Here is a 144,179-nt window from a genome sequence, read left to right on the forward strand (position 1 = left end):
TAATGTGTTTGCAAAGTGCCTTTGCTAATAAGTTTGGAACTTGGAACAAATTCTCTAGCAAAAGAAGGCTCTAACTGGTGTTTACGGTTCCCAAGCCAGCCTACAACAACTTGCTCACTGCACATACTATACATTTGTTGAGTTAAGCATTTGCTAAGTGCTGGTGGCTGAGAATTCTTGTGTTCACCAGTTTGCCCTCCTGCACTGTGCCGTTTGAGTTGAGCTGCTCACTCCGCTGACCCCTTCTCATATATCACATGCAAAGTTTTTGGTTGTTCTGGTAAACACGATCTTTCTTTAGCACTAGCTTTACAAGTTGTAGCCCTCTCTACACAGTTCACCTATAAGACACTGCAGTCATTTTCTGAACACCCAGGCGAAGCGACAATAATTTTCACACATTGATCAAAATTTAGCCATATCTCTGTGAAGGTTTTGAGGCACACCAGGCTCTCATGGCTGATGGGATGAGGTCCATTGCATAAGGAATAAAACATTATCTTCAGAGAGAGCAGAATTTCTTTGATGGTAGGGGACAGGTTACCCTAGAGGTCGTTTCTTGGGATATGGTTCCTAGCTGGCATCCAGAAAGGCCCGATATCAGTCAAGGTGAATGAACAATGAATGAATGAATGAAGGGCAAAGGGCTACAGGAAGACCTCTGGGCGCATGCTCTCTGTTTCCCAAGGTTTTGAAGCGTGGCTAGGAAGGACTTCACCTCACAGTATTTCCCTCCTGTGGTCACCAGGAAGGCCCAGCTTTTAGCATGTCTGTGACCTCGTTTTGCTTTGCATAGTTCAGAGAGAACATGCTGGTGAGCTGTTTTACTTTGCATCTTTCTTCTTTACCAAAGGTGGGTCAGAGTAGGCTTTATATTTCAGCTTTGAAAAATAACGTATCCGGGAGTATTCACCCCAGGAAGCCAAGGAGCCTCTTAGAAGAACTTTAAATATTTTTTTGTTTCCTGTTTCAATGACAAGGTGCCTAGGGAAGGCCCCAGGCCGGACGTATGTGCACATCCTTGGCCTCTGGGGGCTGCCTGCACCCCCGGGCAGCTTTGGGGTTGAGTTTTAGAGCGAGCGTTGGTCTGGCAGTGAGCCTGCTTCCCACGGGACGGCGCGGGTGGCTGTGGGCTGGTGCTTCCCCGCAGCCGCTTCAAACGAATCTCTCCCGCAGAGTGAGGAGAGAAAGACAGAGGGACAGCGCTTTAATACGGGGCCCCGAGGGACGGCTCTGTAAAGCCTGTGGGGGCCAGCGGTCCTTCAGTTGGGGGCCCTCTCCTCTTCCAGGCCGGCCACGCTCCTGGGGACCACTCCGGACAGGAGAGCATCTACAGAAGAGCCCTGCGCACTGATCGTGCCTCGCCGGTGGGGGGCGCTCTCCGTGGGACCGGTCCGACGCCCGGGGGAGGGGAGGGCAGGGCAGGGCGGGGCAGAGCGGGGACGCGGCCCCTCCGCCCCTCAGCGCCCGCCCTCGCGCCTCCGAACTTTCCTCGGCTCCGGGCGCGTCGCAGCGGTCGCTGGAGGGGAGGCGCGCCGCCGCCTGCCTGTCCGCCCGCCCGCCGCGTCCTGCGCTGCTCCGCGCCCGGCAGGAGCCCGGCCCCCGGCCGCCCCGTCGCGCTCGGCCCCGAGGGCATGCGGCAGCCGCCGGGGCCCCCGCTTCTGGGCTCGGCGGCGCGGGCGAGCGTGAGCGGTGAGTGGGGCGCCGGGCGCGGGGAGGGTTCCGGGGCCGCGGCCGGCCGGGGCGCACCTCCGCGGGCCCAGCCTTTCGGGGTTGCCCGGCTTCCAGCCCGGGCCCCAAACCCACTCCAAACACCTGGGACAGGACTCTCCAGGCGGGTGTGTGGCGCATCTTGCCCTTTCCCACTTTTTTCTAGCGTAAAGAGCAATCGAGCTGCAAAACCCGTGTTGCGTCCGCCGCTGCTGTGGGCAGGTGGGCTGCGCGCGGAGGCAAGGAGAGCACGGGGCGGACTCGGCTCCGCTTTTGCACAGGTGCTTTTTTGCCAAACTCGATCTTACAGCCATCGATGGTGAGCTGACGTTCTCCATGGAGCCTAGGGATAGAACATTTTTCAGCCTTCAGTTACGCCCGGTACGATGGTGTGTCAGTGAGAGAACAGCTCGAAATATGCAAGGCATCTAAAGATTCGGAAAATGCTTATTAACTAACTAGTAACGCGGTTGGGGGTTGTGCCTTGTAAGTGAAGGTCCGTGGTCCCCTCGCCACAGGCAGACAGAAGTGCTTTGTTCTATAGCACTGTTACTTTATTGCTTTCCCTCAGCAAGTTGCAACTACTCAGAATTGCTTAGAAGTTTCTCAAGCATGTAATTTGAGGAGTAACTGTGAATATTGGAAACAATTTAGTCTTATTAAGGTAATCATTAAAACGGCCCTCAAAAGCATTTGTAGGTCAGTTTTTAACTGAATAATTTCCACGAAATGTTTCCTCCTTAATTCGTTATTGTCTATTGCAACACATTTCTGCCTTCTCACTACTTTGCCGCCTAGAGTGTTACCTGGTCTTGGAATGTTACTTTAGAATTTAGGGCAGCTTAGCTCTTCACGGTTCCTACTTGTTTTTTATAAGTCCGAGAATGAAGTAGATGTCAGGCACACACAGAGGGTCCCTTCTTTATAAGTGGGTTATTCCGTGCACTGCACAGTGTCCGGCTAACGCACGAACTGTGGTATTACTCAGGAGACGTGTTGGGTTTTCCAGTGAACTATCCATCAATAGTTGCTAACTCTGCTTCTCAGGAGATATTGGATCCAGTTTTGTGTGGTCGAGTCCAGTGAGTAGAATTTTCCTCTTTTTTGCCCAGAAGTGATACAGTTAGAAACACCCAACCTTGGCCCTGTTAACACCATGTTTGTCTAAACAAACTGGGCCGTTCTAAAAAGACTAGCAAGCAAACCCTGCCATGGGGCTTATGTACTTGAGATAAGCTTCCGGAGTTGTGCTTGTGTCAGGTAGGGATGGACCTAGTATCGTGTAGGGATCTGGATGGCTAACCATTGGGACATAGATTGATTGTCACTACCATATAACTAGAAAAATAGATCATTTTGGCACATTTTTCTTTTCTTCTTTAGCATTCAAAACTTTGTAGCTTTAACTACAAATGACACATCCTCTTTTATGAATCTGGCAAGTGCATAAGTCGACTACTAGCCTCTTTATATTAGGTCTGTTTTAGGTACCTGGCTGTTTAACAAGAGGTTTGATAGGGCAGATCTGCATGTTTCTGTGAATGAGGACTGAAAGGAAAATGTTAAAATATGTGATCATTTCTCATGGATGTTCATCAGAACCTATTTGAGAGTCTGCAACATGTTAATTCTCTCATTGTTCCAAAACACACGCATGCAGAGGAACAAATGCACACACAAGATTGGAGCTAGGCAGCAACCAAGGCCCACACTCTCGAAGTCCTGCACACGTGCCTCGGGCTGGCTGCTTCTCCCGCAAGTTTTCCAGCTTCCTCCTGAGGAGCAGAAAGCCACCATAACTTCAGCCCAACCTCTTATTTCTGTGGGCTGGGGCAAGGAGAATCACTGTAACTCGGATGGGAATTGCTATAACTCAGATTACCCATTAGCCATTCTCCTTGGAGTATACATTAGTTCAGAATGCTTTATGGTCTGTGATTATACCTAACAGAGTGGTTAAGTCTGATTGCAAGCTTCTCAATGGCAAAGCCCAGGCTCAAGGCATTACTAATGTGGCATAAGGAGAAGAGCAGAGCTTTGCAATCAGACCAGCCTTTGTTCCAGGCCAGGCTTTGTGACCTCGGGTACTTGCTCCACCTCTCTAACCCTTTATTTCCTCATCTGTAAAAATGAAGATTATATCCACCTCCCAAGATTAAAAGAGAAAAGCACTTAGCAGGGTCTCTGATATACAGGAAGTACTCCTTAAATGCTGGTTGCCCTCTTTCCTCCTAGATAAACATTAAACTATTGACATTTCTGTAAACATGGGTGCAAGTGTACAGACATACCACAGAGACAGTGTGGGTTCCATTCCAGACCACTGCAATAAAGCAAATATTGAAGTCAAGCAAGTCACAAGAATTTCTTGGTTTCCCAGTACATATAAAAGTTGTGTTTACACTACAGTCTAAGTTCACAATAGCGTTATGTCTTTAAAAATGTACATACCTTAATTTAAAAAATACTTTATTACTAAAAAATGCTAATCATCATCTGAGCCCTCAGCAAGTTGTATTCTTTTTTGCTGGGGGAGGGACTTGTAAAAATACAATATCTGTGAAGCGCAATCAAACAAAGTGCAATCAAACGAGGTATACCTGTACACTGTTCCAGCAAGAGTGCAAAGATGGCTTCCCAAGCCGTAGGTGACTTAGCGACGTCCCACATGCTTTCCTTACTTACTTTCCTCTTCCCTCACCGTGGTCCTTTTGATCTTCCCTCCATCATCCTCCTGCAGGTCCTGAACTACCTCCTCTCCAGCCTTGCCGATCCTTTGTCCCTTGTCCTGGGTTCTGTATGTATGTGGAGGAGTCCCCGAGAACTTAGTCCAGCCATGGATGGGGGAGGTGGAGGTGAGGGGTGGGGAGCTGTCTGCAAAGTTAGTCGGAGAGTTTGTGTTTTTACAGTCCTGGGTAGGAGACAGTGGGGTCTGGGTTCTAATTCCAGCCCTACTTTCATGAGCTCTTGTGACTTTGAATAAGTCACTTAGCATCCTTGAATCAGTTTTCTCATTTATGCAATGGGGATAATAATTCCTTTATTACCTACCTGCATGCACTGTTGTTGGGGCCCTTTAAGTCATGATGTGAAAGAGCTCTGCACTCCATGAGGGCCACGTAAACTTTGGAATTCAAGAGGCAGGGCCTCCAGATGTGGGCCACCCCAGGCAGGCTGTATGGAGGTGGGAGAATCTCTCTATGGGTGTTGGATATTCTAAGTGGACGTTGCTGCAGTCCCTCCATGCCCCTCTCTCCTGCCCTCTGATGTCGAAGGAGACTTCGAGGAGGAAATCCTGCCAAAGGTTGAGAAACTGCTCCATGTGTTTATGAGAGGAAGATAAATTTCAGGACTGAGATAACCTAACACTGCATGATCGAAGGCACAGGGCAAAGTTCCGAAGAAGCTTCACTTCCCTCTTAGAATTACCTGTACTGTCTGCTCATCTCAGTTAGTGGACAAGAACAAAGAGCTGGCTAACCAGCCAATGAGTCAGAGAGGAGTGGTCATGGCCTTCATCAGACATTGAATTGGGGTGCCCTGGGCCATCCTCACTGCCCTGTGCCTTCTTGCTGACTTGAGTCTCTGAGGTTCACTCTGCATAGCACTAAACTGATTCAAGGAATGAACCTAATTATTTAATTCCATCTGAAAGATGTGTGTTGCTCTCTGCTTGACCTACCTGCTGAGCCAGGAGGGTAGTACCCAGTGAGAGGAAGGTTCTGACTTCCTAGGTTGTACTCACCCCCTCTTCACTCGCTGGGCTGATGTCCTCCTCCTTATTCGTCTTCCTTCTTCCTCTCCTGGCCTGGCCAGGCCTGGTCAGGCAGCACCTGACCCCTAGCCTCCTGTCCTGTCTGCTTACTGCTTTGAACTCCTCCTTTGTCTGTGACCCCTGCCACCTCCCTGCTCCCAGGGACCTTGCCTCCCTTCCTCAGATGTGAATCACTCGTACACCTTAGGCTAAGCCGGACTGGGTGTCATGCTGGAAAACAACCTGCCCAGGCCAGTACAGCCTGCCTCACCCCTTCCTAAGTATAGCAGTCCGCCCCGCTAATTACTCTTCAGCTAGTCCTAGGTCCTGGGACATTGGGCTGGAGGTTCTACTAGCCCTGGCCTTGACTCAGCCATGTGCAGATTCAGCGGTGTCATCAAGGGATGGTTGGCAGGTGGCAGGGATGGGTTGGAGGGGACTTTAGCTCCTCCGTAAGCTCCACCAGTTTTCCCAGAGGCCCTCCAAGCAAACAAGCACTCCAAATAAAAGCAGTGTGCTTGCTTTGTAAATGCAGCCTTAAGGCAAGCCCCCTGATCTCCCCTTTCAGCCAGGCTGCCCCAAAGCTCCTCCTCTATAGAAATTCTAGAGCTGCCCCCAGATGGACTCAGACCATGTAAGGTAAAGGTGGGCAGTGGAGTCAGAGGCATTCGCTCCCCAAGGAGAGCTAGAAATCCAAAGTTGAGGCTCAGAGCCCTTGAGAGTAACTAGTTACTGAAGACCAAAGCAGGGGATCAGGTATAGAACATCACTGAATCATTTGCCTCCTGCCCTGCTTGATTTTAATAGGTTAGTCCTTTGAAAGGGCCCTTTTCCTGGACTAAACTGTCACTTGGGACTGGCAGAGAGAAAATAAGTATAATCGTTTTTTATGTCCCACAGCATTTGGGTTAGTCAGGGTTCTCCAAAGGGATATATGTAGATATATATATAAGAGGAGATTTATTATAGAAGCTGGCTCATGGGATCATGGAGGCTGAGGAGTCCTACAATCTGCCATCCCCAAGCTGGAGAGCCAGGAAAGCCAGGGTGGTGTGATTCAGTCCGAGTCTGAAGGCATGAGAACCAGGAACACTGATGTCCGAGGGCAGGAAAAGATGGATGTTCCAGCTCAAGCAACAGGGCAGAGTTGCCCTTCCTCCACCTTTTTGTTCTATTCGGGCCCTCCACGGGTTGGATGATGCCCACCTGCCTTAGTGAGGGTGATCCTCTCTACTCAGTCTGTGATTCAAATGTGAATCTTTTCTGGAAACACCCTCATGGACATGCCCAAATAATGTTTTACCAGCTATCTGGGCATCCCTTAACCCAGTCAAATTGACACATAAAATGAATCATTACACCACCAAATCAGGAAGTTCACATTGGTACTACCCTACTATCCAATCGACAGAGCCCTTTCATATTGCATCCATTGTCTCCCATATGTCTCTTTTTCCTGTCTGATCTAGGATCCATGTTAATTTACTTGTCATGTCCCTTCTGGAATTGTTCCTCAGACTTTCCCTGTTCCTAAAGTCTTTGCAGTTGTACAGGTCTTACATTCTGTAGAATGACTCTCAACCAGAGCCTAGCAGGTATTTCTTCAGAACCAGACTCAGGTCGTGTGTTCTTGGCAGAACTTCTCATCATATCACTTAGAAAGTACACGATGTCAACCTGTCCCACCACTGGAATATCTGGAATGGTAGCCTTGATCACCTGGCTATGTTGGTGTTTGCCAGATCTCCTTACCTTAAGTTCACCAGTTGCCCCTTCGAAATTTATTGGTGTTTGTGGGAAGGTATTCTGAGGTTACACAAATAGCCTGTTCCTCATTAAACCTCACCTACAGCCTTACCACTCATTGATGACTTCTGCCTGAATCAGCCACCTCTAGGAAGATTGCCAAATGGTGATTTTTTATTTCCATCACTCTTACATTTATTCATTGTCATTCTACTATAAGGAAGAACTTTCTTTCTACCTCGTATATTTATTCATTGGTATTAGGAAGTTTTCATGGATTCCTTTTGTACTTAATACATTGAAATCTGTTACTATCATCTATTTTGATGTTAAAACTGTCCTCGGTTTGGCTAGTAGGAGTCCCTTTGAGCTGGCTCCTGTGTCCTTTTGACATCCCTGTCATTCATTGAGCATTTTAAAATTTCCTGGCACCGCGAGATATTCCAGTCTCATCCTGTACTTTCCCTGATCTAGTTAGACCTCCCTTTTGGTAGAGAATAGTACTTAGAAACTAAGATATGGAAGGTTGATGTGCCCATGTTACTGGGATGTCATTGCTTTAGATCTCTCAGAGGGCAGAGCTAGGAAATATATGTATATACACATACACATTTACAAATTTTTCTACATTAGGCTATGTATTATAAAATCATGAGTTCATACTAATACCTCCCATTCCAATCCCATACTCAGAGGTCTTTCTATTCTTCCCCCTTTGTATCTTTGTACATATCTTCTCTGGAAGTTAGAAACTTGACTCCCTTTGTCTTAGTACTTTGACTTATTTGCTCTAAGTAGCACATCTCCCAACCACAAAGGCCATCCTGCTTCCTCTGTGCCCCCCTCTCTTCCCATCACCTCTTGACTGCCAGGCCTGCTCATCTGTGTGTGTCTGCAGCTTCATTATCAGCCTCCAGTCCCTCCAGCTCACTGCTCTGTGTGGCTCCCCAACCATGGCCCATGCCTCTCTCATCATATTGCATTCTCAGCCACACACTGACCCCTCAGTTCTGGGAAGGGAAGAAGAGAGAAGGCAAAGGAAGATAGAAGAAGATGGGAATGGAAAGAAAGCAAACATAGAAATAGTATAGACATTTTTTAAGCCTTTTGAGACATATTGCCAAATTGCTCTCCCAAAAAGTTGTATTGATTTACATTCTCACCAACTTGTTATAAGGGTGCCATTTTCCTTATACCCATGCCAACACTGAGTTTTATTCATCTGTTTAAATGTCAATCTGATAGCACTTCACTTTTGTCTCTATTACAGCTCATGCTGTACTCAACCCTGCATTATACTTCTGTGTCTCATCTCACCCTTTAGATCAGAGTTTCTCATCCTTGGAACTAATGACATTTTTGGCTGGATAATTCTTTGTTGTGGAAGCTATCCTGTGCATTGTTCCATACGTAGTGGCATCCCTGGCCTCCACCCACTAGATGGCAGGAGCACCCCCCAGTCATGTCTATCACAAATGTCTCCAGATATTGCCAGATGTCCCTGGGGGGAGCGGAGGATTAGCTCTGGCTGAGCACCCACTACTATAGATTATGAGCTTCCTGAGGGCATTTTATATCTTTGTACATGTTTTTGTACATCTCTGTCTTTCTCTTGGATGTAGTGAACAGTGAGGAAATTTTATCTGTACAGGGATGAGAGGAATCAGTGGTTGGGTAGATCCACTATAACAGGACCAATGAAACTTGCCCATTACATGTATGCAAATTCCATTAACATCCAACAGAGGGGAAGGAAAAGGAATGTCAACAAGGTTAGATTTCCATGGATTGCTACTAGGTCATTACTAGTCTTTCTCAGTTAATTTCCAGTCTAATTTCTTTCTTTCTTTCTTTCTTTTTTTTTTTTTTTGAGGAAGATTAGCCCTGAGCTAACTATTGCCAATCCTCCTCTTTTTGCTGAGGAAGACTGGCCCTGAGCTAATATTCATGCCCATCTTCCTCTACTTTATATGTGGGACACCTATCACAGCATGGCTTTTGCCAGGCGGTGACATGTCCTCACCCAGGATCCGAACTGGTGAACCCCAGGCCACCAAGAAGCAGAATGTGCAAGCTAACCGCTGTGCCACTGGGCCGGCCCCCCAGTCTAATTTCTTACAGTCAGATAATTGAAGTCTGTGGCCTAGTTCAACCAGTGGACTCTATTTTGTTGGTGGGGAAAGCAAAATGCTTTAGGAGAAGGTGTTTCTTAAGTTACGTTGTTCAATATGTTAGAAGTAAACCAAGGTGCTTTCTCTTCTGAGATTTCTCTGAACAGGCAAACTGACTAATCATTGCTGTTTTATATGATGTATTTAGAGTTTAATTCTGTCATTTTCATTTGATTATATGGACTCTTCCCCGTGAACTCTTATCAAAAATTCCAAGTAGAAATTCACTTACAAATTTTTGTTGACATTTACCACAATCGTATTATATTTCTTATGGAATCAGTAAATGTTTGCAAAAGGCATTTAATGTCATTATGCAGAACAAATCTGCATATTTCATTTCTCATGGGGCGTAGAATTAACTACTGAGAAAAGGCTGTAATGGTCAGTGTGATGAGAAGAGCCCTGGGCCAGAAGGATGGAGCTGGGCAGAGTGCAGCAGCCTCTCCCAGTTTTAGTTTTCATCTCTGCAAAGTGGAGAATGCTACATTGCCCATCTCACCATGGGATCAAGTGGGAAAAGAGATGTGAACTCACTTTGAAAACTGTTCGGTGCTGTATCACTGAATGTATTTTGATGGATTGCTCTAAGATCCGGATAGAGTGGCCTAGAGGAAGCATGGTAATGTAGTTGGAAGCCTAAATGTCAGATTTTCAACCCAGCTGGCTAAATTCTTTCTATATATATTCATCTGGGACTACCTGTTCTCAGTGGTAGTAAAAAACACTAGCTAGTGACGCTGGACAGGGTGGGAGAGGAGAGAAGGACTTGGCTTTAGGTTTCTTATGCTGGTGACCCACCTGGTCTGAGGGAGGGGTTTCCCCCTTTGGTCTCCCCTGCCCAGTAATCTGTTTTGGGACCCTCCCCCCCACCTATTAGGAACAGGCTCACCCCTTGATTTCTGGTCTTGTCTGACTCCTCTGGACTTGGAAGTAGCGTTACACTGGCTACTTCATTCACTTTGTCCCAATAACCCAATGACCCAACAAGTTAGAGCTCACCTCCCTTCTACAACAGAGGAACTGGAGATTCAAAGAGGTGAAGTAACTTTCCTCAGGCTCCACTGATGATAACGGTAATGAAATGAACACGATGTCTCAGAGGCTCTTCTAAGTACTTTATTTAAATCTCCCCACAGCCTAGACAGGTGCTATTCTTATCCCCATTTTATAGATGAGGAAGTCAAGGCACAGAGACGTTATCTGCTACTATTTGAACCCAGAACCTGAAGCCTGTGTTCTTCTGCCACACCCTGTTGTCTCTCCTCTCCTCATCACCCCCTCCTCCACTCCTGCCTCCCTGCTCAGTTTCAGGCAGCAGAAGAAGGAAGTGGCAGAGGCATAAGAATAATCACTGTGGCACTGTGCCCATACTCAGGCAGGGGAAATTTTTACTATAGGTGTAGGATGACTTTGTCATTGCTCCTTGTTAAACTGAAGTGTCAGATCATGAACAGTTAAACTCCCAGAATGCCGATTGTATATTCCATTGAATTTTTTAGAAATTTTGAGTTATCTAAGTTTCTTGGGAAGTATTATCTACCATTTACTGAGTACTTCCTATATGCTAAGCATCTTGCTAAGCACTTTATAAACTTTGCTTTTATTTAATCTTTTCAACGATCCTTTATGGTTGGTGTAGTTATTATGCCATTTTTAGAGAGGAAGTAAAAGGCTGGATCAGCACTGTGCCAGGTGAGAGCCATTGCTGAAAGTGATGAGCTTACATCTGACTCAGGTCCAGCTGATGCCAAAGCTTCTGCTCCTTTCCCCTCATGACCCTGCCACTCCTACATGTCACAGCCTGCATGCTTTCCCTGAAAGGGTTTAGTTTACAAGAACTCCACAGGTCTGGCCTTCCCTTCTCTAAACTCTGTTTTAAATACCCATGCTAAAGTGTTCATTTCTTTCTTTGATCAACAAACATCCATTATACAATGGAGGAGTGGAAATGAGAAAAGTGCACACACACACACAAAACAAACAACTCCCACTCAGAAGAATGGGAGACATGTAGCTGCCACAGGTGCATAAAAATGATGCAGCCCCACTGGGCAGGAATTCTTAAGACCTCCCTGCGCTGGCAGTAGAATAAGTTCTGTGGTTGGTCCCTGCTTCTGCTCTTTGGGAGAGGCCTCCTGGGGGCCCTGACTTTGACTCTGTCCCCTGAGAAGTTCTTCCTTGTCCGTCACCCTCTGTGGCCATAACTGAATTGGGTGATGCAAAGTTTGTGCTCCTTGGCAGAGAAGGAACACTCGCCTTTCCAGGTCAAGCTGTGGCTTCCCTGGCAATATAATTCCTTAAAAATTAGTCCATATGTTTCTGGTCTCTTTTCTTCTAGTCAGTTCCACTTTCCAGTTACGACATCTAAATTCTGTCCTGGACCAAGTTCTTAAGGATGCCTTATTTCCCAACTTCTGTGCTTGGCCCACCTCTCTCTTCCTCTCTTTAGTGGTGTCTACCCAGAGCTCCTCTAAAACGTGCACTTGGGTGGGAAGATGCACCGGTGCTCTGATCTTTACTGTCAGCCTGTCTCCCTTTGTTCCACTGCAAATATCTTATTGAGAGGCATTTGGGACAGGCAGTGAGGGGTGACACTATTTTCTGCTCTTTGGGGTTACAGAAGCAGTTAATTTTTCTGATCCTCCAAGGCCCCCAGGTTCCAGATGCTGTCTGTTCTTTTCCACCTTTGCTTACAAATTTACAGTTCTTGCCTGGGCTCGTCTCTTTCTTGTGTTGCCTTGCGAAAAGCTGCAAGGAGCAGCATGCTCACGTTCTGTTCCTTTCCAGCACCTTCACCTAGGGCTACAGGCTTCTTAGGCAAAGAGGCCCCGAAATACAATGATGTGAAGAAAATGGAAGTTTCTTTTTCTCTCTTGTTAACAGTCCTGAGGTGAGTGGTTCAGCTTTGAACCATGAGAGGTTTCATCTTGTCTCTCTGCTGTCCACTGGGGCGGTGCTTCTCAAACTCTCTATGTGGAAAGACTGGTTTTCTTTATTTCCAATTTGCCAAAGACCAATACTTTTGGTTTATACTCCACTGATTATGCAGTTGTATTTCAAGCAATGTCAAATTGCTGTCAACGTTCCTAAGTGTTCATTTGCAATTTCTATACTTATCTCTTCATTGATGGAAACCGGTCCATGGACAACTTTGAGTCAAGGTTGTCTAGGGCTTTACCCTGGTCTGAATATTCAGTGCTGGATCACAGGCCTGCTTGTGTTCCAACCAGCAGGAAGCTGGAAGAGCACGGAGGAGCACACACTCAATGTTTCGGGGGCTAGCCTGGAAGTCGCACGCTTCATTTATGTTCGTGTTCCAATGGCAAGAACTTAGTCGTGTGGCTCCCCTAGCTTCAAGGAGGCTGGAAAATCGAGTTTGTTACTATGTAATAAAATGAAAACACAATTTAGCAGTCTCTGCCACAGAGTGGAAAGCTAAATAATGATACAAAAAAATAATTATGAGAGAAGTCGCAGGCCAATATACAATTACGGGCAAATGAGTTGCAAAAATGAGCTAGGAGTTCAGCGTCACACCATGCAGAACAGAAATTCTTAGAAATGGAACCTGGGGTCCTACTGGTCCTCTTATTCAACCCGAGGGGCAGAGGCCTGTTGTGTGGTGAGGCTAACAAGGGGAAGTTCACATGAGAAGAAACTGAGAACTGTTTTCTGGGAGGAAGTCTAGAAACCAAACATCCAGGTTTGAAACTGAGTTAGAATCCACAAGGCTGTGTCCAGAGTGCTGGGGCAGGAGCAGATCCAAAGGCCCCTGAACATGATGGTGGTCAGGACCCTGTGGAGCATCAGGGAAGGGGGCTCCAATAATCTATCTCAAGATCATGCAAAGTGCCAGAGATGGGGGGAGCCAGAGGTCCTGGCCAGTGTGAGTGGGGCGAAGCCTCTCCAGCTCCAAACCTCTCTGTCAGTCTGTGACTGCTATTCTATGAGCAGCTAGTGAGACCTGAGGCCACCAGCATTTTAAGCCCCTACATTAAAAACCTGGGGTTTAAACTTGAAACTTTATTCCTTATTGTGGCCTCATCATGAGAGAGAGAGAGAGCGTGAGAGGTGTCTGCATTTGAGATAGTTATTTTGGAATCATCCACATAGAGAAAATAATTTAAGCCATAGTAGCTGTGGTGGAAGAAAGGTTAAAGGGGAAGAAGAGAAGGCTGAGAACCAAGTCTAGGGTACGTACACTTCAAGGCTGATGGAAGATCAGGAGACAGAAATACCGAGGACAGTGGGCAAAGAACCGGGAAAAGTCGAGTCACAGAGGCATGGGAGGGGAGTTTCAAGAAGGGAATAACCAACGATTTGTCAAATTCCACAGTGAATCCAAAGAAAAAGAATATTGGAAACAGGATTTGGGAATTATTCAATAAAATTGAACACATTTTTATTTTGTTCTGATTACAATCAAGGTTCTGTGTTTGTGCTTCAAAGAACAGGGAGACAGAAAGATACCAGCTCTGCTCTCAACAGATTTGGAAGGGAGATTAAGACAAATAAATATTTAATAAAGTGTGCTAAATGCCACAGGAGAGGTACCAAGTATTTCTCAACCAAATTTCTTGAAAGAATAACCTATACTTTTTTTCTACTTCTGTATCCCCTAAGTATTATTCAACACAGTGTGATCAGGTTTCTATCTCCTCTCCTTCCAACCAGCTGACTGAAACTAACCAATGCATGAACCAGACATTTGTGTGCATCTACTACATGATGCTGTGTTGGGCAGCAGGTGCACGAACCTAAGTAAGAACCTGTTCTAGCCCTTATGAAGCCCACAGTCTGGTGGCAAAGGCTGACTCTGAGGCAGAGAATGCTTCTACGGTACAATATCAGGTGATTTTTCCCCCAGTGGCTAAAAGAGAGTCTGAATCTAGTAAATACAAAGTCATTTTAGGAGAATCAATGTATACATGTATGAAAGTGCCAGTTGTATGGGTTTGTATAGTTCCAGAGTCAAGGACTGCCTCTCATCACCCCCAGCCATGTTCGTATTCTCAGTGGAAGGAGTACGTGGAAGAATAGAGGTGAAGAGCGCTAGAATAAGAGGAGGCTACTGATGGAACAGGGACGAGCTTATTCCTGAGCTCCCCTCTCAGTGCCTTGAGGCCCCAGAGTTCTTCGTCTACTCATGGACTTTGTCTCTATTATGTTCCCAGGGTCCAAAGATCCTCTGTCATTATAGCATCTTCACCAAGGCTGCAGGCTACTGAACTTGTGGGAGAGCAGCACTTATCCAGCAGCCCCCATGGCTGGCCCCCGCCACTGGAAGTGTCACTGGGGAGGATGGGTCAGTGGTGCCCACCACAATGCAGCCCTTGTAGCTGTGTCTGCGTTGCCTCGCATCAGGATGAGTGCCCCCGGGCTCAGGTTGTCCCCCCCCCCCAACTTGTCTTCCTAACACGCATCATAAGGAAAAGTCTACTGCTTCATTCTCTGCAGTATCTAGTTTCAAATCTGGTTTATTTTTAGGCCAAAATTATTTTTATTCCATGTCATTTATTTCCAAGGTTTACAAGACCAGAAGCACAGATAGAATTGGAACTGATCTTGGATTACAAGAAGGACATCTATGAGGTGGACTCCAGTATGCAGGGATCTGTTGGAATACAATATAGTTGTCTTTATTTTGTGTAACCCTTATAAGCGAGGGTAAATCACTCATTTACTGAATCACTTACTATATGTAGAGAAATTTACTAAGGTTCTGGTATGCATAAGGGGACATTGAGGGCATCAGAAGAATGATGACACCGGTCCATGCCCTTTGGGATATGATTTATTCCTCTTTCCTTCTCTGAGAGTTGTTATATTTATAACTAGGAAATGTTGTATGTACTAGATCTTGCTAAAAGATTTAAGAAAAACCATAATATAGTAAAACCTTGCAAATTTTGTTTGTATTATAATATGCTTTAAATGACTTCTGTATTATTCAGAGTTTTACAGGAAACAGATGATCCAGTTAAACTGGTAACTGGGGGAGGGCAGAGTTCATGGAAACCAGCGAGAGATGGCGCAGTGCCCCAGAGTAGCAGTTAACATCCCTCAACCTGACAGCCAAGGAAAGGGAGAAGGGGAGTTTCCAGTATGGAGAGGCTGCCTGATGGGAGCTACCCCAGCCAACCCACAGCAACCTGGCAGGGAAGGAGCGGGGGAAACCAGTATCTCAGCCTCAAACTCCTTCCTCCTCCCCATCTCTTGCTGTCCCTCTCGTTGGCAGGAGCTGGAGGGCAAGGGAGCCTGTTGATGTGGTCCCTCAGGGTAAAGAGAAGGTTGGAGAGGGGAGCTGGAGGGGCCAATGGATGAGATCAGGCACAGCATTCAGATGCCTTTTCTATGCATTTCTATGGGCTAGCAGCAGATGTGCTATTTTACCACCAGATGGGCACGGGGAGGGAGAGGGAGGCAGGAGGGCGAGGCCATGAGCTTCCTGCCTCGGTGATGAATGCTACTTCCTGACTAAAGCTGGCAGTCCTGGAGGAGACTCTGGTTGGTTTAGCAGTAGCAGTTCTCTCTTTTAGAAGCTCTGAAGCCTTGATTAAGCAACTGTTTCCCACTACAGCCACATGCTTTGAAAATACGATTTTCCTTTCCCTAGAGAGTTTCAGGATGCAGTCAGGCACTAACCTGGGCTGGTGTGGTCTCCAGACGCATGGCAGGGTCACTGCCCATCACTGTTGACTTGTCACTGGTAACAGGGGGGATTATTTGGAACAAACCACATAGAGCAAGAGACTCTTGAATATCGTTCTCAGAACAGGAGGCAGGAGATGGGTCACAAATGGAGTGAGAGCAAGGGAATGCAGTACCACAGTGAGGTTAGGACCGACAGTTTGCACGAAAAGTTTTCTGTTGCGAATTTTACAACATAAATCGAATTTTCTTCTCATAGGAAGTCGTTTGCTGTAAGCAGGAACTTCAGAATTTCTCAACATGTATTTTCAGAGTGAGAAAATTCTTTGTACAAGAAGACTATCTCTTTCAGCTATGAATGCCCACACTTTAAATTTTGGCATTCTCTCCTCCTTCAAAAAGTAAAGCTACTGACATGTGACTATACAATGCTCTAAGGATTATTTGCTATGTAATAGAACATATGGAGTTATATTATGTATAAATATTATCAATTTTAAGCATTTTGATTAGTGTCTTTCCTTTTAAGAGGGTCAAAGGACAAAGTGTGTTTGTTCTCTTTCTACTCTAATGAATTAGATGAGATTAAAATTGTATAATAGATAAAACAAACACCATTAAAGATTTACATTACATTTGGATAAGCTAAGTCGGGGAATTTGCTGATCCTGTAAATTCTGTCTCACCTCTTTTATTTGGTTTAGTTCTGTATGTTTCCAAATTTGCTTTCCTGTTTAATCAAGAGGTTTAAGACAGTCTGCAGTCATTAGTGACATTTGGGGAACAATGCTTTTGATTATAGTTCTTTACTAAACAAGGCATAGAGTAGAGGCCGTGTGTATATACCATGGCATCTTGGAAGTCTACCCACTCGATGGAGAGAGAGAGAAAGCAGTAGTTGGACCAACTGACATACAACAGGCCGGTCCTCCCTACATAAACATGCACTGGCACAGTGACCTATTTGTTCTGCTCGGCTCAGGCTGCAGCTCTCCCCTGCGTGTCACTCCCTCTGAGCAGAAGATGACTTGAGGCACGGAAGTTTCTCATTTCCCAAGCGCACCCAGGGTGTGCCTGCCCCTCCTCTGTGTGGCTGTGCTCTTGGGACCTTTACTAACAGTAGAGGTGCTGAGGTGTATTGTGGTGACCTGGCTGCCATGTGGAGAACAGAGGATCTAAATCCCAACAATTTTATGTGCCTGAGTTTACCATTCATTGTTAAGCAACAGAACAATGAAACTTTAGCAAAGTTGAATTTAGCTTTCTTAGGAGAAATGATCTACTGTTTTAAGCTAGGGGAGCAGATTTGTAACAGCCCTGCAGTTAACAGGTACTCCTAAATATTAGCTTTCCCCAAGAGTATCAGGGGCCTCCAGTACTCTATTCTAGACAATGTCTGTTTAAACTGAATCTCGAACAACTTGCTACTCCTCTGTGTGTATTACCATAGCAAAGAGTAAAGTAACTGCTCATGAAGCATGTGGACTTTATTTTGAAATTATTGCATTATAGTAGAGTTGATAACACCCTCTCCCCACTCTCGTTTAAAAAATTTTTTTAAATATGTATTTATACAACAGTTTTATGTTTACAGAGAAATTGAGCAGATAGTGTAGAGTTCCCATCTTATATCCCTCTCCTGCGTGCGATTTCCCTTATTATTAACATTCACATTAATATCATACATTTGTTATAATTAATGAGCTGATGTAGATACATGATTATTAACTGAAGTCCATACTTTGTTCAGATTTCTTTAGTTTTTACCTAATGTCCTTGTTCTTTTCCAGGATCCACATTATATTTAGTTGTTACGTCTCCTTAGGTTTCTCTTAGCTGTGACAGTTTCTCAGGTTTTCCTTGTTTTTGATGACCCTGAAGGTTTTTGAGACATCCTGATCAGGAATTTTGTAGACTGTCTCCCAGTTGGGATTTGTCTGAGGTTTTTCTTGTGATCAGACTGGGGTTATGGGTTTTTGGGAGGAGCATCACAGAGTAAAGTGCCGTTCTTACCATATATCGAGATTACGGACTAGCAACATGACTTAACGCTGTTGATATTGACCTTGATCACCTGGCTGAAGTTGCATTAGTCAAGTTTCTCCACTGAAAAGTGACCCCCCCCAGGCCCCCACACTGTCCTCTTTGAGAGGAAGTCATGCACAGCCCGCAGTAAGGAGTGGGGAGTTATGTTATCCTCCTTTAGGGTGGAATATCTGCATACTTTATTTGGAATTCTTCTGCATGGCAGATTTGTCTCTTCTTTCTCATTTATTATTTTATTCCATCATTTATTTGTATCAGTATGGACTCACGGATGTTTATTTTATACTTTGAGTTATGAGCCAATACTACTTCATTTACTGTCACTCAGACTGTTCCAGCGTTGGCCTTTGGGTTGCCCTCTCTTTTGAAGTTATGTTCAAAGAGGAATCCTGGTTTCTCATGTCCATACTGATAGGGGACAGGTCCCTGTTGTGGGACTGCCCTTTAGACCACCCTGTCTTGTCTGCTGTGGTGAACCTGCTGTTCAAGGGTGGCAAACCCTACTCCTCGCACCTCTCAGCCAGCAGGGCTTGGAGCCAAGTCTATAGAGGGAAATGAAAGAGTCATGAGACCCAAATTAGAGAGTATGCAGAAGAAGAAGAAAGTAATAATGCTCAGTTTGGGTAAATGGCTAGAGTTCATGCGGGCATGTATGTGTGCACAAGGATACTTCATTTAACAAGTATTTACTGAGTTCCTACTATGTGCAGGGCATTTTTCCAGGCCCTGGGGATGTGTCATAAGAACACAAAGTCCCTGACTCCTAAGTGCATGGGGAGACAGACCATAGCCCCAAGACGTTAGAGTCAGGTAGTGAGAAACTCTGTAAAGAAAAATAGAGCAGAGTTACAGGGTGAAAGTGCAGGAGGGTAGGGTGAGGTGTTCTTTTAGAGAGTGACAGGGAAGGGATCTCTGGTGAAGTGACATTTGAGCCAGAATGAGGTGGAGAAAGGAGTCTGTGAGTATGTGGGGGAAGAGGTTCGGGGCAGAAGGAACAGCAAGTCTAGACGCCTTGAAACCAAGAGCTGAAATGAACCTCAGGGATCATATATGGATCTGAACCTCCCATGCTATCCCAGTTTTGCCATTAAAATGAATTATTAAAAAGAATTTAGTGAGCAAAGGTAATTGCTTATGCAGAAGTGGTCTCTTTTCCGGCTGTTAGCTACCTGTTAGCCTAACCTTCAAGTCCCATTTGGCTGGGGTTTCCAGACAGGAGAGGCCTCTTCTGCATTTGTGGACCAGAGGAAAGAAAATATGCCCAGCACCGAGTGACCTTGATTTTGATGCACTCTGATTCTTCCTGGGAGGAGGAGGGGAGTGCTGTTGAAAGCCAGCTGAAAGGCCAGCAGCAACTTGTCTTGTAAGATGCATCTAGAAATACAAGCTGTTTGAGTGGTTTTCAGATGTCTTAATTTTCATAATTGTTTCCACATTATGGACTGGCTGGACGTTTTTTCAGAGAATCCAGTTGGGAGAGTCTAAATGAAAGCTTTGCTCATGAAGTTTTCATTTGGATTCCACATATAGACTTTCTAAACCATCACTTTATGAAGTCTTAAATTACTGAAGTTTGAAGTTGCGGTAATAGCTCCAAAGTTTAACATCTTTTGTTTCTGGGTCAGAACTATTCAAATCCTTTAAACCTTTAGTATAAAAAAAAGAGAGAAAAGAAAAAAACAGCTTGGGATTTGGCAGAATTAAAGTTTAGCAACATTTAACTAGTCTTGAAATTGACCATATTGTGTGGCCTCACTTAGCGTAACATTTGAAAACATATTTTCAGAAAATTGTCTTTTCTACACTTTTCAGGGCTAGTAAAACAAAAAACAAAAACCCAAAGGCTATTTAGAATGCCCCATTTTTTTTATAGTGCAAAACAGTCCTTGAAGGTGATTTGATCAGACCGTTCTATTTTGGTAATTCTATATTATTGTCAGTATCACTGTAGTTCTTGGTTGTCTGGTGTTTTGGGTGGTGGGGAGAAGGTATAGTGTTGTAGATTAGCATGGGAGCACAGCTGCCAGAGTAGAATCCAGGGTCTTCCCCTTTCTAGTTGTGTGACCATCAGGAAGGGTGCTTCTGTTTCCTCATCTGCAGAATGGATGGAATAATAGTATCTATATCATTCTTGGGAGGATTACAGAAGATGACCCATATGAAATGCTTAGTCCAGCACCTGGCACCAAGTGATCACTCAAATATTAGCAATTAAAAATAGTAATAATGAAGTGGAGATATTAAGTAACTCACCCAAGAACACAGAGTTAATAAGTGAAGGAGTTCTCTAATTGTCCTAGTTAGGAGGTGATGTGTAAGTCAGCAAAGGCATTTAACTAAACCTTTTCATTTTAGTGGGGGAAGAGAGAGTGTAGGATGTAGATTCATTCATTTATTCTACCAGTGCTGATACTATAGACATGACCTCAAAAGGCAAGGTCCCTCCTCTGCTCGAACAGAACAGTGTAGTGGAGGGGGTTGGACATTAAAGGCATAAACACAAAGAGAATATGTGATGAATGACAAGTGCTCTGATGAAGATAAAACAGGGCTCTCTCATAGTGAGCGCTGTGGAGTTTCTTTGGATTGCTCAGAGAAGATTTCTCAGTGGAGGGGATGTTTAAGCCAGGATCACAGAATCATATTTGAAGGCTTGAGAGAGGTCAAGATGATAAATCCATCGTTTCTTATAAGCTGACTAAAGTTTTTGGTAATTTCTAGCTAAGGAAATATGGTGATCTGTAGTTAATATGTATTAGAGCCTGTCAACAAGCTTAGCAACATATGGCAGAGGAGGAAAAATCAAAAGTACTCATTCATAGAACATCCACTTATTCACTTTTGGAACTCTGAGGTGATTACGTTAGGAAACATCTATAGGAGAGCTGGAGAGAGTGACATCCTGATGTGCTTAGTTGTCAGCATATAGGGTTATATAGTTACATGAAGTTTTAAATAGGAAACCATTTTATTTTCATTATCACTGAAAAACTCTAAAATGTGCTGTGCTGGTAAGAGTAGTAATAATGAACATAAGCAAATCCTTGAGGCTTTTCCTTTGAACATTAATTTTGATTTTTCAGAGCTGTAGTTGTCAAAGGAAGGTAAAATACATTAAGTAGAATGTGTGCTCCTAAGAAAGAATTTGTAAAGCAATATTTAAAAGCCTATTTGTTTATTACAGAAATGTAGAACATAGGAAAAACTGGAAACAATTTTTTAAAAATTCTGCTATTCTTAATTAACTATTTACTATTTTGAGATTGTTTTCCTTATCTTTTTCTATGTCTTTTAAAAATAGCCAACACACACAAATATATACATGTGTGTATATATATATACACACAAATACATATATGTATGAATACATACGTATGTAGTTATTGGCAATGAAAATAATGGCTCGTGGTTTTTCTCATGTTAACACAGCTTCACGATAAACATGAGTTTCAGTGGTTCTATAATATTCCGTCCTGTGGGATCTTTTTCATCAATTCCCTATATGAACTTTTTTTCTCTCATTGCCTGCTTCTCCCCAAAGTAGAATTCTGGCCTGGGAGGTAAGGAGCTACTTGGTGGAAGTTCTGTTTAGTCATGGGTTTTCTGTGGTTTCTCAACTTTGTAAGACAACAGTACTTCTCAGTCTCAGGACAGTTTTTGTTAAAACATGTCTAAGAAAGTGCCATTTTGACTTTGATGGGAGAATGTTGAATTTGAAAATTTTAAAGTGAAAATCATTGAGGTTTTAGAGCATCCTGTAATTATAAACTCAACCAAATTTATGAACCAAAGTTAAAATTTTAAGACACCTTCAAAAGGATATTAGCATAATTTTAACCAGTTTTTGGTAGTATCTTAATTCCAACATCTTTCCGACATATTAATCTTGATATTACTGATGAATTAATCAAGGATAATGTAACTTTTAAATTAGAAACGTGTTTCTCTTAGCTCTCTAGGGCATGTAACAAAATAAAATACATAAATTATTTTTTATTAGTGAAAGGACACATAAAATTGCATCATTAAAATTTCTTATGTGGTTCTTAGATTGTCTTGAATTTCTGTATACTTTCAACACTGTTGAAAGCTGAATTTCCTCCTTGGATATTTAAATTGGATTTCACTAGATTAGTATCTTCTATTCAACTCTCATCTGCTACTGGTGGGATTAGAAATAGAATCTGTCTCAAGGGCAGTTTGATATATGTATCAGCAGCCTTTAAATAAATTTATATCCTTTACTTCATCAATTTGAAACCTTTGGGTTAATTCTAAGGAAATAATTGACCAAATATGTAAAGATTAATCCGCAAGAATGTAGCCTTGCTTATAAAAGTGAAATATTGGAAACAACCTAAATGTCCAACATTTAGGGATTGGTTGAGTGAAATGTGCTATATTCATATACTGGAATATTATAAAGCTGTATGTATCTGTATTTTTAATTTGGGAAAATTATGGTATAGTGTAGATATTTTGGCCTGTTTTATGGGGTTATCTGATATTGGCAGTTAAATATTGGTGAATATCTGCCAAAGGGAGCAATTTTTGTTTTGTCATTGTTAAAACTGCGTCCCCCTCCTTTGTAGTTGAAAGGCACTAGAACCATTTGTCTCTTGAGACCACTCCCAGTTTAAGCATATAAAATGACATTTTACCTTCCATTTGCCATGATAGAGAAGGAAGTATCTAATTCATTTACAAGGATCATTACCCTATTAGAATATAATTAAAAAGAAGACTGTCTGAGATACGCTTCTGTTTTGTACTGCTTCAAACTGATATCTGATCTACTTATCCTGATTCTGGATATGGTATTATATCCATATATTGCAGAATTTATATCCAAATTGCAGAATTTGTAAGAACTGTAATAGCTGGGGATTTCTATTAAGCTTTTGCTGTTAGAGCCGCTTTGTTCTCACCAGTGGACGGCTCTGTGCCTGGGCCTACTGGATCTCTGGTTCTCCAGCAAGTAAATTGCAGCCTCATTCCTTGTGAGGGAGCCCACAGTCATTCTCCCCAGAAGATAGATTTCCAGGCCTTCAATCCCAGTCTTCTTTGATTGGACCCTTCATGGCCGTGGCCAGACCACTGCAAGGCAGAACACCTGGTCTTTCCACCAAGCATAGATGGATGGGCATCCTTAGAGCTTCATCCCAGCTCCTCCTTGCCTGGAATCCCTCACTTTTGGGGTCCAAAAGATCTTGACCTGAGATTAGTACCTTCTCTGTCTGCCTGATACCCTGGTTTGGAGATTACTTTCAGACATGTGTCCTGAAGACTTGCCCTCACTTGGCAGGCATGTCCTCACATCCGCATGGGGTTGGACATCTTCCCAAATTCCACATCTCAGTTTTGCCCATGGAGGCCTGCTCTTCCACCACTTGCTGTGTTCAGGAGAGCCCAGGGAAGGAAACTGACTTGAAGTGATTGAGTTGGAAAATTCAGTAAACAAATTCACATTTGTACGGTGTGGATTAGGAGAATATGAGGAAGAAATGAACAAGAAGGTCAGGAAGGGGTATTGAGACCAAAGTCCCCAGCCCTGCACCGCAGGCTTAACAAGTGAGTGCTGTCATTGTAGCTGGAAACCAAAAGATGGCAAAAGGAGGATCAGGAGTAGAATCGGAAGTGGTGGAAAACTAATCTCTTGGGGAAGCCATTTGGTCGTGTGAAGAGTAATTCAACCCCAATTATCTTGGCAAGAAGGTGCCAGACATTACCAACCTGCCCTTGATTAATGAACTGAACCCACACATAAGAACTGAGCTGGAAATCACCAGGAGGAAGCATTAATTGTGCTGCGTTTAACCGTTACCAAGGCAGAGTGCATTTTTCAGGCCTCAGAATATTTGACCTACTGCTGCCTCAATGATCATTCATTCATTCAGCCAGCCAGTCAGCCAGCCATTCAGCAAATATCTGTCATGCGGCAGCCAGGGCAGATGGGTCCTGGGGTTATAATGGTAAACGAAACAGACAGAGACCCTCCCTCACTGAGCTTATGGCCTAGCCTGGGAAATGGACAACACTTACTGATGAGAGATGAATGCTGTGATAGGAGGTCAGGGGCTGGGGTCCTGGAGCAAGGGACATTCACACTGAGATCTGAAGGATTAACAGGAGTTGACTAGAACAAGAGGCTTAGCAGTGGCAATTGGTGGGCTAGTGATTGATTTTGCAAAGAGTGATATTTGTTTCTTCTTTAAATTTCTTTCTAGGATGTTTGGTTCTTCTCCACAATGAATGAGTGTCACTATGATAAGCAGATGGACTTTTTTTATAATAGGAGCAACAGTGACACTGTCGATGAGTGGACAGGAACGAAGCTTGTGATTGTTTTGTGTGTTGGAACGTTTTTCTGCCTGTTTATTTTTTTTTCTAATTCTCTGGTCATCGCAGCAGTGATCAAAAACAGAAAGTTTCATTTCCCCTTCTACTACCTGTTGGCTAACCTAGCTGCTGCAGATTTCTTTGCTGGAATTGCCTATGTATTCCTGATGTTTAACACTGGCCCAGTTTCGAAAACTTTGACAGTCAACCGCTGGTTTCTCCGCCAGGGACTTCTGGATACTAGCTTGACCGCCTCCCTGACCAATTTGCTGGTTATTGCTGTGGAGAGGCACATGTCAATCATGAGGATGCGGGTCCACAGCAACCTGACCAAAAAGAGGGTGACGCTGCTCATTTTGTTCGTCTGGGCCATTGCCATCTTTATGGGGGCGGTCCCCACACTGGGCTGGAATTGCCTCTGTGACGTCTCTGCCTGCTCTTCCCTGGCCCCCATTTACAGCAGGAGTTACCTCATTTTCTGGGCTGTGTCCAACCTCGTGGCCTTCTTCATCATGGTTGTGGTATATCTGCGGATCTACATGTACGTCAAGAGGAAAACCAATGTCTTATCTCCACATACAAGTGGGTCCATCAGCCGCCGGAAGACACCCATGAAGCTAATGAAGACGGTGATGACTGTCTTAGGTAAGAGGAACCAAGTGAGCCATTATTCCCATCCCTTCAGCAAATATTTATTGAGTACCTACTGGATACAAGGCACTTACTAGGTAGTAGGAATGCAGCAGTGAACAAGATCAGATGCAAAGCCCCACCTACCTGGAACTTATACTCTAATAGGGGAAGACAAGCTAAGTGTTCTCATGGGGATAAACAAAATAATTTTATAATAAATGTTATTATAAAGTTTATAAAATAAGATATTGATAAGTCCTCAGGGAAAAATGAAGCAGGGGAGCGAGATAAGGAGAGCAGGTATAGTTTGTAATTTTAAAAAGTGTTGTGAGAGACAGCTTCATCTAGAAGATGACTTTTGAGCAGAGACGTGAAGGTGGTAGGGAGTGGGCCATGTGGGTGTCTGGGGAAGGGGGTTCCAGGCAGAAGATGCAATAAGCATAGGAGCGCTGAGCAGCGAGGAGGCTGGGTGGCTGGAGTGGAGTGAGCAAGGGGAGAGGAGGAGGAGATAAGGTCAGAAGGCTGATGGCATGGGGGTGGGGCAACTCAGATTATATGGGGCTGCACAGTTATCATAAGGAATTATTTGGCTTTTCTGAGTGAGATGAGAAGCCATTGGAAGGTTTTGAACAAGGGAATGACATGATCTGACCTACATTTTAAGGGCATCTTCCTGGCTGCTGTTTTGAGAAAATACTGTGATAGGGCAAGGGCGAAGTAAAAGAATTGCCTAAGAGGGCATTTCAGTACTTGGTGGGGATGACAGTGACAGGGACCACAGGGCAGTTTGGAGGTGAGGAGGTGTGGTCAGATTCTGGAGGTTTTTTAAATGGAAGGTTGATGAGATTTGCTGACTGGTGAGATACGAAGGGAGGTGAGAGGAGGAGGGAAGATGGGGAGTCCCAATCACCGAGATGGGCAAGACTGAACCGGAGGAGGTTCGCGGTGAAGGTCGGGAGTTTGGTTTAGGACAAGCGAAGTTTAGGATCCTATGAGACATCCAAGTGAGTTATTGAATCAGGAGTTCAGGATTTAGGTCCAGGCTGGAGATCTGTATTTGAGAGTCATTAGGGGAAGAAACGGTGTTTTAAACCACAAGACTGGGTGAGCTCACCATGGAGCTGGATGTGGATGGAGGACAGAAGACCAAGGAACGAACCTCAAGGTACTCCAGTAAGGAGGGTGGGAAGGCAAGGGGCAACCAGCACAGGAGCTCCAGAAGGGGTAGCCAGAAACCCAGGAGAATATGGTGGCCTAGAAGCCACCAGAAGGAAGGAACTATCAGCAGTGTTAATACTCTTGAGAGGTGGAGTAAGACGAAGTCTTACTGGGTTTGACAAAGTGGTAGTTTTTTGGTGACCTTGAGAAGATCAGATTTGGTGTAGCCAAGAGCCTGGTCAAAATAAAATGAAGAAAGAATGGGAGAAGCTTTAGGACAGTGAGTTCGGACAGCTCTGAGGAGTTTTGCTCTGTACTATGAGCCCCATACCAAGAAGACACATTTCGTGTGAAGAATTTTCCCTTTGTTTTGTTCTCCCTATGGTAGGTGGCCTGTTCCAGTCCTGGGTTACAGGTAGAATTGGTGATGTGTGGGCAAACAAGAACTTTTTTGGTTTCACAGGCTTTGTCTTCTCTGTCAGAGAGGCCCTTTCTCACCATGTGTGGTGGCTGCAGCAATGAGGACTGTTATTGAGGGATATCCAGAAATATATTCCCATCAAGGCCCAATGCGAAGGGATTTTAAAATGAATTCTTGGGAAATAATTCCTATTAGAGGATGCAGGGTGTATGGGGTGTGGACTGGGAACCATCACAATGTCTCTAGGTGCTGAAACTGCTGGTCAGATTTGGAGGTCAGCAGAGGCATAGCATGATTGTTAAAATAATTTCAAACTGAGGATTTATTTTAGTTAACAAATAATTATGTAGTGTTTAATATGCGTCAAGCATTGTCCTCAGTGTTTTACACATATTGACTTACTTAATCCTCATGGCAACCCTGTGAGGTAGGCGCTACTATTATCTTCATTTACCGATGAAGAAACTGAGCAGAGAGTTCAAGTAGTATGCCCAAGGTCACTCAGCTGTTATTGGGGAAACCAACACTGACCAGGGGCCTTTGGAGTCCACGTGTTTCACACCACACTCTGCAGCTAGTATTGGTTTATTTGGACTTGTTGCTGGTCTCCTCTTTGTCTTTTCTGCTTTGCCACCTTGTTCTTCTTTTACTGTCTTGACAAGAACAGAGACAAGAGTAAGAAAGGGAGGAGTGACATTAATCAATTTTTCTGCCCTTGAGCTAGAAGGATATTGATGTTTTTGGTAAAGAGTAAAGTTTGGTATTTATTGGTAGTGTCAATGAACTCTGCTACTTTCCCTGGTTAACTTGCAAACATAATCGTTTGTTTGGCTATGTGTCTTGAGAAATTACCTACCTGATTAAAGGGAAAACTTTCTTTTTTTAGCATATTATACACCATACACAGCATGAGATAAAAAAAGGCTTCTGTAATCCCAGGTACAGAGAATAGAATTCTGAGAGACAGTTGTGGTCACTAGCTTCAGTTTCGTGTGTAATGTTGTCTGGAACATATGGAAGGGTTTAAAATAAAGGAGCTGTGTGGTTTTGGCAGGTGTGGTATTGGATAAGGAAAAACCAGAATAAACAGTGGAATTGCCCAGTAGGATAAGAGAAGTGGTGGCATTGAGATGGAACAACATTGGGGAATTGGTTAGTGGCAGGAAGACAGTTTGGCATCAAGCACCTGGGGAAGTTCCTAAGTGGTGAGACAGAGGGATCTGGTGGAAGACAGGAAGCTTGAGGACAGGGGAAATGAAACTGAAGAGCGAGATGGTATGAGGGTTTTTGACTTCCAGCTCCTGATTTCTTTGGATAAGAGAAGATTTGGATTTTAGCCCTAACTTTTTCATTTTCTACAAGGGTGATCTGAAGCACATTAACTCAACTTTTCTTGGTTTAATTTCCTCATCTGAGGTGGAATAGACAATCTTTAAGTTCTTTCTAAGTTATAAAATTCAGTGATCCTCTTATAACAATAAGTAACCAAAGCCACACAGAGTTCATGGATTGACTGTGTATCGAAGCACGGAGTCTCCTCCGTGAGAACGTCTGCCACAGTATCTCTAGGGAGGAAGCCCCTCAGTTGCTCTTATCTGATGCATGTGACAATTCAGTTCCCTAAAACAAGTCTCTACCATATGACACTGTATTAGAAAAATCAACAGTGCTGGCATCTACCATTATTGTAGTCACTGGTTCTGAGTATGTGTAAATTAATAGCTTAATGCTTATTTCTATAGTGATTACCTGATTTAAATATCTTCATGATAAAGTGCTAAATATTTATATTTACTCATTGATACATATGTTGTAGGAAAGGTTAACAAGATTAAGGTTTCTTATAAACATACCTTTTTTTAAATATTAGAGAGTCAATCAGTATATGTTAGCTGTTTGTTAAATAGCATCTAAGAGGCAAAGAGTTGCATGAATTCACTGAGCTTAATCTCATTTCAGAGAAGAAAGAAGGATGGACAGGAGCTGGAGAGTTTGGGGAAGGCTTCTTAGAGGGCTTGGGGTGTGATCTGGAAGGATGAGTGGCATTTGTACTGGCAGGAGGGAAAGACATTCTAAGTAGGAGAAACAGCATAGTCAAAAGTGTGACGGTAGAATATCTAAAGCTTGTGCAGTACCACAAGATAGGCCCTGGGAAGCACAGGTACATGTTGTGGTACAACGAGAAAGAGCTCAACTGTGAGCCAAAAAAGTTTAGTTGGCCATCCTCTTTGGAAGGAGTGAGGTAGACGAGATGACCTTTGGGTTTCTTTCCAGATCTGGGATTTTGGTTGAACACAAAAGCTTACAGAGCTGGATGGGGAGATTCTTTCCTTGTTGAGGGGTGCTGGTAGTGATGATGATGGTGTGAATTTTAAATCTGTGCATGATTGGAAAGGCATGTAGGCATTGTGTTCCCATTTCAGCAGCCCTGAGGCAGAATGCTTGCTCACCTCTGGGTTCTGATGTGTGATGGACCCTTTATGTGAAAGAAATTGCTTATTGAATGTTCTCATTGAAAAGACATTGGGGACATATGATCCTACTTTCCACAGGGCACCAAAGCCCTGCCTAGAGAGAGTCCTGTATTTTGAAATCCTACTTGTCAACAAGCCTTATCAGCTGCCGCAACCAAACACACAAGAAACCCACGTGGAAACTTCTCATTTATTGTCAAACAACACACAAGGTGAACTCTACATACATGGATGTTTTGTTTCCCAGGAAATGGTCTCGACTTCTTTTATTTTGCGATGTCTTGAGATGCAGAAGAAAAGAAAGGTTGAAGGGATTTGTGAACCATACTTTAGAAATCTTCCATGAACCTTCTTGTCTCTTCGGGTGGTGTTTTTCAAACTGTAGGTTGTGACCCACTAGCAAGTAGTGAAATCAATTAGGAGGTTGTAAGTGACACTTTTTAAATAGCATACAATAGATAAGAAGAGAAAGTATCGGGGGCCAGCCCGGTGGCCAAGTGGTTGGGTTCGTGGGCTCTGCTTCTGCGGCCCAGGGTTTTGCCGGTTGGAGTCCTGGGTGCGGATGTGGCGCCGCTTGTCGAGCCATGCTGAGGCGGCGTCCCTTGTGCCGCAGCTGGAGGGACCCACAGCTAAAGGTGCACAGCTATGTACGGCGGCGGGGCTGGGGGGTGCTTTGGGGAGAAAAAGGAAAAATAAAATCTTTAAAAAAAAAGAAGAGAAAGTAGAGTGCATTGCATGTAATCAGTATAAGTATTGTTTCAAAATCTGTGTGTGTGTGTGTGTGTACTGGATTGTAATATAAAATGTATTTTTAGTATGGGTTATCATCAAGAATGTTTGAAGAGCCATGGTCTTAGCATCAAGGTTTCTTGTTTGGCCGATCACATCTGAACTCTTTTAAAATAAGGGAAGTATTGTAGTTAAGGGACTTTGAAAAGGTTTGTAGTAATTGAAACAAAGAGCTAGATGTTTTCCTTCTCATTTCTCTCTCCCACCCCTCCACTTAGATCAGTGCTAAATCCTCCTTGCCTTTTCTCAGGGGAGAGAGGAAGGAGGAAAGGATGGTAAAAGAAGAAAAACAATACCCAGAGTTCTCACACTAGGAAATGGGTGAAAATTAAGTACCATAATGAGCCTTGCTAGAGTACTACTAATAATCTACGTGGCGTTTCTGCAGCCTTACCTTTTTTTTCAGTGTTTTAAGACATAGTTCTCATTTGGTCTCATGGAAGTCCTGCAAGGGAAGTGAGGAAGATATTAGTATCCTCTTTTCCTGCCACCCGCCTCGATGCACCCTGTACTCAGCTGTAATTAATTATTTAGTTCCTCCTTTTCATCGCTAAACCTTTGCACGTGTAGGAATACCTTTCCTCTTCTTCTGCCTGGAAAACTCCCATTCATTTTGTAAGACTCAAGGGCCTATCTTCTCTGAGTCTTTCCTTACCCTATCTGGGTAAATCTGATTACTAGCCCCTTTGGGCCACCTCTTTGTTTTGTCCATACATTAATCAATGCATTTAACTGTTTACATGCCTTTATTTTGAACTAGGCTGTGTAATCTTTAAAGTCAGGGACTGTACTGTATCTATCTTTGCATAGCTAATGTGTAGCATGGTGTCTGGAAGACACTTGTTGAGATTACAATAGAATGAATAAGTGAGCAAATCAAGGTTCAGGGAAGTTAAGTGGCTTTTCAAAAGCTGGAACTAAAAGTAGAACCCAGGTTTCCTCACATCCAGCCTGGCCTTTGGCAGGCTCTGGCTGACATGCCTGTGAGGGAGAAAATGGCAGAGGACTTGGTGGGTATCCCATTTTATAATATGGGAAACTGAGGTCCCAGAAGGGTAAGTGATAGTGCTGTTTTGGGAGGAGAAAAACAAGTGAGTGTTTTTCTAGTGCCTGCTATGAGGAGGTCCACGTGTTACATGCTTTTAGGATTTTATTTCACTTCACCCTCATAACAAGTCTCTGCAGGTCTGTTTTGTAGATGAGGCAGCTCCGGTGGACTTAAGCATCTTGCTCATAGATCCATATTGGCAAAAATAAGAATAGTTAATATTGTGTGCCATATGTACATGGTTCTGAGAGCTTTACATGTTTTATTTCATGTAATCATCATGAGAACCTATGAGGGAGGTTCTGTTGTTGTTACCAGATGAGTAAACTGAGGCCCAGAGAGACTCAGTTGTCTTGCCCAAGATTAGTAGCAGAGCTGAGATTAAAATCCAGGCAGATTGACTCCAGGCCCCGACTCTTCAAGGTTAGTTAGCAGCTTCTTGTAAGTGATAGAGCTGGGATGACGTTGACCCAAGTAATGAGGCTTGTATTTCCCTTGATATCTAGTTAAGATTACTTCTGTGAAGTCACTTAATCTCTCAATGTTGAGCTCGCTCTTGATTTGTTCTAAAGATTTTGCAGCGTGGTGGTGAAAGTGAAGACACAATCTCCTGGGGAATGACAGCTCTAGTCTTCAAACTTCATGCTCATTAAAGTATATGGCAAGAGTAGGGACTTTGGAATGGGGAGGGAAACAGACTTAAATCCTGGCTTTGCGGCTTCCGAGTTGTGTGACCCTGAACAATTTACCTAACCTCTCTGTGACTTAGTCTCCCCAGCTGTAAGATGGGGATAATATCAGTACCTCTGGCATGGTGAGGTTTGGAGGATACAGTGAAATAATGCCCGTAAAGCACTGAGCATAGTGCTTGGCAGATAGTAAGTACTAAGTAAATATTAACTACTCGTTTTGGGCCTTGGTTTGCGTCTGAAGAGCCTTACCCTGTATTCAAGCAGAGTGCCTTTTTGTTCCCAGTAATGTTACAGGAACTGTGGAGACGGAGACTAGAGGCCCCCTGTTGGTGCCATCATGATGGCAGGTTTTGCGATGTGGACAAGTAGTCAGGAGGAAGCTGCCTGGGTGTGCTTTGCAGAGGCTGCCTGACAGCTGGCAAATGGCACCAGCTCAGTTTCTGCAGACCCAGGCCAATCTGAACACATGATCACCAAAGAAATGAAAAGTCCTGCGCTCGCATTGCTAGTCCCTATAAACACTCCCCGCCGTGAAGTTCTGTTAATGATTTCTGTCTCTGACAGATGATCTTTGCATTAATAATTCATTTCACTTGTGCAACATTACTATAGAAAACATTATAAGTGAGACCCTGATCATCAAGTGTTAGCTTAATAAGAATCCTATAATACAGCACCAACATCTTGTGTGTGTAGATCTATTAAGACATTCCTCTTAAGAAACTGTCCCCACCTTGGTAACGCATCCTACCAGTACTTGTTAGTCGTTACTATTAGTAAGTACTGTTACCACCTTTACTAGGATTGGGAAATTTGCCCTTTGTCTGAAAAGAACTAGGACCAGAACCCAGGCCTTTTAATATTGCTTATGGGCTTCATCAGTGAAATGTCCTTGCTCCATTAAAAAAAAAAAGCATGCACACACACACACACACACACACACACACACACACACACAGGAACCAGGAGTCAAGAGAAGCTAATCAGAGTGCCCAGTAATTCTGAAACATTTGTTTTCAGCTTTTGTGGCCTTGCAGTGGCTGCTACATCACAGAAGCCTGCTTTCAATGTTTGAAAGCCTTGCATGCCTTAGTAATCAAATATCTGTCTAAAAAAAAAAGTTAAAGCTTTGCCTTTAAGAATGCTGAGTGAAATGATCAGATCGTTGGCCCTCAGGAGCTCTCTTGCTGCTGTGCACTCATATCAGACAGAGAATGACTAATTCTTTTCAGAGTCAAGACACCCAGGCACCAATCCTTAGTACACTGAGTCCAATGGCGTTTGTCCTTTTGTCTCAAAATGGCTTATCACAGGAGCACCTCTGTCGCAGATGCTTTTCCTATATGCTTCTTGACATTGCAACAGGGGCCTTCCAGGAGAGAGGCGTTTGCTTCCAGGGCGAGCTGTCACTGAGTGTGTGCAAACATGTCATTGCCTCCCAGTTGCTGCCCCCAACAGCACAGTTTGACAAACCCCTCCATTCTGAGGAGGAACGCGGAGGCTGAGAAAACCTCCGTGTCTGATGTGAGAAGGAAGACTGTTTCAAATTCAAAAAAAAAAAAAGAACCCCATCGCTGTCTGCCATTCCATCCCACATTTTCAGATGGTCTCCGCTTCTTGACACCTCCTCCACTACAACGTTTTTAGCGTCTGTGCCTCCCTTCTGCCTCTGCTCTGTGCAGCCCTTTGTTATCTCAAGTTTGGCTCTGGGTTCATTTTTTTTCCTGCTTCGTTATTTCAGATGCCTCAGTCGGTTCAAAAGTCATTTTTCCAAATCGTTGTCCTCATTTCCAGTGTCATCACTGCTCTGCTTTCTTATTTTTCCATTTCCTCCGCATACTCCTTCAGTTCTGTTAATTTAAATCCACTCAGCTTCTCTATGCCCTTATCACACTCTCTCCTTCAGAACTTTTGTTTCTGGCTTTTCTTCGTTTCAGAAATCTGAAACCGTCCTCTTAAGCCAGAACAAACAGTTATTGAATATTTCCTGAGTGCGAGGTACAGAAATACTTCTCAAATTCTACCTCTTTGTTTTTCCCCCCAACTTTATTGAGAAATAATTGACAAATATAATTGTATATATTTAAGGTGTACAACATGATTTGATATACATATACATTGTGGAATGATTGCCAAGATCAGGATAATTAACACATCCATCACCTGACATAGTTAACTCGTTTTATTTGTGGTGAGAAGACTTAAGATGTCCTCTCAGCAACTTTCAAGCATACGATACCTTATTGTTAACTATAGTCATCGTGCTGCACATTAGATCCTCGGAACTTATATTTCTTATAACTGAAAATTTGTGCCCTTTGACTTACATCTCCCCATTGCCCTTCCCCCTGCCCTGGGCAAACACCATTCTATTCTCTCTCTCTTTTTTTTTTTTGATTCCACATATAAACGGTACTGTACAGTATTTGTCTGTCTCTGTCTGGCTTATTTCACTTAGTAGAGAAGTTCCATCATGCAACTACATACAACCCTCCTGCCAACACCCAGTCTCCTGGTAGGTGTAGAGTCCCGGAACCCAGTCATGCCCTCTCTTGGGGCCTTGATTTCTCCCAGTGATGAATGTGGTTATTATCTGTCACAGCACTTGGCTCATTTAACACCTGGAATTGTATGGTGTGTGCGGACTCATAGTAGAATTTTATCAAATTTGTGTTAACATTTGTATTTTTATTTATTTATTTATTTATTTATTTAAAGATTGGCCCTGAGCTAACATCTGCTGCCAATCTTTTTCTTCTTCTTCTCCCCAAAGCCCGCCGGTACATAGTTGTAGATTCTAGTTGTGGGTCCTTCTAGTTGTGCTATATAGGACGCCACCTCAGCATGGCCTGATGAGCGGTGCTAGGTCCGTGCACAGGATCTGAACCAGCGAAACCCTGGGCCGCCGAAGCAGAGCACGTGAACTTAACCACACAGGCTTGGGGCCAGACCCTGTTTGTATTTTTAAAATATCAGCTGAGGACTGTATTCAGTGCAGCTAAAGCAAACATTTTGGGTGGGAATTGGGAGTAAAGGGTGTTTGCTGGTATCACAGCCTGTCACAGGCCTAGGGATCACTGTAGAGGCTGGGATAAAGGGCAGGCAGACCAGGAAGTGTTGGGAGGAGGATGTGAGCAGCCCTTCCCCCTGCTCTGACAATTGTCCTTCTAGTCCAGCCATCCGCTCTCCCTCCCTTCCAGATTGTTCTAGCTCTGCAGAGTGCGAGAAGGAAAGATCCCATTACCTTGAAGAATCAATATCTGTTGAGAGATTTGTCCAAGTTCACCTTGTAAATCATGGCTAGTGTACAGCCAGAGCTCGGGACTTCCTAGTTCCTGCTGCTTCCAGTGGGTCTCTTCTTGCCTTGGTGAAATATACCCGGCCCTGGATGCCTAAGCAACAATGATACACAAGAAGGCTTGTTTGCTTTTATCAAGCCAGACAGTTCACCACCCAGCAGTGGGCCTGTTTTGTCCTTTATGTTTTCTGAACAAGAAGAGATTTCTGCTTTTTAAACTTTCTCATCATAAACATTTATTGAGTACCTACTAGGTTTTAAGCAGTATCCTATTAGACATGACCTCTCCCCTGAAGGCACTATGAATCTTTGAGTGCTCTGATGTTTTATGGTTGTCGGAAGATGACCAAGGCTTATGAGTCAACAGTTGGGTCATGGGCATGATGGATGACACAGAGGCAGATGTGCTCTGTGCAGCTTATATTTATATTTCCTGTGTACAACTTACAGGGAACCTTATTCATAGGCTTGTCTGAGGAAATGGGAAGCTTATCCAAAGAAAGATAACTAAAGGAACAAAGAAATATATGCAAGGGCCAAGTGAGGCCCCCCAAACACTGTGGGTTTGGATAGTCTATGGAGGCATCCTTGAAGGGGTAGGATATGAGCCAGATCTCAGTATGACAAGTGGAGAGGAGAGGGCAAAGCATTGCAGATAAGAGGAAAGGCAGGGTGGGAGATAGGTACACACATATCTAGAAAGACCATGCCAGGGCCAGGAGTGGGAAGGGAGGACAGGGCAGACCGATTTCTGTAATAAGGGCTTTGCATAGTAATGAGAGTCTGGTTTTAGGGGCATACTGGAGCCAGAGAATGGAAGGTCTTGAATCCTAAGGTCATGTGGACTTTATTGTCGCATGTTTACAGAGACTAGGCAGGTAACGTTGGTATGTGTATTGGGCCTGGGGTAGGTGTAAGGCAATAGGGACGGGTGGCACCTGTGGCCAACTGGACAGGTTCAACTTTTGTTAAAAGGCCTGCAGGCCAGTTAATAGATCTGTGGCCAGTCTTCAGCCCACAGCTAAACTGCCACATCTGGCAATGGAGAGCCGTCATAGGATCTTGAGGGTAGGATCTTGGGTTGAGAGGAAGGTGGGAGTTGCTAAATGCAAAGCAGAGCTTTACAAAGATGGGAAGTGGGTTGGAGAGGGAGAGGTCAGTTAGGAGCCTGCTGGGATTGGCCCAGGGCTCTGTGGGTGGTAGGTAGCCAAGATGCCCGAGAGAGGCTGAGCTGCCCATCATAGTAAATGCTGGAGGAAAGTCCATCAGTCACAGCAGGCCAGTCTACATGGGGAGGGAGGAGCAGCCAGGGAGGCCCAGCCGTGGCTGCAAGGGAGCAGGAGGGGAGCAGGTCAGTGGAACATGAGCTTTCGGAACTCTGGCAAGAGGCAGAGGTGTAAAAAGCAGGTAGCCAAGGTCAGAGAGACCTGAAAGCAGGAAGCAGGGATCCATCCTAGAAACTAAGATTCAAGGGTAGGAATTCGTCCTGGAAACTAAGATTCCTTAAGGCCTTTGAACTTTGCCCTTTCTCAACTCCCAGCTGACCTCACCTTTCTTGCTTCCTTCTAATTGAGAAGATAGAAGTCATCTAGCGTGAATTCCCCTAATTTCCCTTCCTTCACCATCTTAGTCAACCTGCAAAGGCCCCCATCCTTCTTTTCAGGCTTTCTCCTAGAGCTCACTGCTTCCAACCTCCCCAGGAGCCTACTCTCATCTTTATTTTTGCTCTCCTGTATATTTGACCATTAAAATATAACCTGTGACCTTATCTCTCCTTTCTGACTACTTCTCTCTCTCTTTCTCTTTATTATAGTATTTTCTTGATACCGCTAACCCTGCCCCCACCACTCTGCTAAGACTGTGCTGATGAAGCCACCATTGCCTCCTAGTTGCTGAATTTAGTGATCTGGCTTGACTCCCTGTTGCGTGGCTACCATTTGATGGTTTCTTCCCTCTTGTGTTCCTTCTGTCTCTTGTCCAGTCTTTCCTATCTCTGACCATTGCTGAAATGCCCTTTGTTCCTGTCCCCTTTCATTCCCCAAGTTCTCTCAAGGTGATCTTACTCACTCCTGTGGTGTGGACCAACCTCTATGTGAATATCCCCCAAAGCAGTGTTTCTATCCTCAGCCTGTCTCACAAGATCCAAATCTCTATGTCCATCTGCCTGTTGCACACGCACACCTAGATGTCCTGCACTAGGTACTGCAAACTTCATTTATTCCACATGTTGTATTGGATGTGTGTAATGGAGGTCCCACCTGCCTTGCCTTCCAAGCTGGAAAGCGTGGTATGGATATCTCTTTCATCATCTATATCCAATTAGTCACCAAATCTACTTGAGTGATGTCTCAGGTCCTGCCACATGCCCTTAGACCCTGCCTTGCCTTTCTGTTGCTTACTGTTATCTCTGTCTGGATTCCCTCCTCCCACCTTTTCCTGCCTCAAGCCTTCCTCCATATCACCAGCTGAGGCATCTTCCTGAAAAGCACAATTAACTCTGCCTAATCTTTTCTTGGATCCTCTTGCATACTAGATAAAGCCCAGATTCCTTAGCTGGGATGACAAGGCCCTTTCATAGTCCCGTTTCCAGCCTTCTTTTTCAAACACAGCACCCCCCACCCACCCACCCCCAGTCCTAGGCTTAGTGTAGCCTAGGCTTCTGTCGTGCCAAGCTGCTCACCAGACTGCTTGATACCCCCCTTGGTTTTTCTTAGCATGGCAAACTCCTATTCATCTTTCATAATCCTTCTCTGTGATATTTTCTGACTCCTGGCAGAGTTAATTATCCAGTGCTTCTATAGCACACTATTTATATGCATAAAACTAGTTAGCCCATTTTATTATAATTTATTCATTATATACCTGTGTGTCTTACTAGACTGTGAACTTGTCAAAGCAGGACTGTGTCTGTCTTCATCTCTGCAGTTCCCGGTGCACAGTAGGTTCTCAACAGATGTTTATATAATGAACTAACACATTCACTGGGTGGGTCCTGGTACAGGAACTGAGCAGCTGCCCCAGCCTCTGTCCTTGTCCTGATCATAACTGTAGGGATGGGCCTACAGCCACTCATGATTCTTCTTCCTAACCCTATGGTGTCATAACACGATTTGCTCCCAGGATTGTGGGCCCTCTATGTTTTGGTTCTCATGAATAGTCTTTTTTGAGGTAGGGGGAGTTGGAAGAGGCTACCAAGTAATCCCAGGGCTGAAGTTGACTTGTGTGAGTGACCCGAAGGCGTACAAGGGGGTTTCCTTGGTAGGCTTGGGACTAGAGGTTGTGGGGTCTCCAGAGAGTACCTGGTGAGTTTTCTGTCTTTAATTCCCTCCTTTGCAGGTTGGCTGGTCACTTGGGAGGCAGTTACATCAGAGCCACTGACAGGACTGGCTACATAATTTGTGGGCCCCTTGTAAAAAAGGGAGGAAAAAAATTGTCACTAAAATATAAAGCTCTTTCCTTTTTTCCACATCTCATCTGCTCACACTCCTCCATTGTCCTATCAAAGTTCACTTACAAAAAATAAGTTCAAAGATAAAATTATTGAAGATTTCAAGATGGTGACAGCAGAGCTTTATGCTAAGCACAGAGCCCATGTGAGTGGAGGCCAAACTCCCCCGAGGCTGTCGCTGGCTGCTGAGTTGAGCGCCTTGGCCTTATCTAGCCCAGGACGAAGCTACTGTGATCCAGGGTACTTTGGAAGACTTAGATCTCATTGAATTTTCCCCCTTAGGACTACAGGGGCCAGCCATGTGCATCGTCTCATGATCAGTCTCCTCGATTGCGAGAGGTATTTTCTTAGAGGCTTCCTTGTCTTCTCCGGGGCGGGTGCCCATCTCCAGGGCAAGGCTCCTTCTCCTGAGCCTCAAGCACTAACAGGAGGTAGATGGGCTGTGTGGCTGAGACAGTTCCAGGGCTTCTACTTAGAGTGTATATATTACTGGGCTTCCAGAACTGGACTCACTGATGAGTCAGGGAACAGTCTGTTCCTGCTCTGTGTCTGTTCTGAGCCTGCCTGTCTGGGTCCAGGATAAGGCTTATGAGATAAGTGTTGTATCCAGAACAGTGCCCCTGCGACTGGGCTCACCTCAGGAATGCTGCAAACGAGCCTCGTAGGAAAGGTCAGGACATTTCCGTGACTTGAACAATTCTTCCCTTGGAAGGTCGATATTTTCCTCCCCAGGATGTGTTCCAAGCTCCTGGGTTCTGGGGCTCCATATAGTTAGGCCTGATGTTCCGTCAAAGGCTCTGGGCTCCAGAGGAGTTATACTGAGTTTACTTCTGAGGGTTTGGATGCCGGAAAACATGTAGCAAAGTTCCTAGGATGTGCATGGCCATTTGGATGTCTGGCTACTATGCCAGGGATGCACAGCAAACATGAACGCTGTCTTGGAGTGGAGTTCAGTGCTCTCTGCTGGGGCCAGGGGAGTAAGGATGCAGAGGTGGCACAGCAGACCTGAATCGTCCTGGGCTCTCTAACTGAATCTCTATACAGCTTAGAAGCCAAAACTATGTCTCTTCAGTAGCATCGAACAGACCCTCAGAAGGACATAGAGGTGGTCGTACAAGAGGTTAATGCTAATTCATGGGGTAATAACTGGACTCTCCTCCATTTGTTCTAACTTGAAGGGAAATATTGTTCTATTGCTTTATGGTGATTTGCAGTTCAGGGAGGTTGGCATTGGCATGAGACTGGAGAATCTCTCGACTTCCTGATTCTTCTTTGCTGGCTTCTATATAATCAGGGGTCATGCAGACCCTTCTAACTGAGGGAGTGTCATTGAATGTGGTCCTCAGGGACAATGCCAAGAACTAGCCACTGATTCTGGACTTCTATAATATGAGAGGGACAGTGGCCAGCCTGGGGGGCCCCACAGGGACAATCTGGAAGTTCTTAAGTTGAGGGCTTTCTTGGAGTCCCTTAAGCTCAGAATGAGGTAACGTAAGAGACTTCAGTGCTGGAGCAGGGGGAGAGTCAGGCCTAGCCTTGCCCCAGGTGGAAAAGCAATGGTTGGGCTCAGCCTGAGAGGTCTCAGGGATTGTGGAGTGAAGGGGCTGTGGCCTTCAGGATCTGGCAAAGAAGGGTGGCGGTCTCTAAACGGAAGAGTTCGCTGGGACCTGGCTGCACATCTTCTTTGTAGCCCCTAGGACTAGGCTCTGGGGACGGGAGACTTAAGGGCGGCGGCCTCAAAGGCTCCAGGGCCTCTGGAGAGAGCAGCCTTCTGAGGTCCTTTGGAGACTGGCTTAACTAGGCATTGGACGTTCAGAGAGCACAGCTGAGCCAGGGTGTGTGCGGCTCATGAGCCAGAGGCAGCCTTGGACAATGGAAAAGACAGTGGACTAGAGTCCAAGGGGTCTGTAAGGGAGGCTGCGTTCTTTTTAGGTCCCTTACAGACCTCCTAGGGCAGTGGGGCACTCTAATGCCTGTGCCATAGTTACCAGTCAGGGAGCAGGAGGCTGAAGCAACCCTTCACCCGGCGAGCGGGAAAGGCTGGACACGAAGCTCACAGCCCTGTCTCCACAGGAGGTAAGTTCTCCAGCATCTCTGGGCTCCTCTTGAGTTTCCTGGAGAGCATTCTAAGCATTCCATTGACATGGGAGGGCAAATCACCCCCTGGGGTCCTTCGTTGGAGCTTCTCCAACACCTCCAGACCAGGAAAGGGTCACGTGGTGATGGCAGGGCCCCTGGTTAGGGTTAAGGAAGCAGTACAGTTGGAGGCTGGCCACCTTCAAATAGAAAGCACTTGTTCCCCTCAAGCTGCCTCTGTCCGAACTCTGCGGCAGGTGAAAGGCTGGAGCAGCTGCCAGCCTGGGGCCGGGGATGTTGGAGGATGCAGTGGAGGGAAGGAGCTGGCTGGATCTGGGCAGGCTCACAAAGGCTGTGCCTGCCACATAAGGCAGTGCTGAGGGAGTGCCCCAGACAGATCAGTGTAAAGTGGCAGGTCCTAGATGACAGCAGAGCAGCAAGGGCCCTAGAATAGTGCCCAGGAGAGGAGCCACCAAGGAAGGGTTGGGACCAGGCAGAAGAGCTGGGATAGCAGGTGCCACTTCTTCCAACAATCAGGTGTGAGAAGCCACTTTGGGATCAGCAGTTGAACGTCAGGGTTAGGGAAGCCTGACTGCAGGTGATGGAAGCCAGTCATTGACCTGGGTCAGGTGGGGATCAGCAGGGGTGGATGCACCCCTGAGGGCCCACAAGTCCCTGAGAGGCTGACAGGAGCCTGGAAGAGGCCCAGCCTTGGCAGACCTGGAGTACCAGTCAGGTTATCGTGGAGACCCAATTAGTGGGGCAGGATATAAAGCAGGCGCCAGGATTAAGGCTGAACTGAGGCTGGACTCTCCTCAGATTCCTCCTGATCAGAGGTGGGCTCCCACTGGCTCCACATGCTTTGCAGGAGGGCTGCAGAAAGAGGGCCCAGACCATCATTATAGACACGTGATTTCAGGATGCAATGTGGTGCATTGTATCAAGATCAACCAGGGAACATTTTCAACATATGCACGACTTCTCCCTCCCCTTTTACACACATATACACTTTTCTAATTCAATGGTCTGCTGGGAGAGCCCTGACGTGCATATTTGAAGAAACTACCAGGGTATTCTGAGTGCCCTCTTCCCATGTGGAGACACTTCAGAGGCAAGAGTTACTATGATGGCAGTGAGAAGATAAAAGGAAAATGGATTTAAAAGACATTAAAATGATAAATGCCTTGGGAGGTGGAGACAGATCAGGCACAAGGGGAGCAGCCAAAGGAGGAACCCAGCTTCGGAGTATTGCATTTTGTATGGCTGAAAGACCAAAGAAAATGGTGGCTTAGAATTGGAAGAAATTCAATGAATAGAGAGGCCCAAAGCGGAATCTCTGATACTTCTAGAACATAATATATCATTTCTTTTAAAACCTTTGGAAAATACCCCCTCAACTCCAGTCTAAAGGAGACTAAACTACAGGGTGGTCCCTCAAAATATGCACATTAGCACACTGAAGCTGTCTAATTTTCTCTGATAGGACCCATCTATTTAATACATTTCTTCTCTTCTGCCTGTATAGCATAAAGAGACTTAACAAATTTTTGTCATTGTCTTGTTCTTTTGTTAGGCTGAAATTAGCCAGTTTGAATTTGTATCAGGTCTCATTTGCTCTGACACAAATAATCCCTCTGTGGGTAATGCAAACAATTTAATGGTGTGATCTGAAGGAGAAAACGATATTACTCAAGCTATTAACACCAGGGGACATCTTGCTGACCTCTCGCAATGACCTGCAAACTGTGGCTTCCGATATTATCGCACTCTTGAGGAAATGTGGGTTGAAATCTTGCCCAAAAATATTTTAGAGAATGCTTCATGTGGAAAAGTCATTAAAAAAAAGGCAGAGAAATATAAGTAGCTATAAATGAGAGAGGAGAAGGGACTTCTAAAATGAACCTGCTGACAGGGTTTACTAGTTTCGAGCAGTATGTCTTCAACACCAGTGTGTATGAACTGGGCACAGGAGCCTGTTGCTGTAGCATCTTGAAAATAAAAATGGCAGGAGGTTCTGCAATACTGTGTTTTGAGATTCTCTACTAGGACTGCAGCTATCAAAGAAGTGCAAATTTGGCATAGGGTTCCTAACTTTCATTCTCTGTGTTAGGTGAACCTCTTTGAGGTAGGGACTGATGCATCTCATGCGTCTATATATTGCACATTGTGTTGTACATATAGGGCTCAAGAAATGTTTGTTCAATTATCTAAGCAAAGAAATCTTTAAGTAAAGACAGTCTTTTATTGCTGTGAAACATCTCTGGATGATGCTCCCAAGGAAGAGAGAATAATAATTATTATTTAAAAAGTAACATCTAGAGGCTGTGTAATTGGTAGTTGTCTACTGTTTCAGTTTCATAGCTGAAACATATTTAAAATGCCTTTTTTAATATTTAGGAAAGTTTATCTAGGAAGTCTTTGTGACAGTCTTTTATGATCAATAAATTTACTGCCTTGAATTTGTTTGCTTTCTTACTAGATCCTTGCTAGTGTTGGGAAATTGCTAGAACTTTGTAATATTGGACTAAAATTTGTTGGCTCGAAGCTGAAGGAATTGGAGTCCCCCACCCCCCTTTTAGAAATGAGCCCTCTTCTCTGAAACCTTGGCGAGAGTAATACCTTTTAGCATTACGGCTGCATGGAACTGGTCAAACATGTCCTCCCCGCTTGTTTGTACACTTTGTTTGTGTATAACGGTAGCATTGCCATAACAAGCAAACCTTTAGAGTATCCCTTTCCACAGTTCTGTGGAATCACTGCCCCTGCTTTTTTCTAAAAGTCTCATTTTTCCTCCAAGTAAAGACATGTCTTTTGTTTTGTTTTGTTTTTACCAAAATCTACATTTTCTCTTCCTCTTTTAAATCTTGAATACTTATTCTGAAGAGGTTTTCCTGAACTGTTCTTGTTCGGGGTGCATAGAATCGTCTATTTGAGCATAATTAAAAGGATTAATTGGCCTTGATGATGATGGAGCAACACACTTTGCAGGATAAGAAACATACGGTTTTTTCACTGTAGTTTTGTTTTATTTTGTAGTTCCAAGGGTGCTGAGTACTACTCCTGACTCTACCCCTTCTCTTTCATCTTGGAGGGCTCCGAGTTTACAGAGCCTTCTCACCTGCCTTCTCTCTGGGTAATGCATGGGATGGAATGAGGGTTTAAAGTCACAGTATTTGATTCTAGTTCTGCTTTCCAAGGAAAAAGTTTAATTTCTCTCCGCCCGAGTTTCCTCACCTGTAGAAGTCCTGACACGGATCCCTCCTCAAGTGTATTCTTAGGAGTAAATGAAATATAATGCTAATAAGAAGCTTAAACAATATACATAATGGCTTCTTGCAATTTGCTTAGTAACTTTTAAATGTCTTTAAAATTCATCCCATGAATTTGATTTAGCCCCCCAATAAGCCCAAGCAGTAGACAGGACAAGAATTCCTAACCTCGTTTTATGCATCAGGAATAAATAAAACGTAGAGAGGTGACAGAACTTGTTACTCTGAACTTGGAGACTAGAGCTCAGAATGTAAATAGTTTTATAAATATGAAAGTGTTTTGGCTCCAGAATTTAAATGATGTTTAAAAACCTTTATTATTTTTGTTATTATGAGTGTAATACTTGCTTGTTGCTAAAATTGGTGCGTTACAGAAATGTATGATTTAGAAAGTGGAAGTCCCCCTCAGCCCTCTCTCTAGAGAGATCAGAACCACTGTTAAAAGTTTGATGTGTCGTCTTGTAGACACTGTCCCTGCAGTTGCTAAGACTGTGTGTGTTCTGCTCACACGCACAGAGTAATGATTTTTGTGTGGAAATGTGTTCTTAATATTCATAATGTTCTCCAGCTTCTTTCACTTGACAATATATCTTGAATTTTTTTTCATGTCCTTACCAACATATCTGTCTAATTCTCTTCAGTGACTGTGTGAGATTACCTTGTATTCCGCATGAAATGTTGGTATTTTATGGGCTGCTTCTAGGTTTTCACCCTTGGAAATAATGCTGCAATAAGCATCCTTGTATCTGCACCTCTGAGCACTTGTGGCACTATTTTTATGGACTATATTACAGGAGAATTAGTAGGTCAAGAAAATCTCTATTTGAAATTTTGTTGGGTATTTCTAAGTTGTCCTCCAGTAGATTGTGCCAGTCTTCACTCAGTGCTCTTTCTCCTTATGCTTTCCATCAACACTAGGTTCTTATAATTCACATACCTTTAAATGAAGCATTTCTGCTTTAGCACAAGACGTTTGAAAGGGTGAGCGCTCTCCGTCTATCACCCCTGCCAGAAAACCAAGGGCAGAAAGCATAGAGGAGTGAATTAAAGCTGACAAGGAGGTGAGCGTACGTTAAGCTGGAAGTTGAGCTATTTGGCTTCTATTCCTTTTCATTCATTTAAATAGCGTTTACTGAGGGCCGTTATGGGCCAGACTCTACTTAGGCCCTGGGAATAGAATGAGAAACAAGATAAATTCCCTGCCTTTATGGGCTCACAATTCTAGTGCGGGTGAACCATAAACAAATAAATTAGAATGTAATGTCAAGGAGTGTTAAGATCTGTGATGAAGAATAAAGTAGGGGAAGGGATGATGAGGGACAGGGCAGAGCTGGGGGAAGCGGAAGCTACTTTAGATTGGGTGGTCCTGGAAGTTTCCCTGCTGATGTGACATCTGAATAGAGCCCAGGTGCCATGAGGCCTGAGCCCAGTGACAGTGGGGTGAAGTTCCATTAGGCGGAGCTAACAATAGCAAGAGCAAAGCCCTGAGAAAGGAGTCAATTTGGCAGTTTCCAGCAATAGCCCCAAAGCTTCCCTGACTTTTAATCTGCCAGAAAAGGGGAATTGGGCTACTTTCTTTCTTTGTGGAAGGCCATGTTCAGGTGAATGAACTTGTGAAATGCTAATAACGTCTCTTAGAAGAGCAATGCTATTAGTGTAGACTAGAACTTTAACCACAAAAATCCACCAGCAAGTCTCTGCCAGTGTCCAGCAGAGGTGGAGTTTCACACAGCCTCTCTCCCTAGCGTATACTGAAATTTATAAAAGTATAAAACAGACCTTCTGCGCCTCCAGCGTGGAGGAGTTTAGACCAACACACTCTGATGATTGCTGGGTCCTTCTTCCCACTTCTTTGCTTTGTAAGAACCCAGTTCACTATTAAATGTGTTTTAACACAACCGGAGAGAAGAAATCACAATTAAAAATGAAGTTTGTTGGAAGGTGATCACAGAGAGAAGCTTCCACTCACCAGGCCTGAGTAGTTACTCCTCTGTCTGAGGATGGATCACCACTTAACTTCTCCACCACCCCAACTCAGACTCCAGCACAGGCTGCGAGCAGCAGCCATACTGAGGGGTAACTGTGTGGAGTGGAAAAGAGGACACGGTGAAAGAAAAAAGGCAGTTATAAACATGAGGAGGCAGATGGGAGTTAGAATGTCCTGCAGGCCGCAGCCTCCACAGGCACTGGACTTTTGGCTCAGCTCTGTGACCCACCTAGGCTTGACTTACTTTTAGCGATGTGAAGTCCAATACAGGGGTTTACTTTCTCTTTAGTCCTTGATCCCCTCCTTTTAGACCTCACCTTTTAAGGCAAGGATGACATTGTCTTGATATAAAGCTCATTGAGGCTGAAGCATTGCATTTGGGTGTCTTATGTTTCCTGCGCACCAATCTCTCCGTGTCCTAACATGTAGTCTATTTTTTCTTTGCTCTCCTCCAAGAGTCTTATGCAAGAGGGCTCAAACAAGAAAAACCTCCTTGTGAACAAAACAGCACCCCTGGAAGACTTTGAAATTCATGCCAAGTGTGATATTGAACTTGAAATTCAAACACAGAACTGTTGTTATTATCTCCTGCTTCTAAAAGGAACTCCCAAGTCTAGCCTCATTTACCTACATAAAAAATGTGCTTACTCATAAGCACTTTAACAGATAATTTTTTTAAATGACAATTTTTTAAGTGTTATAGATAAACAGACTGATGAAGTTTATAATCTGCATGAATACTTTTCATTTTATCAAAATGAAAACTAATCTACTTAAGTGCATTTCTTTAAAACTCTAACTTATGAAGCTAAAGGGAACGTAAGGAAAAGGATTTCTGCTAGTTCATGTACATCATTAAAATCACTTGTATGGCTGTATATTATGGGTGGCTGGTTTTTTTCCAGCTCTCTGGGAACTTTTTGGCTTTTGACCAGTGACTTAACTTCTTTTGTCTGAGACTCTAAAATTACACCAAATGATTGATCTGATAGTGATGGCTATGACATTTGGGGAAGAAACTATGTATTTCAGTTTTTGGCCCTATACTTAGAGTCCCATTCATGTGTTAACTATACTTTTGATTGCAAAAACAGGAACCAACTCATGTTGCTTAAGTGAAAAAGGAGACAAACAGGAGTATGGTAGAACCCAGGTGTGTGTTATCACCATGCCTAAGGAAGAGCCTGGAACCGGGAGCTGGAAAGCCCCGTGTTATCCAGGAAATTCTGTTAACTGTCCACCTGAGTTTTTCCCATGTGCTTATTTTATCATCTCCCTCTGCAGTGTGGCAGCCAGTAGCTCCTAAGTGGGTATAACAAGATCTCTCTCTTTTTCCCATTTACAAATTCTCTGGGAAGGGACTCAACTGGCCCAGCCTGGAATCAGATGCCAGCCCTTAGGCCATTCAAGTCTGTCCAGAGCTGGGGTCTAGGGAGGGGATTTTGATTCGCCTGTTCTGGGTCAGGTGCTTTAAAGGAACCAATTTTGGTCAGGAGTGGACTCAGGTGTGCCAGGAGCCTTGCCTCTGTAACCATGTGACTGGAGGGGGGTGTATGTGTGTGACAGAGAGACAGAGACAGACAAAGAGAAACAGACAGAGACAAAGGATGCAATACTTAATTACTCCAAATCTGAGACACAGATTAATTGAGAGGAGTGTGCAGAAAAGCAGTCACCAGAGAAGAGGGAATCTGACTTGTAGGTGTCCATTTTAATCTCAAGACATGAATGACCTGAAAGTGTAGAGGTGGAAGCCTGGAGAATGGCAGAGGAGCCATTGAGAATTTTCTAGAATCTCATGGGGGCTTCATCCATTTTTCTTTTCCACGAAGGGACAAACTCCACTTCAGTGAAATCCAAGGATTCTCCAGATTTTTAGTTATAATGTGACTTTATTGTTTCAAATTTTTTAAATTAAATTAGTGAGTAAAACAAACATTATTCTTCATAAGGCACCATTGGTTGTCCTTGCAAACCTCTCAGGAAAATAAGGATTTTCATGATTATGGTATATTTTAAGTAGGATTTAATCTCTATCACAAAAATGGGAACTGGAATTTCAGGCATTCATTGCTGACCTGTGATCTAGAAAGAAAAGATATGAACCTCAGTGAATATATTTTCATTGCCAAGCATTGCCAAAGGATGGATTACTGCTGAGGACTGAGGGATAGCATTTATAGTGTAATTGTGCTTGCTGTTTCTTCACAAGGAAATTCCAGTGAGCACTTAAATGGGTCACAGATGTGAGGACCAGGGCCTTAGATTGCTGAGCAGAGGATAAACTCTGAATAAAACTTTTCCACATTTCTGTGTCTCCTTTGGTGAAAAGCAGCCACTGTTTTCAGCAAATGGGGTCTCCATTCCAAGAACCGCTGAGCAAAGACAGTGTTCCTAACAAGGGGTGCGATACTTAATTACCCCCAAAATCCTGGCACAGTTGTATCTTTTGGTTATATCTTTTCTTGAACAAAATTCTTGTTTTAACAAGACATCTACTTTGTTTTTAAGAGCACACAACTAAATTCCCTGTCAAGGTCTGAGGATGCAAATATTTTTCACTGTCTATGAGTAAATTATTGAGGAAATTTTCCCCATGAAATGAAACTTTTTGGCCCCAATCCTTCTCACAAATCTGGGATTGTCCTATTAGTCTTAGGAAACATTTCCTTGTAACTTTCTTATAAATTTAGTCTTCTTGTGTAGAAGTTTATCTTTTCTGTAAGTCAGTGGTGTGCTGTGAAACTTCTGCATCATTTCCTCTTTGGAGGATGTTAGAGCCTACTCATTTATCTGTTTTTTTCCTGTTGCTTTTTTTAAAAGTCTACTGATAAGATATTTTGTAAGGAATCCTTAAACTATTTCTTTGATGCTATGTGACGATCTTTGGGTGATGATATTTAGTTCTAGGACCAGCGTATATTGTAGGATTGTTATTTTATCTTAGTTAGTTCCTCCCGCCTGTAAAATTGAGCTAATGATGTTCATTCCATTTTACAAGGGCTTTTAGTTTCTTCTTTAGCACTAATGCTAATAATAGCAAACATTTATATGGTCCTTATTTGTGCCAGGAACACATCTAAGCCCTCTGCGATATTAACTTATCTAACACTTATATGAAGTTTATATTATCATTATCCCCATTCTAGGCAGGGAAGTTAAATAACTTGCTCAAGGTCACACAGTTAGTAATTGAAGAGCTGAGATTTAAATGCAGATTGGTTCTAGATGTACCTCTAACCCTTACACCACCATATTGCCAAGCATTGTCATCCATTATTGATTCAGCAAGCGTTTATTGAGCTTCATCTAGGACACCACCAAAAACCAGACATGTCTTTTCCTTTCAGGACCTATGGTCTGTGTTGGAGACAATTGGGAAAGTAGATAATTGTAAGTTTTATGATAAACACAGGGCGCTCTGGGAGCACTTAGAAGAGGCACGTAACCCAGCTTTGAGAGATCATGCAAGCTCATCTGTAAAAGGGGACTCTGATCATACCTACCTCAAAGGGTTGACGTGAGGATTCAATGACTGAATACGTGAAAATACTCTGAACAGAACCCCTCACATTAAGTGTAAGCTGCTATTTTTATTAAACTGAGCACTGGACGCTGGCGAGTTTGTGAGGAACTGGGTTGTGGATCTGTAAAGCATGTTGAAGGCAGAGGGAGCTGCAGGGACAAAGACCCAGAAATGAAATACGCCATGGCGGTTCAGAGCACTGAGGATAACCCAGATTACGGGAAGAAGGGGTCAGGGGAGCAAGGAGGCTGGCGGGTCAGTCGGGGGCAGGTCATGAAGGACCTGCCTGCCAGGCTGTGGACTCTGGCCTTGTCCTGAAGACTTTTAAACAGGGAGGTAGCTTCGTCAGACTTGCCATATAGAGAGATGGCCAATCACACTTTGGAGAATGAATTAGATTGGGTAAGACTGGAGGCAGGAAGGCTATTAAATTAATCCAGGCTAGAGATGATGGTGATCTGATCTAAGGAGAGGTTAGGATGGTTGGAAAGCAATGAATGGATTGCAGAGATATTTAGGAGGTAGAATCAACAGTACTTGCTAATTGTTCCCATGTGAGGGTGGGAGAAGAAGAAGTCAACAATGACACCCTAATATCTGTCCTGAACAACTGAGTGGACGGTGATCTTGTTCCCTGTAACTCAGGGCATGTAACCCATAAGTGAGAGTACAGGTTCTGGAATCATTGAGAAAGGGCCCATGAGAGATGGTGGAGTATACAGTGAGAGGGTGACCTGTGAAGGAATCCACCATGGACCTGGCATGAATACGGGGTGGCAGAGATTTCTTATCATTCATGCAGAGAGGCTAGTAACCAAACTCTTGGCACAGGGCTGTCGGCAACAGTGATCCTCATCCTCAGATACCTTTTGCTCCACGGATCCCTGGCTTGTGCCCCAGCCTCCAGGGCCTGCCCTGGTGGGAGATGAGTACAACTTGTTTCTCTGGGATTTGGCTTGATGCTCTTCATGCCCCAAAACATGCTAGACCTATGTTTACATAGCTCTGGTGTTCTAGAGTGACTTTTAAAAATCACATCCTATTATACCAGGAGGGACCTTAGAGGCTGCATATTTCAGTTATCCCCGGAGCATATTTCACAAGTAGACGCGGTAGTGCTGAATTACGCATATTGTAAGCATACCATTCCCGAATCACATAGTTTTCCCTCCGGCTCCACATAATATTCTTTTCGCCCTAGTTTTTGAGCAAATAAGCACATAAGTTTCTGCCTAGAGGTGAAAACCATATCCCCTTTAATTTTGTTGTAGTCTAGAAAAGAAGTGGTGTATAAAGGAAAGAGAAGTTTGATTACAGTCTGCACAAATTCCCCAGCCTCACTACCCTCCCCTTTCTGGATCTCATTACCACCATTAGCATTTCGGCCCTGCTTTTCAGTGGCAACAACTTGATAGGAATATTATTTGTGTGTATGTGTGTGTAATATAGAGATAGCACAGACGGTGCTAACAGTCCATATTTCCCTGTTTTATGATGAGAAAGTCCTGCCTAAGTTTGGCATTTGATACACCCTCTGTTGACTTCATCAGAGTTGATTTCATCTTGGTTTTTTCCTAGAATGGGAAAGGATCCTAAATTCTTTTTTTCTGGCCCCAAAGTGGCTCAGAACCTGCAGGACTGAATCTGCTGACTGTGGAATCAGCCTAGGGGAAGTCTTTCTTTAAATAATTTAAGTGCTCTGTGCATATAAAGTGAGTTTTTAAAAAATTAATAAGTGATAAAGTAAGTGTTTTTCTTTCAGTGATAGAATTATTTTTTTCTTAAGAGTATAGTGCTTTTAATTTGCAGGATAGATCAGCCATAATTGTATTATTTGCTAGTAAGATTTATTTAACTCCTCTGTGCCTCGGTTTCCTCATCTATAAGTTGAGGCAATTAGAAAGCACAGAATGGCTGTTAATTTTGAGATGTATGGTTTTCAGATTTTGTTCTAATTTTCTATGTTAAGTCCCTAATGAGCTATTATGATTGAAAATGAAATGTTATTATTCTTCCTCAGGACACAATGTGTATTTTTGGTTTTTTTTGAGGAAGATTAGCCCTGAGCTAATATCTGCTGCCAATCCTCCTCTTTTTGCTGAGGAAGACTGGCCCTGGGCTGACATCTCTGCCCATCTTCCTCTACTTTATATGTGGGATGCCTGCCACAGCATGGCTTGACAAGTGATGGATAGGTCCGCACCCAGGATCCAAACTGGTGAACCCCAGGCTGCTGAAGCAGAACGTATGAACTTAACTGCTCCACCACCAGGCTGGCCTCACAAAGTTTATGTTTTTAAAAAAGGAATACAACAGTTTTGAACTTTAGAACTTTAAATTTCATTTTCTGACCACCATTAGAAGATTTTTGAATATTTTGTAAATATGAGCAGTTTGGTATGAAGTCAGAAAATGTCATGAATTTATATTGTTTAACTATTTTAATGTTTGTTGAAGAATCTTATATACTCAGCAAATTGTATAATGGATTTTAAGTGAAAAAATAAGAAATGGGAGCCAGCCCTCGTGGCCTAGTGGTTAAAGTTCAGCGCTGTCCCTGCTTCAGTGGCCCAGGTTTGCTTCTGGGTCGCAGAACCACACCACTCGTCTGTCACTAGCCATGCTGTGGTGGTGGCTCACATAGAAGAACTAGAAGGACTTATAACTATGATATACAACCATAACTATGATATACAACCATGCACTGGGGCTTCAGGGAGAAAAAGAAAAAAATCACTGGGTCAAAAGACACCACATAAATTAAACAACAAATTAACTCAATTTACATTTTGTGATAAGGTTGCTAGGCAAGTAATAGACACTATATCTGTGGATGTCAAGAGGGCCTTTGATAATTGGAGAGAATATTCTGGTGATAAGAGGAGCCATGGACAGGTTGATGGAACAGTCAGGAGATTCACCAATCACTGAACAATTACACCTGAAGGCTGGTGATTAGGGACAGGATTGATGTCAACCTAGCAAGAGTCCTAAGGACTTCCAGAGAACTCTGCATTTGGTCTGTATTTCCCAGCGAAATTGCGATGACTTATAGAGAAGATGTAAAAAACATTGCTTGTAGGTGGCAAAAAGAGGGAAGAATAGCTAATGTGTTAGGTAGGAGGTTCCAGACTCAAACAGCTGCCAACAGACTAGAACGGCATGCAAAAGCCAGCAAGAAGAGCATTTTATGAGAATAGCTATGGTCATTACAATTATACAACCGCAAAGATAAGGAAGACCTTAAAAATAGTGCATGTTTGGAGGGAAAAAAGACCTAATGGTTTTTCCTGACCAGAAGTGCTGTAGTATAGAGGACATCTGGCTGTGTGGTTGTCCAAAAGGGCAACGTGATCAGAGGCATATTAATGGAACAAGAAGAATCTAGAGTCAGAGAAGAAATTGTCCTGCTTCCTCTGGACACAAGTAAGTACATGGTGTCACTGTAAGGCCAGTTGTGGACATCACATTTTAAGAGGAATGTTGTCAGTGTAGTCACCACCTGCAGGAGGTGACTGGGATTTTGAAGGCTCTAGAACAGATGACGGAAATTTGGGAAGAGAAGAAATGGGGATATAACTATTATCTTAAAACATTTTAAGAATTGTTACCTGGAAAAGGAATTATATTTCAGAAGTTTGAAAGTTGTAACTAGGATCAAGGGGTAGAAATTACAGGAAAGATATTTTAACTCATTATCAGAAGAATTTTCAAAAAATTAGAGCTATTCTCCAGTGGAGCTGGCTGCTTAGTGACATGGGTGAGCTCCCCCTTCTTGGAGGTGTTTGGTAGATGGTAGACGACCCTCACGTATAGTGCTACTTAGGAATTCTTTCACAGCGTGAGAAGATGGGTAGACTGTAAGGATTCTTGCAAGTCTTAGAGTCTGTGGCTCTACAAAAAATGTTTCATTAGATTTATCAATAACGTTTTTTTTATAAGCATGGGAAGATGACCTGATCCCATTTGAACTGGGCACAAGCATTAAATACTTTAATTGCATGGGTGTACATCATCTTCAAAAAGCAAAACAATCTTGCCAAAGGCCCCGTGCAAGACATTACCTCTAACTGGGCTAATTAGAAATTGCCAAGCAAACAAGATGATTCATAATAACACCTCCATACCGTAAAAACTAGGAACCGTGAAATTGAGGTTCCAGGTTCCAGGAACGTCCCTCCTGTTAATCGATCTCCTCGTTTGCTATTGGCTCCTCCCTGATGACTCAAGAGTCAGATTCTTCTCTGATAGTATTAAAAGGTCTTCTTGCACTGGGGCAAATATCTACATGTATCCTTAGACCATTCTTTTATTCACTTATTTGATCATTCACTCATTAATAAATATTGATTTAGTGCCTGCTTCATGTCAGATGCTACGATAAGAACTGGGAATGCAAAAAGTAAACCAGCTATATAAGGTCCTCATCCTTGAGGCACATATGGTGTAGTAGAGAAAATGGGCATGGAAATAAAGAATATTTGCAGCATTGCTAGTGCTGTAATAGAGATGTGCTGAATGGCCAGGGCTCACCTGCTACTTCTGCCATCCAGGGCTTTTTCACTTAGTTCCTTCTGTACAGCTATGTTCTCAAAGGCTAGATTTATTTTGAAAAATACTATCCCTCTGGGATTACTTAGAAAAAAACAGCTAGTTTCTGCATCTCAAGTAACTCTGGTTTCTTAGTATTTTTTGAATCCTTCCCAGTCTCTCGAGTTTGATTCCAACTGTCTTTAAACCTGGAGAGCAGGTTAAGCAGCTAACCCTGAATGGCAAACACATCAGGGCTTCCGCTGTGCCATGCACTGATCCAGACACATTATGTATGATCTGCCATTTAGCCCTTATGGCAACCCCAGGAGGTGGGTATTCTTATTATCTCCATGTTACAGACAAGGTAACTGAAACACAGTGGGGTTAAATAGGTTAAATGAAAATTGCCCAAAGGTACCCCAAAGCAGGTGGTTGATCTGGGATTTGAACCTAGCAGTCTGGCTCCAGAGGCCAAACTGTGAAAACACTATGCATATTGCCCCTCTAACCAAGGCTGTTGTAGGTTTTCCAAATATCCCTTTCCTGGAATAATTATAAGAGATCATGATCATGCCGATGATCGTCATGATGACAGCCTTGTGCTAAGCACTGCACCAAAGGGCCCTGTATCTGTCCTCTCCCTCGGCCTTACCAACCCCATGAGTGGGATTTTATTGACTGTTTTACAGATGAGGAAACAAGACTTCAAGTAACTTACCCAAGTTTACCTAACTAGTAAATCCTTCAGTGTGTGTATATCATTTGGTAAAAATACCAAGTTAGTCATTGTGCACAATGATAAACACATTTGCTTCAGGAGAATAAAAAGGTATACAGTGTGTTGAAAGAGGAAGGGTTTAATGTTTTTCCTCCGGGGCTTGGGGCTAGGGAATAAGTAGAGGAGTTTTTTGTCATCTGAGTATCATGATGTCTTTAGTTCACAGTTGAAAGGAGACAGTAGCCTAGACTCTTTGCCCTTTATTGAACTTAGGGAGTTTGTCCCACATCCTGGACCATAAACAGACTGTCTCTGATTCAAAGACAGACTCCTTTAGACTCTGAACAGTCTTCATCAGCATCTATATTTATGTGGTGTAGATGTTTCTTTTTCACTGATTAACAATTTACAAATTATTTATTGTTGTTTACACATTTCGACTTACTAATCTCATTTGATTACTGGGATAGTAAAAGTAACTTTTAAACAGAGGATTCCTTCAAGCTATGATGTAATGTGGTTTAAATGTGTTTGATTAACCCAGATGTGGGAACACATTGCCTGTAAGAAGAAGTTCAGACTCTTCTGTTCTAGATTATAATAAACCATCCCAAATCAGAGGAGGAGCCCCTGGCTTCCCAGGTACCTGTGAGAACATGGTTGACAGTTCCTCTGGGTGGGAAGTGCGCTGGGAGTCGTCTCAGCTCCCTGCTATTACAGCACCAAGGTATGGTGCCGGATCTCAAAGTGTTTGGTTTATTTTTACGTTACGCATCTGGCCAGCAGATAGAGAGACAAATTGAGAGCATTCTTCCTTCCTAATAATTCAGTTCCTGCATTTCCTTCATGACCCCCCTCAAATTCTTTCTTCTCCATCAGATATTCTTCAATCACTCCAACTTGTGGAGATTTCTTCTCTAAGTTCTTGTAGTAATCACCCATTCCATTCATTTGATACATCGTTTACTGCCTTATGATAGTTATTTTTATGTGTGTGTTCTTTTTGCCCTACTAGAGGTCAAACGCTTTGAGAGCAGGAATTATCTCTTGAACCATCTTGTTTTCCAAACACTTATTATAGAGATTAATAAATGTGTTGATGATTATGGGAAGAAACAAGAAAAAAATTAGCATTTTGTATCGGTGTTCTAAGATGAGGAGGGGGCATATTTATGGTTGGCAACACAGATTGGAACCATGATAATCCTTGCCCATGGGAGAAGGTGATGACTGCCACACTGATAGCACAGGCAGTCTTTATATTTCAATTTACTGCTTGCTTTCCGGGATAAAGTGATGGAAACTAAGTTCAATCTAATTTTCAGTAGAAACAATGTCTTAAAAAGGAACAGGGAGGGGGCTGGCCTGGTAGTGCAGCTGTTAAGTTCACACATTCCGCTTCGGCGGCCCGGGGTTTGCCAGTTTGGATCCCGGGTACGGACATGGCACCGCTTGGCATGCCATGCTGTGGTGGGCATCCCACATATAAAATAGAGGAAGATGGGCATGAATGTTAGCTCAGGGCCAGTCTTCCTCAGCAAAAAGAGGAGGATTGGTAGCAGATGTTAGCTCAGGGCTAATACTCCTCAAAAATAAAAAAAAAAGGAACTGGGTTCCCACCCAAGGGCCTGGAATGTTCAGTCTTTCTCTAAAGGAAATTTCTACCAATACTCTATTTCATCAACTCTGAATTAAATATTTGTATATAACGTAAAGCAACTGTGTGTATTAATGTGTGCATGTATTGTGTGCGTATATATATTATATAGGGTAAATAGAGTGAGCAATTGTGTGTTTTAAGGTTTAATTTAGTTTATTTTCAAATACAGAGGTGTAAGAGGTGTATGAAATTCTGGGAAAGGACTGAGGGGGTCTTGAAGAAATAACCAGAAGAAGCAGAGATGCACCTCTGACGCCCTTTGCAGGCACTGGCAGGCCTTAGGTGAGGTGAGGCTCACGGTCTGGGAGGAGACTGTTGGAAGTTATTTCAATTATTAGCAAGGGTAAGTTATTAACCAGGTTGTGCTTTACTAATAATTTTCTTTTTCCTGAATATGAGCCTGACTGATAATGGTTTCTCATAAGGTCCTTTAGGCCTATGCCATTCATTATTACCAAATCGCACTTCACATGTGTCTACAGAGTATATTGGAGTTGATGACTTTTTCTTTCCAGCAGAAGGATCCCCAAGAAACCATCCTCTCAGGGTCTCAGGGGATTGGAATAAGATATGGTCATTAAACTTTTGGATTGGCAGATGAGAGTTAAGACCTGGGTTTTTGTAAAATCCAGCCCTGAGCATGAGAATCCCTTAGGGCATTTATTAAACATTCAGATTCTTGGGCTCCTCTCCAGATTCCTGCAATCAGAAGCACCAGGAGAGGACTAGAAAGTATTGTATACCTGGAAGGTGTCTGTAGGTGAATTGAATGGGCCAAGACTCCACTTTCATGTTTACTTTCCAGTTGGGGTGATGGGCAATTAGTAAATCAATCAATAAGTCAATCAATAAACAAGATAAGTGCAGAGAGTGATACAAGGAAATCAAGCAGAATAATATTTTAGGGAGTGACCAGGCTGGGTGCTAATTTACGTGGCACAAAGAAAGACCTCTCCGATTGCACACTTGGAGTTGAGACCTAAACTACGAGAAGGAGCTGGTGAAGTCAGGTACTGGGAAAGCACTCATGTCTCTCTTGTTTACCTCTGTGTCCTGGGTAATTAGCACTATTGTTGGCTCCTCGTGGGGCTCAATAAATTTGTGTTGGATGATGCGTGAAGTCCTGGGTTAGCAGTGTTCGTACCCGGGATCTGAACAATGGAATCAAATGAGTACTGTTTAAGTTAACGGGGGTCGCTAAGTTAGGTGGGGTTATTATCACAAATAGAGTACAAGCAGAATTCCTAAAGAAAAAGAGAAAATGAAGAAAAGTGGATAAAGGAGAGCCTGTGAGATGAGTGGGACATGGGCAGGGGGAGAGTGGCAGCAGGGCACTAAGGAGTTGAGGCAGAGAGAGGGTAAGAAAACAAGTCCATGTGTGCACCTCCAGCATTACTATGCTGCTAGTTAAAAGGTTAATCAGTAATTGTTGCCATATTCTTCGGATCTGAGCAGTGTGCTCTACTAGCATTGCTTTGTATATTACAAAGGAAATTTTTAAAAAGTCTGTAGAAAACAAAGATGGTTTTCCTTTCCATTCCTTTCCATGACATTCCTTTAAAGCAAATTATGATAATGTTAATTCCAACTCGCTTAGGGGAAAGTTAGGTATGATCAGAAGTAATAAGTGGAAGATATTTCAACAGAATTTGAATGGTGCTCTGATTCATGCTGCTGCCAAGTTAAAACTATACATTTCTCACTTGGATTCTGTTTTCCTCCCTTTTGGTAGCAGAAAGCATAAAAAATGGAAAAGGAGTTATTGGGGAAGCTGCTTATGTAAGAATTATCAGGGTGTTTTGACCACAGATGATCTCCATATCTGCGTGTATATGTCCAATGCTGGCTTATCCTGCTTTCACTGTGAGCCCTTGAAATGGGGCAAAAGAGGTGAATCCGTGTTCCTGTGTCTTGGTACCAGTTTCCAGATCTCAGATGAAACTTTGAGCACTAAACTACCTGCTTAATAACCATTTTTGTTTGCGTGGTTGGTTTTGCTTTTTTTGTTTTTGTTGAGGAAGATTCACCCTGAACTAACATCCATGCCAATCTTCCTTTATTTTATATATGGGTCACTGCCACAGCACGGCCACTGACGAGTGGTGTGGGTCTACGCCTGCAAACCAAACCCAGGCCACCAAAGTGGAGCACACTGAACTTAACCACTAGGCCATGGGCGGGCCCCTGTAGCTGTTTTTTTTCTAAATATGATGGTGAGTTAGTTTTCATGTTTCATGAGAGAGAGTAAATTCTTTTTTTTTTTTAATTGAGTTATTGATAGGTTACAATCTTGTGAAATTTCAGTTGTACATTAATGTTTGTCAGTCATGTTGTAGGTGCACCACTTCACCCTTTGTGCCCACCCCCCACTCCACCTTTCCCCTGGTATCCACTAAACTGTTCTTAGTCCATAATTTTAAATTCCTCATATGAGTGGAGTCATACACAGATTATCCTTCTCTCGCTGGCTTATTTCACTTAACATAATTCTCTCAAGGTCCATCCATGTTATTGCAAATGGAATGATTTTGTTCTGTTTTGCAGCTGAGTAGTATTCCATTGTATATATGTACCACATCTTCTTTATCCATTCGTCTGTTGCTGGACACTTAGGTTGCTTCCACGTCTTGGCTATTGTAAACAGTGCTGCAATAAACATTGGGGTGCATAGGACTTTTGGGATTGCTGACTTCAAGCTCTTTGGATAAATACCCAGTAGTGGGATGGCTGGATCGTATGGTAGTTCTATTTTTAATTTTTTGAGGAATCTCCATACTGTTTTCCATAGTGGCTGCACCAGTTTGCATTCCCACCAGCAGTGTATGAGGGTTCCTTTTTCTCCGCAACCTCTCCAACATTTGATGCTATTAGTTTTAGATATTTTTGTCATTCTAACGGGTGTAAGGTGATATCTTATGTAGTTTTGATTTGCATTTCCCTGATGATCAGCGATGATGAGCATCTTTTCATGTGCCTATTGGCCATCAGTATATCTTCTTTGGAGAAATGTCTGTTCATGGAGAGAGAGTAAATTCTTAAAATTAGCCCATATAGGTAAGAATTGTGTTTTCTTGGTGTCCTTCAATTTATTTAATGTATGAAACAATCTTCTGACACCTACACCCATAGTAGAAAATGTCCTCTGAGCACGAATAGTTGTCTCAAAGCTTTTCAATGCCGCTTCTTCCTGATGTCATTCTTCAGGGCACTGTTGACTTTATTCAGCTGAAGTTCTTACGCAGCGTGGTTATTTGCTTTCCAAGCCCAGAGTACATTAGAAGCAGCGAAGTGAAGGGCAGAAAGGTTTGTCAGAGGCACAGAGACTGCTGGCTGTAGATACCTGATGGCCTCCATCATGAGGCGACAAGGGAAGGGCGGCTGTCGAGTGCTGTCACCCATTCTGGGGGTGACACAGTTATCAGGAAAAGGCAGAGGTGTGGTCAGAAGGCTCTGCTTCATGAGGAAGGGAGGATAGGTCTGTTTAAAAGGTTTTGAAGCTTCAGTTATCTGGAAGATGAACTATGTGGACCCTCATTCTCCGGTAATAGATAAATGAGGGAAGCCAGCAAGCCCCGACGCCTAACATGTAATCTGTGGTGGCCTCCAGCTCCCCTAGCCTCTGTTTTCAAGTGGGGACCAGCCATAGCTCTGCTCCTGGGGGGAGGGGGAAGTGATCATTTGGGTCCTTTTGGCTCAGTGTATGGTACAGTATGTCTCCCTTTCTTTACTTTTCGTGACTAATGTAAAACTAATGGAAAATGTTTTTTTAATCAATACTGCAATAACAAACCTCACATTTCACACAATTGATTTTTATTGGTTCCACTTCAAGGGTTATGGCATGGTTTTATCATTTAATGACTTGCTCATACTCCTGCTTTGCATTTTCCTATTTAGTAAACTACCTGTCGGTGAAATGGAGTGAAACTCTCGTTAAGAGATTTGTTGGGAGAGGCGGCATTGACCTTCTCGTTTCTCAGCTACATAGGATCAATCTTATGGCATTTCTTGCAGTGAACATCAAGTACATGCAAATATATTTGTTTGCAAAATGGAAACAGAAATAGCTTTTGTGAGAGCTTATTATTCAAAAACAAAGAAGACATGCTCATGGCAAAAAATTAAGACAACAGTGAAAGAGGTAAAGAAGAAGGTAAAAATTACTTGGATCATGCTGCCTAGAGATTTTATCTGCTAGGGTATTTGGATATATATTTTGTGATCTTTTCTAGGTGCACACATGTTCACACACAAATGCATGCTTAATTTATTCCTTTTAATCAGAATGGAATCATACTATTCATAATGTTTTATAACCTGTTTTTTGTAAATTCAACAATGTATTATGAACATCTTCTATATCAATATTATTCTTTACAATAATCAATATTATTATTGTTTTCAATACTATTATTTTACATCAATATTATTGCTTAGAATTGTTTCAGTATTATTTTGTGTTATTGTTTTTAATATTTCAAAAATATTGTTTATATTGAAAAGAGTGTAATAATAGCTACACTACTTTAGGTATTCTTAATATGTCTACCCCTTTAAAAACTCAATCCAGGGTGACCCTGAAGAGGACAGTAATTCCAACTCTCATGGAGACCATTAGGCAGTGTGCTCTTACAGTGTCTTGGGTACACCCTGCATGGTGATCATTTCCTCCTTTGTCACCTTGGTCTTGCTATTCCCAGTGATTAGCACAATGTCTGACACTTAGATGCTCACTGTGTATTATTGAATAAATAGTGACTATCAGAGCATTCTGGTTGCCCATTCAGACACCAGTTTCTGCTGGAATCATGTGATGTGCATCTTAAATTTACCACAGAATCCTCTCTCACACTTGGTACCATCCGGAGCATCCATTTTTGCCTTTCTCTTCAGTTATTTGGACTATACGTTGGCCATGAAGGAAGCTATGAGTGAAACCCAGACTCATCAAATGTGAGAGCAGAAGGAAGCTTACAGGTCATTCCAGTCCAACCCCATTAATATACCGATGAAGAATCTGGGAACAGAGAAATAGAATGGCCTTTTAAAAAGCATACTCTAGTCCAGGGTCTGGATTTGAATCAAGATCCCTTACTCCTTCATTCGCCAAACTTTTATGAAGTACCTACTGTGTGTATGGTGCTTGGCTGAGCACTGGGTATTCAAGTTCAATAAGATAAAAAAGGAATCTCCCTTGAGGATGCCAGTCTAGCAAGGCAGCCAAATGCATACAGAAATAGGACAGAGTGTAATAAACTGTGTCTGTGTGTGAGTGCATGTTCGTGTGGGCGCACGACAACAACCAAAGCACTCTACCAGATGTGTTTATAAATTGCGTAAGGAAGCGCAGCAGGGGAAGTAACCAACACTTTCTGGGCAGTTAGAAGGAACATTCTCTGAGTATTTTCTGTGTTGGGCACTCTCCACACATTATCTCATTAAATTCTCACAGAAGCCCTGTCAGATCAGTATCATTGTGCTGATTCCATAGCTGAGAAAATAGAGGAAGGCCCAGGAGGGTGAACTGATTTGCCTATGGTCATACACCGAGATTTCAACCCAGGGCCTGCTTGATCTCAAGCGTGTGCTCTTTTTACTATAATAGGAATGGTAAGCTGGTTTCATCTGAAGGGCAAATTCCAACTGATTTCTAGAGGCTGCTTGGGCCACTGTGCTGTGAAGGATTCTAGGCCATATCTAGGCTCAGAAGTACGTAATGTGGTGGATTGATGATGGTGGCCTGGGCGTAGGATGGAAAGTGGTATCCCTCATATGAGGACTTTGTAGTTTCTGAGCTACACCATGCTGTCACTCTTCCAGGCCCAACTCTCTCTAAGTCAAGTCCCCCAGCTCCTACTACTTCCTGTTCCCTTCTTCTGAGCTCAGAATGGTGTTTTGTGCCTCTAGGCATCCAGAATCTTGTCTCCTATTCAGATCAACTTCCCTGTGCCGTGTCTCATGCTGCAACCCTTTTCAAATTTTTCAACCCTATCAAAGATATCTTTTACATTGCCCCAGGAGCCTGCTCTGTCCTAATGGCTGTTTATGTGATAAAATATTACATGCCTACAGCTTCATATGTTTACATTTCTAGGTAAGGTACAAACAAAGGCGCTCCTAATTCAAAGGAGTAACTCTGGCAGGAGGAATTTCAGATCCTTGGGCAGGCTAGTTTGGATCTGTCAGTCTTTAAGATTATACCAGGCAAATAGCTTCTACTCTGCCAATACCCGCAGCTGACCTCGCACCTTTTCTTAGTTGCTGGAAAGCCCTTGATGTAATAGTTAGTGAGGCACTGAGGTACAGTTGGTCCATGCGTACAATGCTTAAAGAGGAATCTGGAGGTGGAGATGGTGTTTTCTTGCTGGTGCAGTTTATGATTTCCAGCTGTTGCCCAGAGTTAAACACTAGAATTAGGTCTAGGCTGTGGTTCTAGCTGGTCTACTGCTTTAAATTTTATCTCATAACCCCTTGGCACCAAGATTTTCAATTTTCCAAAGCTGGCCACAAATATGAAACAAGTATCTAAAACCAGTTGTTAGAGTCAAAAGATTCAACACTAGTAACAGCAGTGTTAAATGAATCATTTGTGGAATGCTTAACTGCTCATCATCTATTTGAAGTGTCTTAGTGTTTTCTTGTTTTCTGCAGTAAAAATAAATCAGGTTTACTAAAGGTATATATTTTCATTCCTTTCACATATGTGACAGTCTGTTTTTTGGATTATTGGACTCCTAAAACACTGGTGGTAAGTGTGTATGAATTTGAATGCACACCACATCTGGAGGCGTTCTATTTAAATTATTGAACAAATTCTTTATCATAAGAGCATTTTCACTGAAATAGTCTACGAATGTGTAACTTACACATTATAATGCTTCTAACCAATAGCTATTTACTTCAAAATTTTACTTTTAAAAATTTCTTTTCAAATGAGAAGAGAGCTTCCCCAGGATGAGGTTCACAACCTGATTTTTATGTAGAGTTGTAATTTTCTATTTTAGTAATCAGACAGCCCTGTGGCTTACTAGGTTAGCATTATTGCTTGCACCCTGCTGCTTCTCCCTGGACTAAAAACAAAGAATAACAGAGTGAACATATTTAAAATACATCGTCCTGTTTGATGAAATGAGTAGTCCATGTGCCAAAGTAAGACGATTCTGTGTGAGGGATTGCTTTTATTGTTAGGGATGTTTTATTTACGTGCCACTCGCATGTCAAGCTTTTTTTAAATTGTGAATTTTTTTAAATGTGTGAATTTTTAAACAGATGAAAATATGGCTACAAGTCTAACTAGATGGAATAGAAAAGTTTAAGTCCCGAAGAACAGATTTCATGGAACATGAAGTCTCGATCTTCTACATATCCTGTCTGTTACCCAAACTCCAAGAATGCTAAGCTATCTTAAATACATTCCAGTGAGGGGCCCTTCTCCCAGATGGCCTGCTGTTCTTCTTTCTTACTTCCTGTAACATGGAGACGAGGTATTAACCAGAGCACTGTTTGAGATATTTTGAAAACTTCTAAATAAAGGAGGAAGGCTGTTATAAATTATCTAAACGTATTATTAACTAGGGACTTTCAAAAAGATCTTTTATTTCACTTGTCACAAATATTTTCATTTGTAATTGTGTCTTCCAAAGTGTTAGATATTCCTTAATTTGATGTTTCTGATTACCTTAAATTGCAGTCATTAAATATCATTTCAGTACTGTAATTGAATATTCTAGTTATGATTCACTATACTTTAAAAATTAGCACCGAACTCCTGATAGTGGTTTTTGAGTATAGTGCCGAAGCTAGTTTATTTAATCACTAGAGGAAAGCTCATTTATAGACTAATTGGACTATTAGTGAGTCTTTTAAACAGGTAGTGAAAGAACATAGAACATCATTAAAATAAAAAATAATTGCTTCTTACCAATATAACTGACCTGTCACTTGGTAATCGAAGGAAGTTAGAATTGTTATCCAAATACAATCATCATGAAGACTTCCCTCTCAGTAGCTGGCACATGGTGGGTGATTGCTTAGTAAATATTTATTAATGGAAAGACATATGGCTTCACTTAATGCTGGTCACTCCCAAGTCAGTATATCAGTTTGGAGCTCTCAGAGTGCCGACCCCCGTTTCTGACTACCGTCTACACATCTCTGTCTGGAGGAGCAACAGATACTCCAAGTACATGACACCTAAAAGGGAACCACTGTCCCCTCCTCATAACCCTGCCCCTTCTGTCTCCCCCACTTGGTGATCAGAACCATATGCTACCCATTACCCTGGATTCTTCCCTCTCCCTCACTTCTTAGATCCAATTCTTCATCAAGTCTTGCAGTTTTTCCTCCTTCCTGCCTCTCTAAACCATCTATTTCTCTCCATCTCATGACCACTGCTTTTCCAAATCCTTATCATTTCCACTTGAACTTTAGCCAGACTTCAGATGAGTCTCCCTGCCTAGGCCAGAGCTTCTCACTCTTCACTATACTAAAGCATTCCCCAGGAAGCTGGTTAAACCTGGAGATGCCAGATCATATCTTCGTCAGTTTCTCATTTGGTAGATCTGGGTGGGGCCCAGAAACCTGAATTTTAAGTAGGCAGTGCAGGTGATTCTTCTGTAGGTGAGAGCCAACTTTGAGCTTCACAAACCTCCTGTCCATCCTGAGCACTCAAAGCTTCGCTCTAAAGTATGAGACTTATCCATGCCCCTGATTAAAAATCTTCAAAGAACTACCATTCTGTAGCAGTAGTTTTCAAAGCATGGTCAGTGGGGTTCCCAAGGATTCTTTAGTGTGTGTATGTGTATGGAGTGGGGGGGTTGTAGTGTGAAGACAAGAGTGAAAAGAGTGAATTCTGCTTTAACGGGCTCCCCCACTCCATCTCTTTCTTTAGTCAGAGCAGCTCTGATTGTGAAGTTTAACAAGAGATTTCCTTTGGGAAGGCTTCCTCTACTTTTTTAAAAAAGTGATTTAAAAAACCACTGATCTATAGAAGTGGATTTTAAACTTTTTTTTAAATTGAGACCCACTGTAAGAAATAGTGTACCTTCTATATCACGGCCCGTACACATACGTATTTTTGTGTGTAACTGAAACAAGTCTCGTGAAACATACCCTTACTATACTTGATACTGTCTGATGTTTTCTGTTCTGTTCTATTTCATTCTTTAGAAAATTGCTGGTTGTAACTGCTAAACTGATTTTGCAACCTACTAATTAGGTGCAACAGAATCTGAAAAATCTCTGATCTAGGCTTTCTCGGTGGTATTCCTTTATGAACTATGGAACACAGAAGTATGTTCTTAATCTGCCCAAAGATGGTATATGATTCATACCATCCTAGATGCTTGAGAGAGAGGTTAATTCATTACATACAACGGATGCCTGAGGGCATTCTGGCTTAATTCTCCTGATAAACTTCTGGTTGACAAAGACTTACAGGGTCTGATCTACAAAATAAACCCAAACTCCTGAGTATTGCCCACAGAACTCTTCCAGGTCTGACCCATGTTCATCTCTCAGATTTCATCTTCCTCAGTCCCCTACCTGGGTTAAACCATCCTGAACTATTTGAAATTCCCCAAATGCAGTGTGCTGTTCCTCACCTCTGCATAGTCATTCTTGACTGTCAACACTGAGCTTGACTGAGTGTCATTTCACCTGAGACCTTCTTTGACAGGAGTTAGAATCATCACATCTGGATTCCTTGCCTGTCGGAGCCTGAAGGGCAGGACTGTACACGTTCCCATCAGCAGGTGCCACAGCTCGTGCGGTACCTTGCCATATGTGGGCTGTTAATAAACTTCAGTTACATACAGCTGACTCATCTCCTCTGCTGCTGAGCGTGGAGTTCTATCCTTAGTTGTAAGGATACAGGCAGGTATGAGGCACTGCCTGCATGCTTAGGGAGTTTATAAACAGGCCTAAGAGACAGGACGCATGTATTGAACACTCCCTCTAGTATAGCACAATGCTTAAGAGGTTGCATGGGGGAGTCAGGCCTGGGTTCAAATTATGACTCTTCCGTTTTTTGGCCTCTAGACCTAGGACAAATTCTTGAGCCACTCTAAATTTCAAATTCACTGTATGTAAGACTGGGATAATAACAAGAGTAGCAACCTCATAGGCATGTGAATTTTAAATGACAGTATGTGTAAAGGCCTGAGCACACTGCCTGGCCCAGAGCTCTCGGGAAATGTTAAGTGGAATCAAGCAGGTAATATGCCCAGTGCCACGTGGCTGTTGTAGGTGGAAAGTGCCATAGGAGGTGAAAGGAGGGAATGGTCACTGTGGGCTGGACAGATGGGAGAGGTCCAGTGGAGGAGGCGGCATAGGAGCTAAGCTTAGAAAGAAAAGTAGACCTTAGATTAGGAGGTGGGAAAGCATTCCTGGCAGAGCGAACCAGAGGGCCAGCAAAGGCCCAAGGAGGGCTGTGTGTGCCTTGCCTGTAGACTAGTTTCACTGCTTGTGTTTGTATATTTATTTATGCTTATAATGTGCACAAACATTTTTCCAAATGGAAGCTGAAGTTATTGATCTCTAGAGATGCTTGTTTTCTTACTTTAAAGAATTCTGCTTTCTCTCTCTTTTCCATGACTTTTCAATAAATCTATTCAGAGTCTACAGTTTTGCTGACAGGGTCAGTTTGATTAAACCATTTCAGGTCAATATAGAGAAATGGTTTACAAGACTGGCTGTGCACCGTAATCACCAAGAGAACTTTAATCAATTAATTAATTAATTTTTGGTGAGGAAGATTAGCCCCGAGCTAACATATGTGCCAGTCTTCCTCTATTTTGTATGTGGGTCACTGCCATGGCGCAGACACCAATGAGTGGTGTAGGTCTGTGCCCGGGAACTGAACCGGGGCTGCCGAACCAGAGCATGTTGAACTTAACTACTAGGCCATGGCCTGGCCCCCAGAGAATGTTTTAGTCCTACAGATTTCCAAGTCCCACGCCAGAGGTTCTGACTCTTGAGTCTGATGTGGGACCAGGGAATCTACATTATTAAAAACCTCCCCTGGTAATTTGCATGGCCAGCCAAGTTTGGGAACTGCTAGCTCAGAGAATTCGTTTTAATCAGGTTGTAGCCATACTGTCTTATAGTCGTGTCTGGGAAACAAACGAGTCAAATTTGTTTGAAATTTATGGGGAGTTGAAACTCCTAGTCTTGTCGAATTTAGAAATTTTCTACTTGGAAAAGAGTTTCTACTTAACCCTATTTCTCACTTAGGAAAAATCCCTTTCCTTTGTGCATCTCAGGATGATCCAAGCAAAGGAAATACTCTGGCCAGGGGAGGCTCTCTGCCTGCTGAACAACCAATTCCTCTCTAAATAGCTTCAGTTAGTTAAAAAGAACTCTTACAGCCAAATTCTACCACTTAGATCTTTCCATTTGTTTCAGGGTGACCTTCTGGAATGGCCCAGGATAAGTCTGTGCTGCTTTTTTTTTTGAGGAAGATTAGCCCTGAGCTAACTACTGCCAATCCTCCTCTTTTTGCTGAGGAAGACTGGCCCTGAGCTAACATCCATGCCCATCTTCCTCTACTTTATATGTGGGATGCCTACCACAGCATGGCGTGCCAAGCAGTGCCATGTCTGCACCTGGGATCCGAACCGGCAAACCCCGGGCTGCCGAAGCGGAACGTGCGCACTTAACCGTTGCACCACTGGCCGGCCCCAGTGCTGCTTCTTTCTATGTGGTGGCCCTTCAGGTTTTTGGAGACAGTTAACAGCACATTGTGTCTTTCCTTTGCCTTTTCTTCTCCAAGAGAAACATACCTGATTTCTTCCACTGGTTCCCAGATAGACACCTTGGATCCACTCCTATTTGTTGATGCTGGCTTTTTTTTTTTAAGCGATTCAGGCTTGGCATGACCTCTCTTTGAAAACTCTGCTTGTTCCCAGCCGTGATGGTCTGAGCATTGAGTCAACATACTCCAAAAAGCATTCGTATTAGTTTTTTCCAAAATTTATTGGAAATTGATAGGGAACTGGCTGATATATATTTCCTATATTTCCCAGGATCCATTATCTGCCCCTCTTTTAGGAAATAGGCCAGTTCCCCAAATGTATGTCTCTGACATCTCCCACATTCTCCAAGAATTCTCCAAGTTTACAGATTCCCAAGCCAAAAACCATTCCTGACATGTCCTTCTCCTTTTACATTTTTTGGGGGCCTTATCTCTAGCTGCTGACATACAGTACAAACCCCCAAAGAATGACCTGTTAGATAAACCATGCGTCTCCTCTGCAGTCTGTTGGAGGGGGAGCTTGGCAGCCAGGTGGAGGAGTTGTGGAGCAGCGTGTCCCAGAGTTCCTGCCCCGAGTGTAATCCCCACCTCAGACAACACCGCTGAACACTCCTTCCCTGGTTGAGCAGCGTGGTTTGTCTGGGCTGTGCTGTCAAAGATGACTTGCCTTTTGTTGTGCTTGGAAAGGATATAAAGAAAAGGTCAGCAGATTTTTGTTTCTCTTCTCACTCCCACAGCCAGCCTGTATTTTTGTTGGAATTCTTTCTCCCTTCTTTCCTCCTCTTCCCTTTCCTTCTTTCTTTCCTTCCTTCCTTCCTAGGTCAGAAAATCTTTCTAGTAGCAAACCAAAAAATGACTTGATTGTGATATGTGCAGCTTCACAGTCAGATATGACAGTCTATGAACAGAACTTTAAAGGCCAGAAGTACCCTCCCCACACCCCCATATCACTCACTTTAGTAGTAAGATCCTTTGTGACACACTGCTGAACAGCCTAGCTTGTGGACAGGAGCCCAGGCTCTGGCGCCAGGCTGCCTGCATTCAAATCCTGGCTCTTCCACTTATCAGCTGTGTGACTTTGAGCATATTACCTGACTTCTCTGTGCTTCGGTTTCCTCAGTTTAAAATTGGGGTAGTATTAGTACCTATTTTCCAAGGGTTGCCATGCAGATTAAATGGTTAATTCACATTAAATGCTTAGAACAGTGCCTGGCATATAATCATGGCTCAATGAAAAGTTTGCCAAGTGTTGGTTGAATGAATTATTTTATGTAATTCAATACCAAGGGAACATGTATATGAGTTACCACCTTATAAGAAACAGGACTTATTTATTTATTGGAGAGTTATTTAGAGTGTTTAGGTCCCCTGACTAATCCAAACCAGAGTTTCATGCTGGGGAAAAAAGCTTTCGTGATTTAAAAAACAATCTCATTTTAAAAACAACTTTTAGGAAAACATACTGACTGTTTACTTTTATCCTTTTTTTGTTGTATGTGTGTGTATTTGAAATATATCATTCAAACAAAACTATGTAAGATATATGGACAACTTAAAGAATATCACTTAAAAGAATAAAAAAAAATTTCAAATACTTGTTTACTTGGCCACCCAATTTAATAGAACATTTCCAGTATCTCTGGAACCTCCTGTGAGCCCTACCACGGGACCCTCTCTCTCCTGCAGAAATAACCATGTCGTAAATTTCAGGTTAATCATCTTGCTTTTCCTCATGGTTTTACTACATGTGGATGCAATGTTAGACATCAGATTGTTTAGCTTCACCTGTTCTTTTCTAAACTATACCACTATTACCATTGAGTTTGATTATTGGAATGGTTGGTTTCGTTTCCGGGATCTTATTTTGTTCTGTTTACCCACTTTTCTATGTTTCACTTTCCCCCTCCTTTCTTGTTTTGAAGGCTTTTTTTCTTCCCTTTAGTTCCATTCTTTCCCTTCCATTGGTTTGGAAGTTATGTACTCTATTAAATTTTGACATGAGTATTTAACAAAGAATAAAATTAATATTTTTCCCTCCTTCCATTAACATGAGGACCTTGGAAGGCTCCACTGGGATCTCTTTGGAATTATGTAGTTTCCCAAGAAGGGACCCCTCACATCAAAGGTGGTGGCTACAGCTTTTGCTGTCTGGTTTGTTTGGTTCTTCCCTCTTGACAACAGAGTAACCCTCTCTTGGGAATAGCAGAGAGAACAAAAGTGTTGCTGCTATGGGAAGTACAGACCATCGGAGCTGGATGGGGCCTTAAAGATTATCTACATTAGTGTTTTCCAAATTTTTTTACTAAACCCAACAGTAAGAAATAATATTTTACTTCATAACCAATACATACATAAATATAGTCTGTAAAACTGGAACAGTTTCATGAAACAATACTTCCTTAGTCCGTGTAATATCCCCTGAGCTATTCTATTCCATTCTTTCCTTAAAGACGAAATAAAACAAAAACTTGTCCAAACCTATTAAACTGATCGCTTACCCACTAAGGGGTCCTGGCCCACAGTTTGAAAAACTCAGAACTTGCCTAAAGTCCTCGATTTATAACTTAGGAAGCCAAATCTCTGACTGATGACATGGGTCACCCAGAGGTGTACAGTAAGTGAAGAGTTAGGACCCAAATCTCTGATCTCTTATCTCCAATTCCAGTTCTTTATTCCTATACGTCAGTCAGACCATAAGTAATACAGGGTGAAATAAAAAGGGAGCCACTGGTGAGCTGTAATAATGAAATGGGGAATTAAACCCTCCTGTTATCTCCTAGACATCTAATTTTGGCAGATGTCTTTGATAAAGCATCTCATGATAAACTCTGCTTAGCGAATCCAACTTAGTGTTGTGTACCACTTTCCATTACCTCTGACCCTCACGACGACCCCGCACAGTTGGGGTTATTATCCCTATTTTATAAATGAGGGAGTGAAGGCTCAGAGCAGTGATTTGCCTCATTCATGTAGCTCATAAGGTGAGCAGCTGGGCGTACCTGTCTGATCCCAAGCTCATGGCATTTCCCGGCCTCACATTGCCTCTTTATAATTCTTGACTTGCTTATTATATCTCTCAGTAAGAAGATAAAGCAACAAGGGAAACACTGTCCAGGACTAATTCTAACCAGCAAGAGTAACTAGTTGGTGATGTGGTTTACAGATTGCTTGTTTATTCTGTCTCCCCTGTAAGCACTTTAGCTCCCGGTGTGCGCAGTCCTTGCCTCATTCACTGTCTAGTACAGCTCCCGGCACATTGTAAGATCGCAATGAATATTTGCTGAAGGGATGCACAAGGACATTTAGAAATGAGAAGGACTGTGGAGAAAGAAACCACTTCACAGTATGGAGACAGGTCACATAGTGGCCAAGAGCACAGCCTGTGGAGAAGGACTGCCTAGGTTCAAAATGAGATGTCCTTACAAGCTATTTGATTGTGAGCAAGTTCCTTCTCTTGTGCCTCAGTTTCCTGGAATGATAATGATGTGTACCTCATAGTGTGGTTCTATGAGTTAATAAAGGAAAGTGTTTATACCAGCACCTGGCTCACCATATAAATGTTACCTGTCACAGTTATCTGACGTTGTGACGACTAAGGAGAATACTGAAGCTATGCTGCATATTTTAGGAAAAACATGTCAGAAAGTTTGGAGGTAAGCTAAGTATGATCAGATGGCTAGAGACTCAGAAGAGACTACCCTTCATGTGTAATTGGTGCTAAAATTGTGCTAAATAAATGTGCTAAAAAGCACATCTCTATCTCATTATGAAAGACAAAGATTTATTTCAGACAAAAAATGTTCGATCTAGAGCAGATTATTAAGCAGATGGCCTATGAATATGTCAAAAATAATATCGTGCTTATTAAGCATCAACATGGATTTATACAGAATAAAATTTTTGAGCAGTTGTCTTAGTTAAAACACTAGGAGAATGTCATAGATGCAATGTGTCTTATTTTCAGGAAAGCATTTAGAAAACCAGATTTAGAGAACAGCAGAGTGTAGGGGTAAGTGTGTGGGGCCTCCCCATATACAATCGGGCCTCGGCTTTCTCATCTGCAAAATGTGGATAATGACTACAGCCAACTGCTGTTGTAGATCAGAGAACTAACATAGGTAAGGTCTATGTAGTGCTTAGTAAGCAGGAGGTAAATGTAAGCCCCTAATTACAGACGTGTGCAAACAGATAAGAAGGTGGCTATTAGTCAAGGAGGTTCTCAGCTGTTTGCCTCTAACAAGCCCAGGTCTCCAATGCTCAGAGGAAGGGTGGAAGCTTGCTTTGCAGTTGTCAAAACCAATCCTTAAGGTCCCTTGATGCCGCTGACTGAAGGCTGGGCGAGAAGAAACGTCTGTAAGCAGCCTGAGGTCTGAGCGCCTGTTGCTTCCTTCTCTCCCCCTCCAGGGGCCTTTGTCGTGTGCTGGACGCCGGGCCTGGTGGTTCTGCTGCTCGACGGCCTGAACTGCAGGCAGTGCGGCGTGCAGCACGTGAAGCAGTGGTTCCTGCTGCTGGCGCTGCTCAACTCCGTCATGAACCCCATCATCTACTCCTACAAGGATGAGGACATGTACAGCACCATGAAGAAGATGACCTGCTGCTTCTCTCAGGAGAAGAACCCGGAGAGGCGCCCCTCCTGCATCCCCTCCACGGTGCTCAGCAGGAGCGACACGGGCAGCCAGTACATGGAAGACAGTATCAGCCAGGGCACGGTCTGCAAGAGCGGCTCCTAGGATGCGGACCGCCTCCCGCCGCCCACCCGGCCCCTCTGGGGGCAGAGCTGTTGAGAATGGTTACCTGTCTCTAATGAAGCCCACGTACAGTGTTATTTGAGGTCTGAATGAATCATTGGACAATTTAAAAAAATTGTGTTACATAGTTTAAAAGGATGGGCAGTAAAGAGAGGATACAAGGCATTTAGAGAAAATTCACAGAAAAGAGGGCAGACAGCACAGTGGGTTCCTGGTGGATGTCCCGTGTACTGCTGGGAGCACCCGGCCAGGTGGCCCGCTGGGCTCCGCATCATCTTGTAGCCATTCTCCTTGTGTTTTAAAATGATGTTGTCAAAGGGCTCAGGCCAAGATAAATAATAACATTATTACTTGAGCCATTTTATGTAGCTGCTTAGAAAGCCTATGTAGTTCTTTCTGCGTGCATTTAAAATTTTTAAAAATGCTTCAGCAATACTGTTTTCCTCAAAGAAACCACGGCGAGTAGCTAGGTGTTCAATAGGAATCTCAGAATAACAAATCAGTAAGGGCTCCAGATAAAATTTGATTTTTAACTGAAAGAACATTCTGAGGAAAAAGATTTAAAGTGTAATAACAAAAAAAGGTAAAGGTTAAAAACTTCTCTTGAAGCCCAAAAGGAAAAGAAGGCCTTGATGTGGTCCTCCAAGCATGCACGCATGTGTATACGCACCTTTATATTTATGCATTTTCAATTACTGTTTCAAGACGTCAAGGACAGTGATGGTGAAATAAGTTTCACTGGCCACTGAGACTTTCGAGGCTAGGACTATAGGCGTAGAAATGACCTGTTTTGCTCCAAAATAAAAGAGAAAGAGGTGATGCATTTGAAAACAGACGTACAGCAGAGTAAAAGGTATATTGACAAGTGGGCTGAATTCCTTCCATATAGGATCAAATATGCGCTTGACTTGAGTCCTTATTTTCAGTTACCTCCATATCACTGGTGGCTTGCCAGAGTTAGTGTGTGGAATAATTTTTACGTCTCATATTTTGCCCATAGTTATCGACATGCTGTGGTACTTGTCTGGCTTGTGGACTGAATTTTGATCTGGGTTCTATTTTAAATTCTCCTCCTTCCAAGACCTAAGTAGGCAACATGAAAGGCAAGTCAGTAAGAAAAAAAAAAAAAATATGTTTCATACACATAGGCTACTGACCAAAGTTTTCTGTGTAAAGCATTTTAGAGTATATTCTGATTTTAAAATAAGAAGAACTTTAAGGCAGGTATTATAGTATTTATGTAGTTTGCAAAAGAAGTTTACATATTTTTTTTGCTATTATGGTGTATCATTTATGTGCAAGAACTACTTGTAATAAAAGGATTTGAGAAGTCATGCTTTTAGATGTAATAGCCTAAAATAGAGAGTATTATGATTTGAAGGTGTAAATTTACAAACTCTGTGTAGTAAATGGGTTTACCTGAAGCTTATATCAAAGCTACCTATAAAATAAAATAAAAAAAGAATCTGTTCTCTCTTGTTGAAGTGCATTATTTCTTTGTGTATTGTCTAAGTAAAAATATAGTTTGTGGTAACTATAACACACATTTCTGTTGCAGAAGAAAAATCAGATTTGCCATGAAGTACATTCTCTCAATATTTTATGTAAGCATTTCGAATCTACAGCTGGCCAAAGGGTGGAGAATTGAAATTGAATTCCAGTCCCCGAATAGCCACTAAGGGATCTTTAAAGGTTTTATTTTGAGGAAAGCACCGTTTTTAGTGCCCTTCAGCAGAGTGTCATATTCAGAATGGTTTCTGAAGGGGATCCAAGTGTGGAAACTCGAGGTGGAAATATATAGCTTTTGTTTTTATGCACACACATATCTCAGCGATGGTGCGAGAGTAGAGAAGTCATGTATCTTTGGAAATGACAAGTGCCAGCGGTCACAGGCCTCACCAAGAACGTGGAAAACCCATCTTAGTTGGGAAAAGAAATGAAGGAAGAATGTTTCTCCTCAAATTCTAGGACCCCAAGTTTATCTGCAAGTCATTGAGATGCTGGTTCTAAAAATTTGACTGGACCTTTTCGGAACAGCCCTTGCCTGAGAGCATGGGCTACTCCCTAGCCGAGTAAGTTTTAATTTTCATAGATTTGTAGCACCCTCCAAAGGGATCTGATAAATCTGTATTCCTGGGAGAATTTAGTCTCCCATGAAAATTACCTGCTTGGAAAGAAAGAATTTTTTAGAAATAAATTGTTGAAATTTCTTGATGAAATTTTTTTATAAAGTAGGTTGTAGACTTGGGGTCATAATGTGACCTATAGAAGCCCTAAGCCCTAGAATGATTATGACACCATCCTGCCCCCGTTTGTGTAATTCCAAATAAGAACAATACTGAACAACAGAGTAAATGTAAGCCTCCCACAGAGCTCTTGTTTTCCTCATAATCTGCACTTTGATGCTTTTTATAGATACTAAAAAATTTAGAAATTTCAACGCCCCTGCTTCACCAGCACCCTGAGCTTGTGCGTAGCCCGCAGTTGGATGGCCCAGGACCAAGGACTCATGGTGTCAGCAGCAGCAGCATCAGGCGGTGGGGGGCTGGGTACCTCAGGGTTCAGCTCCGCTCATCTGCGGATGTGGCTCCTCATAGACTACAAGGCGTGCCATGGCCTGTGTTTGTAGACTAATTTCCCCACGAGGTTGAAAGTGTTTTGTGCTTTCAAGCTCATTAATCCTGTAATCATTCAGGGAAGGAGAGCAACAAGGACGCTTGGCCCTCTTTTTTAATTGATTGAACAGGCATAATGAAGGTAAGCCCTGTGAAGACACCCATGAAGGTGACTTAGTGACAAACTCAAGCCATGTTGGAACTGGAGTAAAAATAGCCAAAGCGTTATTCTACACTATGATGCATCTGGGTACCAAAAAGAATTAAAAACACGCAAAAACAGGTCTGACTTCTAGGATGCTTACAAGAGAATTATATGCCCTTGGTGGATCACTAAATGTGATATTAAATTGGAAATCCCTAGGGCCCCTTCCAGTTTTCCACATTGTCTTTCAGGCACTAGAATCACTTACAGACATGAAAATATTTTAAAGTAAGGGAAGCTGCATTTTGTGTGAGGAATGCTCTCCTGAACACATCATGTAATTTAAAATATTCATAATTTAAGACTAGTTTTCACAGAGGAATACTGTGAAGATGGGAGATGCTGTTGCTGTGGTGTTGGGGTTTTTTGGGGGTGGGGGCTAATGCTGTATTTTATTTTTACAGCATCCTCTCCAGTGCTTTTTAGAGTGTGCTGTCTCCTAAATTAACAGATGGCAAACTATTAATGGCAGTGGTTAGAGGTTCAGAGTGTTTTATCATATGTAACTTCGGAGCTAAAGGTTTATAGTGCAAACAATAGCATAATGCTCACTAGAATTACATATGGAGGCTCTGGTGCTGGTCAACATGAGTGTGGGTCACATGATACTGTAGAGTGCAGCATTTCTGCACGCCAGTCCGTAAACACAGTTTGCAATTCACTGGGTCAGCCAGTTTTAGAATTGGGAATTCTTGCAGCTCTTTAGAGAGTTGCAATTTGATGCAGCAAAACTTTATAAAATTTTTGTATATCAAGCAACTTCAAGTTTGCGTAATTCAAATTTCTGTAAACTGCATCTGTATTGTATTTGCTACTGAGATTAGAGTCTGCACATTCTATGTTAGTCATAAGGTTATATTGAAGAAAAGGTGGGGGGGGCTGCCTATCACAAGCCTGTGTTACATCTTTGTGCGTATTAGAAAATGGTATCCCCTCCTCAAGGCACTTTACTTGCATTTTTTGGAAAATCATCTAATACACTAATATTTACAGTCATAAAACTACTAATCCATATGCATGTTCACAGTATGCCTGGCACATGTAGAGTTGCTCAGTTCACCACTCACACAAATGTCCATGACAACCATCTTAAAGACAGCACTAGATGGAAATTCGGACTACCTGGGTTCTGATTTCTGTTGTGCCTTAAAGTGTCTATGCAGCTCTAAATACAATTGCTGATTTCCTAAATCAGGGGCTTAAATGATCTCTAAGGACCTTTTCTGCTCCAGGATTCTGTGATTCTATACATCACCTCCCAGGTGTGAATTGTGGAAGGAGCTCTAAGTCTTTGGGTTCTTTGGATTTCACTCCTTGGGTGGAGATTTTAAAGAAAAGGAGCTCTGTTTTCATTTATTGCAGGGGTTCTCAAGTGTGGGTGAGAATCAGGGAAGCCATCTAAAATCTATGAGATTAGGGCAGATGTGACGTGTAATGGTAAATCCATCATCGATATAGGGAGAAAGGATTTCTGGCATAGAATGGAACTGTTAATCAACATGGAGAAGCTAAGAGACGATTATCTGCTTATGGAGGCTCAAATGAGCTTCAATTCGAAATGTGTGAGCTGCTCCTTACTCCACCAAGGCAAATAGAAACCCACACATTGATTTCTACATTTTACCGACATGTTTGAACATTTCCTAGTCCGTGCCCTTAAGAGAATTAACAACATTGTAAGTCAAGCATATATACAAGTAATCCGCAGGAAATAAAGTGAAAGGGAGCTGAAAATACTAAGGATGGACGTGTGTGGATGCAGCCGTCCTCGAAGTATCACCTCTGAACATTGGTGATAGCGGTGGTGTATTTTTTAGATCTGGCCTCTGTAGTATAATTCTTTGGGTTTTTTTGTTTTTTCCCAAGTGAAAAGGGGTTTTATCAAAAGAGTTAATGGAATTTGATGGGATCAAAGTTCAGGAAGTGCAGCTGGATTTCACGGGAACTGTCCCCATCTTTTTCTCTGCTACTCCCCTCTGTCCTCTCTGAGCATCTGCACATTGTTCCTGCTCCCCCGTAACTTCTGCTCCGGGTGACTCTGGCTTTCCTGGGAATCAGCTGACTCAGGCCTTGACTCCTCAAGACTGTAAAGTCCAGCGCTTTCTCACTGACTGCCCAAGATGGCGAGTCTCCTCAGTTACGTTATTGGGAGCGACCCTGACTGACCGGATCACTTGAGTTGGATCCCACGTCCCATCTGGGTGGCCTCCCAGGGAGTTGGGGGGTGGAGGGTATGGGAGGAAAGGCCCTTTGAGCTGTCCTTGGGAGGGGCATGTTCTTTTTTTTAATTGAAATATTATTGACATACAACATTATGTGGGTTTCAGGGTACAGCATAGTGATTCGATATTTATAAACATTACTAAATGATCATCATATAAACATTATTAAATGATCCTCACAATAAGTCTACTTAACCATCTGTCCCACTATAAAGTTGTCACAATATTATTGACTATATTCTCTATGCTCTATATTCCCCATGGCTTATTTGTTTCATGACTGGAAGTTTATACCTCTTAATCCCCTCCACCTATTTCACCCAACTCCGCATCCCCCCCCCCCGTCTGGCAACCACAAGTTTGTTCTCTGTGTCTATGAGTGTGTTTCTATTTTTTTTTCTTAAATTTCTTTTATTGAGAATAAATTCAGATAACATAAAATTCATCATTTGAACCAGGTTGAAGAGTACAATCCAGTGGTTTTTAATATATTTACAATGTTGTGCAACCATCACCACTATCTAATTCCAAAAGATTTCTATCACTCCAAAGAGAAACCCATACCCCTCAGTTCTTCCCTCATCCATCCAAATAGAATTCTACTTTCTGTCTGTACAGATTTGCCTCTCCCGGACATTTCGTATAAATGGAAGTGTCCAGCTTCTTTTCTTAGCATAATGGTTTCAAAGTTCATCCATGTTGTACCATCTGTCCATACTTCATTCCCTATTATGGTGGAGTAACATTCCATTGTATGGATATACATATCCATTCATCAGTTGATGGACATTTGGGTTGTTTCTACTTTTTGGCTATTATGAGTAATACCACTATGAGCATTTGTGTCCAAGTTTTTATGTTTTCAGTTCTGTTGGGTATATACTCAGGAGTGGAAATGCTGAGTCATATGGTAACTCTATGTTTAACTTTTGAGGAACTACCAAACTGTTTTTCACAGTGGCCACACCATTTTACATTCCTACCGGCAATATATGAGGGTTCTGATTTCTCCACATTCTTGCCAATACTTCTTATTTTTCAATTTTTTTACATTATAGCCATTCTAGTGTGTGTGAAGTAGTATGTCACTGTGGTTTTGATTTACATTTTCCTTATGACTAATGATGTTAAGAATCTTTTCATGTGTTTATTGGCCATTTGTACATCTTCTTTGGAGAAACGTCTATTTAAGTCCTTTACCCATTTTTAGATTGTTTTTCTTTTATTGTTCAATTATAAATGTTCTTTATATATTCCAGATACTAGACACTTATCAGATATATCTTCTGCAAATATTTTCTCCCTTTCTGTGGATTGTCATTTCATTCTTTTGGTAGTGTCTTGACATACAAAAGTTTTTAAGTTGATCAAGTCCAATTTATACATTTATTTTTGTTGCTTATGCTCTTGGTGTCTTTTTTTTTTTTTTAAAGATTGGCACCTGGGCTAACAAGTGTTGCCAATCTTTTTTTTTTTTTTTCTGCTTTATCTCCCCAAACCCCCCCTGTACATAGTTGTATATCTTAGTTGCAGGTCCTTCTAGTTGTGGGACATGGGACACCACCTCAACGTGGCCTGACGAGCGGTGCCATGTCTGTGCCCAGGATCCGAACCCTGGGCAACGGAGCACGCGAACTTAACCACTCGGCCACAGAGCCGGCCCCTCATTTTTTTTTTATTAAGATTATGATAGTTTACAAGCTTGTGAGATTTCAGTTGTACATCATTGTTAGTCATGTTGTGGGTACACCACTTCACCCTTTGTGCCGTCCCCTAACCCCCACCCCCTTTCCCCTGGTAACCAGCGATCAGTTCTCCTTGTCTATATGTTAACTTCCACCTATGAGTGGAGTCACATAGAGTTCGTCTTTCTCTGTCTGGCTTATTTCACTTAACATAATACCCTCAAGGTCCATCCATGTTGATGCGAATGGGACAATTTTGTCCTTTTTTATGCTGAGTAGTATTCCATTGTATATATATATACCATATCTTCTTTATCCAATCATCAGTTGCTGGGCACTTAGGTTGGTTCCACATCTTGGCTATTGTAAATAATGCTGCGATGAACATAGGGGTGCGTGGGACTCTTGGGATTGCTGATTTCAGGTTCTTAGGATAGAGACCCAGTAGTTGGATGGCTGGGTCATAAGGTATTTCTATTTTTAACTTTTTGAGAAATCTCCATACTGTTTTCCATAGTGGCTGCACCACTTTGCATTCCCACCCACAGTGTATGAGGGTTCCTTTTTCTCCACAACCTCTCCAACATTTGTCACTCTTGGTTTTGGATATTTTTGCCAATCTAACGGGTGTAAGGTGATATCTTAGTGTAGTTTTGATTTGCATTTCTGTGATGATTAGTGACGATGAGCATCTTTTCATGTGTCTATTGGCCATCCTTATATCTTCTTTGGAGAAATGTCTGTTTATGTCCTCTGCCCATTTTTTGATCAGGTTGTTTGATTTTTTGTTGTTGAGCTGTGTGAGTTATTTATATATTATGGAGATTAACCCTTTGTCGGATAAGTAGCTTGTAAATATTTTTTCCCAATTAGTGGGCTGTTTTTTTGTTTCAATCCTGTTTTCCCTTGCCTTGAAGAAGTTCTTTAGTCTGATGAAGTCCCATTTGTTTATTCTTTCTATTGTTTCCCTCATCTGAGGAGTTATGGTGTCCGAAAAGATTCTTTTGAAACTGATGTCAAAGAGTGTACTGCCTATATTCTCTTCTAGAAGACTTATTGTTTCAGGCCTAATCTCTAGGTCTTTGATCCATTTTGAGTTTATTTTAGTAAATGGTGAAAAAGAATGGTCGATTTTCAATCTTTTACATGTGGCTGTCCAGTTTTTCCAGCACCGTTAGTTAAAAAGACTTTCTTTTCTCCATTGTAGGCCCTCAGCTCCTTTGTCGAAGATTAGCTGTCCATAGATGTGTGGTTTTATTTCTGGGCTTTCAATTCTGTTCCATTGATCTGTGGACCTGTTTTTGTACCAGTACCATGCTGTTTTGATTACTGTAGCTTTGTAGTATGTTTTGAAATCAGGGATTGTGATGCCTCCGGCTTTGTTTTACTTACTCAGGATTGCTTTAGCAATTCTGGGTCTTTTGTTGCCCCACATGAATTTTAGGATTCTTTGTTCAATTTCTGTAAAGAATGTCATTGGGATTCTGATTGGGATAGTGTTGAATCTGTAGATTGCTTCAGGTAGTATGGACATTTTAACTATGTTTATTCTTCCAATCCACGTGCATGGAATGTCTTTCTATCTCTTTATGTCATCATCAATTTCTTTCAAGAAAGTCTTGTAGTTTTCATTGTATAAATCTTTCACTTCCTTGGTTAAACTTATCCCAAGGTATTTTACTCTTTTCGTTGCGATTGTGAATGGGATTGAGTTCTTGAGTTCTTTTTCTGTTAGTTTATTGTTAGTGTATAGAAATGCTACTGATTTATGTATGTTGATTTTATACCCTGCAACTTTGCTGTAGCTGTTGATTGTTTCTAATAGTTTTTCTATGGACTCCTTGGGGTTTTCTATATATAAGATCATGTCGTCTGCAAACAGTGAGAGTTTTACTTCTTCATTGCCTATTTGGATTCCTTTTATTTCTTTTTCCTGCTGAATTGCTCTGGCCAACACCTCCAGTACTATGTTGAATAGGAGAGGTGAAAGTGGGCACACTTGTCTTGTTCCTGTTCTCAGAGGGATGGGTTTCAGTTTTTGTCCGTTGAGTATGATGTTGGCTGTGGGTTTGTCATATATGGCCTTTATTATGTTGAGATACTTTCCTTCTATACCCATTTTATTGAGGGTTTTTATCATAAATGGATGTCGGATCTTGTCGAATGCTTTCTCTGCATCTATTGAGATGATCATGTGGTTTTTGTTTCTCATTTTGTTAATGTAGTGTATCACGTTGATTGACTTGTGGATGTTGAACCATCCCTGTGTCCCTGGTATAAATCCCACTTGATCACGGTGTATAATCTTTTTGATGTATTGCTGTATTCAGTTTGCCAGAATTTTCTTGAGGATTTTTGCATCTATGCTCATCAGTGATATTGGCCTGTAGTTTTCCTTCTTTGTGTTGTCCTTGTCAGGTTTGGGGATCAGAGTGATGTTGGCTTCATAGAATGTGTTAGAGAGTGCTCCATCTTCCTCAATTTTCTGGAAAATTTTGAGAAGGATAAGTATTAAATCTTCTTTGAATGTTTGGTAGAATTCTCCAGAGAAGCCGTCTGGTCCTGGACTCTTATTTTTGGGGAGGTTTTTGATTACTGTTTCTATTTCTTTACTTGTGATTGGTCTATTCAGATTCTCTATTTCTTCGTGATTCCGTTTGGGGAGGTTGTAAGAGTCTAGGAATTTGTCCATTTCTTCTAGGTTGTTCACTTTGTTGGCATATAGTTTTTCATAGTATTCTCTTATGACCCCTTGTATTTCTTTGGTATCCGTTGTGATTTCTCCTCTCTCATTCCTAATTTTATTTATTTGAGATTTCTCTCTTCTTTTCTTAGTGAGTCTGGCTAAGGGTTTGTCGATTTTGTTAATTTTTTCGAAGAACCAACTCTTTGTTTTATTGATCCTTTCTGCTGTCTTTTTTGTTTCAATATCATTTATTTCTGCTCTAATTTTTATTATTTCCCTCCTTCTACTGACTTTGGGCTTTGTTTGTTCTTCTTTTTCTAATTCTGTTAGGTGCCGTTTGAGGTTGCTTATGTGAGATTTTTCTTGTTTAGTGAGGTGAGCCTGTATTGCAATGAATTTCCCTCTTAGGACTGCTTTTGCTGCGTCCCAAATGAGTTGGTATGGCGTGTTTTCATTTTCATTTGTCTCCAGATAATATTTGATTTCTCCTTTAATTTCTTCAATAATCCATTGTTTGTTCAGTAGCATGTTGTTTAGTCTCCACATTTTTGCACCTTTCCCTGCTTTATTCTTGTAGTTGATTTCTAGTTTCATAGCATTATGATCAGAAAAGATGCTTGATATTATTTCAACTCTCTTGTATTTATTGATGCTTGCTTTGTTTCCCAAGATATGGTCTATCCTTGAGAATGTTCCATGGGCACTTGAGAAGAATGTGTAACCTGCTGTTTTTGGATGAAGTGTTCTATATACATCTATTAAGTCCATCTGGTCTAATTTTTCATTTAATTCTATAATTTCCTTGTTGATTTTCTGTCTGGATGATCTATCCATTTGTGTTAATGGTGTGTTGATGTCCCCTACTATTATTGTATTGTTGTTGATGTCTCCTTTTAGTTCTGTTAAGAGTTGCTTTACAAATTTTGGTGCTCCTGTGTTGGGTGCGTATATATTTATAAGTGTTATGTCATCTTGGTGGAGTGTCCCTTTTATCATTATATACTGTCCCTCTTTGTCTTTCTTTATCTGTTTTGCTTTGAAGTCTACTTTGTCTGATACTAGTATAGCAATGCCTGCTTTCTTTTGTTCATTATTAGCTTGGAGTATTATCTTCCATCCCTTCACTCTGAGTCTGTGTTTGTCTTTGGGGCTGAGGTGTGTTTCCTGGAGGCAGCATATTGTTGGGTCTTGTTCTGTGATCCATCCTGCCACTCTGTGTCTTTTGATTGGAGAGTTCAATCCATTTACATTTAGAGTGATTATTGAAATGTGGGGGCCTACCACTGCCATTTTATCTCTTGTTTTCCGATTCTCTTGCATTTCCTTTGTTTCTCGTCCCATGATTTTTGGATTACTAATTCAGATATGTAAATTTCTGTATTGGGTGTCTTCTTATTTGTAATTTGTGTCTTTATTCTTGTTATTTGTTTGGTGGTTACCAGATGGTTAGTATAAAACATCTCATAGATGAGATAGTCCATTTTCTGATAGCCTCTTATTTCCTTAAATTAAAACCTTCTATCCCCTTTCTCTTCCCCTTCTAGGTTGTTATTGTCAGATTTTTTTTTTCCCCTTCTTTCTTGTGTTGTGAGTTTGTGGTTAAAATGACAGGGTTATATTTATTCTTGGTGTTTCCCTTCCTTTTATCTTTAATGTTTTATTTAACTTTTGCTAACCTGTTCTGATGGAGAGCTGCTGCTTTCAGTTATTGTCCTTCTACTTATCTCCTTTGCTCTTGGTTTTGTAGCCCCTTTCCTTTTTTTGATTTTTCAGGTATGAGGGTTTTCCTGAGCATTTCTTGAAGAGGTGGTTTTGTGGCAATGAACTCCCTTAATTTTTGTTTATCTGGGAAAGTTTTTATTTCTCCATCGTATTTGTAGGATATTTTCGCTGGGTAAAGTATTCTTGGCTGCAGGTTTTTGTCCTTTAGAGTTTTGAATATATCATTCCACTCTCTTCTAGCCTGTAAAGTTTCTGCTGAGAAATCTGCTGATAGCCTTATGGGAGTTCCTTTGTAGGTTATTTTCTTCTGCCTGGCTGCCCTTAGTATTTTCTCCTTGTTGTTGACTTTTGCTAGCTTCACTACTATATGCCTTTGGGTTGGTCTTCTTGCATTGATAAAGTTTGGAGCTCTATTGGCTTCTGTCACATGAAGTTCCATCTCTCTCCCCAGGTTTGGGAAGTTCTCAGCCATTATTTCTTTGAACAGGCTTTCTGCCCCCTTCTCCTTCTCTTTTCCCTCTGGTATACCTATAATCCTTATGTTGCATCTCCTAATTGAGTCAGATAATTCTCGGAGAGTTTCTTCATTTCTTTTTAGTCTTAGTTCTCTCTCCTCCTCTGCCTGCAGCATTTCTATATTCCTATCTTCCAAACTGCTAATTCTATCCTCCATATTATCAGCCCTATTGTTCAGTGCATCCAGATTTTTCTTAATCTCCTCTATTGTGTTCTTCATTTCCAGTATTTCTGTTTGGTTCTTCTTTATAGTATCAAACTCTTTTGTGACATGGCTCCTGAACTCATTGAGTTGTCTATCTGAATTCTCTTTTAACTCATTGAGTTTTTTAATGATGGCTGTTTTGAAGTCATCGTCATTTAGGTTATGTATTTCATTGTCTTTGGGATTGTTTTCTGGGTATTTGTCATTTTCCTTCTGTTCTGGAGATTTAATATATTTTTTCATATTGCTTGATGGTATAGATTTGTGCCTCTGCATAGAGATAGAGTTTAGTTACTGCTTCCACTTGTTTCTACTGGTGTGGTGGGGGAACAGCTGTTTATACTGCACCAACCAGGAACCCTATCAGCTGTTGCTAACTGGGCCTGGGCCCCTCCTCTTAGTCACAGTGGTCCTGTGGGGTCCCTCTTCAGCTGTGGGGGCAGTCACAAGGGGGCTTCAGGCTGCTGGTGCCTACTGTTGCAGACCACCTAGACGTGCTCCCTCCTTAGGGTCTGCAGTGGTGTTATGGGCTTTCCCAGTGGCCAGGGGCAGGATCACCTATATTTGCAGCTCTGTCACTGTTGGAGCCCACAAAATCTCACTTGTCCACTATAGGTCACAGCAGAGCTATGGGCATCTTCTGCAGTCTGTGGTTAGCTCACCTAGCTATGCTACTTTTGTCCCAGGGTCTTCCAGCCTTGTGGTTGCCAGACGGGGCCTCTCTACTAGTGCTGTGCAGAAGCTTTCACTGAGGCTGCTGTGAGACTGTAGAGTTTCCCCCTGGGCCACAGAACTGGGCTGCTGGAACTCCACCCAGCCCCAGTCCTCTCCCCCAGGATCTCGGGGAGCCCCTTGCCCTGTCTGGGGGACAGCCAGAGACCGTGAGTTCAGTGGCGGCTGATGGGCTGCTGCCCTGCCTGGGATTCTCCTCTTCGGGACCCTCCCGGTATTCTGAATGGTGGGCGGAGCCTCTCCATTAATGGTGAGTAGAGACTTTCCCTGCTGCCAGAACGGGACCCCTGAGTTTCCTCCTGGGCCGTGGAGCTGGCCGCTGGAACTCCACCCAGCCCCAGTCCTCTTCTAGGAGCTCTCTGGTAGCCCCGTGTTCCGACTAGGGGACAGCTACAGTCTGTGAGATCAGCGGCGGCAGCTGGTGGGCTGCTGCCCCATTCGGGATTCTCTTCAGGAGCCTCCCAGCGTTCTGGATGCTGGGAAGGGCCTCTCCGCTAATGGCAAGTAAAGGCTTTGTCTGCTGCCAGAATGGGACCCTGGAGTTTCCCCCTGGGCCGCAGAGCTGGCCGCTGGAACTCCACCCAGCCCCAGTCCTCTCCCAGGAGATCTCCAGTAGCCCCGTGCCCTGTCCTGGTGACAGCTGCAGTCTGTTAGACCGGTGGCGGCAGCTGGCGGGCTGCTACCCCATTCAGGATTCTCTTCAGGAGGCTCCCAGCGTTGTGGATGCTGGGCAGGGCCTCTCCGCTAATGGCGAGTAGAGGCTTTCCTTGCCGCCTCTGGTGTGGGACTCTGGAGTTTCCCCCTGGGCTTAGGTGTAATCACGGGGGGCTAAGGTAGGGCTGTAGTCACCTGTTTCCACCGTCACTCCTCTGGTGTGCGCACCCTCCTGCCCTTGGTGTGTGGCAATGTTCTGGGGGCATCCACTGGAAGAAAGCCGCTTGCAGGTACTAGGCTGTTCGGGGGTCGGGGTCGGAGAGTTTTCACCTGTCTCCACCTCCTCCTGGGGGGAAGTCTGTCCGCCTTCCAGTGTATAGCAGCATGGGTCTCTCAAGCGTCCTGAGATGCTATATAGATATCCTTTGTTAAGCGATGAATGTCCAATTAGTTGTAGATTCAAAGGGGGAGAGACAAAGAAGACTACTCAGGCCACCATCTTGGTCCCACCGTCTTCAGTCTGTTTCTATTTTATTTGTTTGTTTGTTTGGTTTGTTAGATTCCACATATAAGTGAAATCATATAGTATTTGTCTTTGTCTGACTTATTTTACTTAGCATTATATCCTCTAGGTCATCCATGTTGTAGAAAATGACATGACTTCATTCTTCTTTATGGCTGAGTAATATTCCAGTGTGTGTGTGTGTGTGTGTGTGTGTGTGTGTGTGTATCACATCTTCTTCATCTATTCATCTATTGATAGACACTTTGGTTGCTTCCATATCTTAGCTATTGTAAATAATGCTGAACTGAACATAAGGGTGCATATCTTTTCAAATTAGTGTTTTTGTTTCCTTTGGGTAAATATCCAGAAATGGCATTGCTGGATCATATAGTAGTTCTATTTTTAATTTTTTGAGGAACCTCTATATTGTTTTCCATAGTGGCTGCACCAACTTACATTCCCACCAACAGTGTGTGAGAGTTTCCTTTTCCCTCCTTCCTCACCAACACGTTATGTTTTGTCTTTTTGATAATAGCCATTCTGACAGGTGTGAGATATGAGGTCTCATTGTGGTTTTAATTTGCATTTCCTTAATGATTAGTGATGTTGAGTATCTTTGCATGTGCCTGTTGGCCGTCTATGTCTTCTCTGGAAAAATGTCTCTTGAGGTCCTCTTCCCATTTTTAATCAAATTGTTTGTTTTTTTTTTAATGTTAAGTTGTATGAGTTCTTTATGTATTTTGGATATTAACCCCTTATCAGATATATGATTTGCAAATATCTTCTCCCATTCAGTAGGTTACCTTTTCATTTTGTCGATGGTTTCCTTCACCATGCAAAAGCTTTTTGGTTTGATGTAGTCCCACTTGTTTATTTTTCTTTTGTTGCCCTTGCCTGAGGAGACATTTCTGAAAAAATATTGCCAAGACCGAAGAGCTATCTTTGATTGTCAAAGAGCTGACTGCCTATGTTTTCTTTCAGGTCTTACTTTCAAGTCTTTAATCCATTTTGATATAGAATTCTCCAAGACCTTGCAAAAGAAAAGGAAATCTCACACAGGGGATACTTTTTGGGTTAAAATCAGTTTATAATTTATGAGTTGGAGATCTGGTTCTGATAATCTAAACTAGATTTGTGTTTTTCTTAGTTGGGTGAGTGCCCAACCACTGGTTTATATAAATTAGGAGATGGGACATATCAGTCAGTCTTCAGTTAGAAAGACAGAAATCATTCTGGGTACTTGAAGCAGGAAGTGATATAAAATAGGCAATTAGGTGCTTATAAAGCAGTTGGAAAGGCTGGAGGAGCAAAGAGAAGAGAAGCCCATAGTTAGCGCTCAGATTTGCAGCTAACTTTTTGGGAATTGTTGCCACACCAGTCAGGAGCTTCTGGAAACTGCCTCCTGAGGCAGGTGCTTTGTGGAGGGACACCCAGAGGCCGCTGCAAAATCTCACATCTGCTGCTAAGGGAAGGATATGGCTTCTGCTTACCCTCTGCCTTCCTCATCTCTCATAATTGGCACTGGCAGAGTCTAAACTGGGATATTTCTGGCTTTCTATTCTGGGAAATGTAGTTCCCAGGCTTCCAACCTTGCAGATTCAGGGGAGACCATAGAAAGGATCAGCAATGCAGCTGACTGCCAACAGATAGTCCAGCACATAGAGAAATAAAAAAGGAAGGGGAGGGGTCTTTTTGGCTTCTGAGATTGTCCCCTTTCTGAGATAAGGGTCCTTTAGTTTTTCTTGATGGAGAGTAGAAGATAATATAACCAGTTCTAGAGTAAGGGGTGAGAATTCTCTAAAAAATAAAGTGTTGGTACATGTAATTTACAGCTTCCACATCATGGTATGTGGGTCTTCTGAAGGATAAATGGGAATAAGACAATAAAGGACCTAAGAGCACAGTTCACTTATTATTGGCTATTTACTATCTAAACCTGTGATATCAAAGTTAAGATTAGAGCATGAGAAATAAAATATTTGTGGTCACAGCTGATATACAACCAAGGCAAATAGAGCTGTACTTAATCTTTCCTTTAGGTTTCCAGATGGTGAGTGGAAGAGGGTCTGTAAGCAATCAGGAGTGAGCCAAGGGAGGTGTAAAATGCAGATGTGCAAAATCACTTAAAAGTCAGAGCTGAGTGTTCCGTGATCCTAAAAGACGCTGGATCAACCCCTTTGTAGAGTGGAACGGTCATAGATCTAAGTTTCAGAGTTGGAGGTTTGTTTGGGGGAAAGTAACACTACAGTTTCCTCTTGCTAGAAGGCCTCCAGAGAAACAAAGGCCTCGTCCTTGTGAGGAAGTTGTAATATAGGGATTATGTTGATTTTACAAATGGGGAAACTGAAACCTTGGGATTGAATGAGTATTTAAGTGACTAAATCAGGATCGAACTTCGCCATCTAAGTTCTTCTTTACAGCTTCTCCTCTATTCAGAAAAAGTTTCCTAATAACTGTATAGAACTTCAGATTTCAAAGGGCCAGAATTTACTACTAATAGTTTAGCCATTGTAGGGATTAGGAATGTTTGTGCTCTCTGAGCAATTCAACCTCTGAGAATGCATGCTAAAGAAACGATTCTAAATTAAGAAAGGCTTTGTACACAAAGGCAGTCAAAACAGCATGATTTGTAACACTGGAAACTTCTAAACAATGTCAATATTGAAGCACGTGATAAACGTAAAGCACTGTAGTCAAGCACATGGACTCTGGAAGCAAACTGCCTAGATTTATGTCCCAGCTTTTTTAGCCGTGTGACTTCGGGCAAGTTTCTCTGTGCCTTAGTTTTTCACCTTTAAAATGGGGATCGTAGTTCTGCCCATCTCATAGGGTGGTTGTTGAGAGTATACATGTTCTATGTCAAGCAGTTTGATGGAATGCTATTTGGCAATTTTAAATTATGGGTATGGATAACCTAATAATATTGAAAAACTTGTAAGATGTAGGATTTACTGATGGATTGGATGTGGTAGCAAGAGAGACGTCTTAAGGCAACTTCAAGGGTTTTGGTTCAAATTACTACATAAGCAGGATTTATTTTTACTGAGATAGAGAAGCAGCGGATTTGGGGGTAGGGGTGGGAATCAAGAATTCAACTTTAGCGTGACATTGGATGTTGCAGAGACGCAGCCCAGTGGAGATGTTGAGAAGGCAGCTGAAAAAACAAGTCTGTGGCTCAGGGGAGAGGTCTGGCCTGGAGATGTGAATCTTGGAGTTACCAGGACATGATGGTATTTAAAGCCATGGGGCTAGACTAAATCACATGGACAGTGAGTGTGGATAGAGTTAATAACAGGTCCAAGAACTGACCCCTGGGGATTTGCAATGGTTGAGGTTAGAGAAAAGGGAGTCAGTTGAGGAGACGGAGAAGGAGAAGCCAGTGGTGTTGGGAGAGCACCAAGAGTGGGTGGAGCCTCAGGGGTGATCAGCTGTGTCAAATGCTGCAACTTGAGGCTTGAGAATTGACTGTTGATTTGGCCTTGGTTTTTGGTGACCTTGACAAAGCTGTGTCAGTGCAGTGGTGGGGAGGAAAGCCTGATTAGAGGGGGTTCAAAGGACATTGGAAGGAGAGGATTGGAGACAAGTGAGGACTAGCTTTTTTTTTTTTTGGTGAGGAAGATTCACACTGAGCTAACCTCTGCTGGCAATCCTTCTCTCTTTTTTTTTTGCTTGAAGAAGATTAGCCATGAGCCAACATCTGTGCCAATCTTTCTCTATTTTTTTGTACGTGGGACACCTCCACAGCATGGTTGGTGAGTGGAGTAGGTCTGCACCTGGGATCCAAACCCACAAACCAGCACGGCCAAAGCAGAGCCCACGGAACTTTAACCACTCAGCCACAAGGCCAGCCCCTAGCTATTTTCAAATGATTGTTTTTTCTTTTCCTAAAAAAGGACCATAGAAATGAGGCAGTAGCTGGAAGGGCATGTGAGGTCAAGGGGGGGATTTATTTTAAGATGGGGATTATGATAGCATATTTGTTGCTGATGTGAATGATCCAGTAAAGGGGGAATAAGTGATGCTTCAGGACAGTCAGGGTGATAATTGCTGGAAGGAGTGGGTTCCAGGCTATAAGTGGAGGACCTAGTCTTTGACAGCAAGAGGGGGAGGAGGGAAGGCAGGGGATGCACGCAGGGAGCTGGAAGGTGTACCACAGGGATGCGTTCACTCTTCCCTCCTGTGTCGTCAGCCAGTGAGTGCTCCAGATCCTTAGTGGAGAGTAGCAATATGGCAAGAGGAGTTGGAGGTTTGAGCAGAGAGGAGGAGGGGAGAAATCACTGTCCAGGGGACAGTGAGCAGATGAGGGGCTTAGAAGGACTGCCAGACCTAGGCAATGCAGTGAGGCTGGTGGGCACAGATTTAAGACCATTGAATAAATTTGTCTGTTTCCCTCCAGCCCATCCAGTTGCCTGGCTGCAGCTGTGGTGTAGACAGACAATTGAATTGTTTTCTCAAGCAATGTCTGGGCTCTATTCCAACTAATTAAATCAGAATCTCCAGGGCTTGGGCGCAGCCATGGGTATATCCGAAGTGACTGCCATGTGCAGCCAGGGTTCAGAACCACAGATCAAAGCGTGAAGATAAAGGAAAGGTTCACAGAAGAGCCTGAGACCCAGGACATCCTGCTGTGAAAAATTCAGCATCTATTGAATTACCCAAGTGTCGGCTGTGACTTTAACAGAGAAAAGGATCCAGAGAGAGGAAACTAACATTGATTGAGTGCCTGCTGTGGGTTAGGAATCATGCTCTGCGCTTGATATGCTTAGCCCCGAACAAGAGAAATATTAGATAAGAATTTGGAGATAAGAATTTTAATCCCTACTAGTAAATAAGTGGACTCAGACAGGTGATGTCAGTTGCCCTCAGCTCCATCACTAATAAGCAGCAAAGCCAAGATTTAGATCCAGAGCCAATTTACTCTAAAGTTTTTGCTTAAGGTTTTGTGGAGGATGTGAGACTTGGCCTGTGCTTTAAAGGTGAGCAGGGTTTTGATTTTGGAGACACGAGAAAGATTCCCAGTTGGAAGGATACTCTGGGAAAAAAGGCAGGGATGCAAGGAAGACCACGATGAATACAAGGAACGTTCAGGGAGAAGGGCACCTCTTGTGGCCAGGTGGATTGAAGCAAAAGAAGGAACAAATGATTCAACCAACCAGCCAACACATAAATAATCGAGGGAGTGTCTGTCCTCGTGGCCACACAGCTGGGCAGCCTGCCAATGTACTCGGGCCCGAGGAAGCTGCATTGCAGAACTGTAGGCAAATGTTCCCTGCGGTGTTTGTACAATTCATTATTTTTAAAAAATGATACCTGTTGGGCTCTACTGAGATAAAAGATGGCCTCTGAGTATAATCTCATTATCATCCGTCACCTTGGCTGGGGAGCTTTATGTGTCTGCGGAATCTTAGAACCTATATTTCTCTAGCTTTAATCTCAGGGTCGATATCCCAACACAGCACTGCTCCTAATAAATAGCTAATAATAAATGATAAAGTAGGCTACTGTGTTTTATTTTATTTGGCTTTTAAGCCTATCAATTTTGTAGCTGTCTGTTTGAGTGCTGGAAAAAAATCCTGGAGACAGCAAAGAATCATATGAAAAACTGGAACATGCTGACAAAATGAATCTTTATGTCCCTCGCTTCTCCCACGGAAAAAGGCCCTAGGTAGACTTGATTATGCCTCTAATAAGGCAGCTGCTCATGGAAATGGTCCTTCTGATTGGTTTGCAGAGTAACTCTATCTTATGCCCCTTTGGCCAGTGATAGAGCTTCTCATATGCACCTGTGTGGGGTACTCAGCGATGACATTGCTTGGTTGACTTCTCACAGAGATTTTTTTTTAACGTCGAGGGTATCAAAAAATAATTCCAGTGGCCTAGTGGCTAAGTTCGGTGTACTCCACTTTGTGGCCCGGGTTTGGTTCCTGGGTGCAGACCTACACCACTCTGTTAGCGACCACACTGTGCTGGCAACCTACATACTAAAAAATAGAGGAAGACTGGTATGGATGTTAGCTCACTGTGAATCTTCCTCAGCAAAAAAAAAAAAAAAAAAAAAAAAAAATCATAATTCCTAAAATGGTGGCAAAAGAAAGAGACGTGAAAAATAAAATAGCATCTGTCCTCAACAGTAGTGCTAATTAGAAAGCTAAATCTCCCTTCCCTCTATCTAGTTATTACTTTTGGAAATACATGTGGTTCAAAGAAGCTGGAAAGATCTTACCTGTCTTGGGGTGGAAAGCCTACTCTTTTGAGTTTTTATGCTATAGAATAAAAAGTATAAATGATCCAATCAAAAAGTATGCAATAAATTCAATATAAAAGGCAACTTCTTTTTTTTTTTGGTGAGGAAGATTGGAAGATTGGCCCTGAGTTAAGATCTGTTGCCAATCTTCCCCCTTTTTGCTTGAGGAAGATTGTCCCTGAGCTAACATCTGTGCCAGTCTTCCTCTATTTTGTATGTGGGACACTTCCACAAGCATGGCTTGTTGAGTGGTGTGTAGGTCTGCTTCTGGGATCTGAATCCATGAACCCTGGGCTGGTGAAGTGGAGCACGGGAACTTAACCACTCTGCCACTGGATGGCCCAAGGCAACTTCTCAGTATAATTGTTATGCTTGTCTGCATTTCAGTTCTTAACCAGAAAGGCTTTTTAGTTCAAGTCATTCATTAATGCAGCATACAGTATTCATTCATTCATTCAACTGAGCAAACTTTTATAGAATATATATCATGGGTCAGACAGTGTGCTGGGCACTGAGAAAGATACCAAGGGAAGTAAAATGGACCCTGAGCTCAGAAAGAGCTTACACTAGTGACTAAGGCTCTTCCAGAAGATACTCATGGGGCAAGAAAGGGGCTAATCATCAGTGGTTACCCACACTGTCCAAAATGCCTGATCACATTTATGACTACCACAAAGTGCCATTTGGATTGCCTTTGCACAACTTGCAGGGTATGGTATAAAATTCACTATTGTTATGGGGCCAACTGGAATTTTCCTAAGAACCAGTGATTGCAAGGGCATTTGCAAGCGATGTGCACATTTTGTGTAGATTATGTGAATTAGTTACAGCTATACTTTTAAAAAATTATTGTTACTATCCTGCAGTATAGTTCTTGATTTTTATTCCCTTTATTACTTTTTAATTATTAAAATCCATTTGATTCCCCTACAGAAGTCTATGTAGAAAGGCAGAAGATGTTCAGCTAGAGAGAAAGAGCTAGGGGAAGCTGGAGGGCTTCAACACGGGTAACCTGGTCTGCCAAGGGGCTCCCTGTCATCACGTGGAGAACATTCTCAATTTAAGCGCAGACCCCAGCACCATACAGGATACAGTTCCTTGGCTTCCAGGAGGCCACATTCCCTTGGTTGCCTCTTCTCAGTCTCTCTTGCCGGTCTTGCTCTTCTCCCTGTCTTCTGAGTGCTGGAGGGCTTTGCCACTGGTGCAGTCCTCTTTTCTATCTGTCTTCATTCTCTTGGTCATCTCATCAAGTCCCATGGCTCTAAATACCATCCACATACTGACAACTCCCAAATTAATATCTATTGTCGAGACCTCTCTCTCTCAAACTCTACTCATATTATTAAAAAGATAAGAAAGAACAAGTGTTGGAGAGGATGTGGAGAAAATGGAACCCTCATACACTCCTGGTGAGAATGTAAATTGGTGAAGCTGCTATGTAAAACAGTGTGGAGATTTCTCAAAAAATTAAAAATAGGGGCCAGCCCGGTAGCATAGTGGTTGGGTTCATGCGCTCTGCTTTGGCCACCCAGGGTTCACAGTTTCGGATCCCAGGCACGGACCTACCACCACTCATCAGGCCATGCTGTGGTGGCATCACACATAAAATAGAGGAAGACTAGCACAGATGTTAGCTCAGGGCCAATCTTCCTCACACATACACACAAAAAATTAAAAATAGAACTACCAGGTGATCCAGCTATACCGCTTCTGGGTATTTATCCAAAGAACATGAAAACACTAATCTGAAAAGATCTGTGCACCCCTATGTTCACTGCAGCATTATTCATAATAGCCAAGACTTGGAAGCAACCTAGGTGCTCATCAATGAATGAAGGGATTAGGAAGATGTGGTAGATAGATAGATAGATAGATAGATAGATAGATAGATAGATATAATGGAATACTACTCAGCCATAAAAAAGATGAAATCTTGCCATTTGCAACAACAGAGATGGACCTTGAGGGCATTATACTAAGTGAAATAAGTCAGACGGAGAAAGCCAAATACCATATGATTCAGTCACATGTGGCAGATATAACAAACAAACACATAGACACTGAAAATAGATTGGTGGTTACCAGAGGGGAAGGGGAGGGCAAAAGGGGTAGAAGGGCACATGTGTATGGTGATGGTTGGCAATTAGACTTTGGATGGTGAACACAATGTAGTCTTCACAGAAATTGAAATATAATGATGGACACCTGAAATTGATACAATGTTAAAAACCAATGTTACCTCAATAAAAAAAATAAATACAAGTAACAAAATAAAATTCAGTAAAATAGGATGTGAACTCAGGGCCACCAACTATGAGACAACCACATCTGAAGGGCATTGATAGCAATACTATAAATAGAACTAGTATGTTCCAGCAGTGTTGCCGCCAGAAAAGCACCCGGCTGCCACCTCTGGCTGTTACCGTGATTCACTGGAATGACAGCTCCTTTGCAGGTGTAGTGGGTTTAATGGTGGCCCCTAAAATGATATGTCCATGTCCACGTCCCTAGAACCTGCACATCTTACCTTACTTGGTAAAAGGATTTTTCTGGAAGTAACAAAATTAAGAATCTTGAAATAAGATCATCCTGACTGGATTACCCAAGTGGGCCCTAAATCCAATGACAAGTGTCCTTAGAGACAGAAGAGGAGACACACAGAGAAGGTGACAGGAAGATGGAGGCAGAGATTAGAGTGATGTGGCCACAAGCCAAGGAATCCAAGGAATGCCGACAGCCGCCAGAGCTGGAGAGCAGGGCCCTGCTGACACCTTCATCTCAGACTTCCAGCCCCCAGAACCGTGAGAGAATAAATTCCTGCCGTTTGAAGCCACCAGTTTGTGGTAATTTGTTCCGGCAGCCCTAAGAAACGAAAACAGAGTGTAAGCATCCTTCAATCCCTAGGCTGGTTTAGATTTAACTACGCATGTGTTTAAGGAAATCAACCTGTCGTGTATTAATATTTTGTGTGAGGGAGAAGCATATACTTGGTATTTCATATGCCTGTAACGTCTAAGACAATTTTGACTAATATTAAAATGAACAGATTTTAAACTCCAATTTATAATGTGTGAATAACTGCTTTAGATTTTTAAGTTATAATTTTACTAAGTTTATATACAGTATTGAAATATTTAAAAGAAGTTAAGGTTAACCCCATTTATAAGGTTGATTTATTAGTGTTCTGTGTCGTTTGAGTACTCAGGAAAGTTGTTAGTTCAATCAAAACATTGAAGTAATAGAAAAAAAGAAATAGAACACATTGATTTTATAAATGCAGTTTGAAATGCTTGAAGGTGTTAACTTAGCTAAGCTTAAAAGTAGGATCACATCTTATTCAAAGGCCTTTAATATAGTTTAAAAAAACATCACAGGCTATATATAACATACAAAGAACAATAAGATTTGATGCAGAACTTAAAAGCTGCAGGAAAAATTCGTTTCTTAGATCTGTAACTTTAATAAATTGACTATTAATATTTAAAAGCAACGTTAACCTCTGAATAGTTTTTACTGCCTCAAAACCACTCGAGGGCACCAAAAAGCTCCCATTTCATAGAAGCCACATAAAAGAAACTTTCTAGCTATGCCATCCTTCAGGAACAGCGCCAGGGGAAGCGGGCAGCAGAAGCAACTCAGCGTCCAGACGGTGTGAAGGTGACCTGTGCTGTGGGGGAACAGCAGAGGCCATGAACTTCGCTGGTCGGCACCTTTGTTCTGAGTCAAAGTGTTCCTTGGCACACAGAGGAACATCAGGTCCAAAGGCCTCTCGTGACTGCACAGATAACATGAGTTCCATCAAAGCTTGACTCCGCTCCTCCCTGCCTCTCCTCCCCAAGACAGGGTGGTGAGTGGCCTTCAGGCAAGCGTTTGAGTTTTTGTTTCTTTATTAGTTTAATTTGAGGAACCAACTCTGTCCCCACAGAGAAAACCACAGAATGGTCATTTTGAAGTGGTAACCGTTTCTGGTCTTAGTACTTTAATTCCTTTCACTGCTGCATGGATCATTGGTTTCCTTATGTGGCTGCTGCTCCTAAAATTTCCCGTTGCTTCCAAGTTGGCCATTGGTCAGGTCCAAGTGACAGAGGCCTGGGTGTATGCAGTTGTGACCTGGGAGACACAGTGTCAGTCTTAACATTACCATTATCAGTCCTCAGCAGAATCACAGCAGATGACATAAGGCCTATGACATGGAAACCATAAAGAAACAGAAATCATTTTATATGAAGAAAAACCTGAAAGGAGACTTGATAATGACCTTACAATATATAACCAGTTTTAAGACTGTCCTTAGTTCTGCCTGCTTCCATCACATTCACTTCAGAGCTCTCGGGGGCTCCAGGGGCTTGCATTGGGGCAGTGGGAGAAGTGAGGTGGCAAGGAGGAGCATGTGGCTGGCACTGCCCAGATGGCATCGCTCAGCAAGCCCTGCAGGGAGGTGCGCCCCAGAGCTGGGTGTCGTCCAGACTTGGACCGCAGGCAGCCTAGTGCTCTTTCTCTATTCTGGGCTCTACTTTCCAGTTCCAGAAAAATAGGCAACATCCCACTTGCTACCTTCCACTACCAAATAAAGAGAACAAGGACACTGGTTTTTGCTGGGTTGAATCAACAGGGTGTTTTTGTTTTTATCTTCATGGAGATTACATAATAGGAAACCAAAGCACAATAAACCAAGACTTTTATTATGTCTCCTTGGAAATTGTTCCTGAAGTGTCTTTAGGGAAGTTCAGGGTCCAGCTGTAGCTGAGTGACAAGGAAGAGCAGACCTGTGTCTTCTCTGTGAAGTCTTCCCCACGCCTCCTCCCGACAACCCCAAGTGAGGTAGATGTACTACCTTCTTTCTTCCATTTATTTGACACTTGCCATACTGAGGATATAAAAATAAAAGTTCCAGTCTCTGACTTCGAGGAGCTTTCAGTGAAGTGAAGAGAGAGAAAAGTAAACAGATAATCACAGTGCAGTGTTATAAACACTATGATGGAGGTGGCAGGGCTGCTGTGTATGGCTATGCAGGTTGTGTAGGGCGCAACCCTAGGTGGGGGTGGGAGTCTTTCATGTTGCAGTCAAGTGAATGCATAGCCGCATGTGGCAGCCTTGGTGGCTCTGGAGGCTGATTGGAGAGGCAGCTAATCTGGGCAGATGAAGAAGAGCAAAGGGTGGTGGCGGGCAGACTCTAATGTGGTTGCTGTTCTTCCCGTCTCCTGATTCACACCCTTCTGTAAGCCCTCCCCCCTGGAGTGTGGCCAGACCTGTGACTTCACTTTACTAATATAATAGGGAAAAGGTGATAGGATGGCCCTTCTAGATTGTGTTACATAAGACTGTAGTGCTCCTCTCGCTAGGAGTCCCTCTCTTTTGCTGGCTTTGAGGAAGCAGGCTGCCATGTTGTGAGCTTCCTTATGGAGGGGGCAACATGGCAAGGAGTTGAGGGCAGCCAACAGCTGACAGCCAGCAAGAAACCGAGGCTTCAGTCTCACAGCCCCCAAGGAACTGGATGCTGTCAACAACTACAGGAGCTTGGAAGTGTGTCCTTCTACAGTCAAGCCTTCAGATGAGAACTCAGCCCTGGCTGATACCTTGATTGCAGCCTCGTGAGAGACCTTGAAGCAGAGGACCCAGCTAAACCATACCTGGACTCCTGACTCCACAGATGCTGTGAGAAAATAAATGTGTGTTGTTTTAAGCTGCTAATTGGGTGGTAATATTGTTATACAGCAATAGATAATAATACAGGTGGTTAGGGACGACAGCATCTCAGGTCACATATACACTATGTTCCTATGGTATTCTGGGAAATCCTCACAACAGTGTATTGCAAATGTCTCTTTCCCTTCTTGAAGCCATTGACCATGTCTTATTCATCTCTGAGCTTCCTCATCTGTAAAATAGGATAATAATAGTACCTATTGTGTGGGGCCGCAAATTAGATAATTTGAGCAATGGCTAACCACTGTGCCTGACTTGGTAAGTGCTCTTAAATCCTACCTCTAAGTCTTCAGGGCTTAGCACAGTACCTGGCACATGCTTTAGAAATGTTTACTGAATGAATGATTAAATGCAAGAATTGATGGAGAAGGCCAGTGTATCAGTACCTTATGTCAAAAGGAAAAGTGTCAGAAGTTTGGCCATCATCCCTTGAGGTCTTCCAGAAGGAACCAGAGATGTATAGAGCGCTGGTGCCAGGTGACTAAGCAAAGCCAGGCCGAAGCAGGCCTGGTTAGGTTGGTGTCTGTTAGGAACACCGTTGGGACCGTCTGTTAGGAATAGCTGCTGCTTTGGTTCTGTCCACTCTGGATACCAGGTTCTCGACCCGAATAGATTTGTGAGTTTCATCCAGGGGTTCTTTGAATGCAAGCTTTATGAACCCACACTTTGTAATCAGAACAATAAACAGTTTACATACCTGTATCCAGTGAAATACAGAAGAGAATCAGCAGATTCTGATGTGACTTTGAAGGCCTCCTTTCTAAGGATGTGATGACAACCTTTAATACTCCCTTTGCTACTTCTTTCATTCATTACGCATTCATACATTCCGCCCACGAACATTTATGGAGGACAACTCTCTGCCAGTCACTGGATTAAGCACTGGGAGTACAACATGAGCAGGACAGAGCTGCTCACTGTCCTGGGGCTCTTTCAGGGCACATCTGGTTGGAATCTCTTCTGTGTGGCCTGACCAGCCCCCACACCGTACCCCCATGCTGTTTGTGCGATGCTGGAATGTCTGACTTGTTTTGGGGTCCTTAGTATTCTTTGCAAAGTCTTTACCCTTTGCTTATGCACTTGCTTCAAGAAAAGTCTTTAGATGTTGAGTCTTCATCAATTAAACTTTATGGAAGCCTTTTCTTCCTCTGGTAAGCTCCTTCCCATGGGACTAGGCAAGTGATTTTTGCAACAAACAGCCTCTTTAATCTGGTTGTTCTTTGTGATCTCTTTTCTGATGTTTTAGCTGAGGAGATAGGAAGGCTCTTTGATGGCTAAAAAATCTCTCATGGCTTAGAACATGAGCTTAAAGTGGATCCTACATTGCATAGCACCCCATTTTTCCAGAGGCTGTGAAAGGAAGATGATGGGATAGTCTACTTAACCGATTCCAACAGCTGCTTTTTAGTCGTGGGGCAGGGTGTAGTCACCAACAGAAGCACAGAGACAGCAATAAGGAGAACGCCCAGCCACAAGCAATCTGATGTGTCCCCAGGTAGGTGGCCAGGGATGACCAGCACCTGACAACCCAGCCCAGCCTATAACTACTGCTGATTTTTTAGCAAAACCTTTGGACCCACCAAGTAAAATTACAAACAGTCACAGACTTGCTTTTAAAAAAGAGACCATAAATTGAGCAGCCATGAGCCTACCACCCAACTTAAGAAAAAGAACTTTATAAGTATCTTTGAAGCTTCCTGTGAATAGGGTTGCCAGATTTAGTAAAAAACAAACAGCAACAATGATAAAGGATGCCCAGTTAACTTTAAATTTCAGATAAACAATAAATAATTTTTAGTATAAGTATGTCCCACGCAATATCTGGGACATACTTATACTAAAAAAGTTATTTATTGCTTAAATTCAAAGTTGTCTGAGCCCCTGTATTTTATGTGGCAGTACCATCTGCGAGATGCTCACCAGTCACAGCCTGTGGCCCCTCCCTAACAGATAACCATGGCCTTCAAATACAGCTATATCATCCTTTTGCTGCTGTTTATTGTTTACCACACACACACACACATATATATATATATATCGCTAAACAAAATATTGCTTGCTTTGCTTGTTTTCCAAGCTTATTAAAATATCATATTTCATGTATTCTTTTCCTCTCAACATTCTGTTTCTGAAATTCAGTCATCTAGTTGATTCATTTTCACTGTTACAGCCATTTTATGAATATACCACAATTCTCCTGTTGGTGAACATTTGAGTAGTGTTCAATTTTTTGTTAATACGAACAATGCCGCCTAAACATATCAGGTGGTGCTCACGTGCAAGAGTTTTTCTAAGGCATATTCCTAGAAGTCAGGAGATGTGCCGTCTCACCTGTACTAGATGATGTCAAATTATTCTCCAAAGTGATTGTATCACCCATGGCTACTGTTTAGAAGACTCCATTGTACTGTAGCCTTGCCAACACTTAAAATTGTCAGACTTTAAATACGTACCAACCTGGCGGGTGTGAAAATATCTCTCATTGTGATTTCGTTTTGCTTTTCCTTGAAATTAAGCTACATTTTATATATTGCCTGGCTATTCATGCTTCCTCTTCTGGGAAAAGCCTTTGCATTCCTGTTGCTCATCTTCTGTTGGGTTGTTTGTATTTTTCTTACTGATTTTTAGGAGTTCTTCATGGATTCTGAATATTGATCTTTTGTTAATTATATGCATGGCAAATATGCCCTCTCAATATTTGGCATGTCTTTTCACTCTCTTTATGGTGTTTTTTGATAAAAGTAAATTCATAATTTGAACTTCTCTGATTTATTAATCTTTTCCTTTATGGTTTGTATCTTCAGGGTCTTTTTTAGAAAATGCTTCCTTACCCAAGTCAAAAATATTCTTCTAAATTGACATATAAAATTTTTAAGATTTTTTCCTTTCACACTTAAGTCTTTATTTCACCTGGACTTTATATATCGTGTGAGGGACGAATCCAATATCATTTTTCCCAATATACATAAACTCTTGTTCCCACACTATTTGCGGCACAATTTATTCCCTGCCATCCTGTCTGCCCCCAACTGCTCTACAGTGCCAGTGGGTGTCTTCATATATTTAGGGATCCATTTCTGGACTCACTGTTCCCTCTTTTGGTCTATTGTCTATCCCTGTTCCAATACCACATTGTCTTTACATCAATTTATCAGTCTTGCTATTTGTCAGAGCAAGCCCCACCTCAACCCCATCACACACACGCACCTTATTCTTATTCCTTAAAAGTATCTTGACTATTCGTGGACCTTTGCCCTTCCACATACATTTTGGAACCAGATTGATAAGGTCTATGATAAACTATTAAGATATGGGTTGGAATTGCACTGAGTTTGGGGAGAGTTAACATATTTATAACATTGAATCTCTTTACCTATGAACATGGTATATCTCTCTGTTAGTTTAGATCTTCTTTAACGTTTTTCTTCATAAAGGTCTTGCCCTTACTTTATTATAGTTTTGTTTCTGTTGTAATAGTATCTTTTAAAAACATCTTACTATAACTTTTATGGCTGTTGTATGGAAATGCAATTGGTTTTTTGTATCCTGAGCCACTTTGCTAAATTCTCTTCTTAATTCTAATAATTTGACTATAGATTCTTTTGGATATTCTCTATAGGCAATCTTATCATCTGCTAATTATGATTATTTTATTCCTTTTTTCTGATCTGTATACCTTTTATTTATTTTCATTTTTAAATTTTAAATTTTACTCATGAGAATGACTAGAATAATGTCAAATAGAGTGATGATATTGGGCATCTCATTTTGTTCCTGATTTTAAAGGGAATACTTGTAAGTTTTACTGTTAAGAATGATGTCTGCCATAAGTTTTTGTTTTTGGTTTTTATTCTGTTTGAGAATTTACCTTCTTAATTATAAGTTTCAGATTTTTATCACAAATTAGTTTGCTTTTTCTCAAATGCTTCCTCTGGATCTTTGAGATGATCAAAGGGTTTCTTCTCTAATCTATTAATGTAATGAATTACATTGATTATTTTTATAATGTGAACCCAACTTTGCATTCCTGGGATAAACCCAACTTAGCATGATGAATTATCTTTTTCATACTCTGCTGGATTTGACTGCTAAGACTTTGTTTAGAATAGTTTCTTTTTGCAACTTTGGTTATGAATAAGATTGACCTATAATTTTCCTTTCTACTCTTCTTTTGTTTGATTTTAGGATCAATGTTATACTAATCTCATAGGACAAATTGGAAGAATTTAAGATTAGTGCAAGAGGATGTTAAATTGTTTCAATTGAAGCACCAAGATTCAAAAGGCATAAACTTCCGAAGCGTGATGATAGGCCAAGATAGCCTTTTCAAAGGAGAGATCCAGGAATCAGTTTCTTGACATTATCAATTCCTCATCCTCTCAAGCATGTAAAAGCCTTGAGAGAGTGGAGATGGAGATTTTTCAAGATTTCTTTGGAAAGTGTTACTGGTATGAATTGAGCCAATTGAGAAGGCATTCAACAGTTCCCTTTGGAGAACTCCATATGTGTCCTCTGCAGTTAGGCAGTTCCAATGGACTTGGGTCTGGCTCCCCTCTGAATACAAAAGGTAAGAATGGGCCTGGCTAGCTGCTTTGGTGATGGAGCAAAAGAAAGGTGCTGTTGGGCTTGAATCTGCTTGCATTCCCAAAATTTGCCTGGGCAAAGAATGCGTGAACGTTTCCTTGGCTCATATACAGCAAGGTATGCACAAAAGAGCTGGCATGAGGTCATCTTAGACTGTCTCAAATAGAGTCAGGTCATTGGAGAGGTGAATAGGTTTCATTACACGGGAAGCTGGACGTGGATGCAGCTTTTTCTGGCATTAATTGGGAGTTAATAAGCAACTTCCAGAATACAATGCATTCATTCAGATCAAAGGAAATCAGCAGTGATGGGGTAACAAAATAGGTTCTCCAAAGTTCACATGAAAGCACACCCTGAGAGAAAGAATCAGCTTCAAATTCCCAGCAGGTCCAGAAAGAGCAAAGCACTCTGATAACAGTACCAGTCAAGTGAAGACTTTCTGCTCCCTTCCTTCCCTGTCTCCCAAACCTGGAGACGATGAGGAGCAGCAGTGAGTGAAGGGGGTGTGTCAGTTATTAAGTTGGCATCTTTCAGCATCAAGCCCCCGTCCTTTTATTCTCTGTTCTGTGATGCTAGGGCCACAACTCTGCAAACCACATGTCTGCTTTGCCAGCTATCATTCCCTGTTGGGCTCTGCCAAATGGGGTACTAGAGAGAGACTGGAAGACTGAAGGAGCAGAAGAGATATGCCCCTCCCTGCTTTGCTCCTGTGAACTTCCAGTCTGCTCACGGTCCCTGTGACTGTCACTCCTGCACCACCACTTCACCCCATCAGTGGCAGTTCCTTCCATAGCAGCAGCTGATTCAATCCACAGTTTCAACAAAACAGGCAAAACCGGACTCATTGCATCCACCGCTCGTCCCGAGACATGCCTACACGCTGGCCAGCACCTCCTCTTCAGAGTCTGGTCCTGGCCTCACAGGCTCTTTCTTCTGAGCTCGGAGACACCAGCACCGGTTAAGCAGCACTTCCTCCTCAGGAGCCCAAGTTTCAGCTCTGCGAGACTCCTTGTCTGTGCTTTGAAGTTTTAAGAATTTTAAGCTCTTCCTTTTATTCACTCAGCCCTGGGCGTGGTAGCTGCTTCTCGGAATTGCTACATTTATGATACCTTAGAATTGTTTTCTTGTTTCTTCAGTTACCCGGTTAGCAACCTTACATTTCGTTAATAATTCTTTATATTAAATTCTTCCTCAGATAACTGGTCTCTTTTCTGTCTCCTGATTGGACCCTGACTGATAGAGGGGAGAGGCTGATTGAGAAGGTGAGAGAGAGAAAGAGAAGACACTGATTCTGTTTCCTTTCCCCAAAACAAGTGGTGAGCCCGTCACAGCCCCTGGTTGGGGGAAGAGACGGTGGAGTGGAGAGAATCTGAACTTTTAAATTGAAAGCCTAGTTTATTATATTATACTGGACATTTTAAGTTATTAATGTGATTCTGAGTTTATGTCTAAAAGTAAATATAGGCGTTTCTATTACTCAGTAATAACCGTAAAAGTCAAGGGGCTCCCCTGAGTTTTCATCCAGTGGCAGAGGATTACCTTCACTGAGAAGATTTAAAGGGACAGCGGGAGAAAACAGCATAATAAGTTTCTTGATTACATCCCTTGAATCCTGCTTATTTAACATACTGGTTATAATCTGAGGCTATAATTGAAATGTCTTGTAGAACTCACAAAGAAAACTCTCAAAGCCTAAGATTTCTTTTGTGGGAAAATTTTTACTGCTGATTGTGCTTTCTTCTTTCGTCAACTTTAGTAAGTTATATTTTTTCAGGAATTTTTCTGAATTAAAATGCACATTTTCCAACTTACTGGCATAAGGTTTTCCATCTTATATTTCTAGTATCTTTTTGACCTTTGTGTATTTTCCTTTTTTATTCCTAATATTATTTATGCCTTCTCTCTCTCTCTATGTATAATCTCTTGTTTCCTTATTCAATTTTTCCAGGGGTTGGTCTCTTCAAAGAGTCCATTTTTGGCTTTGTCGATTGTCTTTATTGTATCTGTTATCTGTTTCTTTAACTTAAGGAGGTTATTTCCTTCTTTTTACTTCCTTTGGGAATATTCTGTTGTTTTGTCCCTCCCTTCTTTCGTTTGATGCTTAGCTTATTAATTTTAAGCCTTTCTCTCTTTTGGGGCGGGTGGAGGGTTGGTGAGAAAGATTGGCCCTGAGCTAACATCTGTGTCAATCATCCTCTGTTTGGTGTGTAGGTCCACACTGGGGATCTGAACCTGCGAACCCTAGGCGACCAAAGCAGAGCACACGAACTTAACCACTACACCCCTGGCCAGCCCCAACCTTTCTAGTTTTTCCAAAGAAACACTTAAAGCTATAAATTTTCTTTCATGGGTGCTCTGGAGGACTCATGTCATCTTCCATCACACTGATTTACCTCCATCTGAATGAATTCACTATATACCATGAATTTTGAGTGTAGTATCATTCAGTTCTTGTTTCTTCTACTTTATAAAAAGTACTACTATCTGATTTCTTTTTAACCTAGGAGTTATTAAGTAATGTGATTTTTAAACTCTTTATTGAAGAAGGATAATATAGAAAATATAAACACATACATATGACACAGAAAAGTGTACATGGAATTAAGTGTATAGCTTGAAAAAGTTTCACAAACTGTGCACACCCACGTATCCCCAAGTTAGGATTTAAACACACAGAGATATGAGCACTTTTTTTATTGAGGTGAAATTCACATAACACAAAGTTAACCACATGGAAGTGCACAATTCAGCAGCATTTAGGACATTCACAGGGTTATGCAACCACCATCTCTATCTGGTTCCAACACAGTTTCATTACCCCAAAAGAAAACCCCAGCCCGCTGAGCAGTCACTCCACATTCCTCTCTCCTCCCAGCCTCTGGCAATCATGATCGGCTTTCTGGCTCTGGATTTTTAAAAAGTGTGCTTTTAAATGTATGGAGGTTTTAAGCTATAATTTTTACTATTTTCTAACTTAATTGTGATGCAGTCTTCTGAGACTGATTCCTTGACATTTGTCGAGATTTTAAATTTGCTTTATGCCCTAATTCATCATCAGTTTTCATAAATGTAATCTGTGACTTTGGAAAGAATGTGTATTTCCCAGTGGCTCAGTACAGCGCTCTCTAAAAGTCCTTTACGTCAAACTTGTTAGTCATGTTGTGCAAAATCTTTATAACTTTACTGACTATTTTTGGCTGTTTGATCTCTCAATTACTGAGAAAAGTATGTTAAATCTCCCACTCTGATCACGGATTTGGCAATTACTCCTTGAAGCGCTGTCAGTTTTTGCTTAGTGATAGACTTTTCAGATAACACAGAGAGGCACTAATGAAAGCAGAAACTTCAAATGTGCTACATGTGCAAAAAAGACTATCGGCTGCCTATCTTTTCTGCTGTATTAGCCTAGTTTGGTCAAAGTCTTCCCAGAACAAGGTGGCCTTTGCTCTCGCTCCATCTCCCACTCCCTCTCTTTCCCTTCCTCCCGGTCCAGAAATGCATATATTTAACATCAAAAGAATGGTCTAAGATGATGTTGAGTGAAAATAGTTTAGATCCTTGGGATTTCCTTATTTCGTTTCAGCAATGGAGCTGAAAATATCTTACATTATTGTTTCACTAATTACCATACAACCTTGTTGTGTCCCATTTCCTACAAGGGTCCCCATGCACCAAGGGCAGTATTGGACCGAGGGTAGACCAAGCACTGTTGGCATCTCATGCCTGTGTAGTCTCCGGGGCTGTGCAGCCTCTTCATCAGGCAGTGAATGATGAATTATGACTCAGTCCATCTGAGGGGAAAGCCCCTGTCATCGCACAGCTGAATTCACTCTGCATTTATTTGCTCGCTCAACTAGAACAGGAAAGAGAAACATACGGAGGGAGTCATTGGGCTGGGTCTAGCATCTTTATTCCTCATTATCTTTTACATCGAATACAATTGCTAATTGAAATAATTATTGTCTTTACCTGGTAGCAAAATCCTAGTTCACGTATAAGACAGGCTGATGGATGTGCTTTGAAAAAGCAGCCCAACGGTCTTTCGCTGAGCTTGGATTCATTTCCCGGAGCAGATGATTTCAGGCACTTCTCATCATTTTTCATCTGGCAAGTCAAGGGAAGCCAAGTTTTGAGAGAAATAAAGCTTGTTCCTTGGAGTGGAACGGCGCCACGGAAGGTGGAACAACTTCATTTTCCGTGCAGACATGTGTGCCTTGCTAGTTTCTACAGGGAGAGGTGCCTGGATTTGCTCAAATCAGCTTGTGGGACTCATACTAATTGGTTGTTTGCAATGGGCTGCCCAGCTGGCAGCTGTTTGGGCTGCTGGAATGGCCCTGGGGTTGCTGATTCATTTCTCTCCCCAAGACTGAATGGCCTATTATTTTAAAGGGAGGATGGCGCCAACTCAGTTGCCCCAACTTGCTGCGGCTGACCTAGGAAAGCGGCTGCCTCTTCAGCACTTCTCCTGCCTTCTTTTTTTTTTTAAAGATTGGCACCTGAGCTAACAACTGTTGCCAATCTTTTTCTTTTCTTTTTCTGCTTTATCTCCCCAATCCCCCCCGTACATAGTTGTATATCTTAGTTGCAGGTCCCTCTAGTTGTGGCATGTGGGACATGGCCTGACGAGCAGTGCCATCTCCGTGCCCAGGATCTGAACTGATGAAACCCTGGGCCACAACAGCGGAGCACGCGAACTTAACCACTTGGCCACAGGGCCGGCCCCCAGCGCTTCTCCTGAATGTGGAAGTCATTTGCTCCTTAGCACCATAAACAGCCTGGGGAACTGGTGCTGCACATGGTTCCCTTGAGCCTGGGGGTCAGAGAAGGTCACAAGTTCTGCTGGGCCAGTGCAAAGTGTGAAGAAGAGTGACTTACTGATACGCTGGGGTGTGGGGACCGGTCAGCTGGCATAGTTTACAGTCTTTTGGGTTGGTTACCCACCCCAGGACCTGCATCCTGATCATTTTCTTGAGGCAAGGACTAGCGGCAAAGAAAAGGACTGTGGAGCGGATGATAATCAGTCCCCAAGTGTTGTGGTGATTAACACTTTAATAGTCACCTATAGAACTCTGTGTGCATCTAGTCAATCTAGACATATTTATTGAGTGTCTATTACACACAAGAAAGGGTGCTAAGCACTGTGAGGAATATAAAGATAGAAATCTAACAAGATCACTGTCCTCAGAGTCCTTATAGTCTAATTAGGGGGACAAGACATAAACACAAATGTTAAAGAACAATACGAGTTAAATGAAGCCAAAATAATCAACATTTTTTTAAAAAGCCCAACTCATTTCTCACAGAAGGTAAATTTCTGTCTACGCCCAGGGGTGTCAGTGACTTAACTCTTCAGCAGAGCAATGCTTGTTAATAACGAGCACAGACAACATCATCAAGGGCTTACTAGAGGAAGAGCATTTGTAAGCACTTTCCCCATTATTCTATTAATCTTCAGAAAAATCATTGAAGCGTAGCAAAAATCTTAAGGAGTGAGGTATGATTCAGGTTTAAAACTCGGTATTGCAATAAACACCACTCCTTAGAATTTCAGTGTTGGCCCAGCCTGTGCCAAAGCCTGGAAGTGAGATTCTTCCGTACGCTGTGACATGGAGCATATCGTCTCTGAGAAGCTGATCCAGGCCCAGGCTGGCATATTGTGATACAGACCCATAAGTGTGCAAATTGCACTGTGTACTCTGATGTGCAGGGCTGTGTTCCAGTCGTGACACTGCATCCTAAGGGGTTAAGGGCAGGATGCAGGAACAAACTCTTGCTAACAGGAAAGCTTCATAGAGGAGAAAGCATTTCAACAGAAGTCAAAAGCTCTGTCTACAGATTAGGAACTAAGGTAGAAGTTGAAAATTTCACCCTATGAATTTTTGACCAAGTATGTCAAGATTAAATATCCAGTTATCAAATTTGTTTAACAAAGGAGCAGCTTGGTTCTAAGATGGCTGAGGAACAGCTCCTTGGAATACCAGAGTCTAAAACTGCGACCTTCACAGCTCAACTCTGCAGCGTTCTCCAGAGGCTTCCTCTGGGTCATGGAATAATCAGCAAATAAGATACAAAATGGACACCTTGTCAGCCTTTTGCCTCAAACTCCTGTAGCATAAGGTCTTAGGGGATAATGGCCTGGCACTCGAGGCGCACCAGCTTCCAGCCTCAGCCCCTGCTGGGTGCTGTCTCCCAGCATAGCCCGAATCCATGGGCCAGCTCAGTGAGCAGGTGCCACACACTGTGCTTTCCTTGAAGGCAGATGTCACGATGTCCCATGCCAGTGTCTGGAATGCCCACCCATTCCCCAGGACCTGGGGACCTGTGTCCTTAAAGACCAAGCTCAGCTCCCATTTCCTCCAGGAAGCCTAGGTTGGGTGACGTGCCCTCCTCTGTGCTCCCCTTTATTGGAATTGTGTTTCTGGGTGTGACAATCTCTAGACTGTGCTGCCTAAGAGGAGAGACACGTCTTATTCATTTTGTATTCCTGGCACTTGGCATTGAGCTTGGGACATGGTAGGTGCTCAGCAGATGTTTGTTGAACTGAACTTAAGAGGAAAGGTTGCCTGTGGTCATATAGGAGGGTCTCCTATTTAAGGTCCCCTGGGAGAGATGAGGGTAGGGTCAAATGGGGCAGTTCCTGCGTTAAGTGGCTGAAATGTTTGTTTTCCCCGCGGAGGAGGAGTGTGTCACAGATTCCTGTCAAGTCCGAAAGGAGCTCTGCCTTCTGTGGGCTAATCTCCATCCCCACTGGAGCCATGTCCTACTCTGGAGGTGGGGTGTAAACTGAGGCCCAGCCCTTCCCCCCCCCCCACATTGGGGGAGGGTAAAAATGAGAGTAGGTGTTAACTGACCCAAGTGGATCAAAGATGAGGATGGACAAATAGGAGGAGGGAGGTTTGAGTCACAAATCAAGATGCTATGACTGCTTGTGCGATGACTTGTACAGTAATAATTGTCAGTGTGGAAAACCGGAGGGACAGAAGCCCCAAATCGTGGGCCGCTGTCTGCCAGTGTTAACCATCAGCACTCACAGAGGGCTCACCGCGAGCGAGCGAGGTACTGTTCCAAGCACTTTATACCTTCGTTGAATAGAAACAGCCAGGCAGAAAAGGTCTGGGCCTGCGAAAGGGATCCTCTGAAACGTGCCGACTTCACAGGGAAGAGGGAATGGGCGCGGTTTCAAGCACCTCCTCACGGGAGGTGAAGATGAGAGCGAAGGAGAGCGCGTGTAACCCTGAGGTTGACCTTGAAGAACTAGAGAAGCCACCGGCCCCTGCCCCGAGCCTGGCCGGGCAGCCAAGCCTCCAGAAGGGGGGACTTCGGGAGCCTCACTTCCTCTCCGCGGCCTTTCCTGCCGCACATCCCCAGGACCTCGGGGCGGCCCCTGGGGAAGGGCCCCGAGCCTGCCTTCAGGATTACGCTCCCTGCTGGGCCGAATACCAATACGGATGGAGCACGGCATCTTTCAACGTTGTACTAGAGCAGAGGGACAACCGGGTTCACATGACAATATTTTGCAAAGCCGCAGGGAGCCTCTGCTGCTGTTGAGTTAGAATCGCTCCTCTTTCATGTGATTAAAGAAGCCCTTGTGGGTTTTTTCTCTTCCTTAGGGACAGTCTGGTTTCTCCCCTCCTACTGCCGCGCGGAAGGATTTTTAAGGCTTCTGAGTGCGGCCGCATTCCCGTGTACAGCTCGCTCTCCAGATGACAGGCAGGTTGAACCACGTTAACGAGTCCCCCGATTACTGCAGCCCCGGAGAAATTAATTATCGGCGAGGCAGTGCACGCCCAACGTTCCTCGTCCTCTGCGACTGGAGGGGCGGGAGCTGCACTATAATCCGCACCAACCAAGAGCCGCCGCGTGTCTTCAGCAGAGGAGCTGCTGTTCCTGGGCTCATCTTGGACTGCTTGTCCCAGACCATGCCATTCCCTGCATAATTGATAGCACCTTTGCCATGGCTTGGATTTTTTTTTTTTTTTTTTTTTTTTTTTTTGCCCCTAAACCAGGTGGTTTTAGCTGGAAGATCCTTAAGTTTGTCTTTTCTTTCTTTCTCGAAACCAGTATCAAGCACAAGCACTTACCTAGTCCTTTCCTTATAATAACAGCCAACACGTAAATGTTGCTTAATTTGTCAGGGACTCTGTGTGCGTGTGTTTTTGTGTGTGTCTACACATTTACTTATTAAATCTCACAATAACTCTGGGGTAGGTGTTATTATTATCCCTATTTTATTTTCCAAAGAGTGAAATAAAGGTCCAGAGATGTCAATTAAGTTACTTAAGGTCACACAGCTAGTAAGTGGCACAGCCACAATCTGAACTCAAAGGGATTGGCTCAGAAGCTATACTTAACCACTCATCACATTTACAGCCACCCATTTGTACATTTGAATTTTGGGTCGTTTTTTCAAATCCAAAATATTTTTATGGAGATAGTTTCCCACTCGTCTCGATTCAGGGTGCTTTCCATGCTGCTTCTGCCTTCTGGGACATCCTTAGGTGACCTTGCTTTGCCTCTTGAAGCCAGCAGAAGAGCCAACAAACAAAACTGTTTTCGCGTGGATAGCTACCAGGGCGATTTTATAGCATCCGGGCATTTCACATGGAGGAGGCAGGAACCGGCTCCGCCCCAGGCATTTAGTCTTTGTTTCCTCTTCTCGTGAAGGAGGTTCTTCACGAGAAGCATCTTTTCGTGGGGATGTTGTCACTGTTGAAAACAGTGGAAAGAAGTTGGCATGCTTATTCCCATTTTTTAGATGAGGACCCTGAGGTTCAAAGAGGACTCCTGATTAATCCGCTCAAAATAATGCAGATTGTTGTGGTTTGGATTTTTTTTTTTTGTCTGACGCTGCAAAACTGCAAACGGACTGATTCCAAATTGCTGTTCTTTCTACTCTACCACACTGCGTCCACGTGCTTCCAATGGATGAAGCATTCACCAAGATGGCTACACTTTGATACTCGTTTCTGACCTCAGGGCTAACATAAGAATGAAGCAACCTTACAAACGTGAGTCCCAGATGCCGGATTCTTGAAAGAGCTGTGTAACTTTTGGTAGCCCCGGGAAGCCCCGAAATAAAGCTGTGGACCAGGGCGGCATTCATGGGCAGCCTGGTAGCAACCACATTTACCTCGTAAAACAGTGAAGCAGCAAAGACTCAGGAAGCCGCCCTGAGAAGCAGCTTTGGTTGGACAATGTTTCCAAGTAAGAGAGAAAACAGTCACAAAAGAAAGCAGTTTACGAGATGAGCAAAGCATCTTCCAGGCGCACGCAGCCTCAGAAGAATTCCGTCCTGCCTATAAAGCCCCGTGGGCCTGGGGTGCGCGCCGCCCCGGCAGCACCGAGCTCTAGGTCTTGGAGGTTAGGAAGCTGGGGGTTCGGACTCAGACTGGACGCAGGCTCAAGCCTCAGCGCTACCGTTTCCTGACTCTGTGATCTGAGGCTATCTAGGTCATCCTTCAGCCTCCGTTCATCATATGTAAGATGGGAGAATAATTGTACCTGTGTCCTCAGACTGTTATGTCCATGAAATGAGACGATGTACGTAAGGAACACATAAGGTATGCAAGGTGCCTAATACATACACAGTAAGCACTTAATAATGGCTGTTTTTAGCCTCCATAGTGCTCTCTGCCAGATTCTTCCTTCTACTGAGCATCGGCTGTTCCCTCTGATGGGCTCTGCCCCAAACAGCCCCGTGGCTCACCCCACCTCCATTCAGGACTCTGCTCAAAGGGTGGCTCCTCATTAGACCCTCCTTGACCGCGCCCCCAGAGCTGCTCATATCCCCCCACCCTACTTTATGCTTTTCGTGGTGTGAATCACCACCAGATATGATATAATGTGTCAGTGTGTTCATCTATTGTCTGTCTCGTTCTACAAGAACATTAACTCCATGATGACAGCAACTTTGTGGGTTTCCCGACTGGACTCTTGGTACCTAGAGCAGGGTCTGCCATATGGGGGTACCAAGTAAATACGTATGGAACGCACATGAGTACGAGGCAACTCTTCTGAATAGATTGATTCTATACAATGACACCGCCTGAAACTGAGCATTGGGCACAGGAGCTATGGGATATCTGGCACAAGCCTTGGGTGTCAGAGCCGCCAGCAGAGTGCCGGAGAAGGCCTGGCCGCTGAGGCTGAGCTGTGCTCCAGTGAGCCCTTCTGCCCTGAAGCACAGAGCAGTCACTGTGCTGGGCTGGAGGGGATCCGAAAGGCTGGCTCACCATTCTCTTTGCTTGGAAAGTTGTAGCCTGAAGTGACGGCCGTGGGAGCTCCCCTCCCGGTGTGCTTCCATCCTTTTCCCTCCCACTCTCCCTCCAGGATTCATTACTGGCCAATACGACATCCTCAAGGACAAAAAGCATCTCTTAAAAGTAACCCGTGGCAATGGACAGTTAAGTGCTTTTAAACTCAGGAATTATTTCTTAATGGCATCGCATAGCTCGGATCGTGCTTTTCCATAAGTAGAAGCAGAAGTGAGTTTGCTCCTGGCTCTACATGGCTGCCACTGAGGTGCAGCAACCTCATGTCATGGCCCGTGGATGGCGCCTGGCGGGTAGAGGCGCGGGAGCCACATGGGCAAAGAGCTGCCTCCTTTCTGCTGCTGCCTGGGGAGGGCCGGAGGAAGCCAGGGTTGGGGAGCGGGACACAGCCTGGCCCCGCCTCGGCCAGGCTCCTGGTTTCACACACCCCATTAAGATCCAGGTAGTGGGCGAATTGGACACAGTAATGCACCTCAGAGCCCTCAGTGGAGATTGGTTTCGAGGCGCCTCCAAAGGTCATGGAGTGCAAGGCTTATAAATTCTAAGCGCTTCCAGAGGTTGTGATAAGCAGATGTGTGGTCTCCCAAAGCCTGCCTAGAGCAGAGAAATCGAGCAAGAGGAAAAAGTCAATTAAATAAAATCAATAGCAAAAAAGGGGAGCATGCTCTGAGAACTCTAGCATGACCTAGCGATTCTGATAATTCCTGTTAGAATTTAGTTTCTCTGCATCCAAGCTGAGCAGTGAGCTTGGCGAGGTAGGGAAGAAGTTGCCTTTGGTCCTTAGCTGTGAATTATTGTCTATGATGGAGACAGTATTTCCATATTAATGTACATGCCATATAATGGAACTATGACAGTAACTCTGCTGGATAGGGAGCATGAATGGAGGCAATCCTTAAGAGCTATAATACCCCTGAATCATAGATTTGGGTGCAGGGAAAACCCAAACTGTCATCACGATGTGGAGGGGTAGGCCCCGAAGCCTGCAGTAGAAGTGTTTTTCCTTAACCATTCTATGTAAACTCACGTCTGTGGCTCACGGGACAAACCTAGCTGGATTTCCTGGGCAATGTCCAGCCCTCTGGCTATGGGTGGGCTGTTTCTTTTATTTATTTATTTTCTCCCCAACGTGGAGTGTTTCTTAGATAAGCATAGCTCTTATTGAAGAAAACATCTATTTGGGATTTCCTGGGCAAGATTGTGCCAGAGAAGGAGTGGCCTCTCTCCAGGCAGCTATACCCTCTCACGGGCAAATATGGCCCCCACGGTGGAAAATAAGGATACTGACAATCTGTTGTCCTAGCCATCTCCTGGGAGCTTGGAGAACTCGATCCAGGCCCCAGATGCTGGTCCCCACCAGGATGGGCAGGCAGACAGCCTGTGACCACCAGGACCGAAGCCTGTCAAGTGGATCTAAGAGCAGAGGAAATAGCTCCACATTGTAGCTTTCATTTCCAAAACAACTCCAGGTGGTGCGTGGCTCTCCCACCCTCTCCCCTCCAGCTCCTTCCCCACAGAGGAAATAACATCTCCTCCTTGGTGCTCCCACTGGACCCAACCCTTCATTCTAACATGGCACCTGTAACATTTTGTACTGATTTTTTTTTTCATATCTGAAAGCCCCTTGAGGATCATGGGGGCCCCTGAGCCTGGTACAGTGCCTGGAACATAGTGGATAATAAAGGCTTATTCACCTGTTTGTCTGAGGACCCATCCTGTTGAGGGGGGCGGGGATTTATTTGTGCAGAGGAACAGCATCTACCTTACAATAAAATGCAGAGAAATTCATGATAGGTCTAAACATGAAATGGAGCCAGTGTGTAAAGAAACCCAACAAGATAGCTTGGATCAGGAAGGCTTACAAAAATTTCCTGGTCCCATCCCAAGGGCAAGGATGGCTCGAGTAACTGGGATTCAGCTTAGCCCGAACACTGAAGTGCTCCCTCCTCTGCAGGGTCCTCCATGGAATCATTGAAGACAGGAACTTAGTCCCAGGTCTCAGCTGATTGATAACAAGTTCACTTTTGAGGGTGATTTAAGGTCCCTCAGGACCCAAATCATGTTGGGTTTCTAACCCTGTGGCCATAATTGTGGTATGGAAATAATTGCACCCCTGTGTTGCAGACTTGTGGCCTCTTGGGGTTTCCTTGCTTGAGGAATGTGTGCTGATGGTAGCAAAGAAAGGAATAGCCTCGCCGAAGAAAGACAAGGTGGCTTGGAGCATGAGTAGCAACTGGGTTTCTTTTATTATTGGACTTCTTGGTGGGCCAGCGTCAGGGCCTGTAAAGGCTGTTATTTTGTCAGATCAGAGTCCTGGGAGCTGGTGGGCCTGCGAGTGAATGAAGGAGGAGCGTACGGAGAGGAGAAGGTGGAAAGGCCTTGCCCTGAGGTGCAGGTGGAAGGCATACTGCTCCAGAAAAGACAGGCTTTCCCACCCTACGGCGGGATCCAGAACCCCTTCTCTGGCAGCTCTGAGACGTGGGTTTGGTTATTCCTCGCTCCAGAATTGCCTGCCTGAGAAGGGAGGCCATCCCATGGATTGGGGGAATCCCACGGACACTCAGAGCCAGGCCCAGGCCTTCCCTGGAGAGGGCTCATGGCCCACAGAGCTTGAGGAATTCCTCCAGCATGTCGGCTGCACCCTGTCTACCTGGGATTTTGGCAACGTGGATGCTTTTTAAAATGGGGATTTATTTCATTGCAAACAAAAGGGCATTCAGGCTCCAGGGCCCTGGTTGTGCCCCCGAGTCTCCCATGCCCTGAGCCCAGGCTGCCTTCCGCACCCAGGCAGCATCCTCTCTCCCACCTGCTGAGAGGCTGCCTGCACATGCTAAGGGTGGCCGTGCAGCCTCCAAATGAAGGAGAGAGACGGATGGACTGCCGCAGGCAAGCCTCTTCTGTGGGAACAAAGCCCAGGCATCTGCTCGGGGCAGAAGCTCCGGGTGCCCTGTGAGAAAGCCGTCAGGGCCGTCGGTGTGCAGTCAGGGAAAGCTGATGGGCCAGGCGCTTGCTGCCAGGCAGGGAACACAGAATGTTCCTTTACAGAACAGCGGGTCCATCTGGGTGGGGAGTCCCTCCACTGCCCACCTCTCTGGGACTGTGCCTTTGCCATTCGGAAGGCCGCAAACCATCATTGTCCATTTAGATGCCCCTCTGTGAGGCCAGGAAGGCCGGCCCTGTTGTCCCCTCACTTCCCTTCCCCTCTGTCCTCCCACCTGCAGCCTAGAGTGCTCTCCTCCTGCTGCCACCTGTCAGTTGTGCAAGACATACCTTTTAGAAGTCTCTCTTGGGACTGGCCAGGAGGAGAAAGGCATATTTAAGTGGGGACATGAGCCTTTGGAGCATTTGTTAAAGTCACCTGGTCAATCTCCTGTCCAGTGTTAAGCCTGTCTGTCCGGCAGAAAGGGAGAAACATCTGTGGGGCATATACAACTGCTCACAGGGAGCAGGTGGAGAGCCTGCCGCCACAGTGCCATCAATTTCATCATCATAAAGAAGCATCTTCTAAGCACTTGATTGCCATGACAACCAATAAAGAGGGAGACTGGAGTGGGAGGCAGCTGAATCTGAAGGGAGGAGGCCTGGATTCCAATCCCTGCTCCACTTCTAGGTAGCTCTGTGCCTCTAAACATGGCATGGTTTTCCCTGCCCCTCTCGAATTCTCCACTGCTCTCGTCAGTACTGCACTTGCCCTCCACATTTCCCCAGCCCGTGCCCATGGCAGACATGGCTAATCGATCACTCCACGGAACCTTAGAACGTGGACTCAGAAAGCTTAACACGGAGCTCCCAACAGCCAATGCTCACTGATTTGAAGGGCATTCAGGGTGAAAACTATTTGTTATCGCTGCACTAAAGGAATTTATAACCTGGGAATGGAATTCTGTACCAAGAACAAGCCAGGTCACCTGGAAAAAAAAAAAAAGGAAAAAGCTTAAAAATCAATAAAGCAATAAACCCACCTGAACAATCTGGACTGGCCAGGTAAATGATATGCAGTTACCAGGCAAAGACAGCCTCACTGAATCGTTTTATTTGGATAGAGCCAGAGTTAGAGCTATGAGACACGGCCCCCGTCAGAAATGCCCTTTCCTTATACACATCGAGTTCCGGAAGAGAAGAACCTCAATGCAGCCTCTTCGTTTCACAGATGAGGAACAGAAGCCTCAAAGGTTGTGACTTCCCGCCCCCAGCTTGGTGGTGGCTATGTGAAAAAAGAACCCAGGCTCTCTGGTTCCCAGCCCAGGGCTCTCTCCACCCACTGACTACGTTGTCTTGCTTGGCAGGGAAAAAAATCACAGCTATTTAAGGCACAGGCAATTAATGGTTTTCAATAGTGTTTGTGGTCAAAATTAATGGCCTCTTCTTGAGACCATAGAAAACAGGTTCCCAAAGGCCGCATAACTGAACAGGGAGTCAGAACTCCTTCATTCTATTCTAACCCCACCACTCCCTGTTTGGCTATGTGGGGAGAGTCTCCTCACCCGTTTCTGACCTCGGTTTTCTTGCCTGTACGATGGGCACCAATAATGCCATCTGCCCTTGCCTCACTAGGATATAAACGGAAAGCAAGAGACATGGAACTTCCACAGCCAGGTAAACAGCGGTCGTAGGAGAGGGGTGATGCTCCATCCGGGAGAGGCTGGCATTCCGGGGTTAATGGCAGCATTTGGCAAATGCCAGGAAGTGCGGGATAAAGGCGCTACAGCACAAGATGACTCGGGTGATTCGGCTGAGGGTCAGGCAAGCTTCAGAAGTGATCTTTATTTAGATGGGAATGTCAGGAAAGGAAAAACCCAGAGGGACCTTCCAAACGATGAAGTATTCTGCAGGTGAGCAGGAGACCCAAGGGATCTTTCCCGCCTCTCTCTGCTTCTGAGGTCCGGAGAGGGTTCTGACAGCGGGGCGAAGGCCCGGGGTGGAAGCACAGCATGCGCGCTTAATGAGCGTTAACTGGGAAGCAGCGCAAAGCATTAGGGAGCAGCGCGTAACAGATCAGCACGCAGAGAGCAACCCAAACACATCTCCGGATTGCATTTAGCAGGGCACCTCTGTGGGTGTTCCTGACCTCGGGAGCCTGGCTTTGTAACCACATGCCCACCACACCAAGGCCTTTGCCACGGGAGGTTGACAGTGTGTTCACACAAAATATCTTTCCAGGACATGAATTAACTATGTGTTTCTCGCAGGTCTGGCAGCGGAGGGCTGCAATGGAAGGGCTGGCCTGGCTCTGTTCTCTTGCTTCTATCGAGGTGGCACCTGTGAGCTGAAGGCATTTTTAGGGAGAACGAGGCCTCTGAGTCGGCCACTAGGTGGCGCAAGGGTTCCACCAATGAGACTGCAGCTGACCCATGGCTTTTTAAGGGAAATTCTGGAAAGGAATTTGAAGCTTCCAAGAATTTCAAAGCAGGATAGGTCCAACCCTATCATTTTAAGGCCAGGGAAGTAGAGCTCAGAGAGATGAGATTTTGCCTGATGTGAACAACCAGGTAGTGCAAAACTGGGATTAGAAATCATGACTCCAACCTCGGGATCAGTCTGGTTCAGTCAAGTCACCGTGTTTTCGTTTCTCTAGTTACACGTGTCTTGGATTCTTAGCCACTCCTGAAGAAAGAGGTGGCTTTGATGTTGAGGATTAAACCCAGGAAGGACAGGAAGGGAATGGACTCTCTAAGTCTCTTCCCCAGTAGTGTGGACGGGGTCTCTCAGATGACCCACAGGCCTGGGCCACAAGGTGCAGAGAATTCTCCTGTGGTCCTGCCCCTCCAGGCTCAGTCTCTGGGGATGCTGTCATCCTGCCCCGAGCTGTAATTGGTCAGATCGTGAAGGTCAAAGGCAGATGAGGATCCAGCCTGGAGACCTCAATGCAATCTCTGCTCTGCTCACCAAAGGCAAGCCGCTCATGCCCCACGCCTTGGTTTCCTGGCTTACTACAGCACATGGAACAGGGAGGGTATACTGCGCCATTAAATTTCCATCCAAAGACCATGGGGCTCCAGAAAGTCAACCTGCCATTATTTTCATTTTTCTGTGCTATTATTTTACATATGCCCAACCATGCTCCAGAAAGGAACTAACGTGAACTGAAGAGTAGACATACATCATAGAGACCAAGAAATATTTGATGATAATGATGATTCATTCAACAAAATCGATCCAAAAATATTTATTGAATGCCAAGTTTGTTTATATAGATGAGTCTACTTTATCTGACATTCCATCAGCCAGAAATCACATTGATCTGCCACATCCGCACTTTTCCTGCCAAGTAGTAATTCATGTTTCTAATAAATGAGGCATTCACACTAGTGGAGAGGTTCATAGTGCAGGATCTGCCCTGGTTTGAACTTTTTCTGCCACTTCTGACCTGTGTAACAGTGGGTGATCGTGTCCTTTCATGAATTCCTACACTTATCTCTAAATTTGGAATCATATTTTGATTCTAAATTATCTTATGATAGAGAATCCCACCTAACAGCCAGATCTTGTTTTCTTGTTCTCTTGTTCTCTCCAATAAAAGGAACCAAGGTTCCTTTGGAAAAGTGGTTGATTATAGGACTGAGGCAGGGGAAATCCAGATAAATCTGGGGCATTTTGGTGGTGCCAGAAATTAAGGAAGTACCCCTCAAAGACAATGGCATGTCAATAGGGCATAGGAGCTAACCCGAAAGAGCTCCCAGTGGCCAGAGCTGGAAAAACTGGAACAGCAAAATAAATGAAAGCATTGGATTATAATTCATAGAATAAAATAAATATCCCTGAGTCAATATGGATATAAATAAATAGTTGGATAAATATATAAGTAGGGGAGATGGGAGAAATCTCCTTTAAAGAAGAATTACAGTTTATATGAGGGACATATAAAGATCCCCTTTAGAATCTCACAGGCAAGATCCACAGAGGGATGCTAAAATTAGTGGGCAGAAGTTTGAAGGGAACAGGTTGTTTGAATAGTCTCAAAGTATCTCCCCCAAGAAACTTATTAATTACACAGGGGAAAATAATAATTTACAGTGAGAAAACCCAGCAGGCTCCACCGTAACCAAATGGTCGTGGTCAACATCACCAGTAACAAGACACTCTGGCATCACATACCTCCAGATGTGATGGACTGAGAAAAACACATCACTTCCGTGGCATTCTTTATAAAAATGCCTCACCTCAGTCTAAGCATCAGAAAACATCAAACGAACCCAATTTGAGAAATACTCTACAAAAATAACTGACCAGTACTCTCCGAAAGTGTCAAGATCATGAAAGGCTAGGAAACAACGAGGTGCTCTCACATGTTGGAGGAGATTAAAGAGACAGGACAACTAAATGGAACGTAGGATCCTGGACTGGAGCCTGGAACAGAGAAAGGACATTGGTGTTCCTGGCAGAGGGGACAGCAACAGCTGTAGACCCCTCTGCTTCTGGCAAGAGGGGGCCTGGATCAGCCTCTGTTACCCCCATGCTGTGCAAATATTATCATTTCTCACATGTGCCACAATGGGAAAGAAGCGAGGCAGGACTGAGGTTGTGGACCAGACAGATGGGGAGCCTTTCCATGCCCCTCCTGCTTCCATCGTACAGACTGGCAAAGGGCCAAGAGCAGCCTCTGAAATCAGTGACGCCGACCAGGCTGGGGCTGGTGTGTTCTGGGCAGACTCCCACACCTGTGGGCTCCCCTTTGGGCCTATTTCATTTTCAGGAGACAGCCAAGAACTTACTAAAACATACAGTGTAATAGGAAAAGCACCGGGGTTTAAACCTCACCCACAGAGGGTAACCTACCTCTCTGATCCTTGGTTTCCTCATCTATGAAATGAGGATTAATAATGACACTCTTAGGGATGTTGGTTGGAAGGATTAAATGAGACATAGTAAAGGCTCAATTAACAGATTGTTTGCCTCTTTCTATACCTGTGTCTTTGGTGGTGTTGGCAAATTAATGGCGGGTTACCCTGGAGGCATTAGGCTCCTGTTTAAAGTGAGTTGCAGCCTTCCTGGGTGGAGCTTCTCAGTCTGTTCTCATTGAAGGACATCACTAACAACTCCCCAAATGGCCCCTCCATACAGAGAACAGATAATCAACATTAAAAGCTAAACACTGATTTAAGGAAGAATTAAAACCCAAACAGATCAGAGGTCAGAACGTAGATGGACCTCAGGGGTGAGAGAGGGGCAAGGAGAGTAAAGATGGCGCAAGGCATGTACGCATTGCTCCCCTTCAATACCCAGCCTCCCCTCCTTCCTCAGGAAAGAGCTCGAGCTGCATGCATGGTGGCAACGTACCCAGCCAAAAAGCAACATTTCCCAGCTTCCCTGGCAGCCAGTTATGCCCATAGGACTAACTTCTGGCCAATGAAATATAAACGGACGCTGTTAGGCAGAACTTCCAGGAAGGCTCCTTAAAGGGGAAAAATACTTCAGATGTACTCTTTTTCTCTTCCTTCTGCTTCCTATCTGGAAGGCAGGCTTAATGGCTGAAGTTATTGTGACCATATTTGAAATATGAGGCAGCCTTGAGGTGGAAACCGCATGTTAAAACAGAGAGCAAAGAACCCTAGTTCCTGATGACACTGCAGAACCCTCAAACCAGGCCTCAACTATGCACCTCCAAACTACATTTTCTTCACAGGTTAATCCCAGGCTGTTATTAGCAGCCAATCGAAATTCCTAACTGATACAGGAGTGTGGAAAGACGCGAGACAGAGTAAATTATGACTGATGCTGACCATCTCAGTGTGACAGTGAGAAGGAATCCCTTTGGTGGTCTTGACCTGTAAAATTTCAATGCGTAAGGAAAAATTTTGCAGGTAAGAATGGACTGAAAACAGACACATACATGCACACACACACACACACACACACATCCTGATTCGTTTGCATAGATGAGGGGTTTCAGGATGTACAGGAGAAGAACAAGTGATATTGCCTGGGCTAACTGATCAAAAGCATGGTGTGAGGATCTTGCATTGTCCAACACTTGCTTCAACATCTATTCCCAAATTTAGCAAATGAGAGAATCCCTACAGCCGCTCAGACATCAGATTGTCTTGTCTAGCAGAAAGCTCAACAGAAGTTGGTTATTGTGAGCAATTTTTTTTCGGTCCTGATGGTATAATAAAATCATCATCATTTTTTCTTTGCAGCAAGTAATTTTCTTAGAATTCTTCTGTGCAAGTCATCTCTTTCTTCTTGGGAAAAAAAAGCCACATTATATAACGGCCTTACAGCATATTTAGATGTTTCAGCAAAGCAGCAGACAGGTTGGCTCATGCTGGGCTGGGAGAACGCTCAATGGCCTTCTTTGCCCAGGGGAAACCTCCCTGCATAGACTATGACACATCCTCAGTCAGGGTTTTAAGATCAGAAGTGCCAGATTCCCATAAAAGTCTGACTTTGATTTTCATTTTTTTGTATGTTATACGGAACGAGAGGCTGCCAGGCCGGATGCTGGATAAGAGGGGATTCTGCAAAGGCTCTTGGGTTAGTTCACTTGTCCATCCATCCATCCACCCACCCAAGAACATCCACTCAGGGCATCCTATGTGCCAGGCATGGAGCTCACTGATGAATGAGACACAGCCCCTGGCCTTCAGGAGCTCCTGTTCCAGGAGGCCAAATCAGGATATAAACTCCTCCTCAAATCTGGTTGAGCCTGTGAGACCTCACTTCATTTCCCTGCACAAGCGTAAATGGTGAGTTAGTGATATTGTAAAGTAGGAAGTTAAAAAGCAAATAATAGTACATCCTTATTTTCCCCAGGTATGAATAATAATGATTATGACTACCATTTATGGAATGACAGCTAGCTTTGTGCCAGGCACTTGACATGCGCTATCTCAGTTAATCTTTAAAATGATCCCCCTGAGACAGAAATTTGTATTGGTTAGAATGCTTTAAGTCACAAGAATCCCAATACTCAGCTGACAGTGGCCTAAACCATGGAGTCATTTACTCATCTCACCCAGCAGAGAGGTGAGCAGTTCCAGGGTGGTTCAGCAGCCCAATGATGTCAGGGCCATGGGTGAGCATCTCTGCATCCTCCTGGCCTTCCCTTCCTGGTGTCATGGTGATGGCAGCTCCAAACATCACCTTCTCACATGACAGCACCCAAAGCAGAAAGAGAGGAAAGTAAGAGAAAAAAGAATCTCCTCCCATATCTTCCCTGGCAGACGTCCACTTTTAGCCCATTGGCCAGAACTGTGTCGTCTCTGCTGCAAAGGAGAATGGGAAAGCACGTGTCCATTATGCTCAACTTCTAGTGTGAGGCAGCCAAAGAAGACAAGGTTGGGTGTGAGCTTTTGTTATCTCCCTCTTACAGACAAGGAAGCTGAGACACGGGGAGGTCATACTTACACTTGCCCAAGTCACACAGTTGGAAGTGGCAGAATTCGGATTAAAACTCAGGAAGGTCTGATCTTGAGCCCAGATTCACAACTGGATCCTCCCCTCATGTGCTGTAGAGGGCTGCCTCGGCTTTAACAACCTGCCCTTTAGTTGTATTTCCCTGCTCTTCCCATTAACCTGATGTTGAGGTCCAATGTTGTAAATTCTTTCTATAAGACAAGAGCCACGGGCGGTGTCTCCCCAACATAGTGAGGGACCTGAAGCTACCACTGAAATAACAGAACTCTTAGGAAAGGAGCAATTTAAGAGAGCGATAGAGAGGGATATGTGTGGACTAGGTAACGTGGCAAAATAGTAGGTTCAGCACAGTAGCTGGAAAACCATCACGCATTAGGAGTGGCTAATTGAATGTCTGCTGTTCAGCAGCATATGTGCCACAGAAATGAAGTTTAAGGTGAAGGGCAGGTCTCGGCCGCCCAGCAAACATGTTTAACATGCAATGCCCATTGAGCATAGTACAATTTCAGTGATTTCTCTCCGTGATTTTTCACACTGCTTTCATTGGAAAACACATTTTAATTTCCAAGAGGGTATGCCAGGACTGGTGGCTGAAGAGACTCAAGAAGTGTTTCCTGTACCATCCAACTGGTGAAGAATGCCAGCCATGCCGTCCCCTGGGCCCATGTGGCTCACCTTCACCCTGGCTGCCGAGGGGCAGCTCCTGGGACTGCCCGGCACTTCGGCCTCTCTGGCTGCTGAGAGTAGACTGTAGGGGGATGTGGTAGGCAGAATAATGGCTCCCCAAAGATGTCCAGTCCTAACCCCAGGAACCTGTGAATATGTTACCTTATACGATAGAAGGACTTGGCAGATGTGATGACATTAGGATCTTAAGATGCGGAAATTATCCTGGATTGTTCAGGCAGGCCCAACATAATCGCCAGGGTCCTTATAGGGGAAAAAGAGAGGCAGGAGAGTCAAAGAAAGATTCGACGATGCTCTGAATTAGAAGGTGGAGGAAGGGGCCATGAGCCAAGGAATGGAGGCAGCTTCCAGGAGCTGAAAAAGATGAAGAGGTGGATTCTTCCTTTGAGCCTCCAGCCTCTAGAAGGGAGGTCCATTTTAGACTTCTGACCTCCAGAACTGTAAGAGAATAATTGTGGGGTTTTTTTAAAGCTGTTCAGTTTGTGTTAGTTTGTTGCAGCAGCAATAGGAAACTAACCCAGGAGCAAAAGTGGCAGCAGGTGCCAGTTGAATGCCCACAGACAAGATGAGATAGGCAAGGTGACATGGACACAGGCAGGGAAGGGGTAGGGGTCTGTGTGAGGACACAGCCCTAGCTGCCCTTTGCTCTCCATGCTCTGTCTCCATGCATCCACATTTGTGAACTGCTGTCCAAACCCCAGGCACGTTCCCAAAGTGGGTGGGAAACTCCTGTTTGGAGCCAATCACCCACCTCAGGTCTCTGTGCTAGAAAGACACCAAATACCTCCTTCCAGAACTAAAGGGCTGACAACTAGCCCTTCATTTCAGGGGCCACACTGAATTTTCAGCCCCTTTCCTCGGCCACACTGAATTGCTCCACTGGGTTTCTTTTCCAAAGTGTTTTTCTTGCTCAAGTTTTCAGTGATTCAGCTGATGGCACTGCTCTCTCTCTGGCTTCCCTGAGAGTCTTGGTTCATTACATCCATTAGCACTTGCCCGTTTCTCCCCAGCAGGAGATTTTCAAAAGCATTAGTTCAAATGGCAGCAGCGTCCCCTCCAGTGGAGTGCTGGCATCCTGGCTCTCTGTTCTGGTTCCGAGGTCCGCCCATCCCTTGGCAGTGGAGCATCCCAGGTGGCCTCTCTGCATTGTGAGATGTGTTTCTGGTTAGAGCAACCCGTGTACCCTTAGGCTTTACAAGGACTGCGTTCCTTTGCAGTCATTGTTCTCTGATTGGGAAGATAATCACTTTCAGAGCCTGTGGAGAAAGTGAAAACATACCTAGAGTGAATAAGACCTGCTTTCAGCCTCGACTCAGGAGGTTCCTTGTTTCATCTGAGTTGATTGTGATCACAGGGCACTGTGCGGACCATCCTAGTTGGGTTAGAAACCTCATTAGGGTGCATCTGAACAAAGACAGGAGACCTGTCTCCAGCTTCAGGTGCAAATTTCCTCGCTGTGGGCACCCAGTCAAATAAGGATGGGAAGAGGTATATTGGGTCTTTTGCAAGAGCATTTACTCTGCAAATTGCTGAATGAAAATCAGACTGTGCTTCATTGTTAAGCATCCAAAACACATTACTAATTGAATGTAGAAGACAGCATTAGGCAGGGTTAGCTACGCAGACAATAAGCAGCATTTGAGGCTCAGAACATTGAAAACTAAGATTCCAGATTATAATGATGCGTTAATATCCAAATAGCAATGGAAGGTACTTAATCCAGCCGCATTTTGTATTTAAGATCTTTTTCTCATTATTTAGCCAGAGCTATGGATGATAGGAACTGTTATATAGTGGAAGCCTCCAAGAACCTATGGGCCAAATGTGAATGAAGTCAATTGGAAGGGCAACAGACAGCTGAAAAACCAGCTCATACCAACCAATGACTTATCATATTAACAAAAAAAATCATAAACAACCAGGACTATATTATATTAACAACAGCAAAAATAGTATGTGCCCTTTCGAAACTCCTATCAAAAGAATGAAAAAATGGCATGCATGCTGCCATCCCCTTTCTGTGGCAGTGGCAGACATCATTAATCAATCACTGTACTTTTCCTGCTAGACCAAAATGTTGCATTTATATCCTTCTCTGCATAGTTGGAGGACAGGATTTGGCAGGCAAGATAAAACTCTAGTCTGCAAATTAGAGTCACCCATTAGCAACATCATTCAAAATCCCTTCAGATTCTGAGGATTTCGCTCACTAGGATGCCCACATGTCTAGAGCAACGTGCCGGGCCTTGGGAGAAAAGGGATACAGCAGATGTTTTGTTGAGCTAAATGGAATGAATTTGTAAAATATGGGAAATCTCCCCAAGAAAGATAATATTTGAGTTGGCCTCTTCAGTGGAAGAGGGAGTAGAGACCATCAGGAAGGGGCAAGAGCATGAACAGCCAAGGGAATAAAGGTGCACTTCTGGGACATTCCAGGACCCATAGGATGAGGTGAGGGATGAGGCTAGGAAAACAGGCGGAAGTCATTCTGTGAAGGGCCTTGAACGCCACACAGGGATTTTCCTGCAGCAAATGGAGAGCTGGTGATGGTTTGTGAAGAGTGAGCCAAGGCTCTCCATGTTTTGCAGAGGTAACTCTGTCAGCATTATGCAAGAGGGTTTGCACAACGGGGAGCCCAGAGAAAGGAATCAAATATGTTCAAGGAAAGGATGAAACCCCTTCACCTCCTTTCCTCCCTGCCAACATTTTTGAGCCTGGTGGTCTGCTCATTTCTGGATTGACGACCTTTAAATTGTCCTAGGTGCCTCTTCCTGAATTGTGGGAATCTTCCTATGGCTTCCGTTCCCAAAAGTCTAGGGACTTTGAGGCTTCTAGTGACATGTCCCTCTCTAGGCTGGACCACTAGGTTGCAAGCTCCCTAAATACAAGGACCAGGGAGAAGCCCCCTGTTGTCCCAGTACCAGCCTACTTCCAGCCTACTAGGTACCCCACAGATATTTGTTGAACTAATTCATTGTAGGATATTTCTCTTTTTATTAAATATACCCCTACTGCATGTTCCACCCCAGCTGGGCAGGTCTCGTTATTTTCTAGGCAGGAAAGCCTTTCCCAGACTCCCTTCTCTAATCCCCTTCTACTTGAAGAGAAATCTTCTCTCCTCCATTCCCACAAAACCCAGTTCACACTCCCCCCTTCTAAGAAGAATATTCTGGATAATGTGCAGACCTGCCCCATCATTTCAGGGCTCAGGCTTTATAAAATCTATGGGGTATGCAGTCCTTATATGCCCCTGCCTCCAGGGAAAGCTTTGCTGAGCCTTCATCTCCAAAGCCTTTGTCAGCTCAGACTCATGAAACAACTAGAAGCAACTATACACAACCAACTCTGTTGTGTTACATTGGAGCACCAAACCCAGCTTTACCCAGCTTGTGAGCACAGAGTCAGGGTTGACTCAGTCTCCTGACCTCTCTTCGGATGACAAAAACTCACAGCCACTTCACCTATTCACTGAGCGCACAATCTGTGAACTTTCGCAAATAGTTGTTAATGGACATGACAAGCATATATAGATTCCTGACTTTGAAAGAAACAATTTTTTTCAAATAAAATCCATTTTACCCCACAATGGCATGAAGCATGACTTTTAGGGTGTGGTAGTGCTTCAAAAGGCACTTCACCGTCTTGTGTCATGGTGTTTGCATAAGTCCCAGTTGATGTCACCATCTTGGCAAATGGGGTCAATACATATTGCCACCGGAGGGGCACTTAGTAGAGAGACCATCTGAAGGAGGTGACAGTTGGTTATAAGACACCTACCACAGGGCTGGCCCATACTTGAGACTCACACTGGTTATTTCGTCGTCGTTCTTTGTGGTTCCTGCAGCTCAGGTCTGGGATATTATCATTTACCCCTGAACGATCCTGGAGAAGGCTGTGGAGGGACTTGACTGATGGTTGAGGGGAGAACTTTCATTTCTTAAGTCTCAGCTCGAAGCCAGGGATAGTGCCAGACATTTCCATATCTCATTTATTCCTCTCAAACCCAGTGAGGCAACACTGTCATTCAGGTGAACTTCATTACACTGCTGGTAGCTCAGAGACTCGTTGTCAGTTACACACTACTGTCGGAAGATTGTTGTAAATTGTATGCTGCGTTCATTTGTTTATCTTTACATTATACACAGTGTTTAAGAGCATAAATCATTTGCATTCACGGATTTCCTTTCCATAAAAGGGGTTAACAATAGTTCCTACTTCATAGTGTAGTCATGAGAATTACACAAGTTCATGCGTGTAAGATACTCAGAGCAGTGTCTGACACACGCCACCCACTCAAAGTTTCTTTGTAAACTGCAATTACTATAATGATGATGATTGATATTGTTTTGGTTTATTTTTGTTATTTTGTTTCTACTGTTACATGTTTTGTTTCCTTTTCAAAATGAAGCTAACTTTTTTCTAATAACAAAAGTAATACATGAAAAATAGAACTTAGAGGCTAGCAATAAAAAACATTAAACATTTGTAATACCTTGGCTAGATTATTTTAAATCTTTTTTGTATACATATGCATGTCCAAACAAGTATCACACACATACACACGCATATATGATGTGTTTTCAAAACACATTTTAAGCTATCAAGAATTTATTGAACTCAAAAAGCAGTCATTCATTTAACCATTCATTCATTTATCCAACAAAAATTATTGAAAATCTATGACGTGCCCGGCATGCTAGGCTGCACAGGGTGTTAAGCAGGCCGTGCTGACTTCTCTGAGCTCTCAGACACTTCACAGCTTGAAATGACTAACTTCGAGAAGCGTGTAGGATTTCTATGAGAGAAGCGAACCTGACCGGCTGACAGCAGAACGAACCTGTAGGCTCCTTCATGTGACACTTGTCTCAAAAGCCTTGAAGACTTTCAGACCCTTGCCCGACCCCCTCTGCATGCACTGCCACATCAGCCCTCCCCTTTCCCCAACACCCACATCAGCCAAGGTGGTGGGGACATCCATTTTTCCAACTGACTTTTTGAGAAGCTTTTTGGGTTGTGTGAAAACAAAAATCTTAATTTTTATAGGAAAACATGATTGTTTCAGCAAAAAGCTCATTCACTGGTTAAATACGAGAAAAGCAATGGAGTACTATTTACTCTTAGCCATTAATCAGACTTAATCCATCTGGTGGCCAAGGCCAGCTCTCGTACTCAGCCGTGTTCAGGGAACAATTCTGGCCTTCCGAGCCACCACAAGGCCAGCCAGCGAGCTCTGCCCAGATTGCTGGAGTAGGAGAGAGGGGGTGTGTTATTTATGTTCCCTTTTCAAAACAAACCCAGCAAAAGAACAAAGCTTCCCTTCTGCTGGCAGCGTTGGCAGCCCCGACATATGGCGCTCCCAGGTTCTTTCTGCCGAGGAGTAGGTGTCCAGGTTGCGTGAAGGTGCTGCCTGCAGCCATCTGCTCAGTGCCGACTCCTCACTCTGAGCTGAATTCTGACTGTGAAACAGGCTTTGAGAAGGAGGGGAGGGAGGAGAGTGGCTTGGATAGAAGACACAGTTTTGTGACAGGGGAAATGTGCCCATCCAGATTGCCACTCATGACACACGTGGTCCAAGTCCATTCTCCTGGAGAAGCGTGAGTCCGTGTGTGTGGGAAAAAAGGTGAAGGGAAGGGGCGTAAAGAGAAGGGGGGAGGGGGAGCGAGGATGCTCAGACATGCCAGTGAAGCTATTTGGAGGTTCCTCACCATACTTTCTCTCTCAGAGATGTTTGGGTACTTACAGCCTCTCTCACAGATGCTTATGAAAATGGTTAGAGTGAAAGCACCCAGCGTGGGTGGAAACTGTGTTTCCAGGAGTGATTTGGGTCACAAAATTAATGTTTAGCAACACGTGTCATAACAATAACCCTTCTGTGATTGGGGTTCTGAAATGAAAGACATAGAGAATCCACACAGGGATGGTGGCACTAGTTCGACCATTTTTGTGCAATAAACTTTGCTTCTGTGCCCTTGTAATCTGACATACAGCAGAATAGGAGGCAGCAGCAGAAGTCACAGCACTGAGCTGGGATGTGGGGTGTGTGTGTGTGTGTGTGTACACACTTATGCATGCACACGCACGTGCAAACTTCCTTGAAGCTGTTAAAAAATACTTACAATATGTGATTTTTAATGTCACCATACCTCATGCTGTTGTGCCCAGAGTGACTTGCCATGTGTGGGCACACTGATGCTAGGAAAGACACGAACATACATAGATGCGCATTTTAAAAGCCAACTCGAAAAACACGTTTGTCCCTGGAGATCGTGAAATCCGCTGAAGATTGCCGTTGTCTTGGCTCAAACTCCGAGCAGTGGAATTTGTTACCTTCAGCTGAGATTCATGGGGATGAGTCAGGGTTTTCTCCTCTTTGTTTGTCCCTCTCCTGGAGACCCAGGGCTTTTACCATGTTACTGAACCCACCACCTCACACCTGTGATAGTCACAAGACGAGCCCTTTTCTTCTCGCCCCCAGCACGCCCGGAGACCAGACCCTTTCAAGGGTTGCTAATCCCTTAGCAAAGGCAGAACAGGTGGAGATGGCATCCTGATAAGATTTTCTGCCCCAGACTTGGAGAAAAAAATAGGAAAAAAAAAAAATAAGAGAAATTGGAATACTTCCATTTTCTTAAGGGCATTTCTCTTGTAGCGTAAAAATAGCATCACGGTCCGTGGCTCTTGCCTCTATCATCTTCCCTGGAGGGACCCCTAAGGCTGGTCCAGGGATGGTTGGCCCTCATCTGTAGGATGCCCTGGGAAATGTCCCACTGGCACCGATGTGAGAGAGATCCAGGTGATTTATACATGTGCCCTGTTCCTGCTGTTTGCCTCCTGGAACTCATTGTCTTTCTCCCCAGCCAATGAATAACACCTGAAAGTATAAAATTTAATTTGTAAGAAAGAGGAGAAGAGGAAATTCGGTGTTTGCACATCCTAACAAGCATTCCCTGATTTTAGATGGAGACTGGTTTTGGAGACCGTCCGTGTCTCGGGCAGGGACGCTCTCCTCCTCCGGGAAGCAGGTCTGCCGTGGAGTCCTGTGATGGAGGCCTCGTCAGAACACGAGGCTGCTTTGGCCCTGGGCCTCGGGGTCGCGAAACGACGCCCCTTAGAGCAGAAGTCAGCACACTCTTCCTGTAAAGGACAAAAGAGCAGACATTTTAGGCTTGCCACGTCAAGATGCAAATTGAGCAACGGTTCTCACTGAAAAGCTAAATGAATTGGACATTTTACAATTTACATTTTAAAATGTAAAAACTGTTCTTAGCTCCCAGGCTATACAAAATGTGCAGCAGGCCAGCACTTCAAGTCCCTCGGAAGCCTCCCCGTAAGTGCCTGTCCTACTCTGCTTAAATATCTCTAAGCCATAGGGCACTCACCACCTCTCAGAGTTGCCAAATCACGTAGGGGCAGCTAAAATTGCGAGAAAGCTCTTCTTTGTATTGAACTACAATTTGCTTCCTGCATCTTATCACTGAAGAATTACTTTAAGAACAGATTTTAATTATTTTAAGAACTGATTCAAATTTCTGGAAATATGTTTTTGGTGGAAATCATCCTCTATTACCTAGTCTCCTGCCTAGCAGCCATGGTGTAAACTTTTCTGAGTGTGTCGGAGTCATTATGACGGTAAATGATTGTATCATGCTGTAATGCAAAGAAATCCTGAGGAGCCGCCTGGGTTTGTAGCGCTCTTTGCCAGTGTACTAAATGTCCCCGCACTGTGATGCTCCATGAACGCTTGCTCCTTTTTTTCAGGTTTTCAGCCTGATCCTTATTATAAGGATGTCACCCACATCTTTTCTCACTGCGGTCTGCATCCTATGCAGTGGTTCACCCCCTCTGCTGATTAAATGCTCCTCGTTTTCCAAGGGATTAAAAAACTAGCTCATGAGAGGAAACAGACTCCAGGAGCCCTGGGGCTTTTGGTACCTGACTCAAGGACTTTCATCAGTGAAGTATTTAAACTACTCAGAGGCAATTTCTTCCTCTTTCTCTCTCCCTCTCTCCTTGCTCCCCACTCTCTCTTAATTGTTGTAGTGAAGGCTTTTCAACCCCTGGAGACCCCATGAATGAGTGGTGTCCACAGTGTCCTGTCCTCGACAGCCCTGCTCAGCTCGTGGACACTCATGCCTCTTAATGTCAGGTAGGGTTTTGAGTAAATGTGAAGGTTGGCCAGACATCTTTATTACCATTTGTATAGTTTACTGATTATAAATTCCTTGAAGGCAATGACTTTCTTTTTCAACCTCGTAGCCTTGGATCCCAATCCAGTGTTTCCTATGCAGAAGGAGTTCAATGAGTGTTTCTGAAAGATTAAAAGAATGAGAGGTTCAAGGGTAATGCTGGGTTGATTTATTTCAACCTATTTCCATTTTTAGTGGGAGGTTCTTTTGTTTGTTTTATTAACAGTAGGATTAGGACTATTACATAATATGGTTTAGAAACCGATAGAAACCAACCCTTAGAGATATAATTTGATGTCAATAAAGATAGCCAATGTCTAGTATGCTATTTCCACAGATGCGACATTGACTGGCATTCCACACGGATCTACTGGTCCAGCTGCCAGACTAAGTTCAGGGCTCGAAGACTGGCCGCGTGGAAGTATCTCTGTTTGTAGTTCCGGATGCTGGGAGGCAACAGTGAGCTTTAACTAATTACACCTTGCATCACCCCCAGGAGGTCGATAATGATTATAGATGAGCTTGGCTGAAGTACTCAGAATGTCTTAATAATCACTTAATAGAATCTTATCATGAGAAGCAAATTGCATTAAATGGGCAAATGAAGTTGACCGTGAGAAGCAGAGTTAGGAAATAAAATGCTATGGGGGGTTTTATATGGGAAAAATCCAATTAACACCTTTTTAAAAGAGTTGGCCCCATGGCTTTTTCATATCCCTCGCAGTGCCAATCACAGGGTTATGCCCTGAATAAATACTTTCTCGATTGATGTGAAAGGAATTATAGGTAAAAATAAAGGCTGTGAAAGGATACATGTCAAAGCATGCATAGTACCATCTGATACCAAAACCTCCCTTAGAAGCAAAATGCAAAATGATTTGCTTGTGAAGCTACTGACAAGCTTTACAATAATGACATATGTTTTCCTGATTTAATTCTTGAGCAAAATGGCTGACATCATGCAAAATGCCAACCAGATAGATTGTGTGAGGGACGGACAGGCCCTCCCTTTATCCAAACTGAGAAACTCTTGTGTTGACAGAGCCCAGCCTGAAGTTCAAGCAGCAAAATGACAAAGTTGGTGAGAAGAGAGTTCAGGCAGGTGTGGGGTCCACATGGACACCCTAGGGAAGGCAGTGGGAATTTGGGTCACACCCAAAGATAACCATGGAAGCTGCTGGGGGGCTCTTGTGACTCTGAAGTTAAAGGAAAGGGATGGATTTTACTCGGGTGAAACGACTCTGGGAAGCATGAGGGTCAGCATTGGAACTGGGCTTTTAGAGAAAACCGACGGTGCCAGAAATATGCGGACAAAATCCAGATTGTGTTCAGGATACACAGATCCAACACGCAAGGAATAGGGGCAAAAGGGCAAGGGCGTTGGGGCAGTGGGATTCAGGAGGCAGGCCAAGGCAGCAGTAGACCAAGGAGGCGCGTGCCTGAGACTCAGACTGGATGGAAATTAAAGCAACAATAAAAACCACACTCCAGAAATAGCACAACAAGACCATTCAGTCCTAAAGCTGAATTGTACAATTTAGGTACGGTTCAAATTGTACCTGAACTGTATTTGTACACACACACACACACACACACACACACAATTTTATATACATACGGAAAACTACACACCAAACTGCTCCAAGAGGCCCCCTTGTGGAGAGGTGAGTAGAAAAGGGTAAGAGAAGGAAAGTTTCACTTTTTATATATACAGTTCTGTGTTATTTGATATTTCCCCCCTTTTATAAGGGCCATGCATTCAGGTAAAACAAATACCACATATTTACTATTTTAAAAAATAAAATGAGGAGGGGGTGGAAGCAGGTACCACTTATCAGAGAGGGTCCTCGGTCTCTGTCTTTGCTGGGAGAAATTGCCTCCCTTTTTACTTGAAGGACAGGACCCTAAAGCTGTTTAATAATGATTAAGAGGGTGCTGCGACCTATTCTTCTCACAGTGCAAAGAAATTTTGCCCTCGCCTTCTTCCCAGAAGCTCTTGCAGCTCCGTCAATATTAGCAGCCTTTTGGGCACCACTGGTAGCCTGCATTTTCTTTACTTAACACTTCCATTTGCCTTTGGCGGTGACGCACTCCTGCATTGCGCAGCCTCCCTAAGTCATCCTCATTTCCCTCAGTCCTGACGCTGAGGGGGGGCCCTGGCCGTTACTGCCTAATGGCATGTTCTGTGGCTCATGTTGGTCTCGTATCTGTGATGGACAGACCTCTGGGATGCATTTCAGCGTCATTCTAATTGAGCACAGAACGTTCTGTTTTCCTGTCTTCAAGGGGTGACTAATGAGAGAAAACAAGCTGGTGAGATGGGCAGTCAGGGTCACTTTTCTCTCACGGAGGCCCAGCAGCAGCAGAGACGGAAGCGCTGGTGGGTGTAGGAAATGAAGGGACGACGCAGGCTTTTCCAGCATCTCCCAAAGACGTCCGTTGTCCGCTGCAGCTTCCAGGCCAGAGCGGATTCTGTTCACAGCAGCTCAGCAGTAATACCTTAATGGGTTTTCAACCTTGTAAGGAGTGCTCAGATTAGACTCACCGATGCTTCCAGAAGGCGGTTAATGTCTCTCAGCGGGCGCAGATTCGTGCTGACTCCTTGGGGAATTTTAATAACACGTCATTTAACAAATTAGGAAGTGAAGCAAATTAAATACGGCAAATCAAAGCAAAGCTCGCAAAACAAAGTAGAAGCAAGCAGACCTTTCAAAGCATGCGGATTTGAAAATGTAAGGTTTCCAAACAGCTAGCAAAAAAAGGGAAAAGTTACCATAGCAACTCCCAAAGTCCGCCTAGCTAGTAAGCCTCCACATGCCTTCAAACGGCCCACTCTGTGGAGGGGGAGGTGAGAGATGTTTGAGGGCAGTTTTTGGATTTTTTAAATAAAGGCGATAAAGAAACATGCTTAGTGGATTGTGATTCGCCTTTAAATACCAGGAACAGCTCTCCAACGCCTAGATTTCTGGAAAGGAACGGATGCCTTGGGTAATGCAGACTGACCGCTTGGTGGCGCTGTTGGTCCACTGCTTGGTTCTGCAAAGGCCGTTCCCTCGCGGATGAAAATCGTCCTCCTTTTTGCAAGTAGGCGCTCTTTCTGTAAGCGGCCCTCACGTTCATTTATTCCAAAAATCTTTCTAAGTATCTACCATGTGCCAGAAACATGTGGGTCTCTGGGGATAGGCTGATGAATAGAAGAGTTTGTGGAGCTCACAGTCTAGGAAGAGAAACAAAGGATCAAATGAAATAATTACTCGTTGTAATTAGGTCTGTGAAGGAAAAGCTCAGGCTGCTATGGTAGAAAATAATAGTGGGCAAGCGCGTTTATTAAGTGGTCAGGGAGGACCTTTCTGATGGATTTTTAGGCTGCACCCCACCACCACCCCCAACCCCACCACCAAGGAGTGGAGGAAGAGTGTACCAAGCAGGGGGACAGTAGGGGGCCACTTTGGCTGGGAGACAGCAAGGAAAAGAGGAGTGTGGAGAGGGATAAGCAGGTAGGGGCCAGATTGTGCAGAAACCTTCAGTCATGGTAAGACCTCAGTTCAGATTTTGTTCTTAGGGCAAAAGGAAGTCTTTGAAGAGTTTCAGCAGTAAAGTGAGGTTATTCAACTTAAATAGTTTGCTTTTCACACTGTAATTCCCATTTTATCATCTGTGCTTAAGATACATGTAAACACTTTGAAAAAACATATTCAGTATCATAACAATTTTACGTTTTTACACAGCTGTGGTTTTCATAATACAAACTATAGGATATAATGCTTTAACAAAAGCTTTGCTGGTAGGGCAGAGTTTAAGAAATTTGAGAGAAGTAGACAAAATATATGGGGAGAGAGCACTGGGTTATGAGGTGAGACAGGAAACTTGGTTAGCTGCCCCTTCTAGCACTTCTCAGACTATGTTGTCATTATTCTCAACTTTGTCTTCTGCCCCACTGGACTCTGAGGTTCAGACGCAGGGACTGTCTTACCCATCTTAGTAACCACAACCATCAGCATAGGAACACAGTAGACTCTCCATAAGTGTTGGGTGGATGGACAGAGAGATGGATGGAGGAATGGATGGATGGACAGATGGGCGGAGGAATGGATGGGGAGGCAGAAGGTAAGACGTGTAAGAATGCCAATACTGGATAAGTGACTCTTCTACAGAATTTTAGTGACACTTTCTCAAAGATAAATCATTTTCAACTTCCAGGTATAAGACAAAGCATTTCTCTGGCCACCTTGTGTATGGACCAAATATCAATTGACAACCTACTACATGCAAGGCACTGTGCTACATCAGGGACACAAAGATGAGCAAGGCTTCGTAACAGTCCTCAAGCTACTCAGTCAGTAAAGGAGATAAGACCAAATCATAACTAATCCACAGTTTAGAAAGTGCTATGTCCACAAAGTAGGGTGTGGATCAAGTGCTGTAGGTGTTGAGAAGAGGGCAAGAGGACTGTCCACTGTAAGAGCTTAAGGAAAGTTTCATGAAAGTGACATTTGAGTTTCATCTGAAAGGATGGGAGGTTTCCTCCTGGGATCACAGAGCTCTATGAGCCTTGCTAAGAGCCAGGAGTGGTGGCTTGTTCCTGAACATCCTGTGCTAAAGAAGAGAGAATGCAAAGCCCACTCTAGCCTTACTCCCCATTTTGTGAGCCCAGGGTGCTGCCGCCCGAGGACTTTCAGACAGCCCAGCTTCACAGACTATGAACTGTAGGCCACCATTGGGGAGTGTGTCCTGGGGATGGATATTCTGGATCACAACATTCCCAAGCCTCCCAAGCAGTCTTTGTGGCTTCCTGTTAGAGCCTTTGGTTTGGGGATGCTCTTCATTTTTCTACTGCTGTGTGTTTCCAACTACAGATCAAGTCCATTAGTGGGTCAAGCAATCAATAACGTGGATGTGACCAGCATTTTAAAAAATGGAATAGAATAGAATGGAAACTATTCAGATGCATTGCATAGTAAGGGGAGTGTCATTTTGTGAAAACTTTTTCAGTTAAATGTAATGTGTAGATGGTGGCAGCCCTGCTGGATGATCCTTTTCTTAGAAGCTCCAGGAGACAAACTTCCTTGCCAGAGAATTGGTCCCCTACTTGCATGGCAATTCCAACCTTTCATCGAATTGAGAGAGCTTCCAGTTTAAACTTAGATCTCCTCTAGGGCACATGAATATGTAAATTAGTGCCATAATTTAATGGAATCAGAATACATTTTTGTCTTAAACATAAACATTTTTTTGAAAACAGATGTCTTTTTTGGAGTGCCGCTAAAATATCCTCGGTCCTCCAGCTTGTGCCTGTGTACACACGTCCTCCCAGGACCAGCCAAGGAAGCTTTATGTCAACACTGAGCAATGCGCCTCATGGGGCAGGAAATACAAGCCGAAGTACCACGAAAAGCTCGAGCCGGGGAGTCAACCAGAGCCTCACAAGGCCACAGAGCCTTTTAAAGTACCTCCATTCTGTTAGAATTGTTTGCAGATATCTGATTTCTGCCACTAATAGATTTTAGTCAGATTCCATAAACTACTGTTTCCACTTCATTAATGTCTCATAGCAACCTTCAAATGCGGCTTGTGAAACCATGGAAGCACAATTAAATTTGGATAGAGCCAAGTAACGTGTAGCTTGTCACTAGTGATTAATTCTTTGATTCAATGCTGGCCCGGGAAGAGCAGAGCACTTTGAAGATCCAGTGAGAGACGAGCACCGTCTCTGCCCTCAGTGGGTTCCAGTCACACTGAGAATTCAGCAGGTCATGTGACACTTTTCCTTTTCGGGATGGAATTATGGAGAATACTACATTTGGCACAAAGAATGAACCTCATCCCTTCCTAAACAAATGAAGGCATTTTGATGCTTGTGTCACTGCATCAGCAGTGCAGGTGATGTCATGTGGCCATTTAAAGTGGTTGCCCCTCCTTTATATAAGATCCAAACCAACCTCAAATATTAATAAACAAAACTACATTATATGCTCTGTGAAACGCGACGGGGAATTTGGAATGCAGGTGAGCCGCGGCAAGTGAGGGCACAAATGACTTCAAGCCCCCTTGCTCCCTATAGTTCTTACATTGTTCCCACAAATTGCAGGCAACCTGCAGCCAGTAAAATTCTAGAGGGAAAGAGTCAGGATTTGTCTTTATCAGTGTTGGCCGTGAGGGAGAGGCAACTAACAAGTTGGTGAAGTGGATTCAGACGAACATTTAGTCACTTCTTCATGCTTTCAGACTTCCTAGAAATTTGATTAATTCCAGATATACTAGAAATCGTTTTCTGATGCTGCAACTCCTAACATTTGACAGCCTTTCCTGAAGAAAGGGAAGGGTGTGACCTAGTGTAGCTGTAGGTACAGTGACCCACAAGGACTGGGTTGGAACCACTCACTGTGGGTCATGTCCAGGATGGGAGGGCTGGAAAAATCTTTAGATGCCAGGCCATGTTAGCCCATCTTGAAGGCTGTGATGCCCACCACCAGCCAAAGCCACCTCTGTTCTAAGACTTCTGAGTCTTTCTGTAGGAGATTCAAAGAACAGTTTAGTCCAAACCCTTGGATCTTAGCAAACTTTGGCACCACCAAGCTCGGTCATGGAGGACCTGCAGCCCAGCTGCCATCTGCTCACCATCTCCAGAGTTCCCAGGAACAGAGATGACCTAGAGATGACCCACTCTTGCATCATTGCCTCAAGTCTCCATCTGGATTCGTCCAGATGCATATCCATGGGGTGTGTTAGAACCCCCTTGTCTCAGCAGATAAGGTGACCTAACTCACTCATTCTACACCATCTTGCATCCAACCAAGAATCCGGGGAAGGTGAGCGTGAGCAGTGGGGAGTCTGTGATCTCCTGCTTCATGTTAGGAAATGTTTGCTTGTCCTCGATGAGGACTGCCAACGTAAATACACTGAAATGAAACCATAGATCACTGAGCAGAACTGGCCTGCTGGACAGCAGCCTTATCCAGAACTGTGACAAACTCACATATTTCCAGTAAACTTATGTCAGTAAAGTCAAAACATTTTTGTTACAAAAACAGGCACACAGATCAATGGAACAGAACTGAAAGCCCAGAAATAAAACCACACATCTATGGACAGCTAATCTTCAACAAAGGTGCCAAGAACATACAATGGAGAAAAGATAGTCTCTTCAATAAATGGTGTTGGGAAAACTGGACATCCACTTGCAAAAGAATAAAGGTAGACCACTATCTCACGCCATACACAAAAATAAACTCAATATGGATCAAAGACTTGAAGATACGTCCTGAATCTATAAAACTCCTGGAAGATAATATTGGTGGTACACTCTTTGACATCGAACTAAAAAGGATCTTTTCAAATACCATGTCCTCTCAGACAAGGGAAACAGAAGAAAAGATAAACAAGTGGGAATTCATCAGACTAAAGAGCTTCCGCAAGGCAAAAGAAACTAGGATCAAAACAAAGAGACAGCCCACCAAGTGGGAGAAAACATTTGCAAATAATTTATCTGACAAGGGGTTAATCTCCATAATATATAAGGAACTCACACAACCGAACAATAAAAAAACAAACAACCCAACAAAAAATGGGCAGAGGTTATGAACAGACATTTTTCCAAAGAAAATACACAGATGGCCAATAAACACATGAAAAGATGTTCAACATCACTAATCATCAGGGAAATGCAAATCAAAACTACACTAAGATACCACCTTACACTGTTAAAATGGCACTAATCACTAAGACTAAAAATAACAAATGTTGGAGAGGGTGTGGAGAGAAGGGAACCCTCACACACTGCTGGTGGGAATGCAAACTGGTGCAGCCACTATGGAAAACAGTATGGAGATTCCTCAAAAAACTAAAAACAGAAATACCATATGACCCAGCTGTCCCACTACTGGGTATCTACCCAAACAACTTGAAATCAACAATCCAAAGTAACATATGCACCCCTATGTTCACTGCAGCACTATTCACAATAGCCAAGGTATGGAAACAATCCAAGTCCCCATAGACCGATGCTTGGATAAAGAAGATGTGGTGTATATACACAATGGAATACTGCTCAGCCAGAAAAAAAGACAAATTCATCCCATTTGCAACAACATGGAAGGCCCTAGAGGGAATTATGCTAAGGGAAATAAGCCAGTCTGAGAAAGACAAAAACCAGATGATTTCACTCATATGTGGAATATAAACAAGTACATGGACAAAGAAAACAGTTCAGTGGTTACCAGGGGAAGGGGGGTGGGGGATGGGTACAGGGGGTGAAGGGGAGCACTAATGTGGTGACAGACAGGAAATAATGTACAACTGAAATCTCACATTGATGTAAATTATTATGAACTCAAATAAAAAAACATTTTTGTTACAAAATTTAAGCTGAGTGGATGAAAACTGGATGAACAGAAGCCAGATGAATCTAAAACAGCTGGATGTTTGCAGTGTGGTGAGAGTTCACATATGGATGTTCATTTAACTCTTCTTTGAAACTTCCCATCGAAATTTAAGATGTTAGAACATGATGACTGTGGGAAAGGAGGAATTCACGAGGCCTGATTCATAAGGCTTTTATCATTTGGTGGGAAGGGAGGGGTGTGTTCTGTGTAAGGCCATCAACATACACTCAGACTTCTTCCCCTGCCCTTGGCATTGTCAGCATGCTGTAGACAAATTGGTGCTTGTGAACAAATGCAGCCTTCGTTTTAGAGGCTTAGTCAAGACTCCCTGCCCGGGGTGTCTGCTTCTTCAGACAGTGTCCCGGCCTCGGCAGTAGGTGGGACCGGGTTCCTCCAGATGGCAGCTATTGACAGTGTCCACGTCCCTAGAGTGGGCTGTGGGGCTGCCTCTGACTTGCAAGAGCTGCAGGTTAAATCAGCAGATTCCCAGCCTCCACTGAGACCTGCTGACCGTGGGAGCCTGGGCTCTGCATGCCTCATGTGTGCCACTGTTGATTCTTAATCCAAATGAAATTTGAAAACCATTGCCTGGTGGGAATCAAAACCCTGGCTGCACATCAGAATCATCTGGGGAGCTTTGAAAAATACCAGTTCCCAGGTCCTACCACAGACCAATTGGGAAGAATTCCACAGGAATTTGTCACTAGCTCTCCAGTTGATTCTAATTGGCAGCCAGGCTTGAGGACCAAGCAACGCATGAAACAAACAGTAACGGTTCTCCAGGTACCGTCTCTCTGATCCTTCTCCCGTCATCATATCTCTCTCTGACCACAGCTGGAAAAGATTTTCTGGTTTTAATGACTCGTGTGATTAGGTTGGACCCCGTGAATAATCTAGGATAACCTCTCCATCTCAATCACATCTGCAAAGTCCCCTCTGCCATGTAAGGGAACATATTCACAAGTTCTGGGAATCAGAGCATCCACATCTTTAGGTGTCCATCATTCTGCCTTCTATACCGTGCATCAATCTACTGAGTGACTTCTATGGATCAGCATGATTAGAAAGGATGAGTTGTAGCCAAATCATAAAAGGCCCTTATAGGTCAGGTTAAGGAGTGTTCGCTTGATCCTGCCAGGGACCAGGAGCCACTGAAGGTTTTGAGCAGGTGTTTCCCTCTTAGAGATCTCTTTGGCTGTACCGGCTGATCATAAGAATCAATGAAGGGGGTGCTTATTGCTAAGACTGACATGCAGGCTTGGAGATTCTGAGTTAGTGGGTCCAGGTTGAGCGTCAGGAACATGATTATCATCAGTCAGGTTACCAATACATGACTATAGCAGTTCGTGGAGAATACAGCAAGATGGCAGGTCTTGTGGAGATGAGTTTCAATTTTGAACAACTTGAGTTGGAGATGAGGGTGGGACTTCTGTGTGGAGTGTCCAGAAAACAGTAAGATATACAGATCTGGAGTCAGAAAAAAAGAAAATCTGGATAAGAGCTATAGCAGCTTTTCCATGGATCTGGAAACTTTTAAAAAATGTCTTTGAATGTGAGCCACAAAACTGTAGAAATCAAAAGAACTACTAATTCATCAAAGCCTTTTTTCTGCTCACATCCTTTTGTGTATCGTAATAATGCAAAAGTAATTGCAATGTTCCTGTTTAAGTAATAATACCCTGACACTTGGAAGGCATGCTGAGAGAAACACAAGGTCCTAAACATTCATTTTGAGCCCTCACAGAGAGAGCTGTTTGGTTTATGGTTTGACAAGTTTCCTGGAAGCGGGGTCATGAGGAAGTTAACAGAATGGGCTGTAGTTCCTCTGGGACCGTTGACAGAAGCCTGAGCCCCTGTCTCTGCTTCCTGCTCAATGGCTTCATTCTTTTTCTTGCTTTGCTGGACGCTCCTCCTGGAAGCATGGCTGCATTGCTAGTGTGCCCTCTTTGGGGTCTGCTAATGCGACTCTTCTTCATGCTGGGGCTCTAATGTGTCCAGTTCCTTCTGTCTGCGGATTCCTGGACTTAGGAAGGGGTCAGTGTAGTGTTTCCCCCTGGTGTCTGCTGATCTGAGGATGAAGTAGTGCTGCCTCTGGGTCCACTGAATCCCCACACATGTTGATTCTTGGGACTTGTCTTCCATATCCAGGCCCCTCCTTCCACGCTCAAAGCTTCCATCATCCATGACTTGGGATCATGGAACAGATGGCCTCATCTACTCCTCTCTCCATTCGCTCCACCCTGCCACCAGGAGAGCCCAGGACTGGGAGTCAGGATTCCTAAGGATACGTCCCTGCCCTCCCACCTTCCAGCGAGGTGACCTGAAATGAGGCACTTAACCACTCTGTACAGCGAGTAGTGCTCATTCCGTGTTTTCCTTTTATTATTTTAGATAAAAAATCCCTTGTTCAAATGAAATCTGAAGTGGAAGCCCAGAATATGAAATAGGGAACAAGGCAAAGTGCTCCAGAGAAGTGGGGATGGTGGTGCCAGGACCTGTTTACTTGTCCTCACTCAGAGGAGCCAGCCCAGGGCGTCCTCACAGAGTGTATTGCAAAGGTCACTGAGCTCTCATGAGCTCCACTTCTGAAATGCTGCTCCTCGCATCTCCATACTAGATGCTTTCCACGGCTCTCTGATGGCCCAAAGATCATGTCTAAACTCATTAATCTCTCATTTAAGGCTCCCCATAGCCTGACTCAAACTGACCTTTCTGACTTTAAATTCTACTGTACCCCCACTGCAACTCTGTGGTCTAATGACTGTCCCTAAATTGTACTTACATTTTCCTGTCTTTGCACTCAACTCCTCTCCCTGATTTATACCCTGTATTAGTTTTCTATTGCTGATGTAACAAATTACGACAAACTTATTGGCTTAAAAATACACATTTATTATCTTACAGTTCTGGAGGTCAGAAGTTTGGCAGAGGTCTCAGGGGGCTAAAATGTGAGCGTCGACAAGGGCTACTTTCCCTTTTGGAGGCTCCAGGGGAGAATCTGTTTCCTTGTCTTTCCAGCTCCTAGAGTTGGCCCCCTTCCGCCATCTTTAAAGCCGGCAATGTCGCACCTCTCTGTGTCTTTCTTGAGCAGTCACATTGCCCTCTGACTCTCCTCCTCTGCCTCCCTCTTCTACTTTTAAGGAGCTTTGTGATTACATTGGGCCCACCCAGATAATCCAGGATAATCTCCCCACCTAAAGATCCTTAATTTAATCACATCTGTAGAGACATCCAACGTAATCACTGGTTCCAGAGACTAGGATGACTTTGGGGGTCATTATTCTACCTACTACAAAGCCCAATATCCATTCACACATGTCATGTGTGTGAGTAGCAGACATTACTGAAGGATGGGGAAGATTGCCGG

At 43.5% G+C, this 144,179-nt stretch overlaps 1 protein-coding gene across 1 annotated transcript; it reads left to right on the forward strand.

The window, feature by feature from the left end:
• The first annotated feature begins 1,448 nt into the window (after positions 1-1,448).
• Positions 1,449-74,128, forward strand: LPAR3 (lysophosphatidic acid receptor 3). The gene is made up of 3 exons (XM_070591814.1): positions 1,449-1,692; positions 24,309-25,065; positions 72,307-74,128. The coding sequence occupies exons 2-3, from the start codon at positions 24,330-24,332 to the stop codon at positions 72,630-72,632; spliced, it is 1,062 nt and encodes a 353-aa protein (XP_070447915.1). The 5' UTR covers positions 1,449-1,692; positions 24,309-24,329; the 3' UTR covers positions 72,633-74,128.
• Positions 74,129-144,179: the final 70,051 nt, after the last annotated feature.

Source organism: Equus przewalskii, chromosome 24, assembly GCF_037783145.1.
Source record: "Equus przewalskii isolate Varuska chromosome 24, EquPr2, whole genome shotgun sequence".
Taxonomy (NCBI): Eukaryota; Metazoa; Chordata; class Mammalia; order Perissodactyla; family Equidae; genus Equus; species Equus przewalskii.

Coding starts and splice junctions, on each gene's coding strand:
- LPAR3 (XM_070591814.1), top strand. CDS start 24,330: ATGAATGAGTGTCACTATGATAAGCAGATGGACTTTTTTTATAATAGG. Junction 25,066..72,306: donor GACGGTGATGACTGTCTTAG/GTAAGAGGAACC, acceptor CTCCCCCTCCAG/GGGCCTTTGTCGTGTGCTGG.